This window comes from Rhinolophus sinicus, linkage group LG11 (assembly GCF_036562045.2).
Source record: "Rhinolophus sinicus isolate RSC01 linkage group LG11, ASM3656204v1, whole genome shotgun sequence".
In the NCBI taxonomy this organism is placed as follows: domain Eukaryota; kingdom Metazoa; phylum Chordata; class Mammalia; order Chiroptera; family Rhinolophidae; genus Rhinolophus; species Rhinolophus sinicus.
In genome coordinates, this window is record NC_133760.1 from 66,467,840 (window position 1) to 66,589,735 (window position 121,896).

The window sequence follows — 121,896 nt, forward strand, 5'->3', positions numbered from 1 at the left end:
TCTTCTCTTTGTTTCCATGTGAGGAACTAAGGGCACGCAAGATAGGAGTGAGCATTTGGTTCAATAAGCTTTGAGGGGCCTCCTGGCACCCCTAGAAAATATCCACTCACCCCCAACCTTGCAACCTTGGTAGCCATCTGAAGGAGTGGCAGACACACAGACAATTTCAGAGAGCGGCGGGGAGAGAGAGAGAGAGAGAGAGAGAGAGAGAGAGAGAGAGAGAGAGCAGAGGCCGGGCAGAAGGTGTTAGTTTGAGGCCTCAGGAGGAAGAAATAGTTCTGAGAGTAGTGGGGAGTGCGGAGGGCAGCTGAGATAGGAAAATGAGGTATCTGCTGGGAAAGCAGCAAACTAGAGCGTCTGGGGACTTGGCCTGGCACCCTCTCTGTGCTGAAGACAAGCATCCCAAAGAGCTATTGCACCCCCTTTCCTCCTTCTCAAGGTTGGGGAGGAATATTTGAGAATTTGGGGTAACCTAGAAGAGCTTAACAAGGGAAATCTCAGGAATGAGAGACGAGCTCTGGCCTGGTTCTGGGCTGGGCTGACTATGGTACCCACCAGATAATCATCGGTAACTGGTAAGCAGCCTTATGGGGAGGAAGAGGCCAGGCCTGTGGTTCTGAGACCCTTGATGTGTTTCAGAAGTCCCTGCGTAAAGGATGTGGGAGGTTTAGCCCCTGTTTATACACTGGTCAAAAATCCTGGGCAAGGAAGTCATTTCGACGATGGAGCACATGCTTGCATGGAATGTTTCCTGGTTTTAGTCTGTGCCAGTGAATACCACAAGGTGTTTGCTTCTCAAGACTTCCAAACGCTAGCCGCTCAGAGGTGAGCAGAGCTGCAAACAAAGGCACTGTTACCTGCGTGCCTGGCACAGCCCACAGCTGAGGCGGGGGAGGACTGAGGGCCTCCAGGGGAACCGAGGATAATCTGGTTAGAGGTGAGAGGAGAAGGGAACTGGCCTCAGGGGACAAGAAAGTCTACCATTAACTTCCAGTGGGGGAGAGCCAGAGCCTACGTGTTACAAGAGACAACAAATGAAGCAAAGAAGGAAAGACCTCTTAGACGCTGGAGGGGAAAGACCTGAGGGGACGACTTGGGACACTCTGTTGGCCCTCCTCAAGTATGTTCTTTCATTCTTCCTGGTTGCCCTGTTCCAAATGGTCTGGCAGCTAAATAGGGTTTATTGCCCACCTATTTCCCATAAGGGGCCACAGGGGGACACAGGTTGTTTCCATTTTGTTTCATATCATTCAACAAATATTCCTCTGACCTTTTTACATCAATAATTCTCAAACATTTTCAATTAGCAGGCCCACTTCGGGGGAGGCAAAATATCCCTTATGAAAAGCATGATTTATCTCAGTGCTTCCCAGATGTTTTTGCATCATGGCCCACGTCAGGGTAAACCGTACTATATATGCGACACAAAGGATAAACTGACTATGTAAAGCGGTAAGCAATCACCAGGTGCCAGCTGCTCCAGGGCCGTGTTGTTCATCACTCCTTCACACACCTGTAACCCACATTTTGGCACACCTTTGGGAATTCCCAATCTGACCCTTGGAGCCTGGCCACTGGGGAAAAAAAAAAAAAATCCCTATAATTTTTTAGCCATTGGGCAGGGTGGGGGTGGGGGCGAATCCCTAGATGACAATTTTATTAAATGTCATCTTTCAATAAAAAAATTAACACATTCTTTAATGAAAGAAGGCATGTCTGTCATTGATACAATGAGGACCTAAACTATATGTCTTAAATATTGTGAACACATTTTAAATTTATGTCCAAAACAAAATGAGGACATGTTTTGATGGACATAATATGCTGTCATGCCTGTTACCAGTGTTGTTCCTATGAAGTCGCTGCCTGCCTGCTCTGCCTGGACTACACTGAGAGAGCCATTGGCTGGCAAGATGCAGCCTGCTCTGGGCCAAAGAAGATTCGATGGTCTCTAGATATTTATTCTAGCCTGTGGGGACCATGAGGGCTCATTATCATTATTCTAATATTCATAAAATCCTCCCCAACTACCACAGATTCTGAACTGAATGAAAACAGGGCTTAGGAATCAGATAAATTGAGATGACAATATAGCTTCATTACTTATAAAGCTGGAACGGAAAAAAATGTGCCTGTTACCTGCATCCAAACAGGCTTCCTATTTTTTTCCTCCCAGATTTAAACTTTGACACGGTCTTTGGCAAAGCTGCTGAATAACTGCAGGGCAAACACCCCCATCCTTCCTGCCAAGAACTGGGGGCTCCCCCCATGGAGTGCAGAAGGTCAGGAGAAGGATTAAAACTATTTTTCCAGTACCATTCCCTCCCAGAGAAGTGAGCAGAAGTTTCTATTTAATGGGGCAAGGTAGGAATGCAGGGTGATGAAAATAGCCCCAAGAGCCTTTGAGGGTTTATAAACCCTTTATCCTCAAGTAAATGCATAGTTTGTCTGTCTGGGCTTCCTAGAAAACACAGCTTGAAGCAAAGCTTAAGGGTTAATGTTTCACAGGGGTAGTTGCAAGCCCAGGGCAGTAAGGGTGATGGAAAGAGTGAGACAGGGAAGGAAGGAAAGCAAATACAAGCTAGCAAAGGCCTCACAAGGAAATTCACGTGGTTGTAGCTCAATCACTTGGGATGTCTCCAAGGACTGGAAGAGTTAGTTGGGGAGAGAGAAGTCCGGTGATCAATTGGCAGCTCCTCCCAGGCCCCTCTGCCTTTTTGGTCAACGTTTACCCCGTGGGTGTTTCCTCCTTTGTCTGCGTTGTGTGGACCCTTCTTCGCAACTGCTGGGAAGCCAGAGGCTCCTGGAATTCAGTTGGTGCTGGAGCTTCTGGGCCCTCGCTCCCCAGGGGAGGTAGAGACAACACCTGAGCAAGTTAGAGCAACAGCCTCTGTGACTGCAGGGCCACAGAAGGAAGCTAGGGCTGCAGGGCAAGATGTAGCAAGATCAAGAGCGCTTGGGGAGGGGTGGGGCATGGCTAATCCAGGAAGGTATACAAACTGGGTCCAGAACACTAAGAAAAAAACTGTCTAGATTCTGAACTTGCTCAGGACCCTGATGATTTGGGCAGTCAGATGTTTGTGACTATAACTTTGGTAAGCACTGGTTAACAAATAGGATGTGAATTGAGAGATTGCATGTGTTCTCGCCTCATGATGCAATGATGTAACTGCAAGGGCCCAGAGGCCCTACAAGTTTGCGCTGGGCCTGCAGCTGTGCAGAGGCCTGGCTCATTGGCCCAACCACTGACAAGGTAGCCACAAATATGACATTGGAAGAGCGTCATCATTTTTATTTATTGTTAATTTTTTTCAAGCTGGATTTGGTATCATTATTATTTATGGAGTTATAATTCACATACCCTAAAATTCAACCTTTACAAGTATACAATTCAGTGGTTTTAGTATATTTGCAAGGTTGTACAACCAGCAGCACAATTAATTTTAGAACACTTTACCCCCAAAAGAAATCCCATACGCCTTAGCAGTCATTTCCCATTTCCTACTTCCCTAACCCAGGAAACCACTAATCTACTTTCTGTCTCCATGAATTTGCCTACTCTGGACGTTTCATGTAAGTGGAATCATACAATATGTGCCTGTCGTGACTTGCTTCTTTCACTTGGCTTGTTTTCAAGGTTCATCTGTGCAGCATGTATCAGAACTTCATTCCTTTGCATGGCTGATTAATATTCCATTGTATGGATATATCACATCTGTTTTTCCATTCATCAATTAATGAACATTTGGGTTGTTTCAACTTTTTGGCTGTTATGAATAACGCGTCTATGAATGTGTATAAGTTTTGTGTTTTCATTTCTCTTCAGTCCGTACTACCTAGGAATGGAATTGCTGGATCATGGGTTAACTCTATGTCTAACTTTTTGAAGAGCTGCCAGACTGTTTTCCAAAGTGGCTACACCATTTGATGTTCCCACGAGCAATCTATGAGCATTCTAATTTCTATACATCTTCACCAATATTTATTGTCTGTTTATTATTATTATTATTATTATTATTATTGGGGAAGGGGAATAGGACTTTGTTGGGGAACAGTGTGTACTTCCAGGCCTTTTTTCCAAGTCAAGTTGTTGTCCTTTCAATCTTAGTTGTGGAGGGTGCCATTCAGCTTCAAGTTGTTGTCCTTTCAATCTTAGTTGTGGAGGGCGCAGCTCAGCTCCAGGTCCAGTTGCCGTTTCTAGTTGCAGAGGACACAGCCCACCATCCCTTGCGGGACTCGAGGAATTGAACTGGCAACCTTGTGGTTGAGAGCCCACTGGCCCATGTGGGAATCGAACTGGCAGCCTTCGGAGTTAGGAGCACGGAGCTCTAACCGCCTGAGCCACCGGGCCGGCCCCTATTGTCTGTCTTTTTTATTATAGCCATCTTAGTGGGTGAGAAGTGGTACCTCATTGTGATTTTGCTTCGCATTTCCATAAAGACAAATAATGCTGAACATCTTTTCATGTGCCTGTTGGCCCTGGAGAAATGTCTAATCAAATCCTTTACCCATTTTTTAATTGAGGTTTTTGTCCTTTAAATGTTGAATTGTGAGTATTCTTTATGTATTCTGCACAGGAGAACCTTGTCAGATATATGTTTGCAAATAGTTTTTCCACTCTGTGGGTTGTCTTTTCACTTTCTTCATGTATCTTTTGAAGTACAAAACTTTTTAATTTTTAAAAATATGTTAATGCATGTCTTTTTTTTAAATAAATTTTTGTTGATTTTAATCTTTTTTTTTTAATTGGGGAATATTGGGGAACAGTGTGTTTCTCCAGGGCCCATCAGCTCCAAGTCGTTGTCCTTCAATCTAGTTGTGGAGGGTGCAGCTCAGCTCCAAGTCCAGTTGCTGTTTTCAATCTTTAGTTGCAGAGGGTGCAGCCCACCATCCCATGCGGGAATTGAACCGGCAACCTTATTGTTGAGAGCTCGCGCTGTAACCAACTGAGCCATCCGGCCACCCCAAAACTTTTTAATTTTTAAAAACATGTTGATGCATGTGTTTTTATTGCTTTATGTATGCATATATCAGTGCATTTTTTATTGAGATATAATTAACATATAACATTATACGTTTCAGATGTATGACATAGTGATATGATATATGTCATAGTGATTTGCAAAATGATCATTTTTAACCAAGAAGAAGATGATTGGATCAAACCAATCACCACAGAGTTTAATAACAATCCTCTTCCTCCCTCTGCCTGCCACCACAAGCCAGTCAGCTGAGGGCACATTTCCTGCCTTTGCCATGTGACCCCTAGAGTAAGGCCGAGGCAGCCAGTGTGTCCTGGGCACAACCAAACTGTGTCTGGAGACTTTGGGAGAAAGTCAGAGGAGAAACACTTAGGAAGGAAAAGGAACCAGGAGTCCGGTTTTCTCACTTTAGCTTTTTTTCCCTTTGGTCAACTAAGTAAGTTCATACATTTTTACTTTCCCCTAATGCAACTTCATCGCTCCTCCAGCAAAATTAGCAGAAGAGAACTGGCTGGCATTGAGAGGAATCAGAAAAATTTGGTTAAGTCTTTTCAGACTTAATAGAAAATGTTTAAAGTTCCTGATTCAATGTAAACTATTATAAGTGTAACCATCCTGGTATTGGCCGGTTCCCCGCTCCCCCCGCCACAGACAATCTATCAGAGGAGAGCAGATGAAGTCCCCAGGTACCCTGTGACAGCTGGGATTGGAATTCATTCAGGACCCCAGATTTTGAAGTCGCAGGGCCAGAACCTTCCTCTTCCTTCCCAGAGAACCAGATTGGAGTGCTGGGTGGGAAAGCCCTGAGTCCACACATTCTGCCTTTTAAGTGCAAATGTCTGTTTTAGATACAGAAAATACAAAGATGAATAAGACAATTCCTACTCAGTGTAGTAGGGAAGCTGGATTAGAAACAAGTAGCCACTCTAACCACGCAACACCCACAAAATACAAGTGGTGTGTACACGTGGAACCTGGCAAGTCTGCCCTGGACTCTAGTAGATGGTCTGAGGTGGACATCTGTGTTTGCCCTTGTGGGGGACCTTGACCTGCAACAGCCCCACAGGCTGGGGGAAAGGGCTAAGCTCACATTTGGTGGGACCAAAGGGGACTCTGCCCCAGAGAGGGCAAAGTAGTATGTTTAGTGGAAAGAAAAGTTGTGGTTTTTCTCAGTCAGCAGACTGGAAGATAAAGGGCCTTTCCACTAAAGCAGGTAAAGCTTCCTTCTCTCCACGCCTCAGCACCTCTGCTGTGTTCAAAGGGGAGGAGAGGACAGAGATGGGGAGAAGATGGGAGAGGAGGGAGGACGATATTTGGTCAACATTTGTTCCTGCTGTGATCTGGAGCAAGAAGGAAGAGCAGGACTTTTTTCCCCCCCTAATAATACCTTTATTGAGCTATAATTCACATACCACACAATTCACTCAAAGTGTACAATTCAGTGATTTTTAGTATATTCACAGAGTTGTGCCACTACCACCACAATCAATTTTAGAACATTTTCATCACCTTTAAAAGAAACCCTACATCCCTTAGTGGTCACCCCCCCATTTTTCCCATTCCTCTCAGCTAGAGGACACTACCGATCTACCTTCTGTCTCTATAAATAGGCCTGTTCTGGAGATAAAACGATCACACAACATGTGTTTGATATAGAGGAAACATACAATATGTATTTATTTTGTGACTGTCTTATTTCTCTTTGCATAATTATTTTCAAGGCTCACCCTTGGTGCAGCATGTATGAGTACTTCATTTCTTTGTATTGCTGAATAATATTCCATTATTTGGATACACTACTTCTTATTTATCCATCCATCAGTTGATGGACATTTGGGTTCTTTCCACTTCTTGGTATTACGAATAATGCTTCTTATAAAAATCTGTGAACAAGTTTTTGTGTGGAGGAGGAGGACTTTTCAGTTAATCATTACCAATCATTTATTAAATAATTATTTGTTGTGTACATAGCACAGAGAAGGGAGCGAGGGTGGGGGGGATGTGGGAGGGCAGAGACCCAAAAGAGCTAGGAATGCAAAATGTAATTTCCCAATTGTCTTCTGACTACAGAGATATAAAATCAAAATACATTAGGGGGGAGGGGTTGGTAGATGAAGGTAAACGGGATCAAAAAAATGGTGATGAAAGGAGAACTGACTCTGGATGGTGAACACACAATGTGATGTATAGAGGATGTATTACAGAATTGTACACTTGAAACCTATATAACTTTACTATCCATTGTCACCCCAATAAACTTTAATTTAAAAAAATCAAAATGCATTATGTGAATCCTCAATGGATTTTGGGGAAAAAAAAAGCCATGGAGGGGGCAGTTAAGAACATCTAATTATGGACTTTAAATTAGATGATATTAGGGAATCATTGCTCTTTTTCTAATGTATGCTAATGATATGCATATAAAGGAAAATATCCTTATTTGTAGGATATGCATGCTGAAGATTGTTGGGCTGAAGTGTCATGGTGTCTGAAGGTTATTTTCAAAAGGTTTAGGGGAAAAAAAGTACACACACCCACACACACACACACACACGCCTACATGCAGGTAAAACAAAAATGGTAAAATGTTAACAGTTATTAAATCTGCATGGTGGTCATTGTACTCTATGCCCTCACATTTTCATCATATTTAAACATTTCCAATAGTAAAATTAAAACCAAAGGTAAAATAAAAATCTAAAAAAAATTACCAAAAACTACAGCAAGGTAAGGAAATGAAAGTAAGGGTCTACCTTTTAAAACAGGGTGGTCAGGGAAGGCCTCTTTGAAGACAGAACATTTGAATAAAGGTCGGAGTATAGAAAGCAGGGAGTTGACTGTGAGAACTTAGGGGAAGGGCGTTCCAGGAAGAGGGAACAGCCAGCTCAGAGGCCCTGACGTGGAAACGAGCTTGGGGTGTCCAGGGACATGAGCACCGAGAATGGCTGAGGGGATGTGAGGGAGGCAGGAAGTGAGGTTGAAAGAGTAGCCTAAGCCCAAATCATACAGCATCGCAGAGGCCACAGAATTGAGATCTCATTCTGAGTTTAAGGATGACCCACTGAAGACTGTCAAGTGGGGAGTGACTTGGGCTGGATTATATTGTAAGACGTCTCTTTGGCTCCTGGGTGGAGAATAGACTGTGAGGTGAGGGTGAGGGTGTGATGGCAGACAAGAGTGGAAGCAGAGAGGCCAATAGAAGGACTTACTGCAGAAAGGATGGTGTCTCAGATTCCGTGATAGACACAGGGAGAAGAGCTCAGGTTTGTCAAATAAGTTGAAGGGAGTTCTCATGGAGTTTGCTGACGGACTGGGTGTGAAGGTGAGGGAGAAAACCATAGTCAAGCGAGGCTGCAAGGATAGGCTGAGCAACTGGCCAAATGGGGCTGCCGTTCGCTGAGATGGGGAACACTGGAGAGGAGGCACAGACTTTTCCCTTTCATAGCAACGTGAGTTTGGTTTAGAATAGCCTGGAAGTCTTCATGGTCATAAAGAAGGTGGAATTTAGGTTGGGCCTTCAAAATAATGAGTTCATCAATGTCAACAAATTAAGCTTTTCATGTGAGTTAACAAACAGAGTGTCACAGCAGAGTGTAAGTCGCATGGGCTTTGAAGTTGGGGACCTGGATTTGAATTCTATGCTACCATTTACTGGTTATATGACCTTGGGCAAATTACGTAACTTCTTTGAACTTGAGGTTCTTCATCCATAAAGTAGGCAAAATAACATCTATCCTGCCAAGTTGTTTGGTTGTAAGCAACCTACGTTGGCACAGTACCTGGCACAGAGTAGGTGCTCAATATACAAGGATTCCTTTCCTGCCACTCCAAAGAGGCCGTTAGGAAGAACTAACTTTGTGAGTTTCCAAGGGACTGCTTTAAGCTGTTCATCTTTTGTTGCCTTTTTAGCTAGATTCTTCCTTTCTTCCTTGTATTCATTCAATATTTGAGCCCTTGCTGTGCCCCAGGTAGTGTTTTAGGCATTGGCTATATAGCAGTAAATGAAACAGACAAAATTCCTATTTTCCTGGAGCTTACATCCTGGTGGAGAGAAAAGGCAAACCGACAGCTAAGCAAAATACAGTATATAATATGTAAAATGGTGGTAACTCCTAGGGAGAAAAGCTAAACAGGGAAGGGAAGGGAAGGTGCTGGGGTGAAGTTGGGACTGCAGTTTGAGATAGGGTGCTCAGGGAAGTCTCTGTGGAGGTGACATTTCTGCAGACCTAAAGAAGATGAGGGAGTAAGTGGTGCTTTTATCTAATTGAAGAATGTGTCAGACTGAGGACAGCAAACGCGAAGCCCTAGGGCCGGAGCCGACGTGGTATATTTGAAGAGCAGTGAGGCCAGTGTGTCTAGAAAGCGGGGAGGGAAGTGGGTAGAGGCAGCTCCTCTAGGGGCTGGGAAGCCTGTGATGGCTTTGGCTCTGACACAAGAGTGAAATGGGAAGACTTTGGAAGGCTTTGAACAGTGCGGAGACAAGATCTGATTTATGGTTTAAAAGGCTCACTGGCATCTAGCTGAGTGAATTCAAGAATTGAAGGGAGGAGGCTGGTTGGGAAGTAATTGTAGTAATGACGGTAGCTTGGTAGAGGGGAAGGGAGAAGGATTCTAGATATGTTTGATAGTAGAGCCAACAGGATGGCATGCAGGGTGTTAGAGAAAGAAAGTGGTCATGGGCCATCGTCCCAGGCCTTTGGCCTGAGCAGCTAGAAAGATGTACTGGGTTGAACCAAATGAAGTTGCTGTATTGGACTGTTTTTACTTTTTGATAATGGCAATTTCATATATTTCAACTTAATAGTTGTCATTTACTGAGATGGGTAAAATTATGTGAGGAAGAGGTGGGGAGGGTGTCAGAACTTTATTTTGGGATATGAAGGGATATGAAATAAGCAGCTGTATGTATATGTCTGGAGCAGCGCAGCGGGCAAGGCCCCCATCAGAAGGGTAGATTAGGGAGTCAGAGTATAGATGGCAGTTGAGGCTCAGAGACTGGATGAGCTCACCTAGGAATTAAACGTAGATGAAAAACAGAGGCCTGAAAACGGAGCCTGGGGCTTCCAGCATTTCCAGAACAGGGAGACGAGGAAGCTGCAAAAGAAACACAGGTGGCCTCAACTGGCAAAACAAAGGCTCCAAACAGGGGAGTTGGCCCAGGTGAGGGTTCCTGGATGTAGGTGTAAATAATTTCCAACCTTGTTCCCGCCTTGAGCCTTGGCATTAGTAAGTGTGTGTGTGTGTGTGTGTGTGTGTGTGTGTGTGTGTAGAGGGGATGTGATCCTATCTTATATAAGACTGGCACTTTGGAGGTTGCAACATTTCCTCTATTTGATCTAGGTAAGTGTAGTGCAGCTGCTATTATCCTATCTTACAGATGAGTAAACCGAGGCACAAAGGTTAGATTATTTGCCCAAATTCCAGGCATACCTCATTTTATTGCACTGTGCTTTATTGTGCTTCACAGTATGTTGTGTTTTTTACAAATTAAAGGCAAGATCCTCCACCAGCAAAAAGAGTACAACTTGCTTTATTGCAATAGTCATTTTATTGCAGTGATCTGGACCGAAACCCATGATATCTCTGAGGTATGCCTATGCATCAATAACAGGTAACAGACCTGGGTTACCTGTTATTACAACAGAAAGGGTTGTCTGTCTCTAAGTTCTATGCTCTACTGAATCATGCTGCTTTTGGGGGGGGTTGGTGTTTGCCCAAAGAGCCTGTTACAGAGATACTGTGGAAATGACAACAATGTAGGAGGTGAAATCTTTCCGTCCTTGCTACTGTGTGGCCTGCATTTTCCTGCGCTCACACTGACTGCTTCTGTGGGGACAAATTGTAACAAGGTTATGTGGAAATGACTTGAAATGAATTTTAAGCTTTTTATTTCTATAGCAGCAAGGAGAATGCTAATATTATTGCCCTTAGAGAGGCTGGGACCCAAGATCTCAGGTGCCAAGAATGCCAGCTCACATGAACCTATTTCCTGCTAGAAATGGTCAAACGGAATCAGAAGGCCTTTTGGGGAGGACTTTCACATTGGGTGGGGTCAGTGATAAATGCACTTGGTTTCAATGCCATTGGGTCAACAGGTACCTTCAGACATAGAGCAACTTCTGGGCTCTTCCACTCCCTCCACCAAATGATAGGTTTCATCTTACTCCCTCTTGGTGCCTTGCTCAAAGCATTACATTCTCTCCAAACTTACATTCTCGCCTTGGAGAAGCTGCTCCTGAGATCAGAGGTTCCCCTGGTCAAGCTTGGCCCTGCCCTGGGGTGAGATAAACAGGCCCAAATACATTTCCCAGATTGCAACACTGGTGAGTCAGGCAGGGTCGGACAGCTGTTCCCTCACAGCGTCCCTGGTCGTTCCTGATAAGGAAGAACATGGCTCATGCCAGCGTGCGGCCGTGTGTGTGCACATATAAACAGAAACTCCCAGGCCCCAGTGTTGTCTTAGAGTAAATTATTGACCTTCTGAACGGCTGAACATTGGGGAAAAGAGGTGAGCGCAAACTTACTCTGCGCCAGAGGAGCTCTAGGTTTCACAAGCCAAAAATAAGTAAAACCAGGGCTGTCATTTGACACCACTTGGGAGCCACCTTTTGAACCTACCTAGTCAAGGGCAGGTTCAGGAGTCCTCTGAAGCTTTGGGAAGAGGAGGGGGAGGGTTGCAATCGAGGGCGGGGGAGGAAGCGGGGAGCAAGGAGATGGATTTATGAAGGAGCAAATGGCAGAATGCCCAGAGAGAAAAGGCGTGTTGTAGAAATGCGAACATACCTTCACCACAAAGAGAAGGAATTGACGCTATGACATCTTTTAAAAAACACCAAGAAGAGCGAATTCTCTTTTCCTTAAGTGACATACAGTGTATAAGGAGTGGGGCCAATGGGGGGGGTTGATATTAATAATACAATAATACTGCCACCAATATCATATTACACCTTGTAATGAACACTTCATGTTACCTTTATGAAAAGCAATTTATAGTTTACAAGGGGTTTTCCCATTCATCTTTTTCATTGACTCCATCAGCCTACTGAAGTTATGAGCCCATTTTACAGATGAGAAAATTGAGGCTCCAGGAGGATATATGCAATTAACTGAGGCATAATTAAGAGCTGGAGAGGGGCAGGTTTGTCCTAAGTAACCCAGAGCTAAGGTACTTACTAGACACACTAGGAAGGGTAATTCCTTTCCTATTTCCCCCCCCTTTCTTTCGCCTCCCCTCCCACTCCAGGTTCAAGCTGTTGTTTCTCAGTCTAGTTTTGTAGGACACAGCTCCCTGGCCCATGCTGGTATTAGGAGCCTTGCGTTCCCTCAGGCTGAGGCAGTTGGTCGCCAGTCATCAGTCGGTGGCCACCAGCCACTCATGGCAGTACATGGTAGCCCAGGAGAGTCCACAGCAGCACACGGCAGCACACAGTAGCCCAGCTCCAAGGAGAGTCGTTGTTCACAATATTAGCTATAGAGGGTGCAACTTAGTGGCCCATATGGGAATCGAACCAGCGACCTCGGCCTTAGGATCATGGCGCTCCAATTATCTGAGCCACTGGGTCGGCCCCAATAACTTCTTTTCAATGACTGCTCAGAGGGCTAAATCTCCCTTGCATTTCTAGGTAGAACATCCCTACCTCCTCCAGTGTTGTCCAGAACAAGTTTCTCCAATTAAACACTCCTCTAATTAGTTTTGCTTAGTACCTAGATCACAGTAGCATAGCATCTGTAAGGATTAAAGCATCAGGAAAATTTCTAGATCCACCTCATGCCCTTCTTTCTTCTGTGTCCCATCCTTGACTCTAACTGTTCTGGAAGCAACACCTTTGGATCCTGTAAGCTTGCCACCTTGCTGTCAGGTGGGCAGGAAACATCCTTATTTGCACAGGACACTATGGAAGCACAGGACCCAATTTGAGGGGTCAGGATGGTGTTTTGAAAGTGCCCATACCTACTGGAATCATCAAACAGTGGTTGTCAAACTTTGGCCTGCATCAGAATCATCAGGGGAGCTTGTTAAAGACATGGACGCCCAAGTCCCACCCAGACCTTCTGAATCAGAATCCCCATGGGTGGGGCCTGGAAACTTGTGAAATAAACAAGCTCCCCTGGTGATTCTGAAGTATACCAAAGCTTGCGAAGCACTGTCTGAGCATGGAAGCGGGAGTTACTCAGATGAAGGAGAGGGGGAAGCCACACTGGGTGACGAGGTAGCAGCAACAGAAGCCCAAAGAGCCTAGAGGAGACTCAGGAACAATTTTCTGCTCCATTCTTATTTTCCTTTAGCAAAGTGGTCACATAAAGGGAGTTAGAAATTCCTTCATTCAAGCATGTCCTCTTCTGACAGAATTGCTATGTGCAGTCGGATAAAACCATGCACCACCTTCAGAAGCAGTTAAAATAGCCTATCTTTTTCAGAAAGTAGAATAAAGGTTACCAGGGGCTGGGGTGAGTGAGGAAGGAACGAGGAGTTACTGTTTAATGGGTACAGAGTTTCTGTTTGGGGATGATGAAAAGTTCTGGAAATGGACAGTAGTGATGGTTGCACAACATTGTGAATGTATTTAATACCAGTGAACTGTACACTTCACAGTGGTTAAAATGGCAAATTTTATGTTACGTACATTTAGCTCACACACAAACTAGCCGGTCATTTTGAGGGATGGAATGATGGTAGCAAACACCATTCAACTTTAGCTGATTGCTGTGTGTGTGTGTGTGTGTGTGTGTGTGTGTGTGTGTGTGTGTGTGTGGTTACATAAGGAGACTGACAAAGTACTAGTGGATGCATACATAAGGTTTTTGAAAATGGATGGCAATGAAAATGTGATATAAATATAGAGATGCCTAAAACACTCTTGGCTGCCCCTTTTGCCTGGCTGGCTCCTGGGTTCCACATCCCTTTTTTTGGAGCGCCTTGTAGAGCAGGGTCTCTCAAACTTTACTGCTCATAGACGTCACCTGGGTACTTCGTTAAACTGCAAATTCTAATTCAGCAAGTCTGAGGTGAAGCCCAAGCCTGCATTTCTAACAGGTTCCCAGGTGATGCTGACACTCTAAATCCACAGACCACATGGGAGGGCGGTGCCAATTTAGAGTCATTCTTAATTCACCATGAGATCTGTATGTCCAGCAGAGTGGTCAGTACACAGCAGGTGTTCAATAAATATTTACTGAATGAATGAGTGAGTACATAGGGTTGGTATAGGAATTTGGAGGACAATCTTTGTCCTCAACTACAGCATATGTAAGGTTGTTTCTGCTTCTATCAGTCATTCATTTTGTGAAATTACCTCATACTCTGTAGAGTAAGGATGTGAGCACTAAATTATGTCTGGCCTTGCCACCTTGCTGCCTCAACGCCAATCCTTGAAATAGTGGTCCTATCTCTATACATGGAGAATAATGATTCCTGGTTTGCAAGCTCTGAGGAAGCCTTGCTATAGTCTAAAATTGCTGCAAACAAATTCTCTCCATCTAAGGAGGTTAGATTGTAGGGAACCTGCTGGAGCCGGAAATTTCCAGATTTTGGTGCCTGACTAATAGCCTCTTTGGCCTCCTCAAATCAAATAAACAGCCTTTTTAACTGTGTGAGAAGGAGGTTCATTACACTAAAACACATGAAAGCAATAATATTGCCATTATTTACTATTATCGTTTATGATTGTCGTGCGGGGAGGCCTGCGGGGTCTCTGGTCCCACTCCCCACACAAGAACGCAGGACATGGTGAGGCTAAAGAGGAACACCCATAGAGCCATAGGTAGGGGAGTCATACCACTATAGTCTCGGGGGCGGCATCCTCCTCTCTGCAATCCGCTCCTGCCAGCTCAGCCACCATCTTCTGCTAGCGTAGCCACGGCAGTTATATTAGTGGCCAATGGCTCACTGGTTACAGCTGATGGCCATCCAATCACAGTTGATGGCCATTTACTACCTGAGCCAGCACCTTTCTATGTGAGGCCAAGAGCCTGCAAACTGCACTCCTGGCTCTGTCCCCACACTCCACGCCCACAGGCTCTCGCCTCACAATCCATGAGACAAGCGTCCTCCGCGAGGGGCCCTGTGCGAGGAGCCCGGAGGTGAATGCAATATCCTGGACACAGCCAGGCTCTCTGGGCACAACCAGGGTTTCTCAGGGCATCACCAGTCCTTCTGGGCACAGCTAGACTTCCTGGGCTTCTTAGGGTACCACCTGTCTTCCCGGACACAGCCAGGGTTTCTCAGGGCACCACCAGTACTTCTGGGAACAGCCAGACTTCCTGGGCTTCTTAGGGTACCACCTGTCTTCCCGGACACAGCCAGGGTTTCTCAGGGCACCACCAGTACTTCTGGGCACGGCCAGACTTCCTGGGCTTCTTAGGGTACCACCAGTCTTCCCGGACACAGCCAGAATTCCTCAGGGCACCACCAGTCTCTCTGGACACGGCCAGACTTCCTGGGCTCAGCCAGGGCTCTCAGGGCACTGCCACTCTCTCTGGGCACAGCCAGACTTCCTGGACTCAGCCAGGGCTCTCAGGGCACTGCCACTCTCTCTGGGCACAGCCAGACTTCCTGGACTCAGCCAGGGCTCTCAGCACTGCCACTCTCTCTGGGTCTCTCAGGGTACCGTGCTGGAACAACAGCGGCTCACAGTCAAGGTGCTTACATATTCTCGATGGCGGCTGGTCAAGACACAAAAGCAAACATCCACCAGTTCCACTACATGGTGGTACGTTCCCAAACAGTCAAGCGGTCCATTAAATTAGGGATAGAAGGCAATTCCTCATAGTCCATAGTTATTCGCCAGGGCTGTCCTGGGGTGAGGGACGACCTTGACCTCACCCTCATCTCCCATGGAGGACTCAGCAAGTGTATCCTCCTGGGACTACAAGTCCTGCATCCGGGCTGCCTCAGCAAGAACTTCCCAGCTCAAGGGCCGCAATGACCTTCGCTTTCTCTGGCCTATGATGGTTGGGGAACCCGTCCACATCTTCCCACCCCTCCATGGGGGTCCAGCTCTCCGGCAGCTCTCCTCCTGATCTTCCAGGGACTGAATCATACACACAAACTGCTTCACCACCCTTCGGCACCGTACCCTGCTCTCTGCGCCATTTGTCGTGCGGGGAGGCCTGCGGGGTCTCTGGTCCCGCTCCCCACACAAGATCGCAGGACATGGTGAAGCCAAACAGGAACACCCATGGAGCCATAGACAGGGGAGTCATACCACTATAGTCTCACTGGCGGCATCCGCCTCTCTGCAATCCGCTCCTGCCAGCTCAGCCACCCATCTTCTTGCTAGCCCCCATCTTCTGCAGCAAAGCCATGGCAGTTATATTAGTGGCCAATGGCTCACTGGTTACAGTTGACGGCCAACTAGCCACAACTGATGGCCATCCAATCACAGTTGATGGCCATTTACTACCTGAGCCAGCACCTTTCTACGTGAGGCCGAGAGCCTGCAAATTGCACTCCTGGCTCTGTCCCCACAATGATGATGATAAGGACACTGGCAGTTGAGTGATTGAGTGGGAGAGTATGGGGAGGTAGCAGAGGCTGTGAAAAAGGAACTACATCTCCCAGAATCCCCGACGAAAGTCCACGCCGCGGCGCCCCACCCCTTTCGCCCACTGGACCCGCCCTGCCGATGACGTCACAGAGGTGACGTCACGGCGCCCAGAGCGAGGCTAGGGTAGAGAGGCCGACTGAGCTGGAGTCGTCCGCTGGTCGTGGAGGCTGCTAGGGAGCCAAGAGAGGGTGATCGGGCGAGCAGACGAGAGAGCTAGAGCAGGCAGGAGGGAGCGTCGCGCGGCGCAGAGTAGCGCCGGGGCTGGGCCGCAGCGGAACCCACAGCCGGAGAGGGGCAGCCCGAGCCGGGCGCCGCGGGGTCCCCACCCCCACTCGGCCGGACAGTGCCGGGTGTTCCCCGTGCGGGGGGCGGCGGCTGACTGGACCGAACAGGACCTAGAGGGTGTTGCCACCTCTACCGAGGAGCCGGCGCGTCCGCGGGCTCCGAGGAGCCGGGGCCCGGGGCCCGTGACAGACCAGCGGAGGAAGGGAGAAAGGCAGCGGCGGCGGCGCAGGCGACGGGGAAGCAGCGGCGACACCATGTCATCCCCCAGTCCGGGCAAGAGGCGGATGGACACAGACGTGGTCAAGCTGTATCCTTCGTGGAGGGGGGATTCAGGCTGTACGTGGGGGGCGGTGTGGGGATGCCCAGGGCACCCCCTGAAACCCAAGCGAGGGCCCTGGGGCACTACAGGGCACTGTCCGAGGCTCCCTCCCTCCTTCCAGTGCCTACGGCGGCTCCTTGGCACCTCCCATGACCGAGAGCCTTTTCAGCTCCCCTTTATCTGCAGCACCCCGAAACGTGCGTTTTTCCTCGCTCTTCCTGCACCCCCAGTGCTCATGACTTTCCACCACGACGTTTGGACTCCCTAAACAGCCCCCCCTTTTTCCTTTTTTCCAGTACCAGCCACCTCTCTTCACCTACGAGCCCACCTTCAGGGTCTCTCTTTCCTGTTTGCTCTTTTGACTTTAGGGACTCGAGATAGAAATTCCGGAGAGTGAAGCCTTTTCTCCTTTTCTTGAGATGCCTCCCTTCCCTCCACTCACAGTGCTTCTTGAACTGGGGTAACTCAAGTGACCTCCTTTATCCCTAATTCCTTTCTATATTAGGAAGAGAGTAGTTTGCTCAGTGCCCCCTCTTGTAAGTGATAAAGAGCTCTGAATGTTTTAAATCAGAGACCCCTGTTAAGCTTTCTGGTCCCTAGTAGAACCTCACTGTTTTTCTTTCCACCGACAAAGCCTGTCCCACCCATAGTTATATGTGGTGAGGACCCCCAGGCCCTCTCGCAAGACACCTCCATATTGTGCATATGACAGCTGGGGGAGGGAGGGAAAGGATTTCCTTAACAAAATAGCCCCTGTACTAGCCACTTACGCAAACACCCTTTATGAGGATAAGGTTCTTGGGGAATAATTGCCATGATCTTGCCAAATGACACCCTTTATTTTCCTACCCCCCTCCCCCAACTTTATGTACTCTGGAGGTAGCAGTGGGAAAGCTGTAACTGATAAGAGTCCTTCAGGCAGTGGTTTTGGTTGGAGTCCAGACTGATTATTTCATTACCAGCTAGAGAAATTCGCGAAGGTTCCTGTGACAAATCGAGAAATTTTTTAAGGAGTAATTTAGAGGGTGGGGGGGAGGAAATGAGCCCAGTGTTCTGGACAACTAGTCACTGGGGAGAGGGGTAAACGTGTAGGGAGTGGTAGTGTGTGAAAAGCAGTTAAAAAGTCCTGTCTCTTGCTTCTCTCTCCCTCACCCCCATCCCCCCACCATTTCCCCCTGTTGCAGGGTTTTGTTTATATAACTCAAGTTGTTTGGCTAGATTCTTCAGGTGAATTCCTTCTTTCTTCCTTTTATTTGTTACTGTTTTGATTGGACATTTTACCTCTGTGTAGAGATCGATGATTGTTGTTAAAGACTCAGTAATGGAATTTGCTAAAGTTTTAAACAAGTAGTTTTTGCATTTGGTTTGCAAGTGGGGGATGGGAGGGAAGTTGACTGGGCAAGAGATTTTCTTTTTATAATCTTTTCAGGAATAAGAAGGTGTTTTTCTCCTCACTCAGGAAACTTGGCTGGAAATTAGGAACAGTAGATAAACTTCTAAGTTTAGGGCTTGAAGTTTAGAATTTGGGGGAGGTAGAAGTGAGGATTAGAGAGAGGAGCAAGTAATAAAGTATATATTACGTACCAAACATATATCCAGGCACAAGTGAAATGGACTCTTTATGAACTGTTTGTGGCTCTGATTGAGTTTTGTAAACGTGTGAATGATACCAGTAATGTTGGCTTTTCATAAGGTTGCAGGAAAACTTGTAACTATGGCTGTGTGTACATTTCACACAAAGCAGTTTCGGGTTTTATTTTTGTTTAGAAACTAGGAAATGACATGGTGGCAGAATCTGAGTTATTTTTATCTTGAATTGAGAGTTACTGTCACACCTAATGCAAATTTCTACCTAATGTTTAATTAGGATGGGGGTGGGCAAGAGAATGCCAGCTGTTTTTGATCAATGTCAGATTCTCAAATTATATACATACATATTTTTAGAAGATTGAGGATAAAGGGTGAGGCCTAACTTGACCTGATGCCTTTTCCATACAGTGCCTTTTGTTCATTTAGTAGTTGTGGCATCTAGAATGATTACCGCATTTAGGAGTCGGGTGTGGGGGGTGGAGAGGGAGAGGAAAACAGACAAAGAACAGCAGGGTGTCTTTCTTTTTTTCTTCCCCTAAGTGGCTTATTTCATAGCTTATTTTTAGTAGAAGATGAAGAAAGGCAAAGATGCTTTGGCCTTCTGTTCTTTCCCCACCTTCCTCCTTTCTGACAAAAGAAAGCAGAGGCTTTTTAAAAATCATAGATCTCTGAGATATGAGATAGGAGGACACCAGTCTCACGATTTAACAGGCACAGGTTATCTTTGTTTCGTGTTTGTTATTTTCTGGGCTAACGTAGTTTGGAAGTTAACATTTTCGTATTTCCTTTTGTGTGTGCATGTGTGTTGTGTGGGTAAGAGATTTTTGTGGCCTCCTTTCTCTGTTGAATTCACACTGGTAGGCCCAAATGGAGCCAACAATTTTTAAGCAAGGTATATTTAGCAAAACATTTAAGTAAAAATTTCTCAACCCACCACTAAAATGAGTACAATTGTGTGAGAGGGCTGGGGGTTGAAAATGAAAGATGGTGGAGAGGAAGTAGAAAAGGTCTGAAGGAATGTACTTGCTTTTTGCCCCTCGGTGCCCCTTGATGATTTGTTTGGTGTGGAGGCCGATAGCTAGTTTCATTGCAATCTCCTGTTTCAGCCCATTTTTGGATGTCTCCTGAGCATAATTATGCCACCACGATTTACAGCCTGGTAGGGAACCTATATAGCAGGAAAGTAGCGGTGTGGGGGTAGGGAGAGAAGAGGATGAGTAACTAATGGGCCACTGCCTTCTACCACCTTGATAGGTTCCCTGGGTGTTGTTTGGAGTCAGTGATATTTCTTTTGTGGCAGGTTGGTAGGAGGAGAGCTGACTCCCAAGTTATGCAGGGAATGAGTGTTTTGCACCAATGCACTTAATAATCTGCTGGGCGATTATGTTCTGAAACTCTGACTCATTCATTGTTTCTCTTCTGATCCTTTTGCTGAGGGTTGTGCAAACCTCTCCAGGAGCCCAGAAACTGATGTACATGACTTTTGGGCCCTGTAGGAATGTGTCCCAATCAGGAAGCTTGCAGTTAGCCCAAATCCCATGGAATGGTCGTGAATAGTGTGGCCGTTTGTCTGTCGAGTCAGGTCGCTGGCTGACACTGTGCTGTTTCCAGCCTGGCAGCCTTTGAGGTTTCCATCTCAAACCGGGCTTATTATTTAGATTGTCTGAGAACTGGGACTCTGCTGACCTTAAAGCGTGATTTGCCCTAAAGGAATATCGGTTTAAGTCCTCCCTGGTGGAGGAACAAACAGCTCAGATTACACGGGTTTCCTTGTTGGTGGGGGTTACTCGTCTCACCCTGTTGCACAGCCTGGTGATCCTTTTATCTGTGAACCAGTGGCCCCTGCTGAAGGCTGGAGCTGCTTGTTTTGGAAAAGCGTATGCAGGCAAAAGGCCTCAGGCACAGCTCCTCACAACTCATTGGCTGCTCTGTTACTACCCGGAAAAGGAGGAGGGGCGGAGCTACCGAACAGCTGATGGAGTGTGTGGCCAGAGCGTGTTTATATACAAAAGAAGTAGGGGCTGGGGAGGCTTTGTGAGTGGTGTTATAGGATCAAGTGTGTTTTCACGGGGTAAAAGGAGGACAGGAAAACCTGACCAGTTAGAGTGCAAGAAATGTTAGGTTAAATCATAAAAGTGGATCTGATAAGTAATGGGGACTTTGCATACTCTCTGTGTCAGTGGTGTGAGATTTTGAAACTTACTTTATCGTACTAAGAGTTTTCAAAGATTCCCTTTTTCAGAGGCCGTGTCATAACTTAAAACAGGATATGTTGCGACTTTAAGTGTACTTAACTGACTCAGGCAGGGATTCAGAAGTATGGTAGCAATGTAAGCTTCCTCCACAAAAGCTTTAAGAGTGGTAGGAAAGGCCAGTGACTTACACCTTTTCATTAACAGCCTTAGTGAATCTTACAGAATCCTGGGTATCTGCCTGAGGGTTTCAGAAGCTTTCAATAACAGTTCATCCCCTCAAACGTTTGATTTTGTGCCAGGCTTGGTGTTAGGTGCTGGGGGTTTTGTAGTGAAAACTGTAGTGAGTGTAGTCATGATGCTTATATAACTAGTCAAACAGTTTTTCTTAAAAATCAAACTACGGGCTGTTGATAGCAGGTCAGCACTGTATCACCTTTTGTAATAACTTTTTAATCATTTTTTGTAATAACTTTGTAATTGTATTTTTGGAATTGACTTTTCAAGGAATAGGGAGGTTAAAATGTGAATTTTATGTGATGGTATGTGTGGGTATCTGTGTTCCTGTTATTTAAAAGATGTTAAAAAATGGAAATAAAAATTAAAATGTGTAGCCATTTGTCTTTGACACCAACTTTAGTATTTTGCTATTAATCAGTAGTCATTCTATCCCTAAGTTATTAATCTTTGTTACTCTGATTTGTGCTCGAAGTGTAGACAATTATGTAATGTTTTAACCAGCTCCGGTGTCAGTTGGGAACCTGTATTTTGCCTTTTATTTCCTGTGGCCTCTGTTTTAGGAGCTGATGAGGTGGAAGGTGGAACAGTTTAATGGTCTTCAAGCTAAAAGTTACAGCTTTGGCAACTCCCAGTGTTCTGAATTTATCTTCTCTGCCTAGATTTTGGTGACAAATATAACATACTAGTACTTATTTTGGTTAAGCAGGAACCTACATGAGTAAGCATTCACAGCTTCAGGACATCTGATTCCTGCAGTGCAGTTCTAGTAAATTATACGCAAGCCTAAAAATTCAGCTTAGCACAATTTCCCCGGCACCTTGATCTGCATTTATGTATAGTGTATATAATTTAGTATCTTGTTCAGTCTTAACAGATTTAATGGTTCCAAGAATCATTGGATTTTTAGGCATGCAATTCAGACCTGCAGAAATACTTTAGATTGCAGTAGCTTTTCAACTGTAGACCCACAGTGTACATTTTAGTAAAATAATGAGAAAACGTAGTTGGATTATACAAATACTAAGATAATTGAGGGAAATGAAGGTTACAGAAAGAGAAAGAAAACAGTCACCCATAATCCTATCCTTTAAACAGTAATTCTCAAATTTTAGGGTCATCTTAATTATCTGGAGGGTTTGCTAAAACAGGTTGCTGGGTCCCACCTCTGGAGTTGTCCATTCAATAGGTCTAGAGTGGGGCCTGAGAACTTGCATTTGTGACAAGTTCCCACATGATGATGGTGCTTTGGCCCAAAGACCGCAGTTTAATAACCATTGTCCTGGAAGGTTAACATTCTGGTGTTTTTTCTTATCAGTCCTTTTTTCCTCCCAGGATATATTATTTTCAACCTGTTGCTTATACTCTATGTGCCTTGTTTTTGCTTAGTATTTTTGCAACCACCTTTCACAGTTAAAAATACCAGACATAATGCTAGATGTAATATGCCATTCCATGCCCTGCTATCGGTTTCATTCTTTGCCATTTTTCTGTGATAAGAGTGAAGTCAACCTCTTAGGCATAAGACTTTCCCTGTATTTGGATTATTTCTATTTTCTGAAAATAGGATGCTAGATCTAAGATAGTAAACATTTGAATTAAAATATTTAATTAAAAACCTTGGGGCCAGCACTCATTGGGCTTTCATTTTGTTCTGTTGTGTTTTTCTTGGTGTCATTTCAGCGCTGAAGCCAGTCAGCCGGGCATAGTGATAAAAGATGCATTCTGATCTCTTTGTTTAAACTATGTTTTTTGTGATAATGGTAATCCTCAAATTAGGGATACTTTTGTACTTCCTAAAGTGCCTACTGTGAGGTGGTAGGTTAAATGTATTACATTCATGAGCAGATAGATATGGCTGGCAAGAGCGGTAGAATTAGTTATGGTATCTTGAATTTTTTTCCTTTTTCTTTTTTTATTGAGGTATAATTGGTATAAATAACTGCATATTTAAATTTGATAAGTTTTGCTCGTATTACCCATGAAGCCTATCACCACAGTCAAGATAGCGAACGTATTCATCTTCCATAAAAGTTTCTTGTGCCCCTAGATAGTCTTTCTCTCCCTGCCCCCAACCAGTGATCTGATTTCTGTCACTATAATGATTTTGTATTTTCTAGAATTTTCTGTAAATTGAATCATATAGTATGTATTCTATTTGTGTGGATTGTTTCACTGTAGTTTGAGATTCACCCATGTGGTTACTATGTAGTTATTTCCTTTTTACTGCTGAGTAAGTGTTCCATTGTATGGCTGTCCTACAATTTGTTTATGCATTCACCTCTTTATGGACGTTTGGGTTGTTTCCACTTTGGGGCTATTACAAATAAAGCTGTATGGACACACGCTTCTCTGGGGTAAGTATAGAGTAGAATAGCTGAATCATTTGGTAGGTATAGATTTAACTTTTTAACAGCTTGAATTTAGTTTTTGCTGATTGGTAGTCATTTCATACACAGATTGCGACATTAAACTGTTTCAGTTGTGTATTTTGAAGGAATCCCATTAAATAGCATGCTCCTAAAGCACTGATTTCTAACCTCTCTCTGTCAAAGTGAGTTTTGTAGCTGGTCTTCCCTCTTCCCTATTCAAAATTAGTGAATTAAATTTTCATTGTGAAATATTTTTGTTTTGTGGGCCTTTAGAGTGGGATTTTACAATTATGGTCACAAATAACTTATGTTTTTGCATTTGCTAGTAAGACTATACTTTTTTGAAAAGGTGAGCACACTTTTTGTGGATGGTACCCTTTTCTTGCGTTTTGTAAAGTACTGATGAAAGTTTTTTTTTAAACATTAATTTTACTTAGCATTTCCAGCTACCTTTACAGCAGTTGGCAAATATTTAAACATAGAACTCTGTTAAGGTCTGAATAGGTCTGAATAGTATCTTCAGAATTCATGTGAACTAAACTCAGAGAAAAGCAATAGCAGCTCAGTGGCAGAACAGGAAACAGATTCTCAGAGTTAGGTATCCCTTAGTATGTTTTCCTGGAATCTGTTTTAAAGGTAATTTTTAACAAAATGGTGGGGGTTTTTGTTTTGTTACTTTTTGGCATCCTACGTGAGTTATTTGATAGGCTAATTAATAGGCATGCCATAATAAAAAAAATTATACATTGCTTTGTAATAGTTGGCATTATATTTTTGAAAAAATTACAAATATTAAAATTTATGTGTAGGTGTTTACATGCATGTTGCTTAAAAAATTAACATCTTATTACTGATACCTGGAACATTTAGCTTCGCTAACAAGAAACAAGACAACCTGGTTTATGCAATGATAATTATTCAGTGGGAGACTTTGGTTCAGTCATCAGACGAGGGCTGTGCTCATGTGTATCAGTGTATTATTTTCAGATTGCCAAAATGTAATTCAGGTGCAATGTAGAAACCTTTGAAAACACAGGAAAGTCAGCGTGTACTTTTAGAGGCTGTTGTTTGTTACATTAGTGATTCTCAAGTGGGATATTGGGTTTGAGAAAACTTGTTATATTTTTCTGGGCAGGTACTTTGGTTATTGTAGTTGCTTCTCTGTACTTTGCCACTTGCTTGGGAAAGGTGGCTGGTTGTTTGCAGGCTGATGCTTATGGCGGTACCTGCCGTGGCTGGCAGGACTCAAATCTTCAAGAGCCAGGTGGTGGAAATCCCTATATGCACACGTGAGGGATGAAGGATCCTGTTTGTCTTCCTCTGTTTCTAGGTGTCTAGGGCAGTAGGTAGGCAGTTTGAATAGGTACTACTGAGCTTTTGACCGGCCTTGCAAAGAAGTCAGGGAGGTGTAAGAAACCCATGTGAAGGGGAGAGGCTTGGCTGGATTTTGTCATCTTTAGGAAGAGAGGCATGGCTGGGTCAGCAGCCTTCGGGCTCACGAAACGTGCCTAGGCTATAGCACTTGTAGGAACCGTATTTGGGGATTTAGAATATTCTTTATTGGTTGGGAATGGAATCTTTATGTCTTTTGTTCAACTTCCTGATTTCTAACTTTAAACCACTTTTTTGGGGGGGCATTATGTATACAACAAGTAAGAGACATTCCTACATTTGAAATTGTTATTGATGTTGCAAATTATGCAGTTTCTTTTCAGTGATAGGCAAAATGTTTCTTTTTCCATGTATCATGTTTTTATCATGTATACTTTTCAAGGTTCCTTGGATTATAAAATTTTAGTTGAGGCAATGTAAATAGAAAATTAGATAAAGAGTGTGGTGGTTCTGTTACCTCAGAAGCAATTGGGTTACTACTCAGTATAGTGAAAATAAATTTAGTTGTTTTGTCCAAATGATTTCAGTATAATTTTGGTTATCTGGACATTGCTCTCAATCAGTTGACTTTATATTGCATAGACAGTTTCTGAAAGGTTGATGAATTTGAAAATTCAAAAGTTCAGGGTAAACATTTCCATTGTAGTGTCTATCTGTAGAAGGTTGATTTGGTTAGAATCTTGTCCATAAGAGACTACCAGGTGGTTGGATATATTGTTTTATGGTCTTATAGACTACTGAATGTTTAGGACCTTTTTGCTAATTGTTTATCTAACTCGGTTACTAAATTAGTAAATCTTTTTGGCAACAAAGCTTGAAACTACATGACCCTTTTTGTTTCAATCCAAAGGAAAGAAACTGGATTTTTTTTTTTTTTTTTTTTTTTTCATTAACAAATGGTTTGTTGGCTTTTAGGGTCCCACAACTGTGAACTGGTTCAGAGTCCCACCTTATCCACCAGGTATGCGTTCTAAGACTCCCACTGGATGCCTGGAACCATGGATACTATCAAACCCTACATATCCTATGATTTTGCCTGCACATACATACACTTTCCCATCCGAATTGCCAGCATCACTCCTCTAGTGCTTTGGGGCTATTATTAAGTAAAATAAGGGTGACTTGAACACAATCACTGCCATACCTCGACAGTCAACCTGATAACCAAGATGGCTACTAAGTGACTAAAGGGCAGGTTGTGTAGACAGCGTGGATACACTGGACAGAGGCATGATTCACATCCAGGGCGGGATGGAGCCAGACTGCGTGAAATGTCTTCACACTGCTCGGAATGCCATGTGACTTAAAATGTATGAAGTGTTTATTTCTGGAATTTTCCATTGACTATATTTGGACTGTGAGTAACTGAAACCACAGAAAGGGAAACCGTGGATAAGGGGGGACTACTGTACTTGGTCAGATCACTAACCCGAACTAAGGCTCCTATAGTGGAATCGGCCCCTGACGTAAATCTTGGGCGTTTTGGATTTTTATTACAAATTGTATTCAAATGGATGAACATAGAAAGGAAATGCATTTTAAATGCTTGCAGCATTTTCTGACAAAAGGAGTTTTAGCTCTTAATTGGTGGCTGATCTCAGTGTTGCTTTAGAATGTATTTAAATAAGTATATTAAATGTAGAACATAATACATGTTTGATAACAGAATCATCAATCTTGGCAACACAATTTGACATTATTAGCATCTGCTAATTTTACTGACTAATTCATCCAATTCATCATAGCCACCATATTGATAATGAATAAAGGAAAATCTATATTTTGTTTCTCTATTCATTTGTATCCTTAGAGATTAAAAACAAAAATCTATTCAGATTTGTTTTATGGGGGTAAGAAGGAGAGGAAGTGGACGTTTGCGTGTGTTTTTTAGTCTAATTATCTGGATTGCTGCCCATTTCTCCGAGCAGTAAAGAAAGACAGTTCTTGAATGCTGCCTTTGATTATCAAATAACATATATTGGCGTATACCTGGATTGAGTCATTCATGCTCTCGTGAACATAGTTGCTTTTATCTTTTCTTTCTATAGGCTTTTAGGTTAGACTAGTTAGGTACCAGATTCTTTCTGTCTTTGATTAATTAGTGTGGCTTTTCCTTTGTTTGAGATTTAGCTAAGAGTTGTAGAGCATGTAAACCATAATGCATCTGGAAGACTACTGGTGGCTCATAAAGACTATAATACCATTTCATGTAGTTCAACCTATATGTCTGTTTTCTGTTAGTGTTCCTGGCTTATATTTTGACTAATTTGTAGGAGTTGAGCAAGACAGTTAAATTCACTGGCAGGAAAGTACATAAATATACCCTTAAAAGAGAAGGTATTTCCAGATCCTTTACAGTATCTTCCATTCATGCTTAATTAAAAGTAGTAGTGAAGCCAGATCCTTTTATCTAGAAGTTTGAAAATCAGAGCATACTTGGCCTATTTCTCTGTGTGCACCGTGGCAGTTATTTATCAAACTCGAACTTACTTCTGCTAGAAATGTATAGTTACTACTTTGCTATGTATCCTCTGAATGTAAACATAGGCTATGCCTTAGATTAGCTGTAACTTTGTTCAGTGAAGTCAGGCACAGTGGGAATTGGGCACCTGAATTTTGTGTTCCTACACTTTCAAGGTTCTGGTCTCTCCTTGCCTCCAAAGAATTTGCTTTTTCTAAGCTACTATTATTCAATCTGGTGAGTGTTTCTGAGACTCAGAAGCTGCTAACTAACTGTATTTTCTTTAAGTCCTCAAGGTAGGAAGTCAAGAGGCCTCTATCACCCAGCATCCTCCTGTGCTATTCAGACAAGGTAAATGAGAGTAGTTCCCTGTCCCTAGGGGATCATGTTCCCAGGATTAAGGTTTGGCCCCTTTGCATCCTGTAATTCAAAGAATGACTAACGAAATACCATGTCTACCTGTGCTTATTCTCCATTTTTTGTGTTGACCTGGAAAAAAAATGAGTATATATATATATATATATATAGTATATAGTAAATATATAAATATGTGTAATATATAGATACTCATGCCTTTGAAAAGGATTATCTTAACTGACAAAGATACATATCTTTCTATTTAATGGGAAATAGAATTAGAAATTCTTTTTCTTTTTTAGGGGAACAGGACTTTATTGGGGAACAGTGTGTACTTCCAGAACTTTTTTCCAAGTCAAGTTGTTATCCTTTCAATCTTAGTGGTGGAAGGTGCTGTTCAGCTTCAAGTTGTTGGCCTTTCAGTCTGAGTTGTGGAGGGCGCAGCTCAGCTCCAGGTCCAGTTGCCGTTGCTAGTTTCAGGGGCACAACCCACCTTCCCTTGTGAGAGTCGAACTGGCAACTTTGTGGTTGAGAGGATGCGCTCCAACCAACTGAGCCATCTGGGAGCTCAGCGGCAGCTCAGCTCAAGATGCCGTGTTCAATTTTAGTTGCAGGGGGCGCTGCCCACCATCCCTTGCGGGACTCAAGGAATTGAACTGGCAACCTTGTGGTTGAGAGCCCACTGGCCCATGTGGGAATCGAACCGGCAGCCTTCGGAGTTAGGAGCACGGAGCTCCAACTGCATGAGCCACTGGGCCGTCCAAAATTCTTTATTTAAAAAAAAAATTTCCCCCCTTTCTTGTTGCCTCCCCCCCCAACTCCGGTTCAAGCCATTGTTTTTCAGTCTAGTTGTGTAGGACACTGCTCCCTGGTCCATGTGGGAGTCGAACCGGTGACGTTGGCGTTAGGAGCACGGCGCTTCAACCACCTGAGCCACTGGGACGGCCCTTCAAACTTTTTTATTTATTTTCAGTGTTTTTTTCCAGGACCCATCAACTCCAAGTCAAGTTGTTTCAGTCTAGTTGTGGAGGGTGCAGCTCACAGAGGCCCATGTGGGGACTGAACCGGCGACCTTGTTGTTAAGATCACCGCACTCTAACCAACTGAGCTAATGGGCCTCCCCAGAAATTCTTTATTTTGTGGAATAAGAAAATAGTGTATGACTTGTGTGCTTTTAAATTGGGGCTTATTACTCATTTCAATGAATTGGATAAAACGTAATGAGTCTAGTAGTCTGTTTTCTCGTGTCGTGTTTTCGTTTTGTCAGTTCTGATGAAATCCTGATGACATTTTATTATTTAAAGTTAAATTTTGGGAGGTATTACACTTACATAAATTTTAGTGTGTTTCTCTACTTGGAGAAAACCTGGAATGCCAATAATAATATAAAGCAGCGGTTGCTTTCTGAATACAGAGGCTGTTTGAGTTGAAATTAATTGTATTCTTTCTGGGCAATATGGTTTGTGGCCTTAAGTAACAGTTTGAGGAACACAGATGCTTCACTGTACTGCTTCAGATTAGGAGAGTAAACTCTGGTATTTTGTTTTTATTATCGATGGAAAAAATACAAGCCAAAGTTGAAAGAAGGAATCTGCTTTTCATCTGTGACTTACGAAATCAGTTTTACTACTTAGTAATCACATTTGTTACGTGAAAAATTAAAACAGTATAGCCTAATGCCTCAGTTAATCCTGTTTATGAATGTAAGAGGCAAAGGGAAAAACGAAAATGACTTAGTAGGTTTTAATGTAAATGTCCTGGTATCTTTTTACAACAATAGGTTAGATGACATTGCATTTTGTATTTTTGGGGTGTCTGAACTGTATGCACCCTGTCAATTTAAAAACTGAAATACGGCCTGTAAGAGTGCCTAATTGAGAGAAGCTTTTATCAGGCTAAAATGGCAGCATGCTGTTCCTTTCAAAAATTTATGTGTTTAATTACCTAAATTATATTTTGTTTTTTAAAAGGTAAATTACAGAATAGAAGTAGAAGTATAATTGAGTAAAAGAATAGGCCCAGAGCCAGGATAGGATCCCATCAGTCTGAAACAGTTAAGTATTTAAGCATTTAAATATTTTACCTTTATGTCTTTTAATACTCTCCAGATACTTTAAATACATATTTTGCCAAAAATTTGGGTGCCAACATTTTTATTGATAAAGTTCTAAGTACCTATAGTGGATCAATTTTGCTTCATGTTATAGTAACTTTAATTATTAGTCTCTACACAGCTAAGCATTTATAAAAACTAGATGCTTAAATTTTTAAAAGTTGGCATGAAAAATCTTGGGATCCTTCTCATTTTCTACTGTTTTTACCTTTAATGTTTTTCGAGCTTTTGACTTTTTAGATAAACTTCTTATTTTAGATACACAGAAAAGTTACAAAGATAGTACAGAGATGACCTCTGTGTTACCATTTTATATTACCATGGGACATTTGTCAAAACTAAGAAACCAACGTTGGTACACTGTTGTAACCTAAACTTCCAGGCTTTGTTCAGATTTCACCAGTTTTTCCATGAGCGTTCTTTTTTGCTCCAGGATTCAATCCAGGATAACATAATACATGTAGTGGTCATCTCTCCTTAGCATTCCCTAGTCTGTGACCGTTTCTCACTCCTTGTACATGACGTTGGCAGTTTCGGAGTACTGGAGTACAGTTTTGGAGTATTTTTTGGAGTGGTCCTCAATTTCAGTTCATGTGACTTTCCCTCTCACGATTAGCTCTTAAAATTGTGAGGTATTAAAAGTTGGCAAAATTCATTGTGGGTTTTTGGAAAGAATACCACAGAAGCCCTCATGACATCACGGTTATGTTAACCTTGATCCACGTGGCTACGGTAGTGCTTGCTACGTTTCTCCACTGTAAAGCTACTGTTTTTCCGTCTGTATTCTATTCTTTGGTAGCTTGTCAGTAAGTGTAGCTAGCACTCAAAGGGACCAGAGGAATTAGGCTCCACTTCCTGGAGGGAATAATTGTTCTTAACCATTGATTGTAAGGTTATCATCAGTGCATTAATCTTACTTATTAGTGGCTTTTGTACAGAAGTTACATTTGATTTTGAATTAAGTGTAAATTGGTACTGTCTCTTTGGAAATAAAATGGGATGTAAATATCTGAGGATGTGGTCTAATAACACACGGATTTGGTGGATTTGTTTAGCAATTTCCATGGCAAATTTTATTTTTCTACATTTGGCGGTTTTCAGATCTATAATATTTATATGTGGAAATGAATATAAGCATGATGAATGGCAAAGCTGTTAGGTAAGAGCTTCGTAACTCGTGCAGGCCCGGTGGCTCAGGTGGTTGGAGTGCCATGCTCCTAATGCTGAGGTCGCTGGTTCGAATTTCACGTGGGCCAGTGAACTGCGCCCTCTACAGCTAAGATTGTGAACAACAGCTCTCCCTGGAGCTGGGCTGCGGTGGGCTACTATGTGCTGCTATGAGTGGCGGGCAGCCTGCCGTGAGGCTGGCAGGGAGCGAGAGCTGTTGTGAGTGGCCTACAGACTAGACTGCCTCCGCCGAGGGGAGCGCAAGGCTCATAATACCAGCATGGGCCAGGGAGCTGTGTCCTACACAACGAGACTGAGAAACAACGGCTTGAACTGGAGGGCGGGGAGGGAGGTGGAAGAAGGGATGGGGGAAAGAGCCTAACTGAAGGAATTCTATAATCTTAAAGAGTTTTAAACCAGAATGAGATAGAGAACTTGGTAAGGTAGTGCTAATGCTATTACATTTTCTTCTTGTTATTAACTACAGAAAGTCCTCGAATAATATTTTGTTATAGTATTGAGGAGACACGATGAGAACTAAACTCATTGATAACAGTCTGTGGTAGGTAAAATGTGTCATTTTGCTCAAAGTCACAGAACTATCTACTGTGTGAAGTGAATACTTAGACTGTAGTTACAAAATTAACTGGTAAGAGAAGAATATATCCGCATCAGCTGCTAATTCTAGCAAAGGACCATTAATTTGGCCCATAGAAACATTTTATTCTATCCTAAAGCAATGTATTTTTCACCATTGGATACATTTTTTTTTTTAAGCAGTTCTATTTGTAATTTCAATGAAAATCTTGATATAATTGTAGTTGGCAGTTTTAACCAGAAATTCAATTATTATAGGAAGGATTAACTGTAGAACGTCACTTTTTCTTGACTTAAGAATTTTCTAAGCAATTGAAACTTATTCCTTGAAATGAGAAAATTTGTTTACTTTGACAGTTTTGGTGTATTTTTATTTTGTCTGGTGTTTCTGCCATTTTCTCCTTCCTACCATAACACTGATTTTCATATGCTGAAAGTCTTAAAAGTATAAACAATACATTGTTTTCTTGAGCAGAGTATATTTATAGCTGAGGCTGTTTGGTAAGTGACCTCTGGAAAAGTAACAGTGAGATATTAAAATTGAGCCTAACCCATTTGGTCCAGGTTAAAAAGTTAAGCCAACGTTTTGATCTCTCAGGGGCTTCCTTGAAAATAGTGAGGAAGAAAGGTAGATATTGAATATTAACGGGGAATATCTCACTAGTTATAAATATAGTGGTAATAAATTCTCTAAGGTAGTAGAGGACAGTTCAGAATTTAGATATCAACTCAAGGGGAGACCTGTGTTTTCGTGTGGCATATAAGTCAGAAGTGTTTGTAACCAGCTGTTTATTGGTTTAGTAACGCTGGTGGTGCATTTTTAGACCTTTGGCCTTTGCCAGCATCTGGACGTCATGTAAGTGCTAAGAGTCAGTAGTGTGACAGGGTCATCTTACTGGCTTGATGACTCTTGGCAGGTGTTCAGCTAGTTCTTTGGTAACCTCTATTTCCTTTGCTCACTTTTTAAAGTTTGAGTGCCCTAGTGGGCCTTTTTAATCTTTTTTTAATCAAGATTATTTTTATAGAGCCGTTTTAGCTTCACAGCAAAATTGAGGGGAAGGTACCGAGATTTCCCATATCCTTCTGCCCCACAACTCATGAACAGCCTCCCCCATTATCACATCCCCCACCAGAGTGACGCATTTGTTGGTGAACTTCCATTGACACGTCATTGTCACCCAAAGTAGTTTACATTAGTGTTCACTCTTGTTGTATATCCTATGAGCTTGGACCTGTGTATAATGACATGTATCCATCACTGTGGTGTCATACAGAGTACTTAACACTGCCCTGAAAATCCTCTGTGCTTTGCCTATTTGTTCCCCCCACCCCATCCCCTGGCAAGCACTGGTCTTTTTACTGTCTCCATAGTAGTTTTGCCCTGTCCAGAATGTCATATAGTTGGAATCATACCATATATAGTCTTTTCAGATTGGCTTTGTTCACTTAGTATTATTCATTTAAATTTCCTTCATGTCTTTTCATGGCTTGATAACTCATTTCTTTTTAGCACCGAATAATATTCCATTGTCTGGATATACCAGTTTATTTATCTTTTTTTTTTTTCCTTCCGCCTCTCCCCCACGACCTCCGGCTGCTCATGGCAGCCCAGCTCCAGTTAGTGCCTTTGTTCACAATCTTAGCTTAGAGGGCGCAGCTCACTGGCCCATGTGGGAATTGAACTGGTGACCTCCGCATTAGGAGCACAGCGCTCCCACCACCTGAACCACCGGGCCGGCCCCAGTTTATTTATCCATTCGCCTCAGTGGACCACTTTTAGCAACTAGAGTTAATAACTCTTTTTTTTTTTTTTAATATATATTTTTTCAGTTACAGTTATTTTATATTAGTTTAATTTTATATTAGTATTATTTTGTATTAGTTTCAGGTGTATAGTATAGTGGTTAGACATTTATATAATTTATGTAGTGATCCCCCCAATTAATCTAGTACCTACCTGGCACAGTATATGGTTGTTGCAACATTAATGACTATATTCCCAATGCTGTACTTTACATCCATGTGACTATTTTATAACTACCAATTTGTAGAGCTAATACTCTTAATGGTTTCTAATTTTTTCAGAGTCACTTTTGTATATTCTTCAAAAAATCTTTTAATAGCAGGTAACTAAATTCTATCCTGCTGGTCCATTTTGTCCTCAATTCTACCTTTTTTATCCCCTGATACTCGTTCTGTAATGTGCTACTTCTCGTTCTAACATATTTCACATTTATTCTTATAGCATCTTGCTTTGAGATGTTATGGCCCACTTTTTCTGGATTAAAAACCTGAGCTACATAGACTGGTCGAAAGTACTGAGATGATAGAGTAAATCCTTCTAGTGATGGGTCTGGCGCCAACTAGGCTTTCTCATGCCTTTGTCCTTATAACACACATTTGACTTTGCACATGAAGTAGGTGCTCAGGAAGCACCTGTTGAATGAATTATGATAAATAATATACGACAGGGTTTTCACCAAGTCCAGTTTTAGACTAGACTTTGGCACCTGTACAGAAACAATATGGAAATCATGCTAGAGAGAGGCAGATCTTCCTCAAATGATGGGGACTTCAGTTCTTTTATGTGCAGGTGTCATTTCATGTACACTGTTCAGTTTTCCACATGTAATGTTTATTTGTGTTCTGAAATTGTCCTTAATGTTGATACAATAGTTTATTAAGTGCCATTTTCAGGTGATTTGTGTTTTAAAATTATTTGATTCCTGGTTTTATTTAAAATCAAAGGAAATCACTAAGATTGTGGATTGGGGGAAGAAACAGCTGACACTTCTGTACCTTCACTTATATTATAAAAAACTGTGTTTCACCGAAAATAAGACCTAACCGGAAAAATAAGCTCTGGCATGATTTTTCAGGATGACATCCCCTGAACATAAACCCTAATGCGTCTTTTGGAGCAAAACTTTATATGAGACCTGGTCTTATTTTCAGGGAAATACGGTAGAATAGCTTAAAGCTTGTTAATACTCTTGTGAAGTGTCTCAAGTTCCTTTTACAAATTACTGGTTCTAAAGGTGGCTTTTACTATAGCTTCAGATTTGATACTGGTCAGCTCCTTGGTCTGTTCAGAACTTCATTGAGGATCTTATTTTGTGTGTATTTTTACCTTTTACCCGTACTCTGTGGAAAGTAGTTTGTATGTAAGAAATGCTTGTACAGCTCACACCTATAAAAAAAAATATATGTGGCCTGTTTTTAGTTACTTGGACTAATGGTGAAAATAACCAGATATTTGAACTCTCATTATATGCATTATATGCAAAACTCAAGGTTTAGTGATATATTTAGGCTGCATGTACACATAAGTGTAGCTTTTTTCTGTGTGTGTGCATGCATGGACTGTTAGAGAGGAACAAATTTTTCTCCTTAGATTATTGGTAAGTTCTTTAATCGTTTGAACCCTCTTAACACAGAAGTTCGACAGTGTTACCTGCAGACCCCTGAGAATCTCTGAGACACTTTGAAGGGAGACTATAAGGTCAAAACTTGTTTCCTAGTTACATTCTTTTTTTCGGTCTTTTTTGCTGTATTAACATTTGTACTAATGGTGGAAAACCAATGGTGGAAAACCCTACTGATGCCTTAGCATACCAAAACTGTGTTAGTAGTCATCGTATTCCTCACCACCACACACCTACAGTTTAAAAAAAGGCAGTTTCACTTGAGCATACCCTTGATAAGGAGTAAAGATGATAAATTTTGACTCTTGTGGACGTGTTTCTTTAATACTTTGTGTGATGAAATGGGAAGCACCTTTCCTGTATATTAAAGTATGGTGGTGGTTTCGAGAAAAAGCACTTAATGTAATTTTGAGTTGCCAGCTGAACTAGCTGCTTTTTTATGCAATACCATTTGTACTTGAAGTATGTCTGACAAACTATAGTTACAGGCTTGGATGTTTGGCAGACATTTTCTCAAAACGAACATAGTGAGTCCATCACTTCAAGGAAAACTGATAGTATATGCTGCCAATGAAAATAACAAAGCAAAAATTAGAATTTTGGAAAATTTGTATCTGTTATTATGTGCTTGACAGTTGCGTAATACAGACATTTCTGATGAGATCAATGGTGCTACTGAAGAACAATTTTTCAATATTGTGCGATGGAATGGGTGAACATTTGGAAGATCTATATGTGCTCACTTCTATTAAGCTAGATATTAAAGAGCTTTGCTAAATTGTTTTTGTTTCAGAGATTAGTTATTTTTCCAACAATATTTGTTAACATGTACAAGATTTATTACTTTTCAATGAATTAATGTTTTTAATTCCTAAAATGGTATATATCAAAAGATATTACCACATAAAAAAGCTTTTTAGGGTTAACCATTTTTAAGTATAAAGGGTCCTGAGGCCACAAAGTGTGAGAAGTTACTCTAACAAATTTACAGTAGCCCCCCCCCCATCCATGGTTTCACTTTCCTTGGTTTCAGTCAACCATGGTCCAAAAATATTAAATGGAAAATTCCAGAGATAAACAATTCACAAGTTTTAAATTGCATGCCGTTCTGAGCATAATGAAATCTTGTGTAGTCTCCCACTGTCCTGCCTCAAATCATCCCTTTGTCCAGCATATCCATGCTGTATATGTTACCTGCCCATTAGTCACTTAGCCATCTCTGTTACCAGATACACTGTTGTGGTATCACAGTGCTTGTGTTCAAGTAGCACTTATTTTACTTAACGTCCCCAACATGCAAGACTAGTGATGGCTGGCAATTCAGATACGCCAAAGAGAAGCCGTAAGGTGCTTCCTTTAAGTGAAAACGTATGTATAGGAAAAAACATAGTACATACCGTGTTTCCCCGAAAATAAGACCTAGCCTAACCATCAATTCTAATGCATCTTTTGGAGCAAAAATTAATATAAGACCGGGTCTTATGTAAGACCCGGTCTTATATTAAAATAAAACCCAGTCTTATTTTAAATTTTGCTCCAAAAGACGCATTAGAGCTGATGGTCCGGCTAGGTCTTATTTTTGGGGAAACATGGTATATATAGCGTTTGGTACTATCTGTGGTTTCAGGCATCCACTGGGGGGGGGCACCTTTGGAACATATCCCCCAAGGATAAGGGGGGACTACTATATATTGGAAGAGAAGTCACGTTGTTATAAAGTCTAGGCTGTGCTTCATTTGTACCTAGCATAGTGTTGGCATAATAAGTAGTAGGTTCCTTAATAAAATATTTGGATCAGGTTGAATTGACTTATACAATAAACCATGTAAATACACATTTAGCCAAGAAGGAAAACTGGTGTTGTGTGAAGATGGTGTTTTTAATATTAGTAAAGAATATCAGGTTTGCACTATATTGTATAGATGCTAAGACATTTTTCCTGCATCTTAACATCTTTGAAATTGAGATGTCTTACAGTTGGTGGTCACATTTTAATTGTCAGTTTTTTTCTTTCATGTCATGTTATATTGTAAAACAGTGTATCATTGATGTGCTGAAATAAAGTAGCTCTTCTTTTTGTATGGAGACTAGGAGGAAGCATATTTGGATAGCAGTTTACTTCTTGGGCTGCAGGATATGCTGCATTAATTGTTATTTTATCTGTCACTGAGTTGACTCTGGGCAGTTGACAATGGGGACCCATTGTTAGAATATTTCATTCAAGCAGTTATCTTTATTCCAAGTTAGAAGACTAGACTTCAGTGGCTTTTAAAATAAAATGTAAAACTGATACAAATTTTTTTTAATATGCAAAGCATTTTATTTTTCCGTTTAATTGTATTGTTGATGGGAACATAATGGTAAGTATTAAGTTATTCCCACTTCTGTATACAGCAGGCTTTGGGAGATTTTACAGTATAGCTCTTGGAAGAGAAAGAAGAATAGCCAAATTAAAACTTAAAAAAATTTTTTCTTTTAATTAAAAAAAATTAAATTTATTAATATTTCACTGAAGCTTGGAATTAAATCACAAGTTTACTTTTGGCTTCTGTTATTCTGAATCTGCTGTTAATATTATTTTACATGGTTTTATGAGGACCTAGGAGGTACAGATGCTCATTTCTTCATCTTAGAGCTTTTTCTGTTCTCTTGAGTAGGTCTATTTAAAGATAAGTTGTTGGATTCTTTTATTAACTCTGTGCTTCTGTTTAACTCCATATAAAAACGAGTAGGACCCCAACATGGCGCTACAGTGGACCCTTGAACCACATGGGTTTGAACTGCGCGGGTCCACTTATATGTGGAGTTTTTTAATAAATATGTACAGTAGTATAAATGTATTTTTTCTCTAGCTTTATACATATAACACAAAACATGTATTAATCTACTGTTTATGTCATCAGTCAGGCTGTCAGTCAACAGTAGGTATTAGTAATGAAATGTGAGGGGGGAATCAAAAGTTATATGTGGGTTTTTGACTGTTCTGGGAGTCTGCACCCCAACTCCTTTACTGTTCAAGGGTCAACTGTACAAAGATACTAGACAAATGTATTACATAAGTACCCTTAAAAATACGTTTAAAAAGAGTAGGATCTTGGAAAAATATGGAGTTGAGTCTATCAAACCTTGAGAAGGCTTCCTGGAGGAAGTGGAATGTCACAGAGGCAGGAAGTAAATACGCAAGAGGGTACCCGTGGGGATGGGAGGTGTCTGTCTGGTGGCTTAGCTTGATTTAAGGATCAGAGGTTATAATTTAGTCACTGTTAAGTATGTACATACTAGAATGCAATGTGACCTAGATTTGTGGGTTTCTGTAAAGTGAATAGGCTGAGCTTTTTGCTTTTTATGATCTAATGGACACTCTGGAACCAGTAGTGCACACCTGATACCTTGCTGGAGGTATGATTGCTCATCTGTCAACAACAGGAGGACTCCCGGTAAAGAATTTACCCACAGAGGTTATTGAAATCTGATTATGGGTTTGCAGAGTTTTAATGGTGTTTATAGAAGGGAATGCATAGGTTTGTGGCACATTATACAAGAAATGATTGAGATAATATTTTGAAATGCATATCCTTTTCCAGATATGTACTACATTTGAAAAGCAAAATGTAATAGATTGACCATAGGCTTTAATTACATATTTAGATTTGCGTCTGCATTTGGTTTCCTCGTGCAAAAGGTGAAAATACCACATTATAGGATTGCTTGAAGGATCTATGAAATAATGTCTGTGAATGCAGTTAGTGTATAACTGCTTAGTGAATAACTCAGGAATTTTAATTGGCTGCTAGTAACAGATCTGAAATAGTGTAGCTGTAACGTGGAGTTAGCAGGTAGGCACAGAAGGGCAAGGCCGATGTGATCAGGACCCCAGTTTCCTTCTCTGGCTTTTCACCCAAGCATTTTTAGTGTGTGCATAGCTTACTTTCTAAAGGCGTCACTCCTATCATGTCAGAGTTTCATGCAAGAGGAGGAAGAAGAGGGTGAGTAGGGCAAAGGTACAGGAACTAGCTAAGACTGCCCCCACCCCAACTTTTCTCAGTGTCCCCCCCTACAAATTGCACTTACATCCTGGGCAAGAAATGTCAACTGACTAACTCCAGCTGCAAGAGAGGCTGAGAAGCATTGCTTTGTGACCGCCCTTAATAAAATCACAGTTCTATTGGTAAGAAAGAGGGGAGACTAGATACTGGGTTTGTTAATCAGCAGTGTCTGTCACAGTGAATATTAAGTTTTATTTTTCTTGTATTTACATATGTGGCAGCGTTATCATTTAGGCCTGGTTTCCCATGAAATGTCCCATGCCCTGAATTTCAGTTCATAAAATTTATTTCTTACCTTTATCCCATGTCTTTTAGGTTATGGCTCTGCTGGGGGACTGGGCTTCTACAATAAAATTATTTGCCTTGGGCATTAAGAGAAATGAAAAAATGTTAACTTGGTTCTTTGCTTTATAGTTTAGCTAGTATCTTCACACTTTAACTCAGACGGCTTGATTTGGGAGTTTGGTGTTAGTATGAAAATTGCTGGCGGGCCCAGTGGTTCAGGTGGCTGGAGCGCTGTGCTCTTAACGCCAAGGTCGCCAGTTCGAGTCCCACACACGGGCCAGTGAGCTGCTTCCTCTACAGCTAAGATTGTGAACAATAGCTCTCCCTGGAGCTGGGCTCCTGTGAGCGATCCACTGACTGCCTCAAGGCTCATAATACCAGCATGGGCCAGGGAGCTGTGTCCTACACAACTAGACTGAGAAGCAACGGCTTGAACCACAGTGGGGGCGGGGGAGGCAGAAGAGAGGGGGAAAAAAAAAAAGAAAATTGCCCGGAAGACTGCATAGGGTTGTTGCCCTTGGCTCTGCTGTTCTGCCTGTGACCGTGTGCCTTTACTTCCTCCTTGGGTATCTGGTTCCTTATTCATGGAATAAGGAGTTGTCTGAGGTTGTTCTGAGATGATTCTAAGTCTTTGCAACTGGAATATTCTGATTTTATGTGTAGACAGTTTGCATATAGTGTGTGTGTGTATAAGTGTATAAAATGTAGAAGACTTTCACAGTCATACATGTTTTGCCTTCTAGGGAATAGAGAATTGAAAATAGCTTTATAACAAATTTAAAATCTTATTTTGAATCTTATTATTTTGCAGGTAGATATAGATAGTAAAAATAAATAAGTTCTATAGTTTACTACTTTCTTGGTATGAATATTTACTAGGGCTTTTTCGAAGTATGAAATAGAAAACCTTGACATCTTCATTTCTGACTTTGAAATATGGTAGTGCAAGTGTTGCTTCATATTTAGAAAACTGCCTTAATGTTAAATTTGAGTAGGAAAACGCTCTATCTTATGCCAGTAACAGTTGTTGCCCTTTCATTTCTGGAAATAGATTACTGGAATTAATTGAAATATTATGAAATTATTAAAGTGTTTTCCAGTGTTAACTCACCACCTGCTGACCTGAGAATTCAGATGCTTCGTTTACCATGTTTAAGTCAAACTTTGACCAACGCTATGAAAGAAGCAGTTGTTGCCATTATTACAGATGGTGGAATTGAGGCAAGAATGTTATGGTCCTTGTCTGGTAATGAGGAGCAGCCAACCTAAGAATGCCTTCTGATTTTGTTCTTTGGGGCGAGCGTAGCTGTTCACTATATGTTTCAGGAAAGGGAAACTTTTGGTTCCCTCATGTCTGATTTCAGTATTGTTCTTCATATAGAGTACATCTTGAGAGGCAGCATGGTTTAGTAGATGGGACAAGGCCCTTGTTCAAATTCTTTCAAACAATTAATGTAATCTTAAGCTAGTAAATTTCTCATTTATTTTAGTTCCCAGATCCTTGCTATTATGAACAGTAGATTTTAGAATGCTTCCATGTTTTAGAACCAATCCTATCTAATATCAGTCACCTTAGATGTTTGTAATTGGTCATTGGGGTATTTTAGCTAATTATCAGATAAGAACAAGGGATTAAATCATAAATCCTTTTGCCAAAATTTGTCTTATCAGTTGGACATGTTGTGATTGAGCAAATTGGTAATCAATTTTACAAGTTTTCTAAATTACTATGTAACTTCTAATCACATAAAAAATGTCTAAGCTTGTTCAGTAGCAAGAGAGTACTTTAAATTATGATTAATAATATTGCAGAACCAATTCTAGGTTGGCAGTAATACTTACTGGTTAAAATACAGTGGCAGGCCTTTAAGTTGGCTTGTTGTTGATCTTTTTTATTCAACTGCCCCATTTTTATGAGTAAAACTACAAATGCAGGTAAACTTCATTTCATTCTGGAAGTTAGTTGGTCAAGGTAATTCAGAGAAAATTGCATGATGGCAATATTGTTTTGCCAAACAGATATTGACTGTAAAATTTTCTTTGTAGTTTACTATGAAAAATCTTAGATACATAAAAGTGGAAATAATAATATAAGTGAATACCTGTATATCGTGCAGCTAGGTGGGCTCAGTAATAAACATTTTGCCATATTTGCTTTATCATACGTATATATTTTTATTTGAACCATTTGCGAGTAGCAAATATCTTGACATTTCAGCCTAAATACTTGAACATACATCTTCAAAAAGTCAGGATTCTTCCTATGTAACCACAGTACAATTATCACACCAAAGAATATTAATAATTCCATTTATATCATGTAATTTCCATAGGGGAAATGTCTAAGTGATGAGATTATTAGTTTATCCATTTACAAAGGAAGAAAGAATAAGTGTATATATACTGGGGGTGCCAAAAAAATGCATACACATGACTTGTATTCATCTTTTGTTATTGGTATGTATTGAGTATTACCATTTTAATAGTTTTTTTCTTGTCTTAAAATGTGTATACATTTTTTTGGCACCCTCTGTATATTCTTACTCTTCAAACAACTTAATGTGGTATTAAACAAAATAACACAGTAATTTAACACAAGTTAGTCCCAAAAAGATTGCTTTAAAGTCTATCCTAGTGGGGAAAGTATGTTTCACACATTCTAATAATTTATATACTCAGCTTTTAGACTTTAGCTGTTATGGCTGCACATTTTTAAAAAATTAGCAATTAATGCAGAGTGTACTTGAAGTGGACCCATATTCACGATTGATTTTTTTAAAAACAAAGTGACCAAATGGAGCTTTGATTGGCATTCATTGTATGTGTATTTTACACAAACTGCAGAGATAGACTATATTTTAGTAAAATTTCAGTTGTATGTAATTCTTGGAATAGAGTCTTTGGGTTAACTGAGAGTTAAGCAGAAGAACCTTTTTGGTTTAAATCCATATTAAAATCTTTAAAAAATAGATTAATCCATTTTTCATCTTTAAAAACGTGGAATGGTGAATACAATTGGATCTTCAAGATTAAAGACAGTGACTGATGCAATCAGCCTAATAGAAAAGTAATGGTACCTGCCACAGGAGGCTCTTGCACCAGTTAAGTGAGATTGTGTACCTAGCTTAGCACAGTATCTGACACACAAGCATTCAAATATATGTTGATTTGGAGCTATGGACACCAGTACATTTTCAAGATTGCTTTTTGTTATGTGTTCTAACTGCTCATTTAAAAATGTTTTTTAAATGATGAAATATTTTGAACACCACAAGAAATCTGAGGAATAAAGTAAAGCTAATAGAACAGGATCCATTACCCAGTTTTTTCAGATCGTACTATTTTGCCTTATTTTCTTCAGAAATTGTTTTTTAAAAGGAAATAAGACTTGAGGTTAAATTGAAGCCCCGTGTGAAATCCTCCAGTCACCTTTTAACTTTCTTACATTTGTATGTATCCATAAGTAATATGTAGCATTGTTTTGCATGTTTAAATAAATGGTGTCATACATTTTATTTTAGTTCAGTATTTTTTTTTTTTTTTCACATTTCTCAGTATTACTTTTGAGGTTCTTTGATGTTAACAGAAGTAGCTCTGTTTTTAACTCATTTATAGTAAATTACATGCATGCATCTTATTTTACATATCCATTTTATTAATGTACATTTAGGTTATTTCCAGCTTTTCACCATTATATATAGTGCTATAATGAACATTTCTGAATGTCTTTTTAACATGAGTGTTTCTCTAGGGCTGTGTTTTTCAGGCTTTTTTGTTCATTTAGACACAATAAGAAATGTACTTTACATTGATACCCAGCATATATGTGCTTTTATATGCATACTGGAAACTAGTTTTTTTATTTTTTGGAAACTGTAGGTTTATAAAATAATCCTTAAAAAAGTATTTACCCATGCAATATGTGAGATGCATACTTGAGATATACCTATAATATACATTATATATATTACTAAATATATATATTACTATATATATATACACATTATATATGGGTATGTATATATATATATATATATATATATATATATATATATATATATACATTATATATATATGTGTGTATATATATATGTGTATATATATCCCCTCATTTAAAAAGCTAATCAAGACCTGCCTTTGAGAAATAGTGGCTAATGTACGTAACCCAAAGCAGAATTGCTGGCCTTAGTAATGCTCCTCTTACTTCAAAGTGGTTGTACCAAATTTTGCATTTCCGTCAACAGCATTTGAGACTTCCTGTTTTTTGGTCTCCATGCCAACACTTGTCTAGCTTTCTAATATTTGCCAATCTGTGGGATGTGAAATGGTATCCATGTTTTCTCAGTGTTTTCCAATCAAGTACTTTGAATGCCTTTTCTCTGTCAGACCCTTTGCAAAGCAGTAAAGATGTTCCCCCAGAGAATTGAGACGTGGCTTCTCTATTCTAGGGGAGAGAGGTGAATTTTGTCACTCTGTGAGTGGCAAAGGGACACAGAGGAGGGAGTAATGTGCAGCCTACTTGCAAATGCGGCTGTTGGGAGACATGAAGCTTGACCTTCGTCTTGAAACATGAGTAGACGTTTTCAGACAGAGTTGAAGGACATTCCGGATGGAGAGGCCGGGGCTCAGGGCTCAGCAAAGGCATAGAGCTGTAAAACCACATCACTCAAAGAATTTACTGAGTGTTAATGAGTGCGTGGAGTCCCAGGATTGGGAGGCCCAGGAAGAGGCAGACGCGTGGGCCGGCAGGAGGGCCGCACTGCAGGCACCGAGAGTCACTGGGGAAGGTTTTAAGCAGGATATTAACAGATTTTGTTCTTTTTAAAGTCTAGAAGTGGATTTTGGTATTTTAAAGATTCCGGTCAATCAAGCTTTTGTTTTCAGTTCCAAACTCATTACCTTGGCTCTTATTTATTGTTGCCCTTTTGAAACATAGAGTAGAAATTGATATTTTCCCTTTGAACTGGAGTTGGTCATTTGCTTTCCAAAATAGAAATAATTATAGCCCAGCACGTGATACATTTGTGCTTATCCTTGCTCCTTGGTTTTAAGTGGGACAACAGATGGTCTTCATGGTTTTTTTCTTTCTGTGTCACATAGGAATGGGTGTAGGTTTGTGCAAGGTTGATGATTTTAAGAACTTGTATTTTTTTGGACAGTGTCATTCATGAGGATGTTTTCAGTCTTCATCTTTCACTTTTGCTACATCATAACAAGTATGAATATAATTAAAAGAACTTCCTTTAGAAAGTTTGAGTGCCTCTTCAACTGTGTGTGTGTGTGTGTATGTGTGTGTGTGTGTGTATGTGTGTGTGCAGGAGAGAGATCTTTGGGGTCCGTGCCACTTTTGACATTCCTCAGCTGCCAGTCCTTTTTAAAAGCATTTGTCTTGCTTGAAGGCATGAACATTGAGGCCTGCCAGCACCTCATTTGAATAAAAGCAGTTTTAGAGACCAAGTTGGAGAGAATTGCAGTATTTTGAAATTCTCAGTGCCTTAAAAGAATGAATGTTAAACATATAGCACAGAACAGAAAACACTTGGTGTGTGCATGTGTATTAGCTCTTGGTAATCTCACACTTGTGTTGGTTTTAAGGAGTGTATTTGAAGATAAACTCACTGAGATGTGGGGCAACACTAAGTACTGCACAGACGTTATTTTTAATTTAGGAAAATCATATGCAAGTTGCTTTTTTAAAGGACTTTTCCAAACGTTACGGTTCAGAGTTTTAGTTGTTTTTCCTAGCTACTTGATACTTTAAAAATACACACTTCCCTCCCTAATATCTCTAAAATAAAGGCTCTTTATTAGTTGAGGTCTTAAATCAGGGCGGGTGCTTACTGAGAGAACTGTACCTGGCAGTCAAACCTCGGGACAGGTTTGTGTCACCCAGTATTCCTACCTTTAGCCTTTCCTTTCAGAAACCCAGGGTGTTGCTTCTCTGAGCCTGTCATCTCCTGTCACCCAACCAGCCTCTGACACATGCAGACTCACACGTGCACACACAGTTTGACAGGTGGGGAAGGAGTAGGGATGTAAGGGTCTGTCCTTGGGTACTGTATGACTGGAACTGTTGGCTTTATTTCCTGCCGGTAGCAAATATAATACATGTTAACATGTTGGCAGCAGACGTGGGCTGGATCAGTTGCATATAAGGTGACTGTTCTAAAATAAACAAAATGAAACAGCATAAACTTGAAATTGTGGGCAACATCTGAGACTGAGCAAATGAGGCTTTTGCAGGTGGCTTGGCCCCTAGCTGCGAGTGCGCTAGCCGTGGACAGGATGTTCTCTGTGTGTACTGTGTAACCTTGAGGGCTCGCATCTATTTCCATTTCCCCAGGAATGAAATCTACAGCAGAAAAGCTGCTTTTCTTCCCATTGGCTTTCAAAACAAAAGTGAGGTTTGTGAATCTGAACTAGATTGTTCCATCGTGTTGGAGAGAATGGCTGTAGTCCTGGATTGGATTTTTGGTGAGGATTATAACTAAAAAAAAAAAAATCGGTTAGCATTTGAGCATTGATAAATTATTTTTAAAAAGTGAGATGAAAGCACAAGGACATTAACCACTGTTATGCATGTTCTACAGCAAGTGGCTGGGAAATTTAAAGCAAATCTGTTAAGGTCTGTATATGCTGAGCACGTAGATTTCTGGGGTGGATAAAGCTGGCACTCCATCTGAAGTTTATTTTCCTATTTTTCTTAGATTTCCCCTCGAAGTGGATATGTTTAATGGCAGAGGACTTCTATGTTAAGCCGGTTATAGTGCCCATTAAAACTTTGTGCTTAAGGTATTAAAGTCCTGGATTACGTAAATGTGGTTATCTGCCTATAAACAATAGCTGAAGTTACTTGAAGAAAAATTAACAGGTGCAGGAATATAAGCCATTTGAAAACTTGAAGTGCATCTGAAAAAGCCCTCCAAGGGGGGGGGGCTTATGGATCGGGGGATTTTATGGATCTCTTCTGTCTTCTCGTTAATAATTGAACTTGGTGTGAAAAGCATGTTTTAGCTGGATGGATTTACAAGACTGCTAAAGGACAAGAATTTCTTTTACTATGGATTGTCTTTACATTGCCTTTGATCTGTTTCTATATCCTGAACTAATGATTGACAGAAAAATCTGTGGAACATGGTATCTTCTTTTGAAATGGGGATGGGGCTCACAGGTGACTGCATGTTGGGGGTGGGGGGCAGTTCTTTTGAAAGACACGCAGATTTGGGTCTTGGGCCATTTGGCCAAGCCTGTTTGCTTCTGCTTTGGCCACAGGTGCAAGTGGACTGTTTTACAAAGAGTTAAAAGTTCTGCTTCCAAACAGATGCCTTTCCAGGGTTTCTTCCTGGTGCCCTGAAAACCATATGTGTGTGTGTGTGTGGGGGGGGAATAGCCTTCTCTTTAGAGGTTAAGGGCGTTGCCTGCCTGAATGCACCAGTAGTATTATTTAATATTTATTTTACGGTTTGAGGCAACAGATGAAGAAAACTTCCCGCCATTTAACAAAGTGGAGCCAAGCCACCAGTTTTTCTTGGGAAATGTGTTTCTACCACACCTTTAAAGCTGTAAAAGTTAATTTCATAGCCTCAGAGAAAGATATTGCTTTCCCTCATAACGATCCTTTCTAGGAGGGTTGGAAATTGAGTTGTTGTTTGGTCTGTAACTTACACTGAAAGAAAGCCTCTTTGTGCCAGGCACTGGGCTTTTAGCACCGTAGATATCTTATTCAATCCTCAAAATAACCCCGAACGGTAGATCCTCCTGTCATTTTTCCTCTTTTAAAGATGAGAAACCTGAGGCTTAAGCCCCAATGTCATGCCAAGGAAGTTGCAGAGCTGGGTGATGAACTTAGGCCGTCTGACTCTGAAGCACTGAACTCTCCATTGCAGAACTGCTGTTTCTCTGGACCATGTGGCAAGCAGGGTGGTCTTACTTCCCCGAGGCAGCGAGCATAGAGAAGATGAGTAGTTTACTGTCGTGTGGCCAGTGTTGAAACCAAAATTCAAACCTGGGTCAGTTCAAAGTGAAAGCCTGTGTTCTTCCCACTGAATGTATCACGTTATCTCTTAGACTCCATTACTGATTTACTGATACCTGATTTACTAAGTCCTTTTATTTTGTGTGTGTTGGCTGCCATCAGTTTATAGAGGGACTTCTTTAAAAAGTCCACTTGTGAGGTGGTGGTTTGGAGCTCAGATACTGTCAGCTGGCAGTGGGTGCTGCACCTGCTTGTGGTTCCAAGGCCAGAGACCATCGCAACAGTCGGTAGGCTTCACCTTCTTATACCTGTACACCAGCCTGGGTTCTGAGACCTGCTTGGAGTTCCAAAGGAGGAAGAGAAGCAGATGCGTGCTCCTCGTTGTTTCCAGATGCCATCTGTCCCTGTACACGTGTTATCTCCCTTGTGTAGGTAACAAACTATGAAGTTTGGGGTTGACGGTGAGTACAGAGCCTCCTAGGTCAGACCTGATTCTTGGTGTGGTTATACCGGTGCCTCAGGTTCTCCTACCCACCCTATACTGGGTGACCTTGGATGAGGCTCTTAACCTTTCTAAGACTCAGTTTCCTTATCTAAAATGGATGGATGCCCTCCTGGGGTATTGTAGGGCTTGAATGACACAGACAGGCATTAGGTGCTCAGCGTGGTATCTGGACATGGTAAATGTTCAGAAAATGATGGTGGAGATGGTGATTTATTCTACTTTGTGGTCCATTTCTTCCTTTCCCAAGATTTTTGTAGAGGCGAATGCTTTTTTGGAGTAGACTGGGATAACATTCCGAATTGGATGTAAGGTACAAAGTTTGGGATTCCGTTTATTTTGTAGTCACGTGTAAACCAGTAATTGCTTTGTAATTTAAGGAGTGTATCCTCAAATTATATGGTGTAAATTTTTATATACTTTAAAATCTTAACTTTAATATACTTATTTTGAAAGTTTTTTAATGGTTGAGCATAAATTTTGATGAATGGTTTTGATATTAAGTGAACAAGTTTCATGAGCCTTTTAAGTTCTTGTTGCATTTAAAGATAGTGTACTTTTTGTTTTTTAGATGGAAAAACTAAGGTAGGAAGTAGGGATGGGCCAAATAGTAAAATTTGGGGCTTTGTGGGCCATATGATCTTTTATAACTACTCAGTGCTGCTTTTGCAGCACAGAAGCAGCCATTAACAATACATTAGTGGGTGGGCTTGGCATGGTACAATAAAACTTTATTTACAAAACAGACCAGGGGCTGTACTTTGTGGACCCCTAGACTAAAGGAATATACTTAATTCTGCCTCATCAAAAAACCCTACTTAGCCCTATATCTCTGTAGTTTGACGTAGATTTATTAAAGGTTGGTTTTCCCTTGGGCTTCATCCTCAATTTTCTTTTCACATAACACATCCTTTACTATCAAATGATTTATATATATACAGCTTCAGTTATTTCCTAAATCTAGATTAGTATACCTGCCTGCCTCCCAAGCTTCCCTCCAAGAATATCCCAACAACAGTCGCCTAAAACTTGAATGTGTCTGATACTGATTTCATTACTGTATCCTCCAAAATCAGTTATAGTTTCTGTGTGTGTGTGTGTGTGTGTGTGTGTGTGTGTGTGTTCACTCATCTGTTACTCAGGTAGGAAATCTGGATGTCCCCTGAACTCCCCCATCATCGTTTATTCTGCCCCTTGAGATTGTTACTGTCCCCCTTCTCTCTGTCCCCGCCATCACTGCTTTATTCAGGCCCTTGTGATCTACCTGGACTGTTGCAAATCACCTTACAACTTGAGGGCTCCTTGTACCTCGTCTGTGTCTTTGCTGCTAGAGGGATCCTGTTTTCACTTCATGCCACTTCCTGCTTGAAACCCCTCAGTTGTTCTTAAGTAAGTGCCTGTGGTTTAAAGCCAAACCTTGGTGTACGAGTCATTTCGATAGAGAAGGTGGAGTGCCTTTCCACCGTGGAGGGCTGAGCCGTGGTGCTGCAGCCAGCCCTGCAGTAACCAGCCCTCTCAGTGGACAGCTCCTAACTGTTCTACACAGTCCCTTTCTCTTCTGCTGGCTGACTTGCATGTATTCTCAGTCTTCATCTCCAGCTTTGCATCTTCTTCAAAGCCTTCCTTGTACTTGTCCCCACATCTCCACATTTGCCTTAGATGCTTCTCCTGTCTTCTGCGTGCTTTAATAGCACCCTTTGTTTTTCCCTCAGATAAGCAGTTACCACTCTATAATTAGCTGTGTGCTTGTGGTCCAACTCCCGCCTCTTACAAGCTGCTCCTTGGAGAAAAGGTCCTGTAGCTTTTATACCTTTGTCCCCACCTCCTAGAATGGTACATTGTGCTTTTGAAGAATGGGAAATATTTATTAATAAAGAGATGGGGCCACAGGTACATTTTTCTTTCTTTCTTTCTTTCTTTCTTTCTTTCTTTCTTTCTTTTCCTTTCTTTCTTTCTTTCTTTCTTTCTTTCTTTCTTTCTTTCTTTCTTTCTTTCTTTCTTTCTTTCTTTCTTTTCTTTTCTTTTCTTTTCTTTTTCTTTTCTTTCTTTTTCTTTCTTTTCTTTTCTTTCTTTCTTTCTTTCTTTCTTTCTTTCTTTCTTTCTTTCTTTTTTTTTTGGAGGGGGGTGGTGGTTCTTATTTCTACTCTTCCAGGGGAATGAAAAGCCTACTGAAAGTGCCAAAAAAGAAAAGACCCGTGGGCTAGGGTCCGTGGTACAAAGAAGGCCTGGGGCTCAGAACTGTCCCCTTGGATGCTCTTTGTGGCCTGGCAGCTCACTCCCTAGAGCAGTAGTTCTTAATTTAGAGTGTAGATCAGAAACTCACGGGCTGCTTCATCAAAGTGTATGTGTCTGATAAATACCTACCAACCCTTCTCCCCACCTAGTTATCGTCGGGGCAGGGGATACCAGTACCCTGGTGATTCTTACGCATGTGTTTTTTCTCCCTATTTCCAGTCATTTCTCCCACCTGATATTTTCTCTCTGCTTCTTACATGTCACAGTTCTTCATGATCATTCTTCTTACGTCGTCTTGTTGCCCTTCCTCTGAGAGAAGGGCTCTAGGTGCAACACAGTCCAAATGGTGAAGACGCCAGCATCTCGCCGTAGAACTCCACATGCAGTTACATTTTCTAGTAGAAACTTTGGTATAGATGAGGATTAACATCCCAAAGATCCAAGAGAGTTACATTTAAGGCTTTTTATTTGTGAGAAATTCCATTCTGAGTTCTTAAGTAATGGACTTAAGAACTTTTGAAACAAAACTGTCAGTCTGTTAGTTAGGGAGCTGCTGTAGGAAATATCATCCTATCCGTCCCCCATACCCTGGTTTTTTACTTTTACAGATAAAGGCAGCCTTTCTTGGGAGGAATCCCAGGTTGGCCCCTGGAAGGGGTTGGAAAACATGCCTATTTCTCTGGTTCACATTTCAAGGAGGCACACGTGTCTGCAGCTAAATCAGAAGGGTTCAAAGAATTATTTGCCGTCATATTTAGAAGTACGCTTAGCTGGTTTTGAGATTGAGACTCGGCAGATAGTTAGCTGGAGCCTCTAAAGAAGAAACCTCTTTATTCTTAAGTGATTGCTTAGTAATCTACATAACAAATGAGCCATTTTGCTTCAGATGATGTGAAATAGGCGGCTATAAATGAATAGTTTTTGAAACTAAAGATGTTAAGACAAAGTTCATCTTTTCACAGTAGGGTTTCTCCAAGAAAACCCTCTTTACTCTATTGAAATGCAGCTCTTTCGAACCAGGAAAGCATATTCCAATAATAGGCCCATGCAATTAGCCTTTATTATAATGGAGTGAATGCTGGAATTTTCTGTGCATTATCATCAATTGGTGTTAGTCCCAGGGGAACCACATAATAGCTAGAAAACCTTGATTGAGAGACACAAACAAAAGTTTCTGTCTTATTCATAGGCATCCTTTAGTTCTTGAAACTAATAAAATGTTAGGCTTTTAAATCTTACACTTTTTTGGTAACCATCTGCTGATGGTAAGATTAAGAAATGGCATTTCAGAACTGTTATTCTGAATTAGACAAAAATATTGAGGAGCATTGCATGTAATGCCATATTCTTACTAGACCTTGTATAGAAATGACGTAGTGGTGTGCTGGGAATGTGCAACAACTGCCCTGGGGCAGGGAGGGGGCATAAAGCCCTGTTTCAGTAACTTTTGCTGAAACTTGTGCTGAATTCGGAGGTGTAAATACCCTCCCATGGCTGGTTTCATTACCAGTGTGATGTCACTGAACTTGCAGTTGGGAAGAGGTGTTTCCGCACACTGCTGAATTAGCCTCAGCTATCAGATGTTCACAATTTTACAGCCTGTATTTTCTTTTTACAGCCTGTATTTTTAATACTTATCTTATTCCTGTCTCACCTTTGCCCTTTGTTTTCCTTTTAATTGGCCTTACTGACGTATAATTTACATACAATATTTAGGGTGTAATTTGCTGAGTTTTAACAATTGTATGCTCCATCACAATAACGATATCTTATTTACCCCCTTTTAAACAGTTACTAGATTCATTTTTCTAAACTCTTGCTTTGCATCCACCACCCACCTGTATAAAACCGTCACTGGCCACATAGTCCATAGGATAAAAATACGAAATTCTGTGGACCGGCCCTCTGCTTTCTTGCCTCTTGTCTGCTTCTCTGGCCTTATTGACTCCTGACTGCCTACATAAATCTCCTATTCCAAAAAACGTGATGAGCGCTGGTTCCTAGCACAGTTGCTGCATCTGTGTTTTTGTTTATTTCTGTGCTCCTGTCACCTCACCTGTCCTCGCTATCCTGCCATTCCTTCAAAGTTGGGCTCAAATCCCATTTTCTTTTTATACAATCCAGTCTTTAGTGATTACTTCCTCATCTGACCTATCGTAGCTCTCTTTGGCACTTAACTTGGCAACTTGTATTAAATTCCCACGGTTGGTTTGTTTGTTTGTTTGTTTGTTTTATGGAATTGTTGGGTCTCTCCTAACAAAGTTGTAAACGATGGTAGGAAATACATATTGTATAACTCACCTTTTAGCACTTGGCTTTGCAAAAAACAATAGCAAAACTTTAAACTTTTCAGTGGCTCTTCCAATAAGTCACAAGCTCAGTGATACTTTGAGGGGACTGTCATGTCATGGTCCTCTTAGAGGGTGAAGGTTTGGTTTGCCACAGAGTATAGATATGTCCTAATGTCTCTCCAAACCATGTTAGTCATTGAAATACACATTAGAGCTTTTATCTTTGCCTTTAAAATTCATCCAGAGGTAGTTAGCATTGTGGACTTTGAACTTTTGGCAAGATTTAGACATTCAAAGTTGATCCCAAATGAAAATTCTTTGTTCCTTTCAGCCAGCTTTATTTCACTTTTTGAAGTACTGGTAAGATGTCAGTAGGGTGTATCTCATTGACTTCCTTCCTGTCCCAGGAAGCCATATTATGGTATTCTAAAAGAACTTTGTGTCTTTTTCAGTAACATAACTATAAGCAAATTATTTTAAAACTTGTACTGCCTCTGTAAAAAAAAAAAAAGGCAAAAAAAAAAAAAAGAAGCACATGTACTTGTTGAAACCTCACATTGAATGATAACCTAATAGGTTTTTAGAATAATTCTAGATGCCTATCTTCATTTCACAGCCTCCCTTGCAAGGTTCCTCTCTTCTGTCCTTTAAATAATGGGTTGACTCAGGTTCCACAGTTGGTCCTCATCCCTTGTTAGTTGACACATTTTTCTTGCATAATTTCATCTGTTATTGCCTGAACATAAGTGTCTCCAAAATTAAAATTTTGTATCTCTTGCGTTTTAGGCTTAGACGGCCCAATGCCTCCTGGACATCCCCACTTAGCTGCCCTTCAGAGAATGCAGATTTCAGCATGTCCTAAATGGGGCATCTCTATAAATCCTATCCCTCCTCTTACTGTATTGTTCTCTCGCTGAATGACATTACCATCCCCAAATAACTCGAGCCTAAAACCTTGGAATCATCTTTGGCTTCTCCTTCTTCCTTCACCACCTCTGTCGGTCAGATCCACCTCAAACATTTTTCTTAATCCTTTTCTTTCTCTCTGTTTGAAGTCAGGCTAACCTCATCCTCTGTTGGGAGGGGGACTCCCCAACCCCAAAATATTTAATTGGTGAACTAAGAGCAGATCTACTTCACTAGCCTCAGATTAACCAAGTTTATGAGTCTGAACGGTAAAATTGGAAAGCCAGTGCATAATTCAGTGTGTGCCAGTATGGTCTCTCCTAGACATAGCTAGGAGCCCATACCGTAACTAGAAAGTTATTTGGGAAGGAATCAGAACAAAAGCAATGGGTTGAATCAAGTGTTTAATGGCCTGTCATAATCGGATGATGCTACCATCTCATCATAGGGAGACCCCTTGTGATCAGAAAACTCTTGTCAATGAGCAAATGCTCCTTCTCCCCTGCCCAGTTGCTTCCGTGGCCTCTGCCAGCCTTTCTTTTCTTGATTCTTAATCAGTGCTTGCAGGGCGGACCCTTGCTGTCGGATGGCTTGTTTCTGTACATGTATGAGTACATTCATTCTGGCTCTCCTTGAATCTTGCTATGTGAGAAACCAAGCGTTCTCTGTCAGATGGCTCGCACCCTTCTCTCTTTCAATCATTACGCATTGATCTCAAGTTGAACTTCGAGGGCCATCTTATTTCATGTGTTTGGAGAAAACTTCATTGTAACTCTATCCATGTAAAAAGGCTAACCTCCTCTTGGGTTCAGCTGGCATTGCTAGCTCCTGAAAACAACCTTTCCCTCCCCCACTCTCCTGGATTTGGAGCACCCTTGGCATGCCCCTTTTGCACCCTTTGGGCGACCCTTATAATGCTCATTTATTTCACTGTTTGCTAATTGTTTGCTTGTTTATTTCCCCACGAAAACTTGCACTGTCTGAGGGCAGGCACTCCTACGTATTTCCAGAACTCACTCGTAGCACAGTGCCTGGCACCCATTTGCTTTATTCACTGAAACAGTATTTGTTGAGCACCCACTATATGCCAGGCAAAGAACAATTCAGATAAGGTCCCCCGTCCCTTTGGAACTTGCATTTTGTTGGAGGTAAAGAGGATCTGAAGAGACAAAATAGTACTTATGGTAAGATCTACAAGGAAATGGATAATAGGCCTTTGAATATTTGGGGGTCTGTTGGGGTGTGTGCTTCAGGTGACCAGAAAGATCTCTGAGGAAGTGGCATTTAAGACACACCATAAAGAAGAAGCAGCAGCTATCTGTAGGAAGAGGGAAGTGACGGCTAACCTGAGGTGGCCATTGCAGAGGCCCCCAGGAGGCCAAGAGCTTGTTGTCTTTCAGGAAATGAAAGACCAGTGTGGCTGGAAAGGCAGAGAGGAAGAATGCGGCATGAATATGCTGTGTTGGATGGAGTTAGGCAACTATTGGTACAGTGATTCATGCAGGTTAAGATTGGTTTGGAACTAGGACTTGGTTATCTGTTAGAACTTGTGATTCTAAATGTTCATTTTGCATATGCCTTTCTGGAAACTTAATTTGTATAAATAATGATTGAAAGAAAACCTAGAATTTCAGTCTTATGTGTTATACATATGTCCTATAATTGACCAGATACTTAGGAAGTTCCTTTCCATGCCTGAATTTCCATCCCTAGGGAACCTGTAATACAGACAGATAAGCCTTCTGTATCATATTGAGAATTTTCACTTAATCTTATTGACCATTGTTATTTTTTTTCTGGTTGATCTTCTAGCTGTCTTTTAGCATAACTGTTGAGATAAATACTATTAATGTAATATCCTCATCTGAAAACCAAGATGAGCATAGCTGAGTCATTTAAATTTCTGTGAATACCATTTTTGAATTACGTTGATTGATGTGTTAACTTATTTAAAACTGTTGTTTGAATTTTCTGTAAGTGTAAGACTTGTCTCCTTCCCTCCTCATAAACCTGTTTTGTGCCTCCCACCGCACCAGGTTGCATAGTATTATTGGGCTTAATGGGAAACAGAGTATTGAGAGACAGTGAGCCGTAGCTCTGCTATCCCCCAATAATCTTACCTGGGGAAGTGTCACACCTGGTCATCTTTGTAGTGGAAAGGAGGCTTGCATAGTAGGGTTGTTGGAAGGACTAAATGAAGTAACATATGTAAGACTCTAATATCTCTTGGTAGAGGCTTGGTAAATATTTGGCATTTGTTAATCTTCAGCTACCCTGTGGGGTAAATATGATTATCTCCACTTTTGTAATGGCGGGGGTGGGGAGCAAGACTTAGAGAACATTTCACTTGCTCTAGGTTGCTGCTTCTCAAACTGTAAGGTGCATGCTAATCACTGGGGGATCTTATTAGTCTGGAATGGGGGGCCTTGCTCACCTTTTCGAGTAGCTGAGTCCTAGGAAGTGGTGGAACTTGTCCTCAAACCCAGGTTTGCTGTACTCCAAAGCCGTCCACCATTCTCTAGAGCTTCCATAACTCTCACCAGTGGAACAAGAGTTTTATTGAGGGACCTGTTCGTTGATTATTTAATAATTCCTTAGACTGGTAAGAATCTGAAGTTGTAGTTCATTCATTCATTCATTCATTCATTCACTTAGAACCTTTTATATGAACTGTCCCCTTTGTAACGATCTTACTTTCAAAGCAGCATAGGGCTAGATAAAAAGTGGGGGATTAATGCTTAATGTTGTCTCATCACCTGACACTTAAATGTCCCATACTGCTCTTATCTACCCATCCCAACCTACTCCTACTTCCTGTCTTCCCTTTTATTTTTGTTGGAACGGTGTCATCTACCTCATCTACCAGGTCGGAAACATTGGATATTCTTGAGTTCTTTCTCCCTCACATACAATTAGTCTTTCAGTTCTTAGAATTTTATCTCATTGCATCATGGCTTCCTCTCCAGCCCTCTGCTGCCTTTTAGCTTTTACCTGTCCTTGCTCTTCAGACCCAAACTGGCCTTTCTCCCATTATTGTCTCCTTTCCAGTTTCACTGGAGTTAATCTTCAGGACGAGTCTGAGTAGGCTCCACCCCTCTCCAAAAGCTCTGTGATCCATAGAGAGAGACGATGTAGCATGGCCAACACCGTAAGAGCACAGACTTGAACTAGACTGCCTGGGTTCCAACCCCAGCTCTACAATGTACTGGCCGGGTGAGCCCAAGTGGTTTACTTAACCTGTCTTTGTAATGACTTGTCTCCGCAGGCTGTTGTGGGGGTTAGGAGTCAGTAGAAAAGGCTTAGAGTGGCACTCAGCACATCGTAAATGCTAAAAGGGCTAGCCGTTGATGTTTGTCACTACAAAGTTGAAGTAGTGATTTAAAAAATTGGGAATGGACCTTACCAGCATAGAAGCCGGGACAGATGCCATCTTTTGAACAAGTTATAGGTTAATAATCCCCTCATTAGCAATTGCTAACATCAATACAGTAAGGACCTAAACACAGTAAAGGTAAAAAAATCACTTAGGTACTTAACTCTTCTCGAGATTGGGGAGATGTAATTTCAGCTTTGTAGGTTAGTAACTAAGGTAGATTAGACTAATGCATGCTGTTAAATATGAGGATACTGTTTTTGGAGTATTAATAATAGCAAATACTGAGCCTTTCCTCAATCCTGTGATGTATTTACTATTACTCCCTTTTTACATTGAGGAAAACTAAGGCACACAGAGATTAAGTGACCTGCCCAAAACCATTATGACAAGCAACTGATCAAGCTGAGATTCAAATGAATAAACCCACTCAAACCCTAGAATTCTGGACTGATTTCATTGTGAAATCTCGATTAAGTAAGAGCCCTCTTTCTTCGGCGTAGGGGAGTTCTGAAGCCAGGTGATTTTGTGAAGCCTAGTGGCAGAGAGGTTAGTTGGCTGTTAGGACTTCTTTGCTGTTTTCTGTCAGTCTCTAACACGGGACTCTTCAGTCCTGGGTTTTACTATCTAGAGAATGCCGATGTTGTATATTTGTTTTAAAATGATGTTAATGGTTCCTTTTTAACAGAAAAATTCTGAATTACTCCTTGGCAGATTGCAGTCAGGTATTGAGCTCTGTCTGGCTTCTTTCTGTCAACTAGCATATGCCTGAGTCACTGTCCTTTGCCATCCAGCCAGCATATGCTTAGGGAGTGCATGCTGCCTGATCAAGCCCAAGAGACGGGTACGTTTGCAAGAGAAAACATTCAAATGGAAGTATTCATTGTGATGTGTTTCAACATGTTGAGACAGTTTTGTCAGTAGAGAGGCCGATTAATGATAGACACATTGGTTTCCTGTTTGCTTAGTTTTTTAAGGCAGTGATTATTTCCTTAAGGGAAAAATACTGTAAAGAAAAAACTTAGGAAATCATACAATATTATATGGTTCAGCAGTAAATAACATTTATGTGATCATTAATAACGTAGTCTCTGAATATCAGTTTGACCAACAGTAGTGATATAACTATAGTCTGTGGGTAGGGAGATGGAATGTGGGGGTAAGGTGAAAATCCTGATATTCCATAATGAGAAAGTCATTTGGTAATATTTGTAACTAGGAAATCGAATAATATGTAGGAATGTTATTTAGATATATGGAAGGTAAATACCACGTCATATGTTTGAATTCTTTTTTATAACAGCTCTCATTTGAAGTAGTCAAGGGTAAACTATAACTTTTATTAAATTGGAGATTAACATTTCTTAAAATGTTGTATATCTGTTGTTGAGAGATTCAAGTCTATGTAATTCTTTTGTGAGAATTTATATTGTATGCTGTAATAACAAACGTAGTTTGGTATAAGGAGCTATTTAAAATATCAGATCTACCCAAGAAATAAGAAATTAACCTCACATCCTATTTGGGGCATAGATCTAGAAGTACAGATGCCTTAAATATTTAGAGAAGTGGGTAAGATGCTATTCCTGTTATTTAATTAAGTGATGTCATGTCAGACTAAACTCCTTGCTTTCACCTTTTTCTGCCCAGGTTTTGGAGTTAACCTAGCATACGGATTGAGATTTAATTGGCTAATCTTGTCTTTGAGATAGGTAATGGAAGATGCTTCATATCTAGTGCGTTTTTGTTCATGAATCCTGAGGGGCCACCTTCCCATGTTGCATTAGAAAAGCAAGAAGGAAAGTTAGCAGAGTGGATCCTTTTCCCTTGGGGGACTCAGCCAGGACTGCAGTTGAATTGGTGAACAGCCTGAGAGAACAAGAGCCCTGGGCAGGTTGAGGTGCAGGTGGCAATTGGGGTAGTGTTTAAAGATGAACATCATTTCACTTGAAAAGCCTTATTACCAGTATTGATGAGAGTGTGAGGAAAACGGGTTGGCCCGTCTGATGGTATTTAGAAAATAACTGGATGCAACTATTTTGAAGGACATTTAGGCAGTTATTTATCAAAATTAGGTGTACAGGGTGTGATCAAACAATATGGCGAATGTTTAAATAAAAAAAAATTTATTACAGTAAAAGACACATTGCCATTAATCCCCCCTCAAAATACTCCCCCTAGCTTCAAACACACCTATCCCACCGTTCTTGCCACTTTCCGAAGCAGTTCTGGAAGTCCTTTTGTGAGTGTCTTTAGTTGTGCTGTTGTGGCTGCCTCGATGTCCTGAGTCATTTTGACTTTGGGGAAGAGCCAGAAGTCACATGGAGCCAGATCTGGTGAATAAGGTGGATGAGGACACACTTTAATGTTTTTATTTGACAGAAATTGCCGTGTGCCAGAAGTGATGTGAGACAAGGAGCGTTGTCATAATAGAAGATGATGTACGGCACACTTTAAAACACAGCTTCTCTCAACCATAGCTCACACCCAACTGACTGCGCTGAACAAGTTGGAACTTGTCGCACACTGTTACTAAGGTTTGACGCACCACTTCTTGTATTGAAGATCCCTGCCTTTCCATTGGATGGCACTTGGCAGCAGCATTCACTGTATTTTGTGATCACAACGGAAAGGCTCCGTGTCACACATCGCTTCTGGTACAGCAATTTCTATCAAAAACATTACAGTGTGTCCTCACCCACCTTATTCACTGGATCTGGCACCACGCGACTCTGGCTCTTCCCCAAAGTCAAAATGACCATGAAAGGTAAACACTTTGAATTGATTCAGGACATCGAGGCAGCCATGACAGTGTAAGTAAAGACACTCACAAAAGAGGACGTCAAAGTGTTCGAAGTGAGGGGGAATATTTTGAAGGGGATTAATGGCAGTGTCTTTTACTGTAATTTTCTTTTTATTTAAACATTCACTGGGTTTTTCGATCACACCTTGTATATCTCTTTGATTCAGTTCTACTTCTCCTAGAAATTGCAAACCAAAACATGAAAAAGTATAGCAAGAGACATGTACTGGAGTGTTCATTATAACATTGTAGTGACAAAAACTGACATCAACCTACCTGTTCACCAATGGATGCTTAGTTAAATTACGGTACATCGATATTGTGCTGGCATTAAAAAAAGGGGAGGGGAGTTAGCTCTATAAATATTGATAAAGATGTCCTCCACATATTACATGGAGAAAGGTGTTTAGAGAACATTTTACACCTGTGTTTCTGTGGTGATGTGCATGTGTGTATGTATAAACATTTTTCTATAAAATACATGAACAGTGGTTATATCTGGAAAACATTGTAGTATCTGGGCAGTGGACTAGAGGGTTAGGAGATGGGAAAGCTGCTTTGGCCCTCACATTTTAAAATTGAAAAAAAAAAAAGCCTAAAACTCAGTACTTCACCAGATAAGATTATTTAGTTGTATTGAAAGGTGTTCTCAGAACTATACTCTGCCCTCTGATTGTGGCACCAGAGAACTGTTTGCCTCACTTAGTGGCATCTGAGCCTATCAGAGCTAATTGTACCCATGGTACAAACATGAGAGGGGGAAACCTAATAGTTTTGTCAATGCCAAATTTTCGTACCATATATACACCCACTTTTGTATGTGTCTAGATTTGTTTTCTCTCGTTTTGCTAAATAACTGATTTTTTTTCACATTGTTTAATTATTCAGTAAGCACTCCTTGTGAGGAACTTGATTTTTAATTTCCTTCTTGTACCTCATAACAATACAATCTTTATTCTCTTACTGCTTATGCATATTTAAATCCCAGACTTCTGTTTAAATTATTAGGCTAGCTTCCATATTATTTTTTTTGTCACTTTCATATCTTTTAACTGTACCTGACAACCCATTTCTTACTAGATGTTAATCATTTTTGTTGATCTTGAACTAGCAGTCTTAACTAGCATGGCAAGAACGCTTCCTCTCAGCTCTGTCACCTGTTACTTGTATGATACTTAAAATAGCTCCAGCCACTCGCTCTTGTATCTCATTGCACACCTACTTTACAGTCCACTTTCACCTCACATCTCTTGACTTTCCAGGGTTTTCTGCTTTTTAAATCATTGGGGTTATTTTCTTATGGTCGGGTGTTTTTTGGGGGATGGGGTTCTCTAAAAGCAACTCTTTTCCATTTTAAAACTTTAATTTTCACGTATTCTCACTATGGACTTCTTTTAAAAAGCAACATTCCAATTTGAAAGTTTTCATCCCAGTTCTTTCATCCTAATTATTCATAAAGAGGATAAAGGTAGTTTATAATAGCTACTTGAACATGTCAAATAAGACATTTACCTACTAACTACCTTTTTGTACAATTTTGAAAAATACATAATTTTATTAATTTTTTTATTAGAGTGTAGTTGGCTCAGGTAGTTTTTAAGCATAATTTCAATCAAGAAGACACTGCTGTTTTCCACATCACTTTGGATTACTCTTTAATCCTTTTTTACCCAGTTTATCCAGGCCTTTATTAAACTTGGAGCAGATAATTGCTACTGCCTCTTCCACATGGGTAATAGAAATTAGGCTCAATTAAATGAAGGCATATTCATTTGTTTCGTAATGCAGAGTTCTCTTTGTCGTGGATTGTACTTTAATTTAGTGTTCTATCTAAAGTATTTGTCTGTAGTTCTGCTTTTTCAGTATAAAACATTGACAATCATCTTAAACTTGTCCCTTATTCTTTTGCACATGTATTGCTTTAAAAAGCCTGAGTCTGTTCTGCTCTCTTCCCCCTCATAATTTTGATGAAATCAGGGTTAAGTTGTTATTAATATTTGACACCTGCTATGCCTAATGAACGTGGAGTAGTAAACGGAACAGCAGGCGCCAGTCTTTCATGTTTTGGAAAAGATCTAGGGAGTGAGGAGCAGTGTGACCAGCGTTTCAGAGCAATGATTTCTACGGGCAAAGGAACTGCTTATAAGTGCACGTGTGCTATCTTTCCCCCTTTCCTCTGAGTTTATAGGCAGTATATTTGAATTTTAAAGAGCTTGCTGTAAGAAATTCTCTTGGAGGTTATTGAAGTCACAAAATTATGACGGAATCATTGGTGTCTAGAGACACAAACTTGTAATTAGCCAGTACAGAGACGGAAAGGAAGAAGAGCCATATGGCACTTGTGTTGTGGACATTTTTGTCAGTACCTCTACGACTTCGGGATATGTTGACTTCTATGAAAAGAAGATAAATAAACACGTATCTAAGATCTCCTCCTGCTCATTTGCTGTGGTCCATTGTTTTTCACTCTTCTATAATCTTCATCTGCTAAATGGGTACCACTGCTTGGTATTTATTAATTTTTAGGCATCACTTTGCCTTAGTAATAGACTATATGTCATTTGAAGAAGGACAAAGAAAATATTTCCTTCAGAATGTCACCGATTACTGGGAATGATTCATATATGCCTTGATTAGAACGTCTGTGGGTAGGGATTGTTAAACACTTGCTTAGTTTAATTCTATTTTCGGTGAGTGACATTGCAGTCAACATGTCAGATGTTAGGGTCAAAACGGTCTACGAATAAGGAAGTAAAGTTCTCAGATTTTCAGAGAAGAACATTGGAAACATGAATACCAAATATACTGCATGGATATTTCATAAAGCCCTGTTAGATTTTGCTTAGTAATACCGAGAAGCCACTTCATGACCTGACCTAGGTAGGCATTGTGGACGGTGCAGCAAAGAAGCATACAGCCCAGAAGGGGAGGTAGGATGTATTTTTAATAATTTAATAGACTATTTCCATTAGGATTTTGCAAAGGGCCATCTGATTATTTGCATGTTTCTGTATCACGTAAGGGGAAATTATATGTTGCCCATGACTTCAGAATTTTCAAGTTCAAATGCTGTTATCTTCCTTAAGGTTGTGTTTTCTTTGCTTTTCTTTCCAGTCTACTGTGATTAGGTAGTCTGCCTTTGGAATGACAGGGTTCCTTCTGTTCACTTCTCTGACAAGTGGACAGTGGTTTCATCTACCTCCGTACTGAGGACAGAAAAACCAGAAGTTGTGATTAAGTACCAGTATCTTTTAATGTGTCCTCCTTCTAAAACTGTTCCAAAAAAATTTTTTTTTAAACAGTTTTTCTTTCTATTTTTTTAAACAGTTTTTCTAGATCATTTATTTGGATTTTGATTGTGGACTTGCTGTCTCGGGTTGTCTTGTGTTTTGAGAATCTTGCAAGAAGTCTTTATTTTTCCCCCACAGTTCAGAGTTGTATCCAGGTTCGCAGATTTTAAACTGGATGTTTGACTAGCTGATAGTTCTTTGACAGTGAGTGTCACCTTTCCATAGAAGTAAAGTCAGATATACACCTAAAATCTTCTGAAATGATAGGTATTGGAAATTAAATAAAAGTAAATAATTTATTATGAAAATTTTCCATTGTGCACAAAATTAAAGATTAGTTTAATGAATCCCCATCACCCAAACTAAGATTTTGCAGTTACCATTATTTTCTCACACATCTGTTTCTCTTCTTTCTTAAATAATTTAGGACATTTAACCCCTAAATGTTGTCATTTAATGCCTACATATATCAGTGGTCCCCTCTTAAAAACATGTACATTTTCTTAAATAATCATAATGCCACTATCACACTTGAGAAAATAAGCAGTTCTTTGGGAAGATGATTTAGTTTTAACATTCTGTAGGTTTTACCTTTGAATCGAGCTGTAACAAGGAAACCAAATTGTGAAAGTTAAGTTTCTTATTAACCTTTTATGAGTTATTTAAGACTAATGTATTGTTTAATTAGCTAATATACTGTTAATTTATGTACATGAACTTGTAAACTTTCAGTTAAAAGTAAACAAGATTATACATTCATTATCTGAGCAGTCTGTTACTACATGTAATGGATTTTGTTTCCAGTCATCCATATTTAATAGCAGTAAAGAATTCACAAATGGTAAAACAAGATTCAGTGTTGCCATAAAATAGCAAAGCAGTAAAGTTTGTTTACTAAAGAACAGTTTCTATTTTATTGATAACCTTCTGACTACTAAATATTTAGAATTCAAACTTTTTAGAAAATATAAATCTTATTTTAGTTTTGACCGTATTTTCTTAATCTCAAGATGGCATCCCTTTGGTTTTCTCTCTCTCACTTTTTCTGCAACTGGGTCATCTGACTATTTGACTTTGTTGTCTACTTTATAAAACATTTTGTTGGGCGTAGGGGGGCTTAGGTTTTTATCTATCTTACTTCCTTTTTCTAAAACCTGTTTGAAAAAAATTATTTTCCTTACGACTTAATTTAAAAAAAAAAAAATTTACTTTATTATTGGGAATCTGGTTGTAGAATGATGCATCCAAGAAAGAGCTATAGTGATGATTCTCCCATTAAAAAAACAACAACACTTAGTTGGACCTTTGCCAGTATTTTTTTACTTTGGTTTCTGACATGGAAGCTTTAAATGAAAGCATAACACTTGAAGGAAAAAATAAATCTCTTCTAAGGCTAGTGTGATTTATAGTCTCCCAGATGGTAAGAAACATGCTTGCTATTTAAATATATTTTGTGACTATCTGTATAAAAATTTTAAAAGATACACTACTTTTTACCTCTTAGATAATGACTGTTTAACTGTTCAGTATATCATAGTAAATTGTCCACGCTTTTTGCTTTACTTCTAAATAGTACATACTTATTTTGAAATGGCGATTTTTTGTGTGGGAGCTTCAGCCAACTAACTTAGTTGTAAACCTGCAAACAAACAGCTAAAAGTTATATCTTTTGTTTATTGGAGAATGTCTTTCTTAGAATGTATTTATCCTCGTGTTTTAAAATAGAATTTCATGAACTTTGGTTATCTGATTTTTATAACCCACCATACATACATTTTAAGGGATGGTAGCCCAGTGACAGCTCTCAAACTTAAAGAAGAAAGAGAAACTAGGAAAAGAACCTACCAATGTCTTCAGCATAACAGGATTGGAAACTTTCTGTAGCAGGAAAAAGTTTGTACTTTATTAGTTCCTAAGGGCATCATTGTGTTTTGTAGTACCCAAGAGCAGTTATTATTCATACTGATAACTCAGCATCAAGAAAGGCTGTTTTCCTACTATCTACTTAAGAATTCTGAAAAAAATAGTGTTTTCGATGTTATAAAAAATTTGAGTGTTGCTTAGGAAGTTTTAACCATGTGGGAATTAATTTACTCAGTTTTGTGCATTTATTTTACATTACAAAAATTGAATTCCTACTGTGTCAGATACTGGGTCAGCTACCTTTGTAGATAGTTGAATGAAGTTGATCCCTTCCTAGCTCCACCCCCACCCTTTTTTTAGAGAGTAGGAAACAGGCTCAGAGTTAGTGATTTACAAGGTGCCTCCTTTTAAATCACGAGTTTTCCAGCTGCACATAATATATGCCACTTGGTTTATCCACTAATACTTTAAATTTTAATGTGTTCACAACTGAACTTAGCATCTTGTATAAAAAACGAGTTCCTTCTGTCCCGTGTTCCACTTTGCCATTAATAGTGTCACCTCACCTGTCTGCCAAGGCTAAAGCTATACTTAGGTCTCAGACTGGCAGCTTTAGTGGCTGTCTTGCAACTTCATTCATGTGTTCATTTTATAAATACTGATTTGTGTGCCTACTGTGTGCCAGAAATCTTCTAAGCCCTGGGAATGCAGAAGTGAACAAACCAGACAATCCCTGCCCTTATGGAGCTTACAGTGTAGTAGCTGGAGACAGATCAACTAAATAAAAGTATATAGTATCTTATATTAGATGGTGGGAATGTAGCAGTATACAGTTGTAAATAGGGTGGTCCCAGAAGGCTTCACTGAGAGACAGATGTTGGAGCACATGTGCTTGTTTACATTTAGGAATTAGGAGATTGACATAGAACACTAGCTTTTGTTTCCCATGAAAAGGAGACATTCTAGCAGCGCTGGAACTTTGTACTGGCTGTGCCAGGTCTAGTCAGTTGCAGAGCCTGTGAAGTCTCCATTTAATCTCTCCCATCATTCCCATTGCTATTATCTTAGTTGAGGCCTTGAACATTTCTCTTCTGCTCTTTGCTTTAATTCTGTTTATCTCACCTTCAGCCAGGCCCCACCACACCACAGCTTGGTTATCTCTGTGAAACACAGTTATGTGCACTGTGCATAGAAATACCAACTGTCTCCTTGCTCACCAGATAAAATCCATGCTTCTGGGCCCTTTGTAATCTGGTCCTGGCCTACTGTCTAATACTTCCCATGGTCCACTCATCAGAATAAAAGTGCAGTGGTCCCTGGTGTCTGGACCTATCCTATGCTTCTCTGTGTTTGCTTTAAATGCCTTCTCCCCACCTCTATGGGTCCAGATCATACGCTGTTCTAAGGCCAGTGTAAATCTGTGCCTTCCTTGGCAAACCATCCCTACCTCTACCTGCAATCTGGAAGAAATCTCTTCCTACTCTAAACACTAGTAGCATTTGATGCCAACACTTTTTTTGCATTTATTCCTTAATGGACAGATCTTGTTCTCTTGCTAAACTTGAAGCTTCTTGAAGGCAGATGTTTAAGAGGAGTTTTCGTTTGCCTTAAGACACTTTTGTGGGATTTGTGTCTAATATTTAGTAAACCAACTTCTAATAGAAATAAAATCTATAATCTTTTATGAGTTTAACAGATACTGACACTAGATTCTTCTGGCTCAGCGTAACAGGTTCTTATTAATTCATGTGACAAGCTTAAAATATTTTTGGGGGGCGATGCATGGAATAAGCACATTTCTTTACCCCAGTGCCTCATTCACATGGAGACAGCTCAGGGAGGACAGCTTCTTTTATAAACGCCTTCTCATTAAACTTAGGAAACAGTGCTATCTGAATCCTAGGGCCTTGACCTGTTAACATCAGTTCTGTGGCACAGGCTTAGTCCTTGGCTCCCTTTCTGGAAAATTCCAGAACTATATAGAAATCATTTCTAAAATCCTGATTGACACGTTTTGCCAAGAATGTCAGTTATCTCTTGACAGTTTGGCATTAGCCTTTAAATATTAGATTGTGTAATCATAGCGCCGTTCAGGGAAAATAAGGTGGTAGGTGGTTGGCATTTTAAAAAGTAAAATGAACTTGGGTTCCTAGAATATTAATCATTAGTCTGCTGAAAATGCTGATACTACTCCTTAGCAGTGAAATGCTGAGTAACAAATAACTTAGATCAGAGGTGAGTACAGTGTGACTTTAGGGGTTCTAATATATTTTTACCAGAACAATATCTGAATGATATTTTCAAGCTTTGAAACTGAGAAAGTAGTGGAGGAACCTCCTAGTGAGTTCCCGCCAGTCTACTAGCCTGACCAGGCCGTCTCAGAGATGGATCATTATTTTGGTCATGTAACCTGCCTTCTCGTTGCCTTTCTTACCCTTGACTTTGCAGCAGAGAGGAGACAGAAACTCGTGGCCTCTACCATAAATACACATAGTAACAGCAGTCACGTAATTTTATATTTGTTGTGGGCAACTCATTCATTCGTGATGATGGAATGGCTTATTTTTAATGCAATGCTTTTCATTGATCTAAACTTAAATTCTTTTTTCCGTCTGATTTAGTGTCTGTACCCCATTCCAGGGCAGCATAAATTTAGCACAGCTTCTCATTTTACCAAACTGGTGGAAGTTTTAAAGGTTTTTATTCAGTCTACTTTTAACTTTTCATATGTGGTGGACTATAGTAACTCCTTAATTTTCAGTATAATGTGTAATTAAAGACAGAGCCAGTATCTGGCATGTGGGCTGTACCAGGGATTATGGGAAAGAGGAGGTGTGGAGTGAGTGGAAAGGAGAATGTTCTTTGGAAAATAGATACAAGCATGGACTGTGTCCCAAACAGAACACAAAATGGAAGAAACCAGGATTTGCATCCTTGGAAAGGATACAAAAGGTATCTTCAGTTTACTAGAAGACACCCATGTGGATAACTTATAATTTTAAATGCTTGATGAAGAGTAATTGCCATAGATCAGTGTCATTCATAGCAAATTAGTTCTGATTGATGGATTCTGTCTCTACGGATTTTTATATTTTAAAATTAGTTTACAACTTTTGTTAAACTCAATCCTCTGCCATACCCCATTCTTTCATTATCCGTGTATATTTTAGTTTAGTTTTGTTTAATGGTTGGAATATCTGTATCTGTGCTATGATGTTCAGTCAGCTACCTATGGATATCCCAAGGGGAGCAGAAACATCCATCGGAGGAACCCTGCGTGGTGGGGCTAGACAGCAGCAGCAGCCTGTGGTACAAATAGTTTGTAATTCATTTAACCAGTTTTCTATTGATAACTATTTGGATTATTGCCATTTTTAAGTTGCGGATATTTCAGTAAATACATTTGCAGATGTATCAGACACACTGTCTACTTTTAGAACTTTTTATTAAGCAGTGAAATGTGTACAAAAAGTGCACGTTATTTTCATAGCTCAATGATAAATGGAACAATAAAGGCATAATTAGCACCCTGAAAGCGCCCCTCCAAGCCCCTTTCCAGTTATCACAGGCCTACTAGGATACCCGCCGTCCTAATTTCCAACACTCGATTCATTTCGCCTGTACCACGTATGCTCATCGGTGTCTGGTTTCTTTCATTCACTGTAATATCTGTGCGACTCATACATTTACGTGTGACAATTTATTTTTCATTGGCGTGTAATATTCTGTTGGGTGACTGTCCCAGAATTGATCCTTTTTATTGTTCATGAACCTTTGGGTTGTAACCTAATTTTTGGATATTACAACTAGTGCTGTGAACATTCTTAGACGTGGGTTTTGGGGAACAGAGCTATACATCTCTATTGGGAGTAGCGCTGACGGGCATAGAGTGTGCATATGTGCCGCTTTACAGTGCCAGCTTTTCAAGTGATTGAAACCGCTTCACACTTCCACCAGCAGTGTCTGGTTATTTTTAAAACATGACTTCATAGGAGTGAAATTCGAATAAAAGAGTAAATTCATTTTAAGTTTTGGAATATAGTGCTAACTTTGTCCTCAGGAATACTAATTTATACTTCACAGAACACTAGGTCTTATCCAGTTCTTTCATCTTGATCAATTTATAGTGAAAACTGTCTCCTTTCTAAATTAATGAGTTGAACTTTTTGTAGCTTAATTTTGCTTATTTGGCTTTTCTTAACTTGGCTGTTCTGGCCTTTTCTTTGTTAGGGTGTTCCTAATCCTGGTTACTGCTGTTGTAATAACCCCTTATTTTTTTTAAATCCACATTTATTTTGGTCATATGCTATAATTTTTTTTTTTCTTAGCTTGTTTTTTGTCTTAACTGTCTTTTACAATATAGAAGTTTTAAATGTGTGCTTGCTTGCATCTGCTATTCTTTCCTCGGTGGTTTCTTCTGGCTTTGGTGTCATCTAAGAAAAGCTTTTTTACACCCAAGATTTTTTTTTAAGTGTTTTCTTCATGGACTTTGTAGCTTGTATTTAATTTTGCTTTTTGTAACTAGATTTTACTTATTTTTCATTAACACAAGGGTGCTTTTCTAAAAGTTTTAAAACAACTTAAACATGTTTTACTTCTATTTATTACATTAGCATTAGCTTTGGGATATTTTGCAGGGTATCAGAGGGTGACTGGTCAGGAAGAATTTAGTGTATATCAAAGCTTGCATGTGTGTGTCATTGGACCATGAGAAATGAAACTGGTTTTCCAGTGTGGATTCTATTTGAATCCTTTCAGTGTGTATGCTAGTAAAGTAGTTAGATCAAATTAGCATAGACCAACTTCTTTTATTTACTATCTTTAGTGGGTATTGTTTAAGATTCTTGAACAAGGACTTTGCCAAAAATACACTTGGCCTTTTTGTCTATTCCCTGGCCTACAGCACAGAGGATTGGAGAACCAAATACTTAATTTCAAACCTTAAAAATATCACTTTTCTCTATTTAAGAGGTCATTTTAAAATTTCATTGGCTTATTCCTCTTTTGTATGATAGTACATGTAATTTGCACTACTGATTGAGAAGACGAGACCACTCTGTCATATATGGTGTTTTGTTTTGTTTTTTAATGTTACAGTGGGATTTGAGAGCTCCCTAAAACCTCCACCACCTAAAATTCTTGTCAGACTTATTGTTGGGTTAGAGTACAGAGCGGAGACATGAAACAGATATTAGAGCAGTAGCCCTCTCTTCTGCTGAGATGGATAGCTTTGGTTTGTGTAATTAAATCTTTGAATCTGAAAGGGGTTAGAGTCTCATGGATAGGTATATTTTTGAGGAAGAGAACACAGAAGTGTCACTCCTCTGTAATTATAGCCCCAGAGCACCCAGTTTAAGGGGGATGGAGGTTCTGGAGGAAGGGAAAGGATAGGTGAAAATAAATGCTTCAGACAAGATTAAAAATATGTATTTATTTTTGCTGGTCTTTTGCATTTGATTTGGCAATGCTACTTGTAGCAAGGTTGTATCTAATTATTTTTGTTATTCTCTAAGCCAAGGAGAAAATTGTGGGGACTTTCCTTAGTAAATCCATAATTTTAGGAGTGTAACATTTCCAGTTTAGGAGAATCAGTGTTTTGCTGAGTATCTGAATGTGACTAAAGGGAATATTGGATTTATGTTACAGGCTCGCTGGGGATCGGCTGGGGAGGAGAGAGTACAGATGAGAGAAAACTAACATTAACTGCCTGTTTTTCATTTATGTACAATATGTGCAAAAAGAAGTCTTGTGCATTTTACATGTTTAATCCTCACAGAAATCCTATGAAGTGGTGTTTTCCTGATTTGCATGGAGAAAACAAAGGCTCGGGGAGTAAGTTGACATTATTTTGCCTAGGCTCACAAACCCAGTAGATGGCAGTCCTGGGATTTGAACACTGATCTCTGAATCTAAAGCTCTTTCACATTCTTTTCACAAGAGTATCTATTGCCTTCTGAACTATCAGAATTATTATGTGTATTTTATTGTTTCATATCAAATGTTGGAAACACTTTAAATGGCATATCTTGGCGATGTCATCATTAGTTCTCCCAGGTAGGACAAAGCCTGTGTAATTTCCTTTACCATCCACCTTAGCATTGAGAGTAAGCATGAGGTTACGATCCTGGGAGGACTCAATGAATTTGTAGTGAAGTTTTACGGACCACAAGGAAGTAAGTACAAATGTTGGTATGTGTTCTTCTATTACAGTCCTTTATTCTTTAACAGACATTGAAAAATATCAAAGGCAGATGGCGGTATGTGTAGTTTTTGAAAAGTAAATTCAATTGAACTCACGAACCAGCAAGGAAATCTTGCTGTTATCATAGTTTATATGCTTTTCTCTTTTATCTCTATGTGGAGTATTAAACATGAATTGTAAATTCTGGGTTTTGTTTTGGATAGTTACATGGATGGTTTAGGGAATTTTTTGTTTTGTTTTTCTTGACAGGGCAGGGGGTAGACTGAGGTAGGAGGCTGTCACTTACCAAATAATTGATAGTCTTTAACACTTTAAAATAAAAAATCAGGTAAATCTGGGGGAGAAAGGGAATCTTTGCTTATTTTCTAACTCGAGATCTTTTAAAGAAAAGTGTTTTAATCTGAACAGAGTTATAAGAAGTCCCTGACTCTTGAAGGAATTAATTTGCAAGGTTTTCAAAAGAGATTAGGATTTAATGTTTAACATTTTCACTTTGACTTTCCTTTCAGCACCGTATGAAGGAGGAGTATGGAAAGTTAGAGTGGATCTTCCTGATAAATACCCTTTCAAATCTCCATCTATAGGTAGGTAACTACCCAGTTTCTCTCCTTAGAGAGTTGATATCAAAGAGAAAATGAAAAACAACCCTACATTTTGTGGGAGATAATTATTCCAGAAATGGTTCCTTAACTGAATTTTTCCTTTTTGACTTTGGTTAAATTAATCAGTGACTTTGGGGGGGGGGGGGGGCTTCTATAGTGTGATAGAAGATGTTCAAATACACCCTTTGCATGATTGTAATGACTATAACTCTAGATTTTTCTGTCTTTCAGAATCAGATTAAATAAACAATTGTAAGGCCCACCGTCCATTCAGGCTATTAGCAGTAGAATGATAAATATATCTTAAATCTCATTTTAAATGCCAGATTGTTGGAATTAATATTATATAGTATCTATTCTAATTCTGTCATTTAAAAATCCTCTCTGTATCCTACTTTGCTTTTCACTCCAGCTCTGGGTACCTACCAATGAAACGACTGTTTTTCATTCTCTTCACGCCCAATCTTTTTAGCCCTCTAAACAGCTGAAGAAATTAGAATAGAAACCTCAGTGAGGTTGTATAAAGAGATACTTTTTCCTCTCCTTCATATTCCTTCTGCCCTAATTGGTGATATTTTTAATGTGTCACTGCCTTTAAGGCATTTAGTGACAATTTAGGTATGTTAGTGTCAGATGTTATAGAGGTATATCTATCTCATTGAGGGTTGACACCTTTAAATATTTTGAGATTAGTTTAGCTAACTTAAGCCAACTTTTAAAAATTTCATTCTGTAGATGATTTTAAAGTATTATAAAATGTTCACCAATTTTAAGAAAGAAGAAGAAAGTAAAATTGGAATACATTGAGCATTCTCTGAAGTCACTCAAAGCCTCAGTGCAGAATTGCCAGAGTCCACACAGTAGCAAGAGGAGACTGTTGTGGGCTTGTCTTTGGAACTAATGCCGGGTGTCCTGGAGATTAGACACACGCTCCTACCCCAACAAAAGGGTTTTTTAAAGTGGTAGATCAAAGACATTCTGAGCTTAATGCTTTGATTCTAGGTCCCCACATTTCTGCCTAGGATCAACAATGCAGAAAAGTTAGGACAGTCACAGACTAATTCCTAATCAAATGCAGCAGCTTCTCCCCCAACATCTAGCTACTTTACATGCTTTAGAGCTTTAATGCTGTAAAAATACTACAGAGCATCTGTAATTCCTTCTCCGGCTAGGAATTGTTAGTGTTCATTTTAGGAATAAACTGGTGATTTCCGCTTATGGTCCCTTAGGTAAGTTTTCTAAACTCAATAATCAAAAAGTACTTTATGGATAACTGAACTGAAAATTTCCTCACTGCTACAAGGGTCTCTGAACTTGAGAGTTGCTAAATAGTGAACTAGGAGGGGAACTCTGAAGTGTTGATTCTTTGAGACAGTCCCCAAGGATACCTGACTTTCTATCTGTGTAGTTGGGGCAGCAGCCCTGTCCCAATGCCATTCTAGGTGGTAGAATGTAGGTTTCACTCAGCTTGGAGGGATCTCCTTTCGTGTTGTGGTTCTCTAGTCCCCATTTATCGTATCTTTAGGGTGTTTCTTTCGAGACAGGCATTTTAAATCTATAAAGACTTAAAATGTAAGTTAAGAGGTATGATCTTTAAACCTGTACAAACAGAATGTCAAACCATATTTCACATGTCAAATATATTTCATAAATACCTATTTACTTAAAAGACTGAAAATTGGCATGCTAAATCTGGTTTTGTTACCCTAATTCCTAGTCAGAAAGAAAACAATATAGCTTGTTGAAACTAACAGTGAACCTATAGAAATGCAATTACATATCCTGTAGAAATGTAGTTATTTCTCAAACCTTGTCTTAACATATTTTTCCAGGTAGTACAGTTGTTTCATCATAACTTTCAAAGTAAAAATACGTGAACTTTAGACATTATTTATTAACTAATGCACAACAGAAGCCTGTGTACTTTCTGAAATTAATGGTGTAATATGAAATTGGTTGGGACAAATAACTAGGCTAATTTAACGTCATAATTTTTCCTTTGCCTTTCTGTGTGCTTTTAGAACTTAGTAATACCTACACATGTGTACCATCTTCTCTTAAGGAAGTAGTTCTAGTTGAAATATTTGTACAAGCTGTCCTTGTTTCCTCCAAAGGAAGATTGCTTAAGAGAGTTTTAATCAGTTGTGTGTGTGGGGTGACCCATTTTCAGGTTGTCAACAATGTAATTACTGTTGGAATGTGCTTTAAACATTTTGAGGGCTAGTGACTCATTTAGAATAAGCAAAGCTTCCTTTCTGAATTGTATAGATAGTTGTAGAATGATACAGAAGGGCAAAGAGATAAGAAAAACCCTTTTTCTGTAGTATCTAGGCAGGCATATCCTTCTTCCTGAGTCAGATTTTGAGCTCTTAAATATTAAGATGTGCAAATTTAGATTAAACATCTTTAATGCTTAGATCTTGGAGTTTAAAAATATATATGTATATATACTTTTTTGTTTGGTGTGTATGTGTAGTAATTGTGTAAATGCTCCCTACCCATAGTAGGAATGTAAGAAAGTACAGGTGAGCAAAAATAAAGAAAAACTAAAATGTCTCATAATCCTACCACTCAATAGAGATCATTATTTACATGCTGATATATGTACTTTAAAACATTTTTCTCTGCATATTTAAGTATATATTCAATATAATTTGACAGGCTCATCTTTGGGATAACCTCCAAATATAGTTTGAGAGTTTGCAGTAGTTAATGATTCCATGAGATATAACTAAAATGTACTTTTAAAAACAACTTACATCTTTAAATAAGTTTTTCTTTTTCCTCAAAATAGTAGTAAAGCTACTTCAAATCCTCTTTGGAAAGAGAAGGACTATAAACAGACACGTTGGGAGGTTACTCTTACAGAGCCATCCATCATTGTTTCATTAAGCACATCTTTTGGAATTTTACATTCTCTTTGAATATCATAAACGATGGCAAATCTTGATGCTTTGAAGCTGAGTATAAATTTTTTAAATGGCTAAAGGTCATTCAATCCCAGAGAATAAAGTGAATGGAAAACTTGCGTAACATCAGTTGGAGTACAAAATGATATGTAATTATGAAATTAATTTACGTTTAAGGATTATGATTTGTAAACTGGCTCTATGAGTGCTTTCAAAGAGAAATTAGAGAACTCTTTTAGTCAATTTAACATCATTGAAATATTTTCAGTTTTAAGAGTGACTGCTGTGAAATAAATTATTTGATTCTTTAAGTTCTGATTTATTTGAAAGTTCAGACTTTTATCTTGCTCATTCAGAAACAGTCCCAGAATGCTTAGCAGTGCCGCTGGGTGTCACCACTGTGTAGAGTTAGGAGAGTGTGATTGGTCAGTGGCCTGGTTATCGGGAAAGAGTGGTTCTGGTTTCCCTTAATCTGGTCCTAGTTTCCCTTAATCATGAGAATGATGCTCATCTCAACTGTTGTTTCCTCTTCTAGAAAATGAGATCTTGGAATTAAATGAACTCTGCATGTTTGATATGCTATATGGCATTCTACCGGATAATTAGGAAGGTTGTTCAAGGCTTTCACTAGTTAGGAGAGAAGATCAACATAAATAAAATACTGCATATGCTTCAGTCACAGTGTGTCATTGTGTTTTAGAAGAGGTGTCAGTCAGTGCCTCAGCTGAGGGAGAAATGGTATGGAGGAGATAGACTTAGAAGAAAGGTTGTGTTTCGTGTGTTGAGAATATAGTCTTTACAAAGCTTTCGAGACGTGAAGGTGCACATGAGGACTTTAGAAATACTCTTTCAAAACCCCAAGTAATTTTCAGTCCCTGAAGATTTTGTTCTGTGCAAAGAAGTTGCTATAGCGACTGCCGTATCCCATACTTCTCCAGATTCAGTTTTTAGCCGTTACACATGTGCTCACCTATTAAGAGAAAGCTTTTGCCAAAGAAAACACATACTTGCAGTTGAGGTAGGGGTGAAGTAAAGATGAGTGATCATGTATATAAAGAGGGTAAGACAGAGCAATTATTTATAAAAATAAAAAATAACCAATAGGCACAGGTTACAAAATGGCTTTATGTCTAATCCAAAGAATTAAAAAATGAGAATATATGACTTATCAAATTGGCAGGTTAGACATTGTTGGCAAAGGTATTATGATGTAGCCAACCTAGTAGGATATATTGATCGATAAAGATTTTATATCTTTTGAGTGATTTTACTTAAAAATTAAATTATCTTAAGGAAATCAGATACGTGCACTAAGATTAATGTACAAAGTATGTAAATTGAAGTGTTATTTTTAAAACTTTAAAGTCGGAAGCAACCTAAATGAGCCAGTTGATAATAAAGTATTTAAATTATGACGCATCTTAATGAACAAAATGTTTTACAGCTTTTACTCGTGCTTTAACGCCATCTTTAAAGGAACACACAGAAAATGTATAACTTTATACAGTGTAACTTTTTTTCCATGCAAATTCCGAGTATGAATGCCAAAATATTGAGTATAGTTATCCTTGGCTAGGGGATTAAAGACATTTTCCTGTAATTTCCAAATATTCTACAATAAGTCCCCTTTTATTATAAAAGTGAATATTTTGAAACATATGGCAATTGCATGTCTTTTGAATGTCCTGTTTACATCCTCATAGAAGTCTACACTTTTCCTGTCTTTTGTTCTAGAAAACCATCAAGCTATCCTCAGCCAGAATTCCCACCTGGTAGCTTGCTAAGGGCCTGCTGGCCCCATGTTTCCCACCAGCGTCCTTTCTTTTTTCCTCTCATTGTTAAGTATGCGTGTGTGTAAGTGTACATACTGTTCTCTTTCCTTTGTCTTCCTGCTTACAGTAGAATTTACTCTATCTTGGGTTCTATCGTTACACCTTTACACATAACTGTTCTTTACTCCTTTTCTGGCTTCCCCTCATTTCCCTTCCTGGGCTGTTACCTCAAGTAATTCTTACCTAGTACTTCTCTTTTCAGTCTGACTCTTCCATTTTTGTTCCCCCCTCACCCCATTTTTTCTCTTCATATGAACCAAAAAAGTCCCCTTGTTCATAGCTAATAATAACAGTAATACTTTCAATAAAGCTAAGCCAAGGGAAATAATTACATCATCTAGTAAAATACGATCATAAAAGATTAGATTTAAGGTTTTCTGTCTCTAAAGGTCTTGAATGTATCTAGATGTAGTAGTCTTCGTCAGGTCATACTTCAAATACTAGCATTTAAGGCCTTTCACCTTATTTTAAAATGATTACTGGTTAGTATATTAATGGAACTGCATTCTACTAATTTCAGATAGATTTGTAGAGTATTTTAGAATCTCTTGTAAATAACCTTAAGACCAGCCTGGGAACTGTCACCTATTACACTTTTCTTTTAAAGTAGAAAACTCTGTTGTAAGATCATCTAACAAGTCTACACACTAACTTTTGAAATACTGCCTAGACATATATCTCCGTTACCAATAAGGAGTTCCCTCTCCTGGGAGCAAGCTTTAGGCACTATTGTGTCTGGATTGCACTTGGGTGACCACGCCAAAACTGAGCGTGTAAGAGGAATGGTTGGTTGAGAACAGGATTCTGGAGGCACTGCTTAATGGTTTGCTGAGTATTGGTAGACTGGCCAGGGAAAATCCAGCTCACTCTGCACTGGCATTTGATGGCAGTGGTATAGAGCAAGAGCTAGCCAAACCTGTGTAGTGAGTGGAGAGAACCTGAAAAAGTCATGGGCAGAAACCACAGTTAGAATGCTCTATGGCGCTATACTAATGACCTTTACAATTAGGTCAGATTGTCATCTGAATAGGATGGTTTAGGTCTTCTCATCCTATTCCGAGGGAAACTACACTGGCTATGATCTGTCAGAGGCCCTTCTAAATCTCCCAACCTGCCATAGTTTCTTAATTAAAAGATAGTCTCGTAATCAGTGCACCGTATTCTTTTTGTGCCAGCGATTAAGGGAAGTGATTAACCTTTTTCATTGTCAGAATAGCAGACTCACCTGGTAGTTCAAATTTTTTATTTCACTATGGCCAGAAATTATCTCACCTTATTTTTGGAATGGAGTTTTATAATACGGCATGACTAAGCTAACTATAGAGCTTAGAATATTTACCATTTTAATTTGTGTCTTCCTAGAAGGAATCAGTGTGCTCCCTCAGGAACTAGTGTGAAGAACCTAGCTGAGTAGTACGTAGCCAGGGGAGGACCAGGATTTGGAGTAGAGAGGAGTGGGTCATTCATGACAGGTTTGGGGTTAGTCATTTAACAAAGGCCAACTTGGACCACTATTTCCACAGACAGAATGAATTCTTAGACTGAGGAAGCAAAATTCTATTAAGATTACCTGTATACTTCTCTATTTTCATGACCTTGGGTTGGAATTCAGTTCTCGTCTCAAACAGTTAAATAATTGCTACTGTATAGTGATCTATATCTTTTGAATTCCAGAAGAGAGAAACAAATTTCTAGTAGGGAAGTTTTGTAAAAAAGTTTTTTTTAGATAATGCAATGAGAATGTAAGCAATTGTTAAGAGCTCTCTTTTTACTGGTGTTATTCTGAAAATGAAGTTTTTCAGGATGGATTTTTAAGAGTATGTCTGGCAGTTGACGCTGAACCTGCTTTCTCAGAAAACGGATACATCTTGTATTATTTCTTCTAATCAGTTCCACAAATTTATGGGATACCCACTGAGTGCAGGGCATTATTCTAGGTGCTAGAGATACAGAAGTGAACAAATTGCTCTCTTGACCCTTATATTCTTTGGGAGGAGAAGCTAAAGCAAAAGTTAAGGTGTCTGATAGCTTTATGCAGAGAATGGATGTGACAGGATTGATATAATAGCTACCTTAGATTAGGTGTTCAGGAAGGGCCTCTGACAAAGTAAATTCAAGCTGGGGATTAAATGAAAAGGGAAAAGAAGCCCAGCACTGATCCTCCGAGATCAGGGATAACAGCATTCCAGGCCGAAGAAATTGTGAGGCAGGCGGGCGCTTAGTTTGCTCAAAGAAGAAGAAATAAGGCTGGGAAGCTGGGTGAAGAGTGAGACACGAGAGAAGGTCCAAGTGGGAAGCAGGATGACGTGTCATAGGGTTTTGCAGGCCAGCTTAAAGAGTTGACTTTTATTTTTAATGAAATGGAAAAGTCATTGAAAGGTTTCAAGCAGGTTTAATGATCACTCTACTGTTGAAGGGAAGCATCGGTACTAGTGGTTTGGGTCAGGGTTTTGGATCAGACACCAGGATGGAGCAACCCCAGTGAAGACAGACATTGCTTTGAAGAAATTGGCTATATTAAGGACGTCATACCAATGTGGGTGGTACCTATAGGAAGCTATAAGGAAGGTTTTCGTTTCTATTTGTTAAATGGGAGATCTGAAGGATGTTTGTATGCTCGTTGTAGGGAGTGGTCCAGAAAAGAGGAGGAGGATTGGAGGAGCGACGCCTTTGAGGTGATAGGAAGGGGCAAGGTCAGAACACGAATGGAGTGGTGGTGGAGACCATGAATATTTGAGTGAGCTATAGAGGCAGGAGAAAGAAGATGTGTACAGAGAGGATTTTGTGCGGGAAAATGAGGGATCCTGTCAGTTGGGATTCCATTTTCTCAAAGCAGATGGGCAGAGGGATTAACTCAAAGTGAGAAATGAAGAGAACAAAGGGAATGGGAGATTTGCAGAATAATGGTAAAATGTACAAGTCATTGGATAACGGGGAGCAAACTACGAGAGAAAGGAGAGGGGAAAATTACAGGTGATGTTGAAGCCACAAAAGGTTACTGAGCATACATTTAAAAGTTGGTTACATTTGTTTATGTCTCTCCTTCTTGCCAGCCTAGAAGATATAAACTTCGTGAAGACAGTCTCGGGTCTGTTTCACTAACAGCCCTTCTCCCTACCTCAGTGCCTGGTAAAGTGCCCGCTCTGTAGAAGAATACAGTTGACCCTTGAACAACGCAGGGGTTAGGGGCGCTGTTGGAAATCCTTGTAGTAACTAAAGTCGGCCTTCGGCATCTACGTGTTCCCAACCCAGTTATTGACCCTTAAACAAGTGGGTTTGAACTGTAAGGGTCAGTTGAAAAACTCTGCACATAAGTGGATTTGTGCGTTTCAAACCGGGTTGTTTGAGGGTCAACTGTATTCAGTGAGTGAGTGAGTGAGTGAGTGAGTGAATGAATGAATGAATGAATGAATGAAAATGGCTGCTTAGTGGTACCCTCAAGCCCAAGTACAGAGAATGTGAATGATTGGTTCCCTCTCATTGTAAATGGGCATTTTGGAAGGCAGAGGGCAAGGAATTTTCAGAGGATTGCTAGAGTGATGATGGTGATGGCTCCTAAATCTTAAATAAGGATGGGGTGAAGATGGTGCTGGTAGGTAGGAAGAAAAAGGAAGGGTCAACGGATTAGAGTTCATAGGTGAAAGAATAGTTCATGGGATGGGAAGCTCTTTGACAAGGATTGGAGGCTGTGCTGGGAGCGGGGATGTCTGAAATTGATTTTGGAGGTGAAGTTTGTAGAGGTGACAAAGTCCAAGGTATGGGAGTGTGAATGAGACGGAACAGAGGAGAAGCTCAGAACTGACTGAGAGGCCAGGGTGTCAGGAGTGGGGTCTCTATAGGTGATAATGTCGTTAAAAATGACAGGAGTTGGGGGCAGGGAGAGAGACTTGGGGGCCAGGTGCTGAAGTTCTCAGTGACAGAAGAAGGCAGTGTTCAAATTGGCCCTAGTAATGAGAAACCTGTTAGCGTCTGTGATGTCTCAGTTCATTCAGCTTCATCTTGCTATTAGCCAGAGTAGAAATAGTAGTTAGCATCAGATGGGTGTCCCTTTCCTTCTTCAAGCTGGATTATGTCAGTTTTAATTCTGCCTTTGGCAATTCATTATTATATATTCTTTCCATTTGCTATATAGAAATTCCATCTAACTTGCTGCTTAGGTAGCTCCTACTTTAACTGTAGTAGGTGACCTCGAGCTTTTGAGCTGGTTATTAATTCTGACATCTTTTTGGCATTAAATCCATTCCTTGCCCGTTAGGATTGCTATCATAATAAAAACATGTATTCTTGGCTTCCTTTTTCTTTAGTTAAAGTGATATTCTTTTAAAAACAAGAGGAATGTCTTAGTCCCCTTTGAAAAGCTTGTTCACACAAGCTTTCGTTCAGGTTCCTGGTGTTGGTGAAAACCATATTGCTGGGAGGAACTTCAGAAATCCCATCCAGTCGCCTCATTTTAAAGATGGTACAAATGAGACTCCGGAAGGTGGAGGCGATATATCCCTACTAACTAGTTACAGACTACCTGCTGGCTTCCAGTCTAGTGTTCTTTTCCCCTAAACCAAATGGTCTTTTTAATCAACATTAGAGTAACTGTATTTTCCATTTCCGGTGTGATGGGCATATAGGAAACCTAATATCCCATAATCAAAGTATCCTCTAATGCTCTTGACAATTCCTAAAGGATTAAGAGGTGGCTCTGCAGGGGTAGATATTTTCATTTTTACGATGAGGAAAGTGATTTGAAATTACTTGATTGAGTTCATTAAGCTAATAGTAACATTGAGTGCTTACCCTGTGCCAGTTACTGGTCAAATGCTATACATACCTTCCTTTAAACGTCATGACAGTCCTGGGGTGTGTAGATACCATTTTTTAACCTAGCTTTATGACTAAGGAAACAGAAGGGAAGAGATTGAGTAACTCTAACTTGCCCAAGGCTCACAGAGTGGAACTTCGGCTGTCTGACTGGAGCCTGACTTTTTAACCATGACTTTGTTTACTATGAGAACCTTGAAATTGGGTCTCACAATAGGCCATCCAGTGTGTTCATTGCCTCTGACCGTGACAATAAAAACTGCCTGACTGAGACAGTGTGGTTGTATGAATGACCAGGAGAGTGAAAGATAAAGTACGGAAACAGGAAGAGATCACAACCTTCCAAAAGTGAAAGTACAGGCCTCGACTTCGGCTGCAGGTTTAGTGATCTGCTAAGTTGGTAGAAGGGTTATGCTATGGAAGGATAACGCTTCACCTTGTCTTAGTTATAAATGAACTTTTCTTATCCATCCAGCCCACTCCTCAGACTCCATATTATCAGAGAGAAAGGAAGACACAGAACAGAGGACCCCTTGTTGAGTTTAGATCTCCTGAACACACACAGGATCAGTTCAGAAGTTCCCCTGACACAGGGCATTGAGAGGGAGCTCCTTGCTTGGTTCCTCACCCAAGAAGAGACCGGCCCCGGTGCACCTCTCCCGAGTAGCAAAGGCTCAGCTCTCTGAAGAGACTTCTGCCCGGGTGCAGGCTGCCACGGGCTGGGCCTGGCTGTCTGAGGTAAGATGAAAACCTATCCAAGGGGATGCGCTCACGCACAAAGCTGGCAGAATCCCCACCCCTTTTTTATCTGGAACACCCCAACTCTAATCGCCTCCTGCATGCTAGGAATGGAGATCCGAGTGATTGCCCTTAAAATTTTACAGTCTGAGATACTGCTAGGGGAGATAAGATTCGATCTTTAATAACTGTGTTTTAGATCATGATACCTACTTTAAAAAACATAGAATTAATCAGTTTGATTCTGAAGGGTCTACTTAATGTGGGCATTTGTCCTGACGATGGAATATGAGAATAATTTAATGTATTCACTTACTATTTTCTCCTAGGAATTCATAAGCTTATCAATTAAATGGCATCAGCCATCTGCAGTGCAGGCTCATTTCATCACTGGGCCACAGCTACCGGTCTGTGTCTTTGGCGCCCTTTCACATATTTACCTTAGAGTGGGTTTCCCTGGTTTCATGATTCACTTGTTTCACCTCATTTTTTGAAGATTATTCTCAATGAAATTTCTGGGCAGATGACTGGCCCTAGGTATTTCATTCTATACACAAATTTGATCTTAAAAAAATCTCTCACAAATAAAAGGAGCAAAGGTGGAAAACAATGAATTTTTGCCTCTCTTAGTTACATATTGACCCCAATATCAGAAGTTATTCGAAAGTGTGCCTAACTTTGTACGATCCCCTCCTGGGATTGGACACAGAAACGGGCTGAAATAAAAACCAGTTTTCAGCATGACTCGGCACGATGTTATTTACCTTCTCTACCTATTAGCCTATCGGTCAAGGTTTGTTATTCTAGACAGTTGAGTATTGGAGTGGAACAAGCCAAAAGCCTGGTGTATTTTTCTATTTTAATAACCTGTGCTTTTATTTTTGAAGATACGTAGTTTTGCATCAACTAAGCACGATTTGGATTCTTCCTCCAGAATTATAAATCGCCTGATTCCCTTTTGCTAAAAGATAAGAGGACAGAGGTGATTGTCCACTGGTTTTTACAAATGCGTGAGCCATGCCAGAGAATAATTGTCCAAAAGATTTAAACAAAGGAGTTCTGAATTTTATCAGGTCAAATCATCAGAATACATCCTTAGCAAATGTCTGGTAGTGCAGAAAATCTTAAATCATGTAGATTAAAAATGACGTGCTGCTTCCACTACCATGTCTGCATGAAAGCAGTTTTCAAAATACGTTCTTTTAAAATATCTTCAAAATAGTTCCTGGTTGAATGGAAACAAGCGTTGGGAAAGTTCTCTTGTTGCAGACATATTCATTAATGTGGCGTTAGCGTTGCCAAAAGGAAGGAGAACATGCCAGGGCAAACATCCTCAGCCCTGAGAACGTCCCTTCTCTGAATTCCTAGCCTGTTCTTTCTCAGTCTCCTCCCCTCCTCTTCCAGAAGTTCCATTGTTGCCATCTTTATCCAGAATGTAAATGGCTTTGCCAGAAATGCTACGTACAGCTTGTCCAAGAACAAATGTGCAGGAGAGCTATATGCTCATTTCCATTTATTTGCTTTGGGTATTTTTCTAACAATTGGAAAAGCCTGGTATAGGAAGAGAGGATTGTAGTCTGGAAATTGTTTTTTTGTTAGGATTGGTCTAGCTGTGCTTGTTCCTCAGAGGCGAGGTTATAAACCCTGTTTCTGCCTACTTTGGAGTAGTCAGCGGATTTTGTGTCTCTTGGTGGTATGTTAGTTAGCATGTTGGTAGCTTTGTATTTCCTCCAGAATATTTCTGTACCTAAAAAATGTGTCTTACAGAATAAATTTCCTTTAAGGACTTAACCTTTGGGCATTTCCCTTGAAGGCTTCTGTTCTCAGAGCATTGGCCATTGTTACTAAATCCTAGATTTTTAGAGCTGATAGTCCCTTTCCAAACTGAGTAAGACTGGAGATTGTGGAGATGATATAGCCCTGCTATTTCTCTTTGCAGGTAGAGAAACAGGCCCACAGAGGGGAAGTGACCCGCCCAAGGCACACAGTTAAAAGCAGAGCTGGGACCAGCCTCAAATCCCTGTTAGGACTTTTCTCTTTCCAGTCGGATTCTGCCCTCTGTCTCAGAGCTCAGATACTGTTTCATACTTAGCACAGGCACTGGGGACTGGGCCCCAACCCATTTATCACTGAAGAATATGTTTGCTAAGTCCTCTTTGGCCCTCTCTATTATGTCCTCTTGGACTCAACCAAGCCAAAATCTAGATTTAATTGGAAACTGCATTGATTCCAAAAGTAATTTCCAGAAAGGAGGCACCTTAACCTTTCAGAGACAGTTTTGATAAACATGTAAATCGCTTTCACTGTAGCTATTTTCTTGACAACACCTTTGAGGTTCCCTGTGACATAAGTTGTTGAAGCTTCATTCTTACTATAGGAGAGACAGCTTATTCCGTTTTGCTTGAGGTTTGCCTTTCCCCGTCATTCTTTGCCCAGTTTTCCCACCTCACTCAGAATGAAAAGCGAGCGTCTTTGAAAGGGCCCGCAAATGCTCGTCACCTCTCCGACCTCACTTCTAGTCTATTCCTTGTTCACTCTGCTTCAGTTTCACTAGTCTCTTTGCTGGTCTTCGAACACGTCAAGCAAACTCTTGGTACGCTTTGCACTTGGCTGTTGGTGCTGTGTAGACACTCTTCCCCTAGACACTGAAGGACTCCTCCTGCACCGCCTTCAAGTTTAGTCACCTCCGTAAGGCCCCCCCGACCATCCTGTTTAAGATTGCTGCCCCCACCCCAGCAGTCCTATTCAGCGACCCCTTCCTTGTGTTTTTCTCCATAGCACTTGGCCCCCTTCTAACAGCACTTCCATTCTTCAAGAACTCTCCAGATGATTCTTACCTGTAGCCAGCATTGGAAACTTCTGCCATACATGCTGCTTCAGTCGATGTTACTTAGGAGAGTTGTAGCAGGATTTTAAGTGTCAAGAATGAATTTTAAGTTCTTAAAATGCAAAGGTATTTCAAGCAAAATACCTTTCCCATAATAGAACAAGTCTCCTGAAATAAGTTTCCATTTATAGTGGTTGGGCATTAATGTCTGCCACTCACCAGAAGGTGTCTTGGCCGTTACAATAGCAGTATATTCCTATATGCAACTAATCTTGAGGACCGAGTGCCTTAGGGCCTGAGGATCTTCTGATTTTTTTTTGTAATGAATTTGTATTATTTAAATAAGAGTGTTTAAGATATGAGAGTTCAAGCAAAATAATGGATTTTAGCTACCTTTTTCCTTAAAAGGCTTCAGCAGTAGATAACCAGTGTGTAATTAGGTCTACTTTAGGATGTTTGCTGTTTATAATTTTTTCTTTGAAAGTGTTTTTTTCAACTATTAAAATGACACTTTGTAGAAATTTGGGCAAATCGGAAGAGTAGTAGCAATAATGGGGGATTCTCTCAAAGTTGAGTACCATTGACTCTTGTTTCCTTCTAGCCTTTTTAAATTGCTGTGATCCCAATGGGGTGGGTGGGGGGTGATGTGATTTGAAAAGTATAATGGACAAAATATTTCCACCATGAAGAATTAAGCACTGTTAACAGCTGTACATATTTGCTTCCACTTTCCTATCTGTGCAGACTTATTTTAAGAAGGGAGCAAATAATATAGAAGCACGTTGTCTTTTTAAAGGCATACAGTGTTACAGATATACTCGTCTTTAATTACCATTCCCCATTCTGTTCCCTATTCCCACCATTGGCCCTGCACTCTCACTGAAATAATTACTTTTGTAAGTTTGATATGTTGGTCCAGTGCAGTTTCCATACTTGTTACCATAGAGAATATATAGTGTTGCTTTAGTTTAGTTTATCTAATGGTATCATGGTGCAACCTTTTTCCCCTCTGCTTTGGATCTATCCAAGTTGATACTTCATTGGTCTCGTGCATCACCTTGGCTGTATAGAGCTCCCAGTGTCTGGATGCACTAGTTTCTCCAGTCCCTTTTAATAGGGTTGGATTTAAATGCTTCAGCAAATATCCTCATGGGTCTTCTTGAACACCTGTATTAGTGTTTTTCTAGGGTCATGTAGATTTTTATCCTGCTTCTTCTCCTCGTAACATTCAGACATGAGCATTTCCATTGTATAATCTCTTCATAAACATACCTATTAAATCTAGACTTTGGAACAGCTTTCATTTCCTTAATGAAAAATTAATATGAAATTATAATTGAACACAAGGCTTTTCTTTTTGCATCAGAGTAATTAAATACTGCATGGGTTCTCTTATTAGTAGTAGGTAAAACGGTAAGCCATTTCAACACAAAGGATTAAAAAACAAAAATTAGATGCATAATTCGTTCCTTGGAGTGGCTAGAGCAAGCGGGGACCGGCATATCTGGGATTTCGTTTCTTATTCCCTTTCTCTAAGTCTAGAGAAGTTTGTTAGATTTTTTCTGAGATGTCCTCTGTCACAACTCATCCTTGAGGGTCCTCTTCTGATGCCACTTTTCTTCATCTTTCTGACACCTTCCTCTTCCCTGCACGCTCCCTGGTTGTGTCAGCTTTGAGCACGTTGCCATCACTTCTCCGTGTCTCTCTTGCCACTGCTGCAGTGACCTCCTCGAGAATAGCGTGCTGTCTTATTTGTGTGGTACCCTAAACAAGCACAATGCCTGACGCAGAGGCGTTGACCAAATAGATTTTGAATGAAGGAAATGTGAGGTCGGAGTTCGAGAGAGGGTGGGATGGGCTGTAGTGATTGATGGTCAGTTTAGTAAGGAACTTTGATTTACTGAAAGTATGGAATGGAATAGGAAGTCTTAACAGGAAATGAGGTGATAAGGGTGACAAAATGACAGCTGTGACAGTGGGTTTGCCTTAGAATATTGTCATTTGCATGCACACAGACTGATCAATCACCAGTTTTTAAGTTAGAAAATAAATTCTCCTTGGAATTTAATTATCACTATGTTGAAGTCTGTACTTGTTTTTCTAGGAATAAATCAGAAAACTTGAATCTCTGACAGATATAGCCATCCTACAGTTTTTGTTTGGTTTTCTTTTTTTTAAAGCCTTGCCTCATTTCTCGGTTGCCCCAATTTTAATCAAAACTGAGTTTCCTGGAATGAGTAGACTAAAGTTAAAGGAAATATTTTAGTCACTGTTCTTAACGAAATCTTCTGTGGTTTGGAAGCGGTACTCCTTTAGCGTTTCAACAGCTTCATTCATGTTCCGCACACAATGTAGCCGGGTGATACCAGTAACTGAGCTTCAGAAGGAGAAGTTCAAATGCAGAACCTCCAAATTGAGAGCTTGAACAAGAAAACTTCTGGGAGGGGAGTCAGAGTCGCTCTCTTAGCTTTTATCCTGGCACTAGTTAGAAACCATTTAATACTATAAATTATCTTGGCGAGTACCTTCATAGTTCAGAAAACTATTTCTTTTAATGATTATTTTGTATAAGAAGCTGCATTGCTCTCAAAGTTTGCTCATTTTTAAAAATAGAACTCTAATGTATTTTAAGTAATCGACACTGTCAGGATATACTTGTAGTCTTGTCAGTAACCAAAGGTCTAAGATTGAAGGTAATGACTTAGGGTGTCATCACCTTTTTCCAGCACTAAAATTGTTCCTGATACAGAAATACTTTCAAGCTAATTGTTCTCTGGGTACTTTTTGCTGCTAATTAACATCTCTTTTTACAGGATTCATGAATAAAATTTTCCATCCCAACATTGATGAAGCGTAAGTAACTTTTAAAAAATTTTTCAATCTTAGCAGCAACTGCTCTTGATTAGAGTTCTCTCTCTTAATTATACAAAAGCCTCAATTGTCTTTTTGGATTTTATCAGCAGAGGACTGTATAAATGGTCACTTAAACTGTAGAATCCAGGAATATGAAATGCTAAACCACTTAGTTCAAATTCTACTATGTTAGACTGCTTAGATTTTCCATTGTCATGAATGGGTCCTTCATTTCCCTTGGTATCTGCCTAGGATTGTAATATTCCACATTTCCGTTCTCTTTTTATAGACAGAATTCAGAAATCTGTTTTCAGTATGCAGATTTACAATTTTCAGCCCATAAAGTATTTCTCAATTTGTGAGAGTAAAGCAAACATGAGTGACTATAGTTTCATTTTGGTTATTGAATCTTAATTATCCCTTGCTTTCCTTCTAATATTTTATTTAGTGATATTTTTAAATGCAATACCAGTGCCTCCTATTTTGTTACTTCCAGTGCTGTTTTAATTAGAGTATGTGATTATTCTCCATTTTTTCCTTGTCATGCACTAAATTTTGATGTTTCGTGCGTATGCACGCCATGGACATTGGGGGTATTCTGAACCCTGTGGAGTAGGTTGTATACATACGTCATGCCCAGTTGTCCTTTGATACTTCTATGAACAAGATGTTCTCTTATGTAATTGCAACAGAGTTATCAGATTCCGGAATTGAATGCTAATACAGTACTTTGTAATCTACTGCCATACTCCAGCAATATACTTTTTAGCACTTTTTTTCCCATTCAGTAAAACATCCAGTCCAGGCTCATGAATTATTTCATTTAGTTGTCAGGTTTCATTAAACTACTTTAGTTCCTTAGCTTTTTATAAAATTGACATTAGTAAAGAATATAGACCAGGTATTTTATAGTAAGACTGTCCCTCAGTTTGGGTTTGTCTGATATTTCCTTACCGTTAGACTCAGAGTATGCACTGCAGGCCAGAAAACCCCACAGTGAGATTATGCCCTGCTCTGGGCATCCTGTGAGAAGCACACAGGCCTTTGCCCCTGGTTACCAGTGTTCAGTCTTGCCACATGGTTAAGCTGTTGTGTTGTCTGCTGTCTCCATAGTATAGTTACTGTTTTTCTCTTTCAATCTGTAAGGAGACACATAAGACTTTGTATATATTCTGTTCCTCATCATACTTACCCCAATTGGGGTAAATCTATTAATACTTTTAAATCTTTTAAAGGTATTTTTCTTGATAAATAAAATTAGTTGCCAGATACATGCAACTAACTTTCTAATTTTTTAAAAAATGCCATTCTTTCCATCTGTTTCAGGTCAGGAACTGTGTGTCTAGATGTAATTAATCAAACTTGGACAGCTCTCTATGGTGAGTTTGGCCATGGAATATTTTTCAGAGATTTTGAGACACTGCCATAAAAAAAATGTCGCTTGGCTTTTCTTCTCTGATTTAAGATGTTTTGTTGGGAATGGGAGGGGATTTTGAAGGCCTGGATGGGAAAGTTTGATCAATGAAAAAAAAATTTCTCATGAGTTCAAACTTTGGTTTAGCAGAAATTTAAAATAATCTTGTGAGATTGTGAAATTAAGGTATAGTGATACACATATGCAGACATACGAATACATATGCAAACATTTTTAAATGTGTGTGTGTTCAGAATACATATTTATCTGTAATACCGTTTATTTTTAGGAAAGCTTTTAGGAATGTCCCTAGGAAATGACATGCTGTATTAAGGTGTTTGAGGGATCATGTTTCAAAGGCCTAAACGTCACTGTGAAGCAGAGAATAATTTAGCTTTTCCTTCAGTGCTGAAATCGGCATCTCTTACAGTGAATCAACAGTGAATTGCCTAGCTCTGCAAAATACTCTGCTAAATAGCACTGAGAGATATGGGGAGTATCAGACCTTCTCTCCCTGAGCTTGTAACTTGGCTGGGGAGGCTAAAACTATTTTAAAATATATTAAAGGTAATTAGGGATACAACAAATGAATCTGCTTATTCCCCCACATGTCCACATCGTCACACATCATAGACTGTCCCTGCTCTCGTGCCCCCACCCCACAGAGCTTCCGCTGAAGCTCCAGCTGAAAGTCATCTCTGGCCACTCTTACGGTTTATAGCTCTTTTTGTGGCCTGCATTTACTTTCTAGCTTGTGTTTGTCGCTATGCCTACATGTACTGTGCTACTAGATTATTTCCTGCCTTGAGAGCCAGTGGAGGTTCACGTCTGATTTGTCTTTGAGTCCTGGCCTTCCTAACACAGGGCCTCACACCAGTGTGTCTGAAAGAATGAGTGGTGCAAAGAGACAGTTGTGGAGAGGTCCAAGGAGAGGAGGGAAAGATCACTTTAGGCTGGGGTTAACCAGAGATGGCCTCCTCTTGTGGAGGACTTGTAAGACCTTTTAATGGTTGAAGGTACGTAAGACGTCTTATTCCAGCCACAGTCTGCGAGTCATCTCGCCAGACATCCTTGTACTAGGACGGTGTGTGAGAGTCCCCGAGGACAGCTGGTCACCCGCAGCACACCCTTAATCCTTGTTTTGTCCCCCTCCTGATTCTGCTGTTGAAAAATTATTTCCTCTGCCTGGACTTCTCTTCCCTAAGCTTCGTGTGGCTGGTCCCGTCTTTGCTCACCTCAAACATTACTTCTCAGAGAAACCTCCTTTCCTAGCCCAGTCCATCTAAAATAATACCCCTCCCATAGCACAGCACCCTGTTTTAAAAATCTGTCTTTAAAACCAGTATTTGTTTAGTGTTTATCTTGTCCTATTAGATTGTAAGCTCCACAAGAGCAGGGATTTTGTCGTATGTGTGTTGTGTGTGAGTGTACCCACAAACACAACACACACATGCACACAAGTGTCTAAAACAGTGCCTGGTATACAATAAGGGTTCAAATTTTTGTTGAATTAATGAGTGAATTCATCATGCCCAGTACTATTTAGCATGAGAGGTTTAGGGAAGAGGCAACTTACAAGGAGATGGGGCAACAAGAAGGAACATATACTCTGAGGTTGATTAAATGAATTCCTTTTAAGATGTGTTTTTTGTGTGTTTTTTTTTGGTAAAAATGTCTCATGGCAGGCTGCCTGGAACATCTGATGTAATGATGTCTTTTCTTAAACTGCATTCACATTTTAGAGATGTACATAACAAAATACGACAAGCTGGTTCCAATTACAATAAAGTACGTTGGACATTAGTTTTACTAATTCTTTTACTATTGACCAGAAAAGCTTTGCTGATTCTCAAGTACCTCACATCTCAGAACAGATTTATTATTATTTTTTTAAATAATAGCTTCACTGAATTATAATTTACATACATAAAATTCACCTATTTAAAGTATGTAATTCAATAGGCTTTGATATGTGCACAGTTATGTACAACCATTACCACATTCTCATCGCCTCAGAAAGAAGCCACGTACCCTTTAGCTACCATACTCTTATCCCCCTAGCCCTAGGCAACAACTATTCTACTTTTTGTCTCAGATTTGCCTATTCTGGGCATTCTTTTTCTATTTCATATAATGTTTTCAAGATTCTTCCATGTTGTAGCATGTATCAGTACTTCGTTCCTTTTTATGGCCAAATAATATTCCATTATACAGATAACACATTTTTATCCATTTGTCAGATGATGGACATTTGGGTTGTTTCCACTTTGGGGCTATTACGAATAATGCCTATAAATATTTGTGCACAAGTTTCTATATAGACATGTTTTTATTTCTCGGGTATTTCCTAGGAGCAGAATTGCTGGGTGGAACTGTGGTAACTGTGTTTAACTGTTTGAGGAACTGACAGACAGTTTTCCAGCGTGGTTGTACCATTTTACATTCCCACCAGCAGGTATAAGATGTTCAGAACAGCCTTTACAGCAGAAGGCCAACAAAACTAAGGTTTCATCACGTCAGTAAGATGTTAGAATATGTTCTCATGTACCTCGCAAAGCATTTAGTAAGTAACGAATTAAACCTGACTGGTCAAAGTGAACTTTGATTTCTGTATTACATGTGTATGAGTTATTGTTAAGTGTTTTATAATACAAGAGCATGGACATACTAACATTACCGGTAAGTACAGGAAACTAGAGAAATATTTTTAGAATATAGTCAGAAGTATACTGTGCATGGGAGAATTGTTTTGACATTTTGCTCAAACCCAAATTTTCTTCATCAAAAAAATGTTAGAATTTTCTTTAAATTTAAAATGTGTGTATAAAAGTCCTGTTAGAAAGGATTGGTTCAAATTAACCGTGTTTCTTTTAGACTTATCTGATCTTGAGATCTAAACTAAATTTTATTACAAACTGCTAAAGCCTCTGGCACTGAGGGTTCGTAACTTGTGAATTCTGAAATCACTCAAATTTCTTGCTGTGATTCTTGAGAGAATCTTAGTTCAGTGGACAAAAAAAATGTAATTTAATATGAAACAACTAATAGGAGAAAGTTGGCATATTAACACAAATATTCAACTGACACCCAAAATGCAACCAAAACTTGTTTCAACACCTCTACTATATAATAGGGTAAAGAATAGGGAATTACTTGTGAAATTTCTTACAATTAACTATGCCCCAGGGCATGTACTATGCAATGGATATACATATTTATACTGTAACAGCAATTGCAGTTGAAATTTCAGATTTATACTTATATAACCTGATAATAAACAATGCTCATGTTTGTAGTAAATTTAGTCCTCTATTCCACGCCCCACCTGCCAAAAGAAAATTGATTTCTGGTAGCCCATTTGACTTATTGCTTCTGTTTTCATCTTGTTTTTCTTTGCCAAGTATACAGGCAGTGTATTCATTCAGAAGCTCAAAATCCGTGTAATTATAATTTAATCACCCAGTGATTTTTACTTTTATATTATTTAACCTTGCAAGAGAGCTAATTACAGTGGGTAATTCGACTAATTTTGTAAAGATGCTTGTCATCAGTATGAAGTTACCTATTAAGTATGAAGTTTCTATTGTTACTCTCGTGACATTAAGAGGAAAGTAGCAGATGCCATCACAAAATTGATTCATTTTGGCTTCCTGTTTGATAGCATCTTTTTTTACATCCCTTCCTGCTCTTCCAGACAGCAGTGATAAAAGCTCTGGAAAAGTTAAAATGCAGCCAAGAGGATCTGGATTTCAGTTTCAAAAACAACTAATTTTAAAGATTGATGGGAGGAAAGTTCATTAAGCCATAGGTAGCTTTTTAGCTCCCCTTCTGTTTTTCAGTTTTCGTTTTTACTCCAAGATATATTTTATTCATAATTGTCTTTCCAACCGAAACTCCTGGAAGTTCAGGTACCTTCACTGCAATACGGCCTTAATTTCCCTCCCACCTTCTGGGCCATGCATACTTGTCCACCTGCAAGTTGTGTTTCTCTCTCCAACTTTCATTTTACTCATTTCTTAACTGACTTGGTAAATTACTTATTTTGTGGATTGAATTGTGGATGTGTAAGGTGGAAGACAATTTTCTTATAAAATCAGGCGGTTTATCATTTTATTCTCACTCTTAGGGTTGCTAGCCAATCGATTGGACACTCTTATTTTGGTGAGAAAACTCAACATTTGGGAAATTACTTCCCCTAGGTCTCGTGGAGAGTCAATGACAGACAAATGAAGTTGGACTACAGCCAAAGGAATGCTTCAGAGACTTTGAGATTAAAATTAAACAAGGAAAACAAAGTTTCTTTTCCTAGGCATCTAGAAAAGTTTAAACCATACATTTATTTCACAGTACTATGCTGTGGCCTATGAATTTAAGCTGCTAAATGGATGTAAACTTTCCCATGTTGGAAATACTTATTCCATCCAGTGAATCTTTCCAAACAATTCAAATTTTGGCTGAAGGTAACTGTATCTTAAAATTATGCTTTCTGTTGAATTCGTGTTTGCTAACTGTGTTTCTAGACATTTTAGTGTAGTTACACAGACACCAGGTATGTCTATCTGTCTGCCTGGATGATTGGCCAACAACTACTGTTTGAACAGGCTTGAGAGTGCAGTATTATTGATCCATCTAGGTGGGAATCACAAACATAATCCTGCCTTTGGAACAGCTGGATGTCATTATGAGTCTCCTAGAAAGGCCAGGTAGAGCAATTTCTTTCAGGCACTATAGGAGAAATGTCAACTGTAGTAAAGAAGAAATATGCTGAGTTTTGGATTTGATGGCTTCAACAGGACTTAGCTTCACGATCCATCCGTGTTATGTGTCTGCTTGGAGGTACTCAGCCGTGGGGTGGGTATGAGGCCCAAGAGTTTAATTAGCTATACACTTTAAAACAGGGTCCTTTGGGATTGAACGACTTAGTAGAAATTCTTTTAAAACACCACATTCACATTCACTGGTGGTCAACACTAGAACACTGGAGTGGTCCAGGCTTTGGATCATGGGACATGAACCAGACTGAGAAAGACAGCCACAACTCCATTCTACTTCCTTTGGGGCTGTAGTTTTAGGGCTCAGTCGTGATTATATGGATTTGTTTTCTCTCCATTTGTATGTGATCGCTTTGTATAGGTAGTCTTTCCCCATGCATGGCCACTTATCTTGTAATTGCGTGAAGTTGTTCTTTTTTGATGCTAAGGACAAACTAAATTATTGTCTAGTAATTAAAAACTTTAATAATGAGTTTTAGTATGACTAAGAATACCCAACTAGCTAGTTATATATTAACTGCCCTCATTTCTGGCAAGTTAATAACAAATCCTATTACCATGGTTTAGCTTTCAGTCTTTTAAGGTAAGCAGGGTTATACCAGGTTTGGACTAGGGTGACCTCTAAAGAACACCAAAGTAAGGTGGGAAGTGTTCTGAGATTGACGTGCCAACAAGGGGATTGTTTTTAATGAACAAGAACCTGTTTTCTTCATTCTAATACAAATAGTAGCATTCATTTTCTTCTGCAGTTCTGTACAGTTTAAATACATTGGGCGGGTTGGGGGGGAGCTGCAGTTAGGCAGTGGATGGGAGATGGTGTTCTAAGTTGGTGGAATGCTTTAAACTGTTCCACGTTATGTAACTCCATGCCTCTGGCTGTTGATCTGGCGTTTAGTAGAATATAGCCGGTCGTCGTCCAGGGTTTAGTACTCGACACCTTTGACATTGCTCTTTCCCACATAGAACAGAAATACCTGTTTCTAGGTTGGAATACTTAAAAACTGTAATGCTACCACTAGCAAGATGCAGTATATCATGCATATTGCAAAAATCCTTCAAAGGTCTAACTACTAATTTCTGTTAATTCCTACTAATTGCCCTTTGTTTTGAGAGGTGTGAGGAGGGAGGCTTTGTTTTTTGCCTGCATGACCCTCTTCATGAGACCTCATTCTGTCTTTAAAAGATTGCCGTGGACTAACATAAGAACATACATACATCTGATGAGTTCAGACTTCGTGTATATTTTATCCATAGAAGACTTTCTCAGTTTAGTAACTGGATACATTCTTGAATTTATAGTCTAGCAGATTGGTGGCTGGATCTATTACTCCATTAGCAGCGTGTTAGCATTCAGTAAACCAAATATAGCATGGCAAGCCGTGCGGCCAACTGGTTCTGTGCCCTGGTACCACAGAGTCTTAGTGGTGGCCTGCTCCAGCTCGCCACACACGTATGCCCTCAGAACAGCCAGAGAAGCAGGCTTTTCCTCATTAAAGCCGGGTTAAATCCGTTCTCGTGGAGAACGTTATTTTTAATCCTAACGCCGTTTCTTTGAAGCCCTCCTGTCTGTCTGAGGGCATTGGCTGTACTGACGGTCTCAAGGGCAAGTCTGTCTTCTTTTAGGGCCCAGGGCTTAGCATGTCTTTTTCACACATCACTGCTTGTCAGATGCAGTGCTGCCCGTCTGGCTCATGAGGTGCATAGGTTTCTGACTCCTCCTTGTGGGACATAGAATTTTACTGTTTCTTAGTGTTCACAAGACTGAGCAGGAGAAAGTAAAAACACTCAAATCCATTAAGATCGCAACTTCTTAGAGGCTGATAAACGAGTAGAAAAGTGAAGATCTAGTAGTTAACCTAAAATTATTAAATAACTGAAGGAAATCTGGAAATTTCATTTCCCTGTTTCAATCTCATTTTAAAAATCGGCTACATGTATATTTGTGTATGTTTCTTATATATATAGTAGATAACACACACACACATACACACACAATACTTGTTGAATACATGAAATGGAATTTTATGGTTGGGTTTTATTTTGAACACATAAATTCATGACTTGCTTAGCAGTTCATGATGAATTAATTACAATTCCCTGTAAGATGAGCAAAAGTCAACCAATGCTGATTTTCTGTAGTAAATCAAGGATGTGAATAATGTGGTTGAAATTCCAGGTGATCCCAATTTATTTAGCCATTAGTTGTAACTATAATGGCCAAAAGCCCAGGGCAAGAGATCCGTGTAAGTCAGAGCAAATCATCAGTTCTGGATGCCCAGATGTTGGTCCACCTTTTTACCTCGATAATTGTGAGCTTTTTCTTCCCCTCCTTTCAGCCCTGCTCCCTATTGAATTACAGAACAGTTAAGTACCTGTGGCTAGCTCAGGGATTCTCAGCTTGGGAAACCAGGGGTCTTCCTCCGGGGGAGGGGCCCAGTGAAATACAAGTTTGTTTGGATAACATGCTTCTGGAATATGAGGAGTTGGGAAGGCAAACAAGAGGAACTTGCTCTTGAAGAGAATGACCTGAGTGATTGTTTTAAGGAAGCTGATTACAAAGACAAGAGTTTATAGCCTGGAAGGCCCATTAGGAGATGGTTGCCCTGATCCAGGCCGGGAATGGTATGCTGGCCTTGATGTAGTCACGTGCCAGGGGAAGCAGAAGAGGAACTAGATGCGTTTTATTAAGATAAGTATCGAGTCTGGGAAACTGATACATGGAAAAAAGGAGGAAAGCCCAACTATGGTCTTTCCAGAAGTTTGGGGCCAAGGAACAAGGCGTTGGAGTCAGCCTAGCTATTAGGAGAAAGGAATAGGGTTTTAGGGAAATAATTTTAGACATGTCAGGTTTGATTAAGACTGGAAATACAAAGGATAGGGCGGCCGGTTGGCTCAGTTGTTAGAGCACAATGTTCGTAACACCAAGGTTGCCTGTTCGATTCCCACATGGGCCAGTGAGCTGCGCCCTCTACAACTAGATTGAAAACATCGACTTGACTTGGAGCTGATGGGTCCTGGAAAAACACATTCCCTAATATTCCCCAATAAAAATTAAAAACAAAAAATACAAAGGATCGATTAGAAAGATTTTGTAGTTATCAGCATAGACTTATTATAAGATGATGAGCTTCCCAGAGTAAGAGTGTATGAGGCTAATTCTTTTTTTCTTTTTTTTAATTAAGTGTGATTTTTCCAGGACCCATCAACTGCGAGTCACGTAGCTGTTTCAATCTAGTTGTGGAGGGCACAGCTCACAGTGGCCCATGTGGGGATCAAACCGGCGACCTTGTCGTTAAGAGCTCGCGCTCTAACCAACTGAGCTAACCGGCCACTCCATGAGGCTGTTTCTTAAAATACAAATACCACAGAATTCACACTACTGTGCAAGTGGCTGATGTCTTTCCAAACAATTTTTTCAGTATGTTATCTGTTTGGCTTTAAAAAGAAGGAACCCAGGGCCCTGGACATCTGGGGGACAAAGAGTAGAATTAGAAAAGGGGGTAGGATAGGTGGCATTTGAGAAGGGAGCAGTGGCAGTGCCTGCACTGTGTGATGGTTGTGTTCTGTGAGTTACAGCTCTTTGCGTGTTACATCAGAAAAACAAATGAAGATTATGCAAGTGAAAGCCTCTGAGAGGACTGCCTGCTTGGTAATAGGGGTTCCTGGTGGGGCAGAGTATGTGAAGCTTTGGGCGGCCCACAGGGTTTTAACCTGAAGATAACAGGCTTTACAGAAGTTGCCATTTTAATTTTCAAAGGAAATAGAGAAAGAAGAAATAACTTATGGTCACTGGTTCATAAACAGCCAAGAATAACACATGAGATGTGTGATTCATTCCCTCTCGTGTTTTCCCCTTTAAACAATGCGCCATGTTTTTGTGAGTCACCTGGAGTAGAGTGGCTTTACTTGAAGAATTGGTGCTTTTTTTTTTTTTCCAGTGTGACTCATTTTAATTAACATGTATTCCTCGATGAAATTTCTACTCTAAGAAGATGACATATTTGTATTAATATTTTAGTCTAGTCCTTTGATGCAGTTTGAAGTCTGTTTTTTATAGTCATTTTTAGTCATGTGTAATTCTTCCTTGTAAGGAACTGCAGTGTTATACTTCTCTTTTTGCTGATGAAGAAATTGAGATGCAGAGAGAAAGAGACCTGCCCAAGGTCAAAGAGCAAGTCAGTGGAAGGCCTGAGATTAGACTTGTGGTCTCCAGGTTTTTCCTCTTGTTCACCACTAAGGAGCCAGCATCCCTGTTGCTGGGGACAGTTCAGCCTGATGGAATTTGCTCTACCCGATGTCACAGTGTGTTAGGTGTAGCCCTCACCATTTCCTCTACCCTAAAGCAGCCCTTTAGTCCCCCTCTGAAAGGGATCCACTTTGGAATACCTCCCCCTGGAGGAAGTGATGGTTACTTGAAGGGTGTGCAGAAAAGAACCGTGAAAGGGTCAGGGCAGGCCACTCAACTAGAGCCTCTTCAGCTTGGCTGCCAAGACATTTTCTTGAGCCAAAGAACCCACAAGCAAATAGCCCTCTTCCCCTTTGGTCTCTGGGGATAGGGGGTACATAGGGTAGGTAGTGTTTCCTGGCTGTGTATTTACAGACAGACAGACAGACACACACACACACACACACACACACACACACACACACACACCAGCCAATCCTAAATCAGAATCTCTGAGGTGGGTATGAGGCCTCAGCATGCATATTGTGTAACAACTACCAGTAATTCTGGTGGACAAAAAGGCAGGACCAAAATTCTCTCAAAGACCATTGCTTTTGAATGAATGGGGTAAATGATGCTGCCTTTGATAAGAGAGTATGATCTGAATGTTTCAACAATCAAGGGTTCTTTTATTTGTTTGAGACGTACCTAGGCAGAGCCCCTTACTGGGGCTTGAAAACCTTCAAAGTAGTGAGGAAGGGTATAAAATATGTTCCTGGAACACGTGAAACTCCTAGTTATGAAAACATGTTGTCTGCAATATTTCTTGAGTCCGGAAGCACTTCTGAACCTTATTTAAAGTGAATACAACCAGGACTTTATTTTTTTAAAGGTTTGATTGCTGCATGGTAGGTAGGAACACTCAGCTGCTCATCTTTCTGAGCAGTACCTGAGAGAGGATGTGGCAAGAGAAGCCCCATTCACTGTGTGCAGGTATCAGAACTTCCTGTGGTTGAGCCACTTGAACACAAGCACACTGGGAAATACCAGACATTTCGACCACAGACGCCTGAAACACTTCGAGACCATCCTGCTGGCCTTGAACTTGTGGCCACCTCTGAGGGTATTTTGATGCCGAGATGTGGGGAGCTTGTGCCCTCACAAAAGTTAAGACAGTATTCACGTTATGCATTATCAGAGGCAGCATAGTGGATAGGCCCAGGTTTGCAACCCAGCCCCTTGAGCAAGTTACTTAACCTCTCTGCCTCTGTTTCCCCATGTGCAAAACAGAGATAGTAATGGCAGCTGCCTCATTGGCTCTAGTGAAATTAAGTGTGTTTGTGAAGTGTCAACATGCCTGGCTTGTAGTCCCTGCTGTGTAAGCGTCTGTTGCTGCTGCCACTACTGTTACTATTACCAGTGTTACTGTAACTCTTACTAACTCTGATCTGGGATCATGTTCAGTTTGTAAACTTCTACACCCCTTGTTTTTTCTTCTTAATTTCCTTACCTTTTGGCATTTTCTACCACTGCCTTAATAACCTGCCTACTCAGGAATAAGAGGAAAAGAAATTTTTCAGACTTGTCATGTGTTACATGTCAAACATATGTAAAAGTGGAAAGGACATGTTTATAGGAAAATGCTATTTTTAAAGGTAAAAAAAGTAAAGTCATTTGCAGTGTGAGAAGTAGAAATTACAAGCCTATTGCCCTGACATAACTTAAATATCATATATATATGTGTATATATATATATATATATGTGTGTGTGTGTGTATATACACACACACACACATACACACACACACACACTGTACAGTTTTAATTCTAGAGGACATACCATTTTATGGACTTTCTCCACCCAGCATTAAGGCGGAAATATTCTTCTCTGTCCTTTAGCCTTTACAAATAGTTTAAAAAAAAAAAAAAAAAACAGTTTTCAAATCTTTGTTTTCAGTGGTTTTGTACCGTGAATAATTGTTGGTTTGTTGAGTATGTTTCTTCCTTTTTGAAAAAATTATAAGTACAATAGCAGTGAAAATCTTACTACAGATGGTTGGGGGTTATCTTGGAAGGTCATTTGGTGGTGGAGGGGTTCTTGTTTTGTTTGCTTTTTTGACGAGGAATCTCTGCATTTGTTTCCTGGTACATGGGAATCTCACTGTAATCTGGTTCGTTGGAAAGTTAGCTTTATGAAGGTGAGAGAGCCCCAGTCCATGTAATAACACCAACCTGCCGTGTGTCAGTAACACGTGAGAACAGGACTCGCCATGTAGGACTCGCCATCACATCACTTCGAGACCTGAACCGTCCAGTACGAGATCTACTGGCCTCATGTCGTTGTTTAAATTAATGAGAATTAAATGAAATGAAAGATTCAGTTCCTTACGGGCACACTAGCCATAGTTCATGTGGTCGATAGCCACGTGTTGGGTGGGCAGCTGAAATACAGAACATTTCCATCGTTGCAGAAAGTTCTGTTGAATAGTGCAGCTCTAGCTAATTCTCTCTGACCACTCCGTTCCTTAACCTGACGAGGGAGAGCCACCTCCTGTTTCTAGCGTTTTCTGGAGCAGACGTCGGCAAACTTTGGCTGCCTGTTTTTGTATATAGTTTCACTGGAACACAGCCACACCCATTTGCTTACCTATTTATGGCTGCTTTTGTGCTACCACAGCAGAGCTGAGTGGTGAGTAGTTGTGACAGACTAAATGTGGCCCATGAGCCTAAAGCATTCACTGTCCCTATACAAAAAGTTGGCCATCCCCTCTCATCTAGACCAGGGTTTCTCAGCCTCAGCACTATCGACATTTTGGTCCGTGTAATGACTCGTCGTGAAGGGCTGTCCAGCGCATTGAGGGGTGTGGAGCAGCTCCCGGGCTTTGCCCCCAGAGATGCCAAGAGCAGCACCACCTGCCCCCCTCCCCTAACCAGTTGTGACAACCCAACATTTCTCAGACATTGCCAGATGTCCTCTGGGGGGCAAAATCACCCCTGGCTGTGAGACCCATGAATCTAAAGTGATGTGGCTTGACAAAATGTCCATTTATAATACTGTTCATTCTACAAAGAAAAAAATCCATTAAAAGGGCAGAAGAAATTGGTTTTTCTGCTCCTGTACATTAGCATTCCCTCCAGAAACGGAAATGTTTCTTATAACGTGATAGAGTAACGAGAGTAGGGCAGAGAAATGGAAACACAAGGTCCCAAAGTTCACTGTCTGCTAACTGAGGGGCAAATAGGATGGAGGTTACAGCAGCTCTGAAGTTATGGGGACACGTGGTTTTTTCTACAGGTTTTCAGGGCCTACTTGATAAAATATTACGTGACTGCAGGGTTTGAGTTAACTGTGTCTGTAGATGTCATCTGGAAAGAAGGGAGTTAATGTTTATTAAAATGATAATAAATGCAGTAAATTAGGACTTATCTGACTTATTATTTATGATTTTAAGTGGTCCATATTGTTTCCTACCCTCATTACCCAGAATAATTGAAAAACGGGTTACATTTACGTCCATTAGAAGTTACAAGAATTGAATTAAACACCAAGGCCTATAAAATTGTGTTCAGTTCTTTTACAATCTGGTGCTTGAATGCCTTTCAGAGTGGGGCTTTTCAAAGCTATAGAAAAGGGTGATGTTAAGAGAGTACTTATTTTGTAAGAATGTAGAGTGCTGTAGATTATTGGGGTACGAGTTTTAATTAATGTAGTATTTGTAAAGTCTCAGAAAATAGAGTGAATTAGAATTGGGACAATTGCCTTTCAGAGTGACTATCAGGTATATCTTTACCTGGTTCTTCAAATTAAATTAATTTTTTTTTAATTGGTGTTGAAAGGAACATGTAATGAAGACCCCCATGTAACAGAGCACACTTATGGGAACACCTCCGTGTGTCCAGGAAGGGAAGCGGTTCTGACCCGAGTTAGTGAATTTCAGGTGAACGTGCTTGTTCTGTGCATGATGCATTTCTGCTTGTTTTTTCAGATCTTACCAATATATTTGAGTCCTTCCTGCCCCAGTTGTTGGCCTATCCCAACCCCATAGATCCTCTCAATGGTGACGCTGCAGCCATGTACCTCCACCGACCAGAAGAATACAAGCAGAAAATTAAAGGTGAGAAGGCAGCTAGTTTAACCTGGAGACAGAAGAACTTAAGTCTGTTGGGCTTTGATCATTGAAAGCTCTTCTCAGTTGCTAACAGTGTTTCTTAGGCCTAAAAAGAGACAGCCTCTGTAGTTCCAAGGGTCAGAGACGACCTTTGGAAGGCTGGAGGTACCGGTACAGAAGAAGGGAAGGAGAGAGAGTGAAAGGAAAGATGAGAAAGTGGAAGCCTTCCCTGTTGGGTGGTAGTAGATGTAACCCTGCCAGAAATCTCTGTGGACACCTGTCTACAAGAACCTTTGCTTCCATTTGCTTCCTCTTGTAAAATTAGAAAATTGGACTTGAGAATAAAGTATTAATTGGAAGGTATAATTTCACATTTGTTTATAGACAGTATCATCCTGGCCCTTGAGGAAAGCAGTTAATTATGGGAGTTGGGAAAGAATAGCCAAATTCATCATTAGACTTTCTAAAAAATTAAAAATATATATATTTTTTATCATTTTACCTACTGATTTAAAAAAACAAACAAAAAATCCAGCTGGCTTCTTTTCTTGGTCCCATACTAATTTGCTATTACTTTGGGAAGTTTATTTCTAGGCTCATTTCTCCTCTACAGCAGATACCTGGCCCCAGTTCCCTGGTGCAGGGTTTTTCTGTTAACACTTGGAATGTGCTATCAAAGTTAGAAATGTTAGTGATGGTAACACAGTTTCCTCATCCTTTAGGATTTAGACTCCTATGTTCCCATTCTTAAGCAGTTTACATGCTAATGGAGCATGAATTTCATGAAAAGGAAAATAGGCTGCAAAAGAATACCTCACGCTTCATACAGATTTACCGGAGTTCATCGTGCTCTTTTTAGCTCTGTGCGCTTGAGAACTTCATAGTGAAAAATCTAGATACATAAAGTGCCACCAAAAAGGTAAAGAATTCAGAGCCCATGAAAATCGGCCTGTTCTCCTTAACGTGTGGCAGGCACTGGTATCCACCCCGTTTTAGCACCACTTGCCCATCTGCAGAGCAGTTCAGAACAGCAAAGTGTGTGGCCCCTCAGGTACATCTGCAAGCGATGGCAGTAGAAATGATTTATGGGAGCTCGAGTATTCAGGCCTTTACTCTTCACTCTGAGGTGTGAGACAAATGGGAGCCTTTGGGGCTACTGGCTGAACTTGGTTTTCCTCCTGTGTGTTTTCTCACTCTTCCCTGGTCTCTATAGGGTATTGTCTGGTACTTTTGTTGAGATAAAGTAGAAATAAGTCAACTCTAGTTAATGTACTTAGGTTTCAGGTACCTTGCAAATTACTGTCTAATTTATGCAGCAGAATATCTACATAGTCAAACAAATATATACTTCAGGAAAAAGGCAGTCAGTTTCAACCAGATAAAAATCTCTGTTATGAGACTGTATTAAAAATTTGACAAAGGAATCATTTAACAGTATCTGCAATCCTCTGATATCGTGGTGCAGACGGAGCATATTTCTGTAGTTCTTCTATTCATTGTGGCCCAGCAGTTTAACACTGTTCCTGTTTTAGTATATATCTGCTGTAATCCATTTGTATCTTAGAATGGCTAGCTCTAGCTTAGGGAGCGCTAGCTTTCTGAAATGTTAATGTTGGCTATCATTTTGTCTTCCTTAGTAACCTGAGAAAATCATGGCTGTCAGACCTGAGCTCACCCCAACTTCCTACTGTACCTTTGTGTTTGTGTGTGTGTGTGTCCATCTCCATCTTTTTTTTGTTCCCTCCTACAGGAGATGAGAGATGCCCTGTCTTATTCCTCAGACTCACTCCCCCACAACCTGACCGTATTCTCCCATTTATCCCCTTCCTTCTGGTTCCTCCTCTACCCCCAGACTATCAGAGGTACCCCCATTTTAGAAGCCTTTTCCTGCTCCTGTAGACTCCTTTAGGAGTCTTGTTATTTATTTCCTTTCATTTTCAAACTTCTTGCTTTCTTGCCGTAAACTCCTAAGGTCTAGTTTCTTTCCCCTCCTTTGCTGAATCTGTGATCTAATTTCTTCCTAATCTTTGGATCTTTATCAAGACCTGTTTTCCTGAATCTCTCTGTAGCTTTGATATTTTACCTCCTACTTTTCTGAAAACTTTTTCATTGCATTCGTAAACGTGTTCATTCTCTTTAAGATTCGGGCCTTCAGCCCCCGTTTTCCTCCCCCACCCCTTGAGAAGCCTCTTCACCCCTCACAGCTTTAGATGATTCTCTCCACGTAGATGATCCTCCAAAATGTGTGTCTAGGCGTAACCTCTCTCCCAAGCTGCCCACCGGACATTTCCAGGCCTGACGTCACATGTCAATGTATGCATCCCTCTTTACCGTGCTCATTAATCAGCATTCATATTGAGTTGATGCTGTTTTGTCTTGTGAATATTGGACTGTCTGTAGGATGGGGCATCATTGGAGCTGTCTGAAGATACGTCATTTTCCTGAGTGGCATCTTAGCTTGCCACGCCAGGCTCTCTGCTCCATCTGCCTTTACTCCTCTGAATGCATCAGTATGTGACAAGCAGATTGGATATGTTGCAGATACCAATATATTCACTTCCTTAGGGAAAGTTTCAGCCCTACAGAAAAACAGAATAGCTTGACCATGTACCCACTACCCAACTATAGCTAAATCTGTACGTTTTGCCTTATTTGCTTCAGATTTTTTTTAAAGAAAGGAAACAAATGTAGATCTCTCTTAATGTGTTTTAACATCCCAGCCACTTCCTTCCCTCTCTGTGCTTTTGGCCGTTTCCCCTGGGATGGTGTCTGACAGAGCTCCTGCAAGGGCAGTGGAGATGTGACTCCTTCCTGGCTCTCGGGCTGGAGTCTCTCCCTTTACGCTTCCCTCTGATGGCACTTAGAGCTAACTGCCTTCTCTCTGTGTCCTGCTTGCTAGACCATGCTCTTCGTTTTCCTCTCCTGAAAGGCTTTGTCCCAGTCATCACTTAATACATATCTAAATGTTTCCTTGCATTTACTTAAGGCCGATAGTACCAAGTTACAGTGTCAGGGAACAATGACAAAGTGCAGCCACTAATTTCTACAAAGGAACAAAGTAGCCAGCCCACCAGAAAATTTCTAAGGCTTCGATAAACATTTCTCTTCATTCTAAAAGGTAAACTAAGGTCAGTTCCTACCTACTCAGAGGCTTTTTTTCATCTCATCATCTGTGTAAAATTGTATTATGAATTTGTAGTACTCTTAAGTCGGAGGCCTGCTAACTTTGCTTGTACAATGCCAGATTTGACCACATACAGTCTCTCACCTACTCTTCTCTTTCATTTTTTTTTTCTTTTTTTTTTAACAACTCTTTAAAAATGTAAAAAAATATTCTTAGCTAGGTCCCTGCACTAAGTTATTGCAATTTGGTAGGCCTGTGTGGCTATTTACCTTATCTTCCTCTTGCATTTAGTCCCTGTAACTCCATGGGAAGAAAAACAAAGCTTAAGGACGTGAAGATATGTTTTTCTCTTGCCAGCATTATGAACAGGATTCTGAGTGTCTTGTCACTTCATATTGTGTATAGGCTATTTACTTGAGAACAGTATGCCCTTAGAGATTTTAGGAAGTTTAGTTGTTTATTCAGCAGTTCTTAAATTTTGTTGTTGGGTGTTTTTTTTCAACCAGCAGATTCAGCCTAGGCTATAGCAGCATAAATCTTCAGGTAAATAATACATGGTAAAGTCACTGAGGCTAGCTGTGTCTCCAGATAGCAGCTCATTCCTGAGCAGATTGAGAGACTGTTTTTACCAGCTGCTTCAAAAACCTGACAAGTGGATCTGTTTAGACTAAAATCTATTCCTAAAATAATAGATTTGGGCTGACTATAATTATATAATTGCAAATCTAAAAATGATGGGGGATTTCCTTATAAATTACTATGGAATCATAATTAGTCTGGTGCTATTTGGGAGGTGAATAGTTTTATTAACTTAGAAAGTAAAAAGAAAGTGCAGGGTTCACATTTCCGCAATCCATCACGTCGGGAGCTGGGCGCCATATTGGTAAGCCAGCAAGGAAGGAGTCAGGGCAGCCTGGCTGAGAACTGAAGGCGCTGTAACATCGTCCTGGGTGTCTGCCAGCCTTCCTGTGCTTTCAGCCGAGGCCCGGCTTGGTCAGCTGCCTTGTACATGTCCACTCGGGGTGTTCATCCACCTGGTGGAGGGGATGGCCCAAGGAGTTCTAGGACAGCCATGCAGTTTATTTATTCCCCTGCAAATCGTGTGTTCTGCTTTGCCTCTCTTACTAAGGGGGCAAAATGCATAAACTCCCACATCTTCCTGTGGGATGTGCCCCTTAGCTTTCATGACCATGTAACTGTCGTCTTTGTTACACCAGCATATAAGGAAAGCTTGCACCTCCCTGGGACTTGCCGGCTTTGGGGTCACTGAAGCACATGCCTGCCTGTTCACTGCCCTTGTGTTTTCTTTACCCCCGCCCCATGCAGAGTACATCCAGAAATACGCCACGGAGGAGGCACTGAAAGAACAGGAAGAGGGCACCGGTGACAGCTCGTCGGAGAGTTCTATGTCTGACTTTTCGGAAGATGAGGCCCAGGATATGGAGTTGTAGTAGAAAAAGCACCTGCTTTTCAGAAAGACTATTATTTCCTAACCATGAGAAGCAGACTATAATATTCATATTTAAACAAAGCAATTTTTTTTATTACTAAACCAGGTTTTTATGAATAATAGCATTGATATATATATATTATATATCACCCTTTAGATCTCGATTTCTTGGTCATTTCTCAACCTGAGGTGCATAGCGACCCCCACATTCCATGTAGGCAGCCGTCTGCGGCCCGAGTGCATGCGTTCCTAGGTCCATTTGGCCAAGGCAGCCTCCGTGCTACTGAACTGTCAAAAGAAATAGCCGCTCTCATAGATAGACTGAGTGACAATAACAGGAAAAAGTTGCTTCTTTTGTTGATGGTTCCAAAGAAACAAACCAAACCAACCAGCTCTTGGATGTGAAGATAGAATAGTGCTTTTTCCAAATGGAAAGGGAAAAAACGGGGGAGGAGAAGGCCTGCTCTGGGAGCTTTTAGAGCCAGCCACGTGAGAAGCAGAGCTGCTCCTGCCTGAGAGCCCTGCCTAGGTGGCCCCATTTCTGTGGAGTAACAGTATAAAACAGGGAGCTAATTGGAGTAGTGAAACGTAAAACCATTTTTTGGCTCGGATTTTCAGTACATTTTTATATGTAGATTCCTGCCCTTCTCGCTGCCTGGCCCTGCAGCCACGAGTGTTTTGCTTTGGAGAACCTTGGGGAAGTGTTTTCTGAACCTGATTCTTTTTCATGGGGTAGAGCTTGTAACCCAGACCTTTTTGGAGGGGACAGGACAGGAAGAGAAACGGGACTGGAAAGATGTTTCCTCTGATCCAGCACGTACGGAGTCACATCCTCAGCCTTCTGGTGGCCATTTTGAGACCGCTACCCTGGACTAAGCTTTAAATTTGAAGGTGATTGTGGGTTATTTTTGTTTTGGGGATTTGGTGGGGTTTTCTGTTTGTTTTTGGTGTGTGTGTGAATTGTGCTTAGACAGGTTGCAGATTTAATCTTCACCTACCAAGAGATGGCCTCCTCCTTGGACAGCCGCTCAGTGGACCATTAGATTCGGGAAGAAGGACCCGTCTGGTGGCTGGGACTCCTGGGGACTCGCATTCACGTTTCAGTTGTGTTTTTCCTTCTGCTGCTGCTCTTGGCAGCCGCCTGGTCATCATCTGCTTGTGGGAGTGGGAAGTGGATATTTTAGACCCAACACACATTCTAAATTTCAAATGAGTAATAATTGGAACAAATAAAGGTTCTTGTACCCAAAGTGACTCTACATGGGGAAAACAAACACAGCTTTTTTCAGAGTGACTGAAGAGGAGGAAAGGATTCAGATATACGATGTAGTAGTAAGACAGGTTTTGAAGGAAGAAAATCTCCTGTGTATGTTAAGAGGAAATCAGACCGTTTAAAATGCCTGCTAATCAAATGTTTACTCAGCTAACCATATGTCCAGGTGCTGGCAGAGTTCCCTTCAAATCTGCGTGTTGCCTGCTGAATTTGGAGAGCTCTCGACAGCACCTCTGCTCTTTTTGTGCCGCAACCAATTTGACAAGAGCATAATTAGCCAATCCTAAAACCTAAAGACAATTTTTGAACGTCCCACTGGGATGGATAATTTTTCTTTCTGATGTGTGTTTTTAGTTTAGAAGTGCTATATTCCACAAGATTTGAGTCGGTGAGGTTGGAAGATACTTTTTTTTTTTTAATTCAAAAAGCACAATCAGTCTTTTCTTTGAAAATCTATATAAAGTACAACTTGCTTTTAGCATGATTATTTTCCTAAATAAAAAAAAAAGCAAAGAATTTACTTATTTTATGTTAATGACGGGCATGAAGCAAAAGGTTTTCTTTAATAAAAACAATGTAAGGTGCAGTTCTGTAGGGCTGTGGTTAACTGTACTGAGTTGTCTGTCTAGCATCTGTGGCCTGTGGGAAGGGTAGTATTAACTATTTAACATGTAATGGTGTACTTTCACTCTTATCTAGCACGTTGTCTTCTCAGTACTGTGGGGGAGGGAGGGTCTCTGCTGGCTTACCTGCTGAATTAGCAGTTTGCTTGTGCTGTAACCGTTACTGTAGGTGCGACTTAGGGTAGGCTTAAAGTGCTGGGTGGTGATTTGAGTTCAAACAATAAAAAATTGTATTTTTTCAATATGGTATAAACAGTAGTGTTCTAAATACCTTTAAAAAAAAAAAAAAGTCATGTCCAGATAATAATTGCTTTAAATCTTGTCCGAAAAACTAGTAGAACCAAGTTTAGGGAAGGTATGTGAGCAGTGCCACAGCTCTGCTCCCCAACTAAATTCATGTTTCTCTAATGAAAAGACATCAGCTTGCCTGCGATTGAGAGCTCCAGCACTAGAAATCTGGTGGTGCAGAATTCCCAAATAAAGGCTTGTGGGGGGAGGTTGCAGGGGTTAAGAAATAGATCTGAGTATGGCTGGTGTGTGTGTGTATGTGTGTCCACCATCCAAGTCTGTAATGAAGGTCATTAGGCTTCTCTGTTAGAACTGGAAGCTTCTGGAATTGCTACCCAAATCACACTGTACTCTCTCATTCTGTGCAAATCTGTCCCATCGGGCACTAACCTTGGTCTCATGCATGTCTTTGGCTCTATGTGGGTCTTTTCCTCTCCACTGCGAAACTGACTTTTGATGAGTTGAAGAGAATCCCTTCTTAGGCTAACTTTTGGTCCCTTCCCTGTCCTGGGAGAGGAAGGAGGTAGAAGACCATACTTACAGGTGCAGAGAGAATGGAATAAGGCCTGGCTATGAATCCGAGGACTCTGAGCCCCCAATAATTGATGATAGAGTAAGGCTGGGGCCAGGGGCGTTACCATACCAAAGCTTTTCCAGATTGTCCCATCACAACACTCAGACAAGCCCCTCAGAAAGGCTGAACATTACTGCTTGAAGGTGTGGTGGTAAGTCAGAGTTGTTTCTGGCAGTCTCCCTTTCTTAGTTCCTCCAGTTTGGAAATCCTTCCTTGCAGTTTACCAGCGCAGGCCATTCTTTGTCCCTGTTAAGTGACTGAGCTCCGACTCCCGCCAAACCCCAGTGAGCAGGATGGCTGCAGCATTGAGGCCGCTGCTCTGCAGCCCCAACACGGGGCCTTGTGGGCTGCGATGGTGGCAGCCAGCCAAAACGCTGGCCTTGTCACTCTTCCAGTCTTCGGTCTCATTGCCCTCCTTGAGGTTACTGTGCAGTTTCAACCAGCATTTTATACTCCTGAGATAATTGTCAGAAGTTGCCATGCATCTCTCCAGTACCTAACATTTTTCTTCCACTTCAAAAGCTGTTCTAATTGCCAACTGGCTGATCTAAGCTCCTGGAGAGTGTCTCCCCTCAAAGGAATGTTTTTCCCTCCAGTCTCCCTGAAGCCCTCTTGGCCTTGGCCTGACACTTGCTTTTCATTAGGCCTCTTATTGGGATGGCTGAGAATCATGAAAGACAGATTCTCTACTAGCCTCCATGGGTCAGTTTCTAGACACCAAGTTTCTGGGAACTAACGTTTGATTTTAAATGGCATGTGACCCCTCTGGGTTCTAGGGACTCAGTGAGAAAAGCGAAAGTCTAACAAAAGTTAGCAAAGAGTTTTATTCCATCACTTCCTAACTGAGTTCACAGCCTTGTTGACTGAAATCAAATCATTTCTGATTGGGCACAAAGACTTGCGTTTCTTTGGACTTCTGAATCCATTTTTATATGTTCTGGCCGCTGAACACCTTGGCGATTCCATTAGGGACTGGCTGGAGTGGAGGCCCCTTGGGGCAGGGGGAGCTACCAGCCCTCCACTCACCTGAGAAAGGGCCAGGACTCTTAATTCAGCAACTAGTCGTCTTGGCTGTGGGCTTGGGAAGAGATGGCCATTATTTACTGATTGTATTTGGTACATATTGTGTGATACTTGAAGAGCTAAAAGGGACTTACCAGCCCTTCTTTGAAATCTAAGCTTTTGATCACTTATTTTTTCCTCGCCCTGTCTCCCTCCCTCCCACCTGTTTCCTTGCATTGTGATGATCTAGTGGGCACTTCTGTCAACAGGACAAATGCCTCCTCTGACTATAACCTCTTAATAGTTGTGTATAATGAAAACTGTAAACTTTTTTAAATAAAATGTGTATATACCTTGGCAAATGGCTGGACCTTGATGAATGAGATAATAGCCCCCATGGTTACTCAGACTGTGTTAAATGTCCTTCCTGTTCATCTGACTCCACTGAGCAGCAGAGTGCATTTTGTTTTTTGTTTTTTGGACGAGGACGCTCTTACAAGGCAGGTGACTGGGTTAGGTGGGAAAGGCTGTCACGTAGGCAGTAATAACCAAGAGCCCTGCCTACAGAGGCCTGTCCTGGCGCAGCAGGTGACTGCTGGCTGTAAACGGGGCTGGCTGATGGGCTTCACCAGAGCTCTAAAACGCCACCTCTTCTGTGACTTCCTGTAGCCTGACAGTCCCAGGAGGACCAGCAAGCATGGCTCCCATGTTGCTGTTAGCCCAACCCTTCTAGATCCTGTCAGCTGATGCTAAGCAAAGGGTACCCACTTGGCCTGGAGGTCATACTCAGTGCACCTTCCTGCCTGGGGCAGTCTGCCTCAACAGGTGTGCCACCCCCCCAACCCCAAGCACCAGCCTCCACCGTTTTGGAGGGGGACGTGGATATTGAATCAGTAGCTGATGGCTGGATTAGCCCCGCATTTCAATTCCTTCTATAAAACACATGCCCTCTATGGCCACCAGGTGGCGATGTTGCCTAGTTTGTTAGAGAATCTACCACTGTGTGGGGTCCTGTCAGAAGGCCCTTAAGACAAAAGGAAGTTTTCCTTTGTCACATGTTACCCCCCAACTCTCCTCCACTGTTTTCTTATTTTCCCCACACGGTTCTTTTCCCTCGCTGCATTCAGTGGGCCCAGCTTTGTATCTACTGGGGAGAAGGAAGGTAAGGCCGCTTGGGAACCGTGCTCAGGTGTGAATAACACAAGCACTCCAACTAAACCCTCAAGCTACCCTGGCTGCCATCAGTGCCCAAAAGCAAAACATTCAACAGGCTCGTTGCTGGTGGGTGGCACTGGCCCCTTAGCCAGGCGTGTGGTGGATCAAAGGACTGAACCAGCGCTGGGAGTTCTAATCCCATTAACCAGCTGTGCAGCATCAAGCTGTAGCCTCAGGTTCACCTGTAAAATAAAGTTCCCTAAACTGGTAGGTTCTGACTGACACTGTGACTCAGAACGTCATCCAGGCCCTGAAACAATACCCTATCGCAGGATACAGTATCCTGAGAAGAGATGATATCAACCTGAAAAATACCAAGGTTTCAGGATTGGAGGTTGTGGAGTTTTTGGACCCAAAGAGCTTTGAGAGTTTCAAGCATCCATTTTCCAGCTGAAAGGAGAACTACAATCTGTGTTTCATGTGAACAGTCATTCTATTGATCTCACACAAGGAAGCTGCTTTACAAACTGCTCCCTGAGGAGCCCCAGTGCATGCAGTGGGGCTTGGGTCCCCTCACCCACCAGTAATCTCACTAAAGAGCATCACGTTAGCTCTCCGCCTCCATCCAGCTGCTTCCCAAGTGGCGGGGTGGCTCTCCACTGCCTGCCTGAGGCATTACCCCTTTGCTGAGAAGGAAGACTGGGTTTTCTGAGACATATTGTCCTGGAAAAAGTTGTGGCCTCAGCGCCCCAGAACATTTAGTCACCTTAAATTCTCTTGCCATCCCTGCAGGCTGCTCTCCACGCTGGCAATGAGTTTCCGTTACACTGAGCCTGTGTTTCCTGCTCCCCACCAAGAACCAGGGAATAGAGTTGTCTGGCTCTCACAACCCTTGTGCCTGCAGGGGCTCTGGAGCCACCTGACAGACTGAGCAGCCTCGCTTATGAGAAAAGCCCACCGGCTTCTCGGGGGCTTAGATCCCCGGATGAGCCCAGGACAATCCAGCTTGGGCCCACCCTGCTCTCTCGTGCCTCATGTCACAGGGTTTGTGCACCCAGAACTTGGAACTGAAGTTACCCCGACGGGGTCTAATGTTAGAAGGGAAAATACACAGGAGCACTTCCCCTCTTGCTCTGTGAGGTGTTTGTGTGTGCGTGCGTGCGCACGCGTGTGTGTATGTGTGCATCTATAATGGAGAATGTTTATTTTTTAAAAAGGGCTGGCACTTCGGGACTCAAGCTTTGCTCCTAGGACCTGGTGTCAAGTGGTCAGGGTGGCAGGAACAGATGGGCTCCCTAAGAGGAAAACTCAACCTTCTGGCTGCCCGGTCATTTCCAATTCCCCGGGGAAGGGTTGCTGGACAGCCGTGGGGTTTGGCCTTCGGGCCTGTCTGTCTCCCTTCTGCGGCCCCTGCCAGCTCAGAGCCAGCTCCCTTGGAGAAGCTTCAGCCCGGATCCCTTCTCTCAGTTCTATAAACAATGAATCAGGTGCCTGCTACAGTCCACTGACGTGCATTTAAAAGTGTGGAACAAAGTTTTTGAAAGATGCACTTGGACAGATTTCAAAAGAATTATGTGCTGGTAACAAATCAGCATTCCAGAAACGTCCAAGTTTTCCGTAATGCCCTCCTCCAGAGAGAGCCACCATCAGCAGTGGCTGAAGAGGGCTTCCCCCTATGATGTCACATTGGCCCTGGGAGCCCCTGGACAGGGCCCCATTTCACATTCACTGCTTGTGAGGCACCAAGAGACAGGCACACACACAGTAAGGGGCACAGCCAATGCTGGAACCCAGGTCTTCAGGCCACAGATGAGTGTTCTTTGCATGAGTTCATGTGCCAAGCCCGGTGCCCACCTAACGTGGGGGCTGTGTGCCTGCCAGCTGGGGCTGCTATGACATGCCTTCTGGGTTGACTGTGAGCCTGGCCGACAACCTACCTAGGAGTCCCATGCTCTTGGTCCCTGACTGTCAGGCCCTTTCCCCACAGTGGAGTCAGAAAATAAAACAGCACATCTCACTCCCTAGAGCAGAAATACAGGAATAGAATGCCATCTACATAAGTAACTACAAACTTTGTAGTAGCCAGCCATAATTTTTTAAACAAGGTAAAATTAATGTTTATTTAACTCAGTATATCCAAATGTTTCAGTGTGTAATTATTTAAAAATGAGTATTTTACATTCTTGTACTACCGCTTTGAAATCTGGTGTGTACTTTACACAGCACGTCTCAACTTGGACGCTACATTTTAACATTTAAAGTCACACGTAGTCCTACCAAAACCCATTTTGTTACAGGAAAATTTACACTGCTTGTTTTTAAGTTTAAAGAAAATTAAATAAGATGAAAAATTCGGTTCCTCAGTCACCACCCTTCAAGTGCTCAACAGCCACATGCAGTCGTGGCCACCAGCTGGATAGCGCAGCCCTGGAAGCCTCCAGGTAGGGCAGGAATTTTTAGAAGCAAATAAATCACAAAAGCAACTTTCATCTGGGATTTGGAAAACTCAGAACTTCACACTCCGCAGAGAATGTTCTCAGTACGGCTATCCCCACACCCAGTCCAGAGCCTGGAGGAGGGGGAGGGGATAACACACTCAATTCTGTCCCTGTGTGTGAACCCCAGGGGTGACAGGAGGCCCCTTGGGCCGGCCTGGACATGACTTCAGGACGCGAGGGTGCCCCGGGCCGTGCGCCCGCCGCGCGCTGCATCCCGGAGGCTCCCCGTTGTCCCCTACAGAGACGGAAGTGGCCCATCCACAAGTCAGGGGACACTTCCCGGAGCCGGTCAAGCACAGGGGCGAGGCCACCCCCGGCCATCTTGGTGCTACCGGGAGATTGGGCTCGTCCCTGCCTCGGGCACCAGGGGGCGCCCCGGTCTCGCTCTGCGCCCGGGATCCCGGGCCCGCCCTTCGCCCCAGCGCCGGCTGAGCCCACAGTTTTGTGCGGAGAGGCCCCGGGGCATCGCGCCCGCTGGACACCCTTCAGCCTCGCCTGGGGTGCCCGGCACTTAGCAGAAGGAAAACCACCGAGGCCACCAAAGCACCGAGCCCAGGAAACCAGCCCCACCCAGAGTCACCCATAGGGCCGCAGGAGCCGTCCCACCCCCTGCTGCCCCCGGCCTTGACCTTCCTTTTCCATCTCGGGAGACAACACCTCTCAGCCTGACTGTCCCTCCGCTGGGGCTCCTGGTGGCCAGCACAGGAGTTGCTGTTTAAGCAACCAGGGGCTTGCGTGATGGAAGGTCAAGGTGGGGCCAAGGGATTCTGGAGACGCGGCCTCAGGAGCCACGGGGCCAGATCAAGGCCCCCCCAGCAGGCTGCCCCCTCCACCAGCAAGAATCTAACCATCCCTTCCTCTCGGCATCACACGCATAAGGTGGAGAGCCAGGCCCCTGTCGCAGGGGTGCAGACCAGGCAGGAGGGATGCAGACCCTCCAACATCATCGTTCTAGGGGCAGAGCCCCCAGAGCAGAAAGGCAGTTCAGCACCCAGACGCCGAAGCCCACATGCTTATCCCTGCCACAGTGCCGGCCGCTCTAGCGAGCCCTCTGCCGCCATCCCACTTCATCCCATCTCCCCAGCAGACCTTTTAGTCAAAGGTGGAATAAAGATCATGAAAGCACCAGAAACCACAAGGAAGAGGCTTCTTGGAGGAGGAGGCTCAATCAGGGCCTGGCTAGATGGGAAGAAAGCAGATAAGGGAGAAGAGGACCGGCGGTCCCAGGAAGGGGAGTGGCCAGCGGTGTGCAGGGAGGTGGCAGTGGACCCTGGGAAGGTGGAGCAGGGGTGGGTCTCCGAGTTCTGGGTGGCCTGGAGGTCAGGAATGGAAAGGAGCTGCATGGTGCCTTGGACCAAATCAGGCATTAGAGGCACAAAGAGAGGAGAAAGAGGACAGAGAAGTGGGCAGGGACCTGAAGTGTTCTCCAGAATCAAGAGGGCTGGGTGAGGACGGACAATGGGACATGCTGCGCGGCAGGGTGGGGCAGGGGCGAAGGCATGAGCATGGGGGACTGCATCACAAGGGCAGGAAGGACAAGAGAGGCCTAGGGGGCGTTCACTTCTGAGACTGAGTGGAAGAGCAGCTTCCACCTCAAATGGGCCCTCTCTGCTCCTTCTTTCCATCTTGGATATCTTGCTTTGATATGCTCTATGGAGAGATCAAGAAAGCTGGGAATTGAAGCCAGAAACCTGTGGCTCCTCTGGACCCAGTCAAGGTAGGAATGACTGCAGCCCAGGTCTCATGAATCCTAGATTCCTGACCCTCAGATGTTGAAACAGGTAAGCCATTGTGGTTTTAAGCTTCTAGCTGTATCGCCATAGATATCTAATACTCTGTGACTTTGTGGAACCTCTGTATTAGCCCTGGGTTGCTTACCTCTATGCTTATTTTATGTGAGAGACAAAAACGTAATTCCTATCTTGCTTAAGCCACGACTCTAAAATTTTTATTTTGTTTTCTATTAAAACTGAACTTAATCTTAAATGATTTGATAATAAAGGCTGGAAATAGCAGTAGAGTCGACAGAAATCAGGTTCCTACTTTCTTTCTGTCTGCCATCCTACCTTGGCTTTCACTTGCAAGATCACCTCATGGCTCAAGATAGCTGCTAGAGCTCCAGAAATCACATCTCAAGTTCCAGGCATCAGGAAGAAGGAAGGAGGGAAAAACAAAAGGTGCTCATCTCCCAGCACGGAGCACCTTTTGGATGCATCCTCCACACTTCCACTTCTACCTCCTTGGCCAAACTGAGACACAGGGAAGTGGGAAAATGCACTTCTTCAGCTGAGCACCTTGCCCCATTGAATAAAATCGGGGTTCTGCTAATGTAGTATGTGGGTGTTGTGTTTTTGGAACCTGTTGGAACAAGTCAGCTCTTTAAAACCACTGGGGGGGCCGGCCCGGTGGCTCAGGCGGTTAGAGCTCCATGCTCCTAATTCCAAAGGCTGCCAGTTCGATTCCCACATGGGCCAGTGGGCTCTCAACCACAAGGTTGCCAGTTCAATTCCTCAAGTCCCGCAAGGGATGGTGGGCAGCACCCCCTGCAACTAAGATTGAACACGGCACCTTGAGCTGAGCTGCCGCTGAGCTCCCAGATGGCTCAGTTGGTTGGAGTGCGTCCTCTCAACAACAAGGTTGCCGGTTGGACTCCCGCAAGGGATGGTGGGCTGCGCCCCCTACAACCAGCAGCAGGCAACTGGACCTGGAGCTGAACTGCGCCCTCCACAACTAAGACTGAAAGGACAACTTGAAGCTGAACGGCACCCTCCACAACTAAGATTGAAAGGACAACTTCACTTGGAAAAAAGGCCTGGAAGTACACACTGTTCCCCCAATAAAGTCCTGTTCCCCTTTCCCAATAAAAAAAAGAAAAGAAAAGAAAAAAAACAACACTGGGGAAATTTGAACAAGTGGCTCTGTGATGTGATAAGAAATTATCATTGTTTTTTATAGGTGATAAAGGTATTACGTTTTGTATTATACAAACACACACACACACATACACACACATTCAAAGATGACCTTTTAGACATACTGAGTTGATGGATGAAATGATAATGATATTTGGATTTGTTTCAAAATACCCCAACGGTGGGAGGGAATGTAATCAATGAAACAAGATTAGCCAGGTGTTAACATTGCTGAAGCTGAATGATGGGTACATGGGAATTCATTATACCATTCTCTCTGCTAGTGAATAGATTATACAATTTTCATAATAAAAGTTTCTTTCAAGGTCTGCTATTAAGTCAAGTATTGAGATTTGTGTTTGTTAAATTGGGGTTCTAAAACTTTGGCGTTCAGTTAGTAAGAAATAGGGAGGTTGGCTCTGGGCACACACAGAGTGGTCTCTGCCAGTTACGAGCAGCTGAGCTCCATCCCTCACTGGCAGAGATGGCCCCAACATCCCATCGTCTGATGTCCTCCAATAGGCCTGGGCCCTGCCCTCCAGGCCAGGGCACCAGCTACACACCTCAGTTGCCTGGTACTTACTGGCTACTCAGATTTGCATTACGAGCCTGGGAGGAAAGGAAGGCGAGAATAACGGAGTGTAACTGAAGGCATAGGGCACCCAGGCCCTGCGCCCAAGACGTTCATAATGTATCTGAACAGACAGTGCCAATGTAAGGACACCCACACTCAACATAATCACTCCAAAATAGGTGACAAATAAGTGGCAAATTATTCCACATGTGTTCTTTCAGCAAGAAGGATAAGCTGAGGAATGTGAAAGGCTGCATGGAGGAGGAGGCAGGGATACACTGGGCCTTGGCTTGATGTGATAAGGAGAGGGACACCCACCTGGGGACGGGGGCATGCGCTCAGCAGCCCTCACTGAGCCTGGCTGCCAACTTCATGTCTCAGAGGGCAGAGGAGAGTGGAAGCTCTGTGCCTCTGCGTCCCTGGCAAAGGAATTAGTTCTGAAGGATAAGAAGGCCAGCCACAGAGTCACGCTGTTAATAAGGACAACAATCACAACAGCTAACGTTTTAAGGTCCCAGGCATTGAGATAAAGGTTTAATTTACATCAAGGCTAGGAGGCTGGTGGGATTCCCCTGCAGTGGACACCTGTTACTTTTGCCTGCCCAGCACCTGTCCCTTCTTCTTCTGGTATCAGTATTGCTATGCTGTATAGGGCAACTGCCCCTCCTCTCTCACTCTGGTCCACGTGGTTTGTAGAAGCTAACTCCCTCTTCCCCTTCCTCCAAGGGAAGCCCCCTTTGACCCTACCAGCTAATCAAGTGCCCTGCTCTGAGTTCAGAAAGAAGCCACTGCTGGGACTTCTGTTGCTGCCATTGGGAAAGAGAAGATCCTTTTCCCTTTGAAGTTGCTACGCTGGCAAGAGGTGAGCCTGGAGCAGGGCTGGGAGGACCTGCCTGAGAACCTCCTCCCCAGACATTTCCTCTAGATGAGAATGTCAAGCCCCTTTTTGTTGAAGCGTGTTGCCCTGGCTTTCTGTCATTTGCGATCCAGAATCCTGACTAATATGCACCTTCAAAGTTTCAGATGAGGAAACTAGAAGGTACAGCTACAAGCCCAAAATTACCATGTCTGTGTAGAATCTGTAATAGCCATACCCTGGGCCTTAGAAAACAGACTTCCAAAAGTGCAGATGAAAGGACAGGTTTAAGCCAAAGCCTTAAATAGAAGATGATGGCCTCCAGTTAAGACGACCCATTGACTGTACAGGGAAACTCACTCCTTACCAAAACCTCACTAAATGACTGTAAAGGGATACAAAAGGGGCAGGAGGTATAACTATAGGGACAAAAGAAAGGAAAAGCCCACAACAGCAAACAACAATATTGTTGGAAACTGGAAAATAGGTGTATATGTAGTTACTAACACGGTGGATTAAAATCAAAATAGGCAAAAAGCTCTTCTCATCAAAACCCTACTAAAACAAACAAACAAACAAAAATAAAAACTTATCCTAAGCCAGAAGGGAGGGAAATGAAGAAGCAACCCAATTTTCACTGTAGAAAACCCCCAAAGGTTGGCGGCTCCAGGTTCCGTTTATCCTGGGGATGAAGGAAGGGTTATAACAGGAGCAGTTGAAAGCTTAGGAAGTGCTGGCCACCTAGATCTGTTCCCAATTCTGTGAACCAGGCCACTGACCCTCTCCTGATGGAGCAGACCGGAGGATTTTGCTAGGGAAACAGCAAACCAGGGCCATCCAGCTTCGGGCTATCTCTGCCAGTTAGGAATAGAGCTGCTAGTAACTGACAGAGAATGTGCTGTGTGTGCCCAGAACCAACCTCCCTATTTCTTACTTGGCTAAGGGGAAATTACCACACAGAAAACAGGGCTTAAAGTGAAAGTTAACAAAGCAAAGAACAGTATGACTTCAACCTCCTTCTTCCACTTGGCTCCCAGAAGCCTGGCAACCAGGCTTATTCCACCCAGACAGGAAACAGGAGGATTCTTCTATGAGCACTCTGACCAATTCAAGAGGAAGGACTCAAAGACCAACCCTGAGAGTGTCTTACCCACAAAGTAAAGCTCAGGCCCAATCAGCTCCACTTGTGACTCCTACCAAACAATTAAAGAAAAATTAATACCAATTTTAAAAACTTGTACCAAAAAATAGTAAAGAAGGGAGCACTTCCCAACTCATTCTATGAGGCCAATATTATCATGATACCAAAACCAAAGACGTCACAAGAAAACAACTTACACAAATGTATATGTCAATTATATATCAATAAAAACAATTTTAAGATGAAAAGACAACCCATAAAATGAGAGAAAATATTTGCAAATCATAGCTAATAGGGGTCTAGTGTCCAGAATATGTGCAGAGCTATTATAACTCAACAATAAAGGACAAATAACCCAACTTTGAATGGGCAAATGATTTTAATAGATATTTCTCCAAAGAAAATAGAAATGGCCAATAAGCACATGAAAAGATGTTCAATGCCATTAGTCATCAAGGAAATGCAAATCAAAACCATAATGAAATGCCACTTCATACCTATGAGAATTGCTACAATAAAAAAGACGAGGAGATCCAAGATGGCGGAGTAGATAACCACTGTGCCTGCATCCTTCCACGAACGCATTCAAATTGCAGCTAAATTATAGACCAACCAACCTGGAGAACCATCTGAAATCTAGCTGAACAGAAGATTTATAACTAAGGATATAAAGAAGCCACACTGAGACCGGTAGGAGGGGCGGAGATGCGGAACAGGCCCTACACCTCTGTGGTGGTTGAGAATCAGGAGGGATATCTCAGCCACAGAGGCTTCCCTCAGAGGAGGGAGGGATTCTAGCCCCATGCCAGACTCCCGAGCCTGGAGTACGGGTGCCAGGAAGAGACACCACAACATCTGGCTTTGAAAAACGGGGATTCTGACCATCCGGGTAGGACAGAAGGCTGCGGGAAAATCAAAGTCCTCTTAAAAGGGCCACGCACAGACTCACTCGCTCGCAACCACTCACCTTGAGCTCCAGCGGAGGGGCGGTGACCCGGGGGGCGTCAGAGGCATGCAGAGGGCAGACTGAGGTGTGTGGCTTTGAGGTGAGAGGGCTGGAGGACAGTCAGCATTTTCCCTGTGTGGAATACTCCTTCTGTGCAGCTGGCAGACAGCCGCCATCTTTCTTGTGTTGAGCCCGCCCCCTACGCTTACGTCCAAATCTGAATCTGATTGGTCTGGTGAGCTCTGGAGCTCCACCCTGCTGACTCAGCTGGGACCTTGCCCCACCCAACTCACACACTTTCTCAAGAGCATCCAGCCCTGCCTGCATTGTACTCTTTCTTGGAAAACTATCAAGAGTCTGCGGGCCCCAGGCAGGCAGCAGCTGGACTCATTGTGCTCTGAGACTTCCTGAGTAGCTCCAGTCTTAGCACTGGCACCAAACCAGAGTCTTCATTAACCTGGTGACCACAACTCGTCCCACTCTAGTGACTCCCTGCGACCCTGCCTCACCCAACTCACATACCCAATGAGGTTTTTTCAGTGGCTGAACCTTAAGGGAGCCAACAGGTGGCAGCAGGCCTTGCCATTTTGTGGAACTGTCCCAGGTCCAGTACCGGTGGCAGACATCCTCGGTTCACAGCGTGGTCTCTCCCACGTGCCTCCAACACCACAGATGGCTTTGTAGCTCTTACCAGGTAGCCCCCAGCCACTCACAGGCAGTGGGTGACTTGGGCCTGCACTAGAACCCCTCCCAAGAGGCTCCAGGAACAACATACTCAGAGGTTGGCTCAGACCACAGCAGAGCCCTGCCCAGTTAGCCTCACAAGCGGCACACACAAAGGGAGGTCTTAACAGGCACCAGAGCCTAATAGGTTGAATCCCACTCAGTGGTAAGACCCCCGCTGAGCAGACTGTAAGCTATGGATGTGGCCAAACCCCACAGCCTCTCAGCATGGAGGTCAGTCCCACCCACTCACATGCCAATAGCAATCAAGGCTCAAATGTAACAGAAGGGCACGTACAACCCACACCAGGGACACTCCTGGAGCATCCAGCACAGGTGACCAGGGAGACTGTGCCAGGGTCCCACAGGGCACCTACTACATAAGGCCACTGGCCAAGACTGGGAGACATAGCAGCTCTACCTAATACATAGAAACAAACACAGAGAAGCAGCCAAAATGAGGAAACAGAGAAATGTGTCCTAAATGAAAGAACAGGAGAAAACTCCAGAAAAAGAACTAAATGAAATGGAGGCAAGCAATCTACCAGAGAGTTCAAAACAGTGGTTATAAGGATGCTCAAGGAACTTAGTGAGAATGTCAACAGAGAGATAGCAAGCATTAAAAAGGGACATAGAAACCATTAAAAAAATAACCAGTCAGAAGCAAAGAATACAATAACTGAAATGAAGAATGTACTAGAAGGAATCACTAGCAGACTAGATGAAACAGGGCATCAAATCAGCGATTTGGAAGACAAGGTAGCAGAAAATACCCAAACTGAACAGCAAAAAGAAAAATAATCCAAAAAAAAAAAAAAATGAGGCTAGTTTAAGAGATCTGTGGGACAACATCAAGCCTAACAACATTCAAATAATAGGGGTACCAGAAGGAGAAGAGAGAGAGCATGGGATTGAGAA

At 41.1% G+C, this 121,896-nt stretch overlaps 1 protein-coding gene across 3 annotated transcripts; it reads left to right on the plus strand.

Annotated features, from left to right (window-relative positions):
• Positions 1 to 16,616: 16,616 nt before the first annotated feature.
• UBE2H (ubiquitin conjugating enzyme E2 H) lies at positions 16,617 to 110,535 on the plus strand. 3 transcript variants are annotated; one of them, XM_019751331.2, is made up of 7 exons: positions 16,618 to 17,120; positions 70,701 to 70,777; positions 71,316 to 71,390; positions 87,340 to 87,379; positions 88,706 to 88,758; positions 101,717 to 101,845; positions 106,290 to 110,535. In XM_019751331.2, exons 1-7 carry the CDS (start codon positions 17,068 to 17,070, stop codon positions 106,412 to 106,414), a joined length of 552 nt encoding a protein of 183 aa, XP_019606890.1. In that variant the 5' UTR covers positions 16,618 to 17,067; the 3' UTR covers positions 106,415 to 110,535. The 3 variants fall into 3 exon arrangements, with proteins under 3 accessions (XP_074171712.1, XP_019606890.1, XP_019606895.1); XM_019751336.2 differs by lacking the exons at positions 16,618 to 17,120; positions 70,701 to 70,777 and adding an exon at positions 81,437 to 81,699 and having other exon boundaries at positions 71,319 to 71,390; XM_074315611.1 differs by lacking the exons at positions 87,340 to 87,379; positions 88,706 to 88,758 and having other exon boundaries at positions 16,617 to 17,120.
• The last annotated feature ends 11,361 nt before the right edge of the window (positions 110,536 to 121,896 follow it).

Coding starts and splice junctions, on each gene's coding strand:
- UBE2H (XM_019751331.2), top strand. CDS start 17,068: ATGTCATCCCCCAGTCCGGGCAAGAGGCGGATGGACACAGACGTGGTC. Junction 71,391..87,339: donor TTTCAAATCTCCATCTATAG/GTAGGTAACTAC, acceptor CTCTTTTTACAG/GATTCATGAATAAAATTTTC. Junction 87,380..88,705: donor CATCCCAACATTGATGAAGC/GTAAGTAACTTT, acceptor CATCTGTTTCAG/GTCAGGAACTGTGTGTCTAG.